This window comes from Pinus tabuliformis, chromosome 3_2 (assembly GCF_031772625.1).
Source record: "Pinus tabuliformis cultivar Carrire ecotype Pingquan chromosome 3_2, CPIR1, whole genome shotgun sequence".
Classification (NCBI taxonomy): Eukaryota; Viridiplantae; Streptophyta; class Pinopsida; order Pinales; family Pinaceae; genus Pinus; species Pinus tabuliformis.
This window is the reverse complement of record NC_142302.1, coordinates 404,037,782-404,181,960: the sequence shown is the minus strand read 5'-3', so window position 1 is coordinate 404,181,960 and position 144,179 is coordinate 404,037,782.

Below are 144,179 nucleotides of genomic sequence, written 5' to 3'. Positions count from 1 at the left end.
ATGAGGAGTGCGTGGAACCATGCTGACAAAACCTATGCCAAGATGGGACGAACTTTATTCATAGAACCAGGAGGGCATGTGTTTCCGGAGGGGGAGTATTCCTAGAATATTATATTTTTGATGCTATGAGGAATCTAAAAGATTCCCTTAGGGGCCAGAATAGAAGGTGGTGGAATGTGGCCAACTTTATACTCATTTTATCTAGAATTTCACAAGGATCACAATGGTGTAGTCAATTTTTGCATTTGAGTAGTGGATCTCAAGGTTCATGGTGGAAACCTACCTTGTTCATTAATTGTTGGGGTACGAAGCTAGAGACAACAATGTGTCTTTTAGAAGTAGGTCATGTTCATAGTCAAAAGTCTCAAGAGGATGAGATAGACTTGCTAGTGTTGTGATTGTTGTCATTTCAGCAGTCGAATTTCAAGTCACTCCCAATACTGGAGGTATAATGATGTCTTTTTCCATGTACTTTCCTTTATTTTTTATGAGATGAATTAAGCAACCTCCCCACTATTTAAGCAAGGCTTGGAGATGTAGTACACATTGGACCAACTCTTTTATCAAACTTGGTGTGAATTGTCTTTGTGGTCTCTTTATGTTATTTCTTCTTTAAGTGTTTACACATATGATTTTTACATGATATTTCATGCAATTCTATTAACATCAACCAAAGAAAATATATTGGATAAGGGTGAAAGCATGGATTTGGGTTACACTTTTTAGTGAAAGAGGGTGTGTTTGGTGTTGGATTTTCACACTCACCTCATTGGGAATAAATCATGTGGACTAACAACCACTCTAGGACCCACCCTGGGACCATTCAAAAGGTAATGATACTTGTTTGGAAGTTTACTAATGCCTCCGGGTTTTGGTGCAACGGAAAACCTAAAATGGTATCAGAGCCTTGGCCTAGGTTCAATTCTCCGATTTTCATTTGAGGGGGCTATTGGATTTTCAGACTCACCTCATTGGGAATCAATCATGTGGACTAGCCACCACTCTAGGATCCACCCTAGGACTATTCAAAAGGTAATGATAATGGTTTGGAAGTTTACTAATGCCTGCGGATTTTTGTGGAATGTGTATCAGAGCATTGGCCCAGGTTTGATTCCCCGCTTTGCATTTGAGGGGGGTTTGGATTTTCAAACTCACCTCATTGAGAATTGATCATGTGGAATAACCTCCACTCTTAGATGACTATTTTTAAATAGGTTAAATAAAAAAAATAGGGTAAACAAAATTAACATATTGAGTCAACCTATATGACTATTTTTGTGTTATGACTCTTTTGTTGGCACCTATGGCATATATCAACCACATTTATTAATGTAGTTGTGCTAGTATATATCATAATATAATAAATTTTATATTCTATTAAAGTTAATAATATTATATTAATCCAAAATTAATAAATTTAATATTAACATTAAAATATATCAATATTAAATTTTCCATATTAATATCATTTCATCATTTAATTTAATAATAATAATACCTTTTTAATATATATATATATATATATATATATATATATATATATATATATATTAACCAGAATGAGTAGTTATATATATATATATTAACCAAAATGAGTAGTTATATATATATATATATTAACCAAAATGAGTAGTTATATATATATATATATATATATTAACCAGAATGAGTAGTGTTTATATATATATAAATTGCACATGTTCACGTGCAAAATTAGGATTTTATATCATATTTTTGAGCCTGCTAAGGGCATCTAGCACTTCAATTTTTTTCTCATTTCTGGTAACCTATGGCTATACATTCGACATAACTAAAATACTAAATATATACATTTATAGTTTTCCATACAAAAACATTTTTCAAAAACTAAGTGAGAGAACAATTTACTCCTCCATCGGTGATGGAATGTTAAGGTCTAGTCCAGTGGATTCTTCTTCATTCCTTTGGCTATTTTGCTCCATCTTGAGATTCAAATGCTCAATTTGTTGACGTAGTGCATCCACCTCTTCCTCGCGCTGCTAGATTCGTTCCTTCTTTTCGAGTTGCAGCTCCTGCATGGTCAAAGCCTCCTTTTGCTGCTGATGGATACATCATTGCATAATAGTCAGAACTTCCTGAATTTCCAATTATTGCACACAGTCCTTACAAGAATTCCTGTTGATGCCACCTTCTCGAGCTTTTCCCTCCCTTGGCCCCCCTATCTTAGGCCTATGGTGGCCCTAGGAACCGGACAAAGAGATTTCCTCCATTGAATTGCTGTGCATGCTCATGATCTTTCTCAATATGCCACAAAGCCCCAACTCTAGAATAATTCCAAAACTTAACCCAGAACCTGCAATGTTATGTTTTGGCTCCCCTGCACGACTCTATTTTTTTGCACAATTCTTGACCTCACTCAGACAACCAACACTCGACAGATCAACACGTTGGTTCCCCTCATGGCTGTAAACTCCTCTAGAGACCCCCCTAAAGGTTAGTGCTTTGACCCAGACCTGGAACAGATGCTCAGTGACCCTAGATTCGGTCACCGAGTCTTCACAGAGACCACCTGAGCAAAGATTAACCATAATCCATAACAACATATCAAACTGTTACTCCTTAAATAGAAGGTGCAGGTCTCGATTTTGGTGCAGTACTGGAGATTGGTACTCATGAAACTGAGATCCCAATGCTCCACCTTAATTTCCCATCTATCCACCATAAGTTCCCAGGTCTTCTTCTCGTCATTCATCCTAACCCATGACTTAATCCCATGCACGGCCTGAGCAATTCAAAGTAGAGGGATGGCATGTTTCTCACACTCTCCCATTAACTTACCATCTCCTTTGTTGGATCACTGAACTTTGCAATAGATTATATGTTGTGGAGGCTGGGTTCTCATGTTGTGAAATCTCCCTACCCCAAGTGTAGTACCATCATGAAGGATGCAGACACGTTTCTGCAACAAGCCGAGGCAACCAATGCCATGAGGTGTGAGGACAGACAGAGCTGATTATGGGCCAATGTGATAGGGACTGAGGAGCAGGAGGTGGAATGAAATGGAGAAGGGGACCATAACAAAATGGAGAGTAGAAGGAACAAAAAGGATGGGAGGAATAATAGGAAGAGAGGGAGAAGGGTGATAGAGTATAGGGAGAAGAGGAGAAAAATGAGATGAGGGGAGGGGGAGTAAGGGGCGTGGGGGGGGCGGGGGGGTGTGGGTAAGGAGGGGTATTGTGCTACTAACCTTGAAATTTCCAATTTTTTTTCCTTTATAACCAGTTGGAAGAGCCAAGAATTTCATCCTCAAACAAAAAATTGGATCCCATGACTAAGATTAAGGAATGCATGTCGTTTCCTCTACCTCATTCACTATACTTCTTTTTGCATTCAACTAGAAATCCAATTTTTCTTGCTTATCTGCTTCCCAGTTATTCCCTCTTAGGATGTGAAAGAACGACATCAAATCAAATAAGGGTATCATCCCTTGGGATATCATAATAATTTGATTTAGGTTCATGTTTTTTGCTGATGAATTGTAATTCATATGCTTTATGATCAACATTGAGTCCCCTAAGACATAGATCTTTCTTATGCCCTTTTTTGAGCCAAGGATAGTTTGAGAAAAAAACCATAAGCTTCAACTTGATTTTTTTCCTTCCTCCCCAGGCCCCAAGCATATCTGTCTACTATGTTTCCTTTAGGATTAATGAGAATCCCTCCCCCTCCTGCCACACCATTTTTTTAATATTAATATTAAATTTAATAAGGTTTTTACATGACATGATAACAAAAATTCTAATAAGATTTAGAATTTTAAAATGGGGTAAAAGCCTAATTTTAGACCATTCATTTTTTTTTTTTTGAGGTTTGATCAAGCCCCTATTTACCACGTATATGGCTCAATAAAGGGTTTATGAAACCCTCGATCGAGCTATTTGAATTTGAAATTTAGGTGCTCGTCAAGCACTTTAAGCTCTCGATTGGCCTCTTAATTCTTAAAATCCACAATTTTAGCAACCCTTTGCAAAATTTCTTGCAACTCCATTTTATACCCTAGCAGACTTAGGGTTAAATTTGTCCTTAGGTGGTGGAGTTGATCACGTTGGATTCATGAAGGAATAATCTATCCAATGGCATGTGAGTTTGACATTTTCTAATTCATATGATATTTTTCATTTATTTTCTTTTAAACATAATGTTTGAAATTTGTTTGAAATATTTTAAAGAGGTTGAATAAAAAATCAATATCATTAAATATACACAATGAAAAAATTTCAAAAAATACCATTATCTTTGTTTATGAGTCCTCTTCAAAAGGGCACTTTTGGGTTTTCAATTTATTTAAATAGTTGAAAAAAACCTTATGTGAATACACGTGTCTGCAAAATGTGATTGAAATATTATTTCAAAAACTTCGAAAATTAAAAAATAAAATATTTTTTCATAAAAAAATAATTTTTTAATTAAAAAAACTTAGCTCTTTCCGTGTATATCATGCTCATCTCTCTCTCTCTCTCTCTCTCTCTCTATATATATATATATATATATATATATATATTAAAAAACACACATTTTATACTAAGTTATGCCATGTGAACACACACATACCTCGTAAGATGTGTGAAAATTTGCATGGACAAGCATTTAATATGATGGAAAATAATTGACATATTATATGACACTAAATAATTTTGCAAAAAATATCATTAGGACAACATCATAATTCTCTACAATTTGTCTTTTTACTTCGAACCATAATTCATATTACTTATATGAATTTTGAGGGCTTCAATTTGATAAAAGAGGAAAAATTTGAAATTACATTGCCACATTTGGCCGAAAAGTTTAACCCACCTTCATGCTTTCACCCATAATGTCGTAAATAAGATATTCTAGATCAATTTTGGTATCAAAGCGGTTTTCTTGCTTATGTGAATATCGAGTGTGAGAGATTAGACATGCAACACAAGAAAGATAAATGGAGAATGAGAAAGATTTCCGTCAAGCCTTCTATATGATGATAGACACGGTAGATAAATTGTTTACAGATTATGATAAGAGATTGGTAAAGAAGGAAATGAAGATGAAACAAAGAGCAGAGGACAATGTTTAGGTAAATGAAGGAGAACCCCCATCTCCATCTTCAAGTGAATATTCTTCTTCTTCATATTCTTCTCATCATCAAATCATCATCATGAGAGAATTAAATTAGAGAATGTTTAATTGTGAAGACTTCTACAAGAAATAGAAGAGGAGAAGAAAATATTGCAACTTCAGTAACAAGCCACATAAGAGGCCTTGGTAAAGTTGCAGTGTAATGAATCCTTAGTTGCATGATCACTCCAAAGTCAGATTATGGTGCATTTGAAAGACACTCCAAAGTCACATGATCACTGTCACTAGAAAAAGAAAGGGAGTCTGAATTAATGTAGGCTAAGACTACATCACACGTTCCAACAATCGTGATTGCAGGTCATCTCCAAAGGGAATTGAGCATTATGAAGGAAGAGCTAAGGAAAGCTCTCCTCACTAGAGCCACACTATTGCAGCTAAATCTGCAAGGCGCTATTGCTCCGCGATCTCATGTAAAAATAAGATCACCAGACAGAGAAAGACAAGACCAATGAAACAATAGAGTGGTCCCAATCCCAAATGATCAATCATGTAGCAGGCAGTCAGATCTATGTTATAAGGAAAAGAGATCACACTTAGAATCCTCACATGTCGGGGAAGGGTTTTGAGTTTTATGTAGAGTTTGTGCTCCGCTCGAGCGATCCATCACATTCGCATCAAATCTTTATCCCTGCACACAATCACAACCAAACAAAGACGAAAAGTGATCTTCCTCAGATGATATTTAGATCAAAAGAAATAGATACAACCATATAACATGTTGAACACAAATTCATGTAAGGAAGGGAACATATGTTTCCATTAATTATGAAATATCAATACAATACTATACCTTCACCTCCAAGATTCCTCTCCACAATTCGGTAGAGTTTCCACACTATGCTCTAGAAATGAGTATGAAGAGTATTAGATTAATGGAAAAAGACCTCATAAAATCACTTTGGCAGCAAAATAACATCATAGGCTCATGATCAACCTCTTAATTATAACTCTCCAAAAATATGTGACCCTCTCGAATGATCTAGTATAAGTAGGTAGAAGAGAGGTCCCAGGAGGATGTATCTAGATGCTCAAGAAAAAGAGAAGTCATAGAAACTTCTATCTGATAAGCCCTAGCCAACTTGAATATATGACAACTCAAACTAATATCCTAGGGACTAAGGCACTCTAGAAGTGGCACTAAAAGAGGGAAAACATTCCCTGAATGCTCTCATAGAGAAAGCCTAAGAGCGACTGGGAGGCTCTCGATGCTCCCATAGGTTGTTGTGCTAGTGTTCGAGGGTCAAAATGGAGAATAAGAGTTTTGGGTCTGGAAAAAAGTCAATCAGACTCAAGTACTGAGAGTCACTAAGCAAGAGGGTTAAAATAGGTTGATAACAGATGTTCCCCAATGTATGAGGTTAGAAGAGAAGTTGATGGTCGAAATACATTATGATAAAACCCAAAGTTCAAAATAGGAGTGAAAAAACAAAGCCAGGGTTGTGGATCAGAAAAATTTGGAGTTGAAGTCTCATCTATGCTGATAACATCCCCGAGGCGGGCATACCAGTGCTTAGTCATAATAAGATATGAAACATGGCCGCCATAAAATACATTGCAGATCCATGACATGAAATGCTAGAACATGGCCATGAATACATACACAGTGGGTCCATGTGACTCAATATATAGAGCATAGTCATTAACAAATACAATCATGGATCTATGTCACAGTATACTTTAGTAGGAAATGGACACATGATAGACAGAAAAGTGTCTCAAGATAGTCCTCAAAGTACATGAATGATACATAACTCCAGCACAACCTTGGAAGGATGTCATATAAGAATGAGATGTCCCTAACCCAGGGTCTTTGACATAACCGCAATGGCATGAATCTACACCATGCGAATAGATGATCTGAAGTTGAGCATGGTATAAACCACCTGATTACCGGCCAATGTGGTAAACCAGTAACATAAGCGAGGGAATCCACCAATGAGGAAAATGGACCCCAAGGTACCTAGTACAGTCCACTAAGTGTGAATAGATGAGATTATGTCGAACACCAGTGAACTCAATCAATTAGGAGCTAATGATGTAAACCCATTGTCAATCATGAGGAAACCTGCCACTGAGGTTTGCAAGCTCCAAGGTACTACCGGTTCCCATATCAAGCTCATGGATAATGAGATGAAATAGACAAGAGAAGATCTATTTAAGGGGGGCCTTGATGTATCCCCCATCAATTGACACGGAACATATTAGGATGATGTGATGAATGGACGAAGTCATGAAGCGATGAAGTACAACTGACACAGGGATGGCTAAGTCAAAAAGGTCAACGAGCTATTCCAGATGGACGGCACAAGCTAAAATTTCCCTTAAACACATAATGACATGACACAATATTGACTTGGAAGCATGACTAATGAGCATCATGTGATATCATGCAACGACGTAGGAGGCATCGAAGCACACTCCATATGAATAGAAGAGTAACCATCAGGAGGAGTAAAGAGACTCATATGGATGGTACGACACCTAGGCATGCTAATACCCAACTGTGAGATAATGAAACAGACATGCGCCATGTTAAAGGGTGACACAACTAACGCTTCCATTTCCATGAATAATGGAAAAATATGTTTGTTTCTAGGAAAACTAGTATTCCTAAAGAATGCTAGCCCTATAGGTTTGGCAGTTACCCTAGAAACAATAGTTTAAATCCATTCAACAATTTCTTCTATGTGTAACAGATAAGAGAAAGATAATGGAACCAACCTGGAACTTCTGCTTAATTCCTTGCTTGCTCTCTCTCCCCTTTGACAGATCCTGCAACTCCTCCCTGTACTTAACATGCTTGGAGAGTACCTGCACAAGTACAACAAAAAAGAACCGTCAAAGCATTGTGATCTATTACAACATAAACATTATAGAATTAGATATATAATGAACAAATGATGGCATTCACAAATGATAACATCCACAATTGCACAATCATATGGAAGAAAACTTGAAGAACTTTATTAATAGAAGGGAGAATTACAACCCAGTTGTCTGATCCAACATCATCCTCCCAACTTCAATCCTTCTTCACCTCATGAAATAGCAATATCACTCCAACAATACAATGCTTCTTCCTTAATTACAAACTATTAGCACTTCCTTGCAATTCACAACATTCCAGCCTCTAGATCTCTTGGATGAGGGATCCATTTATAGATGTTTGCAAGGGTGTGAGTCATCCATGGGGTTTGATTAGTGTCATTCCACTTGTTACAATGGGTTCCATAAGAGAAGGGATTGGAGATTTCTTAGATCCCTTATTCATCCTTGGGCGAATTCAGAGAGGCAAGTGGCATAGGAGAAAGTTCTGGAAGATTTCATGAACAATCAACTGACAAATGTCCTGGACATTTGTCCATCCTCGCCCATCACACCCTATAGAAGGCCTAAACAGTATGCATCACACCCTGGCAGTGTACCACTCAGTATGCATCGCACTTCACCAGTGGAGCAGTTAGTATGGTTCAATTTAGGCAGTTTTTGGATGGTTTCTCAGATGGAACTTTTGGAGAATGTTGTATTTAGATGAATATGTTCCTTTAAGGCATGAAACAACTCTTTTAGGGGTTTATGAGCCCTAATACATCAACATATAAGTTTGGGGCTGATGTGCCCAAATATGTCTATAACAGTTTCCCCGTAAAGCATGAGGTCATAAATATTCATGTCGGGTGAAATGCTTTATCATGAGGATTCGAAGTTTCGAACTGGAAGGTGACCTACATAAGTTACAATACAAGACATTATCATAATATTATTTTCATGAACCAACTGAGGGAGGCATTCCCATGCTCAGCTTTATAAATTTCATTTCATGTACATAGATCAGATAGTCATCTGCAGATACAGATTGGTGATTCTTCAGATATAGAGTCATCATCCATGGTTAGGATGACCATCTGTGTAGAGCCTTTGTACATTTGATGTTTTTATATTCTTGAATATATCGCAGCCTGGATGGGTGAAAGTAGATCCGGGGTGTTCAAACTCGTTCAATGTTTGCTTGATGTACAAGTCAATCCATGTGAAGAGATGTTCTAAAGTCGAACATGGAAATACATTGCCTGATTACCAGCCAATGATGTGAGTTGTTAACAGACGCGAGAGGAATCACCGATAATGATAATGACCCTCAAGGTACTATAATACAATTCACGTGGTGTTAATACATGATCCGATGTCGAACACCATGCAAAATCTTTCGGTCGAAGGGCACTGATGTCAACCTGTCGCCGAAAGTGAGAAACTTGCCATTGATCTATGCAAGCTCCAAAGCACTGAAAGGGTTGTTTCTAAGTCAACTTCTTGGATAGTGAGCTAATGTCGACAAGAATCGACTCGTCATAGGAGGGCCTTGATGTATCCCACATCTACAACACGAAATGAAGCAAATAATTTTCTAGAGGTGAAAAATGAACTGACAACACAAGGTTCAGGAACGACGGTCATGAAAAAAATGAAGGTCGGAGGTATTGCAGTGGATGAGACATTAACTGGATGGTGGTTTCTCGACTAAATGACTTCTCTTGAACATGTCAACGACACTGAGATGAATTGGTAGTGTTAACCCCAAAACATGGATGGTATGAAAGACCAATGGTGAGATGACCGGTGAACGGAATAACCCAACCCAACTCAATAATGGTGATGAAGTGAAAGTGTCATGTTCAAGAGTGACTTGCTACCATAAATTCTTCAAGTTTCTTCCCCTTTTTCCCCAGTCATTGCTGACCAGTACCTCTTTATTTTTGTCAAGCTTGAGGAGGATAACATATTCTTGTTCTATAATTCACCCTTCAGGAAAACCTGTCACTATTTAATGTTTTAACGAGTCTAGCGATAGTGAAACTCGGTCTCGTCTAGATGGACAAGTTTGTCACTATTGTTTTAACGAGTTTAATGACAAGGATAACTCGGTCCTTTTCATGTTTAGAGAGTTTGAAAAGGGATGAAAAGAAAACTCCATAAGTTCTTTTTCATAAAATAATCCCTCAGGTCCGAAAAAGGATAAAATAATACAGGAGGGATGACATTTCCAATACTTTAACGAGTTGGAAAAGACAAGCGCTCGACAATCTTTTCATATTTAACGAGTCTGAAAAGGGTTTAAAGAGGACTCTATTTTGAGGAATGAGTGGTGTCTAGGGTAGCAATTGGTTCTGGTGATGTTGGAACTTCTCAAAACATGTTGATTTATGTGAAGAGGCTGGCTAATAAGACCACTCATTGCAACTGTTCCTCAAAAAGGGTAAAACAACCAAGTGAAAATGTATGATCAGCCAAAGGGATGGTGGCGATGGGATGTACACAACCAAGGCTCAAAAGGCTGATAGAATGGCAATCACAAGGGTTAAAAATTGAAAATGGGTTCATTTTTAGACAAACTTGAACCATGGGGAACTATGCTTGGATTCAGTTTCATGTTTACACAAGCTTGAAATGAAAAACTATGCTTGGATTCAGTTTCATTTTTACACAAGCTCAAAATGACTTGATGATATCAGAAATAGAGTCTCATCCACTATTGATGCTTTTGATGTTAAATCGTTGGAGGACGAGGGAAAGTCGCAAAGTAACTCTGCAAAGACGAGAGACTTCTTTGATTTAGATTTGGTGAATTCCAGATCAAACTCCTGCAAAATGGCTATCCATTTGGAATATTTGCCCCCCAACAATTGACGTGACAAAATGTATGTCATAGGGTTGCAATCTGACACAATGGTAGTTTTACGAAAGAGTATATAGTGTCGAAATCTTTGTACTACTTGAATGGCTTCTAAAGCCAACGTTTCAACATAAGAGTACTTTCTTTCTATATCATTAAGATTACGACTTAAATAATATATAGGATGTTCAATTCTGTTATCTTCTTGCACTAAAACCATAACGATGGTTGTATCTGCAGCGGCGAGATACAGGTTGAAGTCTTTTTGGTAGTCAGGAGCATACATTAATGATGCTTTTATCAGGGAATCTTTTAAAGCATCAAAGGAAGCTTGCACAACCTGATCCCAATGGAAGGGTACCCCTTTCTTCAAAAGACGTGTATAACCTTTAGCGAGCTCAGCATAATGTGGAATGAACCTCCTCAGAAAGTTAGCTTTCCCTTGGAGTCTCTAAATCTGAAGAAAATTTGAAGGTGGAGGCATGTCAAGGATTGCCTGAACCTTAAATGGGTCGAGTCGAATTCCGTCCTTAGAAACTACAAAACCAAGAAATCAACCAGAACCAACACAAAACACACATTTGTGCAGATTGAGTTGTATCTTGTAGTGTCAGCAACGTAAAAATATGGCTCTCAAATGCTAGGATGATTAGTCCGTTTTCGCGAATGAGCAGGTAGATAGTTGAGATATGATTGAACGATGTGTTTGATGTCATGGAAGGCGTAATTCATTGCCCTTTGAAAATTTACCCCTATGTTCTTCAAGCCGAAATGTAATTTACAATATGCGAATGTGCCCCATGGACATATAAATGCAGTTTTTGACTGGTCTTGTGGGCGGATATTGATTTGATTGTATCCGGAAAATCCATCCATGAATGAAAAGATTTCGCATCCGGCACATTCATCAATAATTTGGTCGATAAAGGGTGTAGGATAGTTGTCCTTTGGACATGCTTGATTTACATCCCTATAATCGACACACACTCTAATCGTTCCTTGTTTTTTCATCACAGGAACAATATTCGATACCCAATTAGTGAGAGGAATAGGGTAAATGAAGCCAGCATGCAAAAGTTTTTCAACCTCTGCTTTAATGGCAGCGACTTTCTTTGGATGAACAGGTTGAAGCCGTTGTCATACTGGTTTGACATCTGGATACATCTTGATTTCATGTTCAACAATTCTTGAGTCAATGCCTGACATTTCTTCATATGACCATGCAAAGACATCTCTGAATTCGCGAAAAAGAGCGCAATAGTTTTCTAGTTCTGATGGAGAACAAGATTTGCCAACGTGAATATTCTCTACAACATTAGGTTTGGTCAAAATATTAATGGCTATAGTTTCTTCAATGTTGGATAGATTTTGCTCGAAATCTACTGTATTTACAGAATTTAATAAAAAATCAACAATTGAGGGGTGATTGAGGTCGTTTGAATAATCTTCATTGTCATCTCGAAGGTGGGAACAATGATGGTAATCTTCCCACGACGTCTCTCCTATCATCATTGATTGGATGATTCCTTCGTCTGTAGAATGTATGCGAGACCAAGGATCAGAAGAGGTACCATATTCTAAAGACCTATCTACCCAAACACTCGTCGAGTGCTGATTCGGGTTTGCCGCCCAAGCCCAGAAAATTGATTGCTACAAAGATTCGATGGGGCTTGGTGGCAACTCCTCGTGATGATCCTCACTATCAAAATAGTTGGAACTCTTCTTAAACTCAGATGATGTAGAAGAGATCATATGACAGGTTTCCACTGTGGCCACTTCCATGAAACTAGATGGAGACAGGAGGGAAAAAGTACCCATTAAGGAAGGGTCTTTTAGGAGACCTACTCCAACATTTTGAAGTGATTGTGAACTTCCATGGATCAATGGAATGCTTCCAGTAGCTTGTGAACTATTAGCAAAATAGGCTAGTTGGTCAATGATTGTGATTCCACCTTGGAAGGGAAATGCAATCTTTCTAAAATATGTAGACACAATGGTAGCCATAGCATAAACCCAGGGCCTTCCTAGTAAAATATTGTAGTCAAGGAGTCCATCAATGACCTTGACTTCAATATCTATTGCTTTTCCCCCTAGTTCAACTTGAAAGCTACTTAAAATCCCATATGGAGCGTACGTTCTTCCATCGAATGCTTTTAATGTTGTTAGTGGTCGTGACAAGGGTGGTGAACCAAGAGTTTTCCAGCAACTCATCGATATAATACAGGTAGATGCCCCCTCATCAATGATGGTTCGATGAACATTTTTATTTAGGGATTTTAACTGTATAAGGAAAGCGAGTTGGGCCAGTAACTGAGGTGTATATCCTTTATGATCAAAGGCCACAAGATTGGAATCTGTTGGATCGATCCCACCTATTGCTGATAACAAAGCTTTCTTTGGGAGGTATAATTTTGCAATACCTCAAGTGTCGACATAGCGGATGGCGATTGAGCTAGATCCTCCACTATATTATAATTCTAAGCAGCTCGAGCACGAGAATTAAATGTCGATTTATGTATGACTCCCTTTGGCGGCTTTATAGTTAATTCAGGAATAATGGGTGGAACTACTTTTGGTAAAGTTGTTGTCGAACCACTAGGTTGATCTGTAGCCTGGTTGTTCGACGATGATGGATTCCCATAATCTTTATTTCTTGTCGATATCAAAACATCATTTTTCTTGTTTGCGATGGATAACATAAGCACTTGGTATGTGGAAGCATTATTGATAGCAACCAGATTTGTTTCTGGGTTTGGAAATGGATCAGTCAACACCATTGAGGTATTCGAAGCCTTCAAAAGTTTTGAAACCTCAGCTCGATGTGGAAAATCTCTCATAAAATTCTCCTTGTTGCATATAAAACATGGATAATGAGGAGGTTTCCTTATCGCAGTAGGGTTCTCAGATGATTTTCCAGGAGTGGAATTCTCCCGTTTCTTCTTATTATTTTTCCCCTTCTTCTTGCCCCCTGGTTGGATTTTTTCCTTTGTCAGATGACACGACATTAATCTCCAAGGCAAGAGAATTGTCATTTGCATTTTGACTAGAAATAGCAAGAGCTTGACCAAATGGACCTCTTGCGGTTTGCGTGCTTGAGGCACTGATCACACTGTCACCGGCATGAGAGTCCCTACTTGATTTAGGAGGAGGAGGAATGGAAAAAGCTAGTCTAGGAGCATCACGAATTTTGTCGTAGAGTGTGCGAGATTGTGTATAAATCAAATCTAAATATTGGGCATGAGAAATGACTTGCTCTTCAGTGACCTTTTGCCACGTCCTTAGTGATAGATGGAAATAAGGAATTAATAAACCACTCAGCTAAAAGCTGATCAGGAACATACGTCTTTACCATTCGACGATGACGTCGCCACTCATGAATATGATCAGATATGTGAGTGGACATGGTCTGTTTAAAATTGGTAAGGAGTTCTGTTCCAGTTTCGTACCTAATGGGTAACTGAAAGTGGGTTAGAAAAGTAGTGGCAAGGATGGTGAAGTTATCAAACAAAGCTCTAGGCAATTCAATGTACCATTTCACTGCTGGACCAGTGAGTGTTCTCTAAAAAAGGTAAGATCTTATCAAATCATCATTCAAAGTGTTAGATGAGTACCACAAATGAAAAGTCATTACGTGATTCGATGGATCTTCACTTGGATTTCCATTGAACTTAGGAATATCTGAGGGGAGTTTATGAGGAATCGTTGGCCACCAAGGGCATATGCAATTGGATCATTCGTCAGCCGGTTCAAATCTGGTAATTCTAGAGTTGCTACAAAAGGCAACTGTTGATTCAGGTTGGGTGGAGCATACCCAAGATAAGATGGAATTGCCTGAGCAGTAGGTCTTTGCATACCAGCATAATGTATCTGTTGCTGGTAACTTTGATAAGGTTGTTGGACATAACCAGTATAGTGTGGTTGTTGATAACTGGTTTGAAAATGCGGCTATCCATAACCTACAAAGCCTTGTTTCTCAGGTCCTCGATAGGCTTGATATTGACCAAATCCAGTTTGAGCTAGTAAACCAAGTCCAAACGGAGGTTGGATTTGCTAGAATTGCAGTTGTTGGTATTGTGCCAACGACGGTTATTGGACCATTTGCTGTTGCCCAATACCGCAGGATTGACCAAGTTGTGGATTGATAATACCCGTTTGTGCCTGAGTCGTTCCATATAAAGAAGCACTAACTTGAGGTTGCGATTGAGTCGTAGAGACAAGTGGCTGTTGCATCACAACCTGAGAGACTTGAGTCTTCTGCCTTGAAACTTGAGGTTGCGAGGAAGAAGGAATAGGTTGAGGTTGAGACACAATAGGCTGTGCTTGTGTTTGCGACACAGTCGTAATAGTAGGTGTAGTGGGAATATTCGACACAGGTCAGATCGGTTGCATTGGATATACAACCCTTGGTTGTTCTGGAAGTATTGGTATCCAACCACTAGATGTAATTCCAGTTTGACCTGAATGTTGTTGGAAACTCTCATATGGTTGTTCCCTAGGAGGAAACAGTGAAAAGGCATACTACTCTCCATATGGCAGCAGTCCAATGTTTAAAGGATATATTAGTCTTTGAAAACTGGTTTGCCCAAATTGATACTGGCATGCAAGATCAAGTTGCTGAGTTTCTAGATAATAAAGACCAGATGGGACTCCGGATGAATAAACAGGAGCAGACCATGGTGCCGAAGTAGCCCTTGAGTAGACTCCAGCTATAGATTGATAACCAGCTGGAACATATGGCATACCATATAAATATGACTTAGGCGGACCAAGAAACATTGTAGGAATAGTAGTAGAAGGTTTCGCCGCTAGATGACACATTCCTAGATGTCGATGGTTGCTTAGACATGTTTAGTCTATCCAAAAGCTCTCTGAGTGATTTGATAGGAACTTGCGATGAAGGAGGATTAAAAGAACCAAGCTCAGGAGTAGAAGGACACAAATTAATCCCAGTTCCAAAATGTAACTAGGTACTAGATGGGGAATCCTCTACTATCTCCTCTATAGAAATCAGACCAGGTGGAAGAGGTAGATCGTCAGGTTCGTAAAAAAAATTCTGGAGCCGAAGAAGGTCTAGCTTCTGTAGTGACAGATAGTGGAGGGGTGACACCCTTTGAATACTGAAACTCAATGTCCAGATGTTCAGGTAAATGAACTTCAGTCTCAAAGGGAGGTTCTTGAACAATTGCTGGTTCAAATGTAGCCTCGGTTTGAACTGAGATGGGTTTTGGATCAACTCTAGATGGAGTTGTTTCAGGTACAGAAGTGTCTACCGTTACACTAGGATCAGTTCTAATGTCCTCTTGTAACTGCGGAACTTCTTCTCTAAAGGCAGATGTACCAGAAATAATCGGAGTAACTGGAGTCTCTGACGATGTTGAAACAAAAGTTTCAAATAAACTAGATGAATTGGACTCAGTTAAACGAGACCGTTTTGCCCGGATTGGCTTCGCTTCTGGAGGCAAAGACAGTTGACTTGCTAGTCTCCGCGAACGATGAAGTTTGATTGAATTTCTTCCACGATGCGGATTACTTGATCAACTCAAAATTAAGGGGAAAAATGATGTTATTCCGAATTCAATTAATTTTAATGATGCTTGGACACAACTTTGTTTTTTCAGTTTTTAAGAGTCGAGAAAAAGATAAAGATGACTCTAGTCTCCTTCGATTTTTAATGAGCCTGAAAGGACAAGTGCTCAGATGGACCTTTTCTTTTAAAGAGTCAAAAAGGAACGAAAGTGACTACTCTGGAAAATATAGACAGAGGGATTACCAAACCAATTGCAAAACTGCAATATACACCTTGGTGATAAATTAAAAAGAAATTACCAAGGACTTATGTATGGCAGTCAATCTTCCTGAATGTTGTGTTCAGTGCATTGCGATCGATAAGGCGACAGACTCAGTTTCCTATGGATAAAGGATATAATCCTATTGTGGTCTCCCAATATATACGCGATGGTACGGGGAGCACAAGTCCGTGCTAGCACTTGTCATATCAAGGAGGAGGAATCACCCAACCTTCAATGAAAACAATAGCCACTAGTTTTAACGACGCTGGAACACGTCTCTAGCCTAGACCTCTAGATATGTTGCGTTAAGTTCCAAAGCATTGTTAGGTTCATTGAAATTTATTTTAAAGTTGATCTTGTTTAGATTTTTCCTTTTAATGGTTCACCGCATGATGATGATTTGAAATTCCTAAGATGCAATCTACAATGATAAACAATCTTTGTTTATTTGAGCAATGAAAATCCTAGCTACTAGGGAAAGAAAATAACAGTGCTTTTGAGCAAAGAGAAAAGAGCACCCACTAGTGCATTTCCCTAAATCATATTTTCACACACAAACCAAAAAAATAATGCTAAATGAAAATGCATGTATTTGTTTTCGTTCTCCTTAATGTGAGTAATGCCAAAAAGGAAAACCAAATGCAACAAAGATTTGAAATATTTCACTCAAAATGATATTTTCAACAATTTCTTCTTCAAAAGAGAAAGGAAGACTCAAAATGACACTTTTAAATTTTGAATAAAAATGATTTCGACACTTCGAATATAAACAAATCAAATCAAATACATGAAGAAAAGTTCAATCGATTATCAAGGGAAGGAAGAATTCATGACACTTCTCTTTTCGATACAAAACGACAATTACGACACTTTTTGTACCAAAGCGACAAATCAATTTAAACAACTTTTCGACAAAGGATTGTAAATGATGAACAAACACACAAAAAACATTCACTAATCCTAATGTAATTGAGGTTGATCTAAGTGATGCAAGTAAGTTTCAGTAAAGAGGCACTGTTCATTTGCAACAAAACAACCAAACAAAACTGAAAACAAGGTCAAAAACCCTCAATTTCTAGAATGGAAAAAGAGTTCAGTCAATCATCACACCTGGTCTTCACAGAAACAGAGATGCATCACACTTACTACACTCGGGAGGTGCGATGCATACTGAGTCACAGTGGAAGATAGTGCGATGGTCTAGGGAGCGCAACTGAAATGGGTTTTGGCTCAAAGGTGGAGCTGTTTTCAATGAGTTAAGGTGGGTTTTGATGAAAAATAAAGAGAAAAGTATGACAGAATGTCTTGAGAGGTTACTGAGCTACCAAATGGGCATCTAGATGTGCTTGTAAGTCAAACATTTAATTCATAAACTAAACCAGAGATTGACTGAAGCAACATTCATCTACTATACAATTGAAAAGCAAGAGCAGTTCGAAGGCTACCTGGCTGATTTACGACTCTGTCTATAGTTTATAAAACAAACAATAACAACAAACAAACATCTATTTTCTTTCCCCAGCGGAGTCACCAATTTGTTTCTAGGAAAACTAGTATTCCTAAAGAATGCTAGCCATCTAGGTTTGGCAGCTACCCTTTAAAGCAATTCAACAATTTCTTCTATGTGTAACAGATAAAAGAAAGATAATGGAACCAACCTGGAACTTCCACTTAATTCCTTGCTTGCTCTCTCTCCCCTTTGATAGATCCTGTAACTCCTCCCCATACTTAACATGCTTGGAGAGTACCTGCACAAGTACATCAACAAAGAACTGTCAAAGCATCGTGATCTATTACAACATAAACACTACAGAATCACATATATAATGAAAAAATGATAGAATTCACAAATGATAACATTCACAATTGCACAATCATATGGAAGAAAACTTGAAGAACTTTATTAATAGAAGGGAGAATTAAAACCCAGTTGTCTGATCCAGCATCATCCTCCCAGCTTCAATCCTTCTTCACCTCATGAAATAGAAATATCACTCCAACAATACAATGCTCTTTCCTCAATTACAAACTATCAGCACTTCCTTGCAATTCACAACATTCCAACCTCTAGATCTCTTGGATGAGGGATCCATTTATAGATGTTTGCAAGGGTGTGAGTCATCCATGGGGTTTTATTAGTGGCATTCCATTTGTTACAATGGGTTCCACAAGAGAAGGGATTGGACATCTCTTAGATCCATTATTCATCCTTGGGTGAATTTAGAGAGGCAAGTGGCATAGGAGAAAGTTCTAGAAGATTTCATGAACAATCAATTGACAAATTTCCCGGACATTTATCCAACCTCACCCATCGCACCCTATAGAAGGCCTAAATAGTATGCATCGCACCCTGGCAGTGTACCACTCTGTATGCATCGCACTTTGCCAGTGGAGCAGTCAGTATGGTTCAATTTAGGCAGTTTTTGGATGGTTTCTCAGATGGAACTTTTGGGGAATGATGTATTTAGATGACTATGTTTCTTTAGGGTATGAAACAACTATTTTAGGGGTTGATGAGCCCTAATACATCGACATATAAGTTTGGGACTGATGTGCCCAAATATGTCTATAACAATTTCCCTCCCTTCTCTTTTTATAAGTTCATTTTTCGTAAAGTTGTCCCCCAAGCCCCAAAAAGAGATAAAAGTATACAAGGGAGAACCTCCTAGCTAAAGTAGACAATAGGTATTCCTTTTTCGTAACTAGTCTATCCCAGTCAAGAAAAGGTTTACACTTTTACTGGGTAGATGACCCTTCAGGTACTTTTACGAGAGTGAAGGAGACAACTTCACTCAGAAATGTTTTCTAAATTAAGGAGCCTAAAAAGAGCTTAAAGAAAAATCCTCTTGGAGGAACAAGTGGTATAGAGGGTAGCAACTAGTTCCGATAATGATGGAACTACTCATGACATAAAAAGGACAAGAGGTTGGCTAATAGGACCACTCATCACAGTGGTTCCTCCAAGAAAGGGTAAAACACCAAGTGAAAGAGGATGGTAGGCCAAGTAGATGATGATGATGGAAAAGAGAACCCAAGGTGTAAACTGCAAAATAGGTTGATAAAAGAGTGGCAATCACAAGGGATAAAAATGGTGGAATCCTCCTGGGGTAAAGCTGGAAATGAGATGAAGAAGAGGACATGAGGCTCAAATTCTAGGTCATGGCAGGTCAAAAGGAGGAATTCCAAAAAGAGAATAAAAATTATTGTATGGACACCAAGACGACAAAGAGGTGCTAGCTAGGGTATCCATGATCCGGTAAGCTCTACCGCTAAGTTACAACATGCATAAAGGAAGTGGCTAAATTTGCAACTTGAAGGGGTCAGACCTAAGGCATAAAAATGGTGCTGACGTTCAAAATGCAATATCGGCAAAAATGACCTACCCCTATATTCCAAGTTTAGATAAACACACCTAAAGTCCATGGATGTCACAATGAAAACACCACCCTATCCTGTTAAAACCATCCAGAAAGACTACAACCATGGTTAAATCATATAATGAAAGAAATAAACACGGATGAGGTAAAAACAAGACCATATATATATATTGGTTTTTCTTTTAGTTTTATAATTTTTTTGGAATTTTGGCATAAATAGGGCATGAAAAATACTTGCATCACACACCAAACCAAAAAAGAGATAAGTACAATATGTACAAGCACAACACAATCTAATAGGTCACGTCAAAGTGTGGCCACAACAGTGCACATGCCAAGGGTTTCCATACATGAATTCATGGAAGGTGAGGGGACCATATGGTTCACCAATGTGGAGCCATGCCAAAGGAAATCAAACTGGCCAATATAGAAAGGTTGACCATGCCAGGGACATTCTAAAATAGTCGTGCTCTTAAAATTAACTTGAGGACATAAGGGAGGATCAAGGCATAAAGGGGGTACAAGATGCTCATCAATAGGTGGTAAGGAGTTGGACAATTCGTTGGAAATTTTGATAGTAGAATCCAAAGACTTGACTTGATCCTTGGGTTGAATTTTGAAGGAAGGCCAAGGAGATTCCCCCTGGGTCGATTCAAGATTTTGTTTGCTAATACCTACTTGTTCCGAATCAGGGAGGCTAGAGGAAGAAGGAGGCATAATCTCCCTAGGATGATCAATAGGTGGATCCATGACCTCCAAGTTGAGTAGTTGGGGGGGTTTATCATCAAGGGAGTCATCTGGAATAGACGAAGGGGTGGCTCGTGTGGGAAAAGGAACATGTTCATATTCCATATTATGATGGAGTTTCTTACCAATGTCAGGAAGTACTGACGAGACTACCGGAGAGGAAATCTCTTCCATAATAGGTGGTGGAGGAGGCTCACTAGCTTAATCATATTCCATATTATCATGAGACACCACCCAAGGATCAAGAGGTTTATGGGGTCCACAGGTGTCAGAAGAGATCATATGCATAAGAGCTTTGGTACGAGTAGAAGGAGTGTTAGGCAGAGGGAGTTGAGGAAAAACCCCATAAGAGTTGAAATTTTAAAGGTTCTAGCTCAACACTCTTTAATTGATCAAGGTGATCTCCCACAAGTGGTACAAAATTACTAGTGGTGGAAAGCTGGGTTGACGACGCGTAAAAGTCAAATTGATCGATACCGACAATTTTTCCTTCACTAGAAAAACAAAGTAAATGGAAAATATATGAGACAATTGCAGTGATCGCATAAAACCAACTACAGACAAGGAGTAGGTTTTTTTTTTTTTTTTTTTTTTTTTTTTTTTTTTTTTTTTTGGATTTAAGAGATCTGTGGTTTGTATCTTTTGAATCAGTGACCGGAGAATCCACAGTATGAACATTTTTATACCAACGTTTCAAATCCCAAATGGGATCCATCATCAGGAGCATCGATGACTTCAACATTGACATGGACAATGTTTCCTCCTAATTCAATTGTGAAATTTCGAAGAACCCCCTTGGGTACAAATTTGTTTCTGTCAAAATCTTGGAGAGTCATGTTGGATGTGGTAAGCGCTGGAGAGCCAAGAGCCTTCCAGTGAGATACATACATAACACATGTGGAAGAGCCCTCATCTACCAAAGTGCGATGAATATTGCGATGGAAAATATGCACAATGATCCGGAAAGAAATTTTATGGGAAAGTGTTACAAAGTATTTTTTCACACCTCTTGCACTTCCTTGTTACATACCCCGAAGTGCCCGAAACATGAGCATCATACAATGCACTCATTCAGATATGTAGCTCAAATCCTCCCTAAAACACTGATTGGAAAATTCCTTGAGCTTCCCCTGAAGGAAATGGCTCTAAAAACCTAATTTTAGAATTATCACTCTTATGATACTGAAAACCGTGATGGTCATTAGTTGCACTATACTAGCCTTCGATGCCATCACTCTGTTTGCTTGCATACCCACGATGATCCCTAAAAGGAAAATTTCCTAAAGAGGATGAGAAGCTTCGTGATCTAGAAGCTTCCAGAGCAATGAGCTAGAGGTTGTTCGGTGTGTATACGGTCGAGTTCTCTAAACTTGGCCTTTTTGTCTTACCCCTATGAGCTACCTCCTTAATATGAGGGCCTTATCCTATATTTGGAGAGATCCTAACTCCATTTCCCTACCTATATATTCATCCTCTCCCATTCCCAAATGGTTGGTCTTTGGCTATTTTCACCCTTATGCTGAGATTGTGCCTATATGCTACTCATTTGGCTTGGAGAAGGATTGCTTGGAGAGCCTAGCTTGGAATTGGACATTCATTCAAGGAGGGCCTACTGACATCAAGGCTTGGTTGTATGATTCTTCATTTATTCTATTAATATACAACTGCTGGTTCATTTTCCATAAATGTGTATGTTTATGTATCATTTATCTTAATGCTCATTGATCTGTTAAGTAGGTTACTTTTGAATATGCTATTTGTATTTGCATGCCTTGTTGTGTCTTGATCTCTTGTGTAGGTGTTTAAATGCCGTGAGTAGTAGGATCGAGCCCATGATGCAAGTGATTCAAGATCTTCAACAAAGGAAGATGTGATAGCATCAGAATGAGGTAGGCCATCTTCTTTGTCTCTTATTTCAATTGTAAATTAGGAAAGTGTCCAGTAGATTATCACGTAGGTTTCTAGTCCCGCTCATTGGGATAGATGGACCATCTCTGTCTATAGAGAGGATTTCCTAGACAACAAAATGTTGACTCTTCTGGGGAAGCTATAACCCTTTCCATCCATTCCTTCAATTAGATCCTATGACTAGTTAGACCAACTGTCGATTTCTCAACTTGTCTGCATCAGTCTGGGTTATATCATCACTAATTACTGCCTCAGAGTGCTAAGTCTGGATTTTTTCTTGGAATTTTTTTTGTTTTTTCCCATATTCCTCGCCCATCGTGGGTTTATCTCTAATAGTCGCGATGGAATCATGAGTTTTTACCTGTACAGTCATGATGAAAAAAATTTCTTCATTGTTTGGTCATGCTGAAAATCATCACTACTTTTGCTATACAAAGTAGTGTTGATGACCCTGACCATCACGGGTTTGGCTATGCAAAGTAGCGATGATAACCCAATCATCACGGGTTTGGGTATATAAAGTAGCGATGATCCTTGAATGTGAGAATTTTTAAGGTTTCTTCCTTAGAATCCAGTGTGTCTTGGCCCCTAAGGTCTTTTCCTATCCTGTATGCTTGGATTTGTCAGTTTTTGATTGATTGTCTTGATTAATTTGCAAATTTTTTCTCAATTTATAGTCAATTGGTCATCACTTGCTGCTTGTTGGTGTCATTGAGATGTTTGTTTATTGATTGATTGAGTGTTGTTTTCTATGGAAATCAGTGGAAATATCATTTTGCATTTGTTTTAGCTTGTATTTCGAAATTTAATTTTCGTGAAAATGCATTAGTTTAGTTGCATTGAAAAGTTATTTTTTGAGATTCATCATTGAAAATAAATCACATTTTTCAGTGTTTGAAAGATAAATACCATATTAGGTTCATCAAATCATTCAAAACGAAAAGAAAATCATAATTCATATAAATGCATCTTAGTAAAGTCGGAATCATTTTGCTTTTGAAAAGGTTTCGTTTAGGATAGTGAAAAGTCAGAATCATTTTTACTTTTGGCATTTCATTTGGAAGACGAAAATGAAAGTTAGTAGAAGGCGTTTTGCATGATGTGTTTTTCTTGATGCATTATTAATTAAAATTTCTTCCCTTGATTAGTCTAGCTTTCATTGAATCAAAAATTTTTCCTTTTCTCATATAGTTGCATCAAAGGGATTCAGGGGACATTGCTTTGAGCTCAAAACTGAAACATAATTGAAGATAAACATTAAAACTTACCTCAATTAACCTAAGGATAATTTGGAACTTAACGTAAATATCTAGAGGTCTATGCTAGAGACGTGTTATGACGTCTTTAAACATAAAAATTTTCGTTAACTTCCTGCAGTGTATCCCGGGGGTGAAATCCCGTCCTAATATGGAAGTATATAGAAGGTTCTCCAATAATTTCAGTTATATCAGAGGCACTTCAGTATGATAAGTATATAGGGACACTCTCATCAAACGGTTCTGCATTAGACAACGCTAACATGGACTTGTGCTCCCTGTACCGTCACGTATATATTGGGAGACCCCAATAGGTTGTTATCCTTTAGCCACAAGTAACTGAGTCAGCCGCCTTGTAAACATGACACATTGACCACAACATTCATGGAGATTGGCCACTGTACATTAAGTCCTTGGTTTCGGCTGGGGTGTATATTGCGGTTAACGGATACTTGGTAAACCCTCTTTCCTATTTTATCCCTCTTTTATTTTGTTTTGTTAATTTCTAAAATCAATTAATTGACCGTGGAAAAACATCCTTCCTATGGAAATACTCCTTAGTTGATCTTAGGTTGATACAAATGGCAACATTTCCTGAGTCTACCAGTCGAGGAAACCCCTCTGATGGGAATCCTAGTTCTTTTCATTATTTTGGAAATAGGTGCTCCGTATATGGAAACGTTGTCCCTTCCTGGATTGACCATTGGTCTGCTAGTTTGGTTATTTTCAACCTCGATAATTCGGAGTGTCCAAACTACTTTTCAACCAAGTTCTCCACTTGAACAACATCAACCTCATGTTGATCCTAAAGTTGACCCCTCATCTTCTTCGCCTATTTCTTCACCTTGTTCTTCCTCTTCGCCTGGTGAAAGTCTGGATTCTAGTAACCAAGAAGTTGAGAAGAAGAATAAGAGGATGAAGAAGAAGGAGCAAAATAAGCAAGGGGGAAACCAAACAACTATTGTTACCGATGCAACTAATGAAGAAAAATCTTCCAATCAGCCTTGAAAAGTAAAATTCCCTTGCATGTTATGTAAGGATGACCACCTTCTTCGAAATTGTCTTGGTATTCCCAAGGTCCTAAAAGTGTGGTCTATAGGTTCACATCGACCTTTTCTATCATCCTTTGGAGTTCATGTTAGTGAAAAACCCTCAACTAGTAACAGTAAAGCTCCTGGGAAAAAGGGAAAATTCAAATTTCCCAGTAAGTTGTGTGAAGGTAATCATCCCATTCACACCTTTGTCCTCTTATGGATGATGCTTCCAAAGAGTTGGAAAACCTTACATCTTCTCAACCTCACCTTCTGACTGGTTATTAAAATCTTTCCCCTGATCCTCCGCTAATTGATCCAGTGATTGATCAAAAGTCATATTTGGTCAACTCACTCTCTCTGAAAGTGAGTCTCATAAGTCCATTCTCGACTAACCATTGGTTGAGAAAATGGTAGACTTGACTCCACCTTCATTTAACTGTACCTTTCAGGTAGAGAGTGAAGCCCATACTGCTTAGGTTCTTTTGGTTTTTTCAGTTTCGAATGAACTAGAGGGAAATCCTACCATTCCAGAGGTGCATGAGAGCAGTTCTCCTGTTCCCATAGAGAAAGAGGGTAGCCCTCACGTTCCTACAACACCCCTTCCAAGTAGTTTAGTCACTTGTTTTGATTGGAGTCAACTAGCAGGATATCGTCTTTTGTGTTATGTACCTTTCTAGATTACAGTACAAGCTTACCATATGGCCATACCTAGCATAGTCATAGATAAAGGTGCATCTGTTAGCATTCTGTCCTCAACTGCTAACAAATATTAAGGGCAGCGTTGCCACCACATTACGAATTGGGGTCCAATGAAGTGATACCTATGAATAAAGAAGATAATCAGGCTCCACAACCAACAATCTCCCACTTGGAGACTGAGTATAGCAACTCCACTGCTACTTCATTTGTTAGACAATGACTCCACTTTGGAAAGGCTGGTTGTTTCTCATCTTCTTAAACATACTTGAAGACCAATTGAAACTGAGCAAAATCTCAGTTTCTCACTAGTTACAACTTTTGTTAACATATCTATAGGATTCTGGCTAGTGTTTATCTTTTCCAGCTTGAACTGTCCATCTTCCAAAACTGGTCGTATGAAATGATACTTGAGTTGTATATGTTTTGTCTTGGAATGAAATGCAGAGTTCTTTGCAAGATGTATGACACTCTGGCTATCACTCTATGACCTTTCCAACTCCTGCTTCTTACCCAAGTCATCCAGAAACCTTTGTAACCAAATCATTTCTTTACTAGCCTCTATAGTAGCAACATACTCTGCTTCCATTGTTGGGAGTGCAACAACACTTTGTAGTTTTGAAACCCAACTGACAGTTGTTCCACCTACAGTAAACACATACTTTGTTGTGCTCCTCCTGTTAAATTTATCACTTGCCATACCTACATCAACATATCCTTGCAGATACATGTTTGAACTACCAAAGCATAATGCTTGATTTATGGTACCTCTCAAATACCTGAGAATCCACTTCACCACCATCCAATGTTCTTTTCCTGGATTGTTCATATACCTGCTTACAACTCCCACTGCATGTGCAATATTAGGCCTTATGTAGACCATTGGATACATTAAGCTTCCAACTGTTGATGCATATGGAATTTTAGACATATAAGCCATTTCTTCTTGAGTCTTGGGACACACCTCTTTACTTAGTTTGAAATGGCTAGCCAAAGGTATACTAACTGGTTTTGCATTCTGCATACTAAATCTTTTCAACACCTTTTCTATGTAGTCACTCTGAGACAATGTTAAATTTCAATTCTTCATGTCTCTAGTTATTCTCATACCAAGGATTTGTTTTGCAGCACCCAAATCCTTTAGTGCAAATGAGTTTTCCAATTTTCTTTTGAGCACATTTATTTCCTGCATGTTAGAACCTGCAACGAGCATGTCATCTACATACAATAACAATATAATATAGTTGCCATCATTTTTCCTTTTGAGATAAACATAATGATCAGAGTGACATCTAGTATAACCTTGTTCAGACATAAACTTGTCAATTTTTAGATACCACTGCCTTGGAGTCTGTTTTAAGCCATACAAGCTCTTCTTCAACCTACACACTAGTTTCTCCTTCCCTTTTACCTCATATCCTTGTGGCTGCTGCATATATATCTCTTCCTCCATATCCCCATGGAGAAAGGTCGTCTTTACATCTAACTGCTCAAAATGAAAATCTTCAGCTGCTACTAGACATAAAATAGTTTTGATTGAAGTCATTTTAAGAACAAGAGAAAATATCTCATCAAAATCTATACCCTTTTTATGTGCAAACCCCTTCACCATAAGTCTAGCTTTATACCTTTTTCTACCTCCATCTTCTTCCTTCAACTTGTAAACACATTTATTTTGCAATGTTGTTTTACCTGCAGGCAACCTGACTAAGTCCCAAGTCTGGTTATGTACTAAGGATTCCATCTCTTCTTTCATGGCTTGCTCCCACTTCTTCCCGGTTTCTACCTGCACTACTTCTTCTTAACATTCTGGTTCACCAGAATCATTCAACAATACATAATATAATGAAGGAGATTATAGTTCAGGGGGTCTACTTATCCTGGTAGATCTTCTAACACCACTTTCAGGCATTTGAGGTGCTTGTTGTTGTTTTCCTAGATGTTGATCATTATGATTTTCAAACACCTTCACTTTTTCTGTGATCTCATCAAGCACCGTGTATTCTCTTTTTTCCTTTTCTTGCATCTGATCCTTATACAAAACCTTTTCATTGAATATGACATATCTGCTCCTAATTATTTTCTGTTTTTCATAATCATAAAAGTGATAACCAAAATCATTAACACCATATCCAATAAAGGTACATTTATTTGATTTTGCCTCAAGCTTTGTTCTATTTTCTTTATTAAAGTGGACAAAGGCTTCACAACCAAAAGTCTTTAAAAATGAGTAGCTTACCTTTTTACCTATCCATGCCTCCCCTGGAATACCACCATCCAAGGAATTTGAAGGCCCTCTATTTATTAGATAAACAATAGTATCTACAACATCTGCCCAAAATTTTAAAGGCAATCCTGCACGCAGTCTCATGCACCTTGAATGCTCCATGATTGTCCTGTTCATCCTTTTTGACACACCATTTTCTTGTGGTGTTCCTGGAACTGTCTTCTCTCTGTGAATTCCATTCTTTGAACAATACCTATCAAACTCTTTGCTGCAATATTCACCTCCATTTTCTGATCTGAGACACTTCAACCTTTTCCTGTCTCATTTTCAACCAAATCTTTCCATTTCTTGAAAGTATCAAATATATCAGATTTATTTCAAATACAATAAATCCAGGTCTTTCGGGTTGCATCACCAATAAAAGTAACATAATAATGACAGCCACCGAGAGATGATACTTGAGCAGGTCCCCATACATCTAATGCACAAGCTCTAATTTTTTGTTCTTCTTTTCTTTCCATCTCTGAGGAATCTGCCTCTCTTTTGTTTTACATAAACACAATCCTCACGGAATTTTAGATCAACATGCCTCAAACCTGACAACAAATTTCTTGAGTGAAGAATCTGCATCCCCTTCTCACTCATGTGCCCAAGCCTATGATGCCAAAATTCTGTATTTTATCCTGTAGAGGTTAAAACATTAACAGAATTAGAAATACCATTGCATAAATACAATGTACCAACCTTTTCTCCTTTTTCTATTATCAGGGCTCCTTTAGTGACCTTCCAAGTTTTATATGTAAAAGTAGTTACACAACCTTCACCTCCCAACTTCCCTGTTGAAATAAGATTTTTCTTCAGATTTGGATCATGCCTTACCTCCTTCAATAGCCATTGATTTCCATTCTGGTGTTTTATGAAAACTGTACCCATTCCAATGATTTTATAGGGTTTATCATCTCCCAATTGCACCTGTCCAAAATCTCCTTGAACATAATCATGAAAATGTTTCCTATCAGGTGTGGTATGGAATGAGGCCCCTGAACCTACTACCTAGGCATCAATAATATTTTCGAATGAAATAATCAAAGCATCTTGCAACACACCACCTGTCACATTCGCTTCATGATTGTTTTCTTGCTGCGTGTCTCCTTCTTTTCCCTTTCGAGACTTGTAGTCTTTCTTTAGGTGTCCTTTCTTCCCACATTTCCAACACACTATACCTGATTTGGACTTGGATCTGCCTTTCCTTGACTTACTTAGATATCTTGGGCTCTTTCCTCTTTCCATTTTTCTTCCCCTAGTCTCTACAGTCAAAGCATTACCTGATGTCTCACTGGAGCTTTTCCGTTGCATTTCCTTGCTAAGGATTGCACTGACAACATCATCAAACTTTAAAGTAATAGATCCAGAGACAGAGTTACTAATGGTCATAACTAAACCATTCCAACTTTCTGGTAATGAGCATAGAAATAATAGAGCCCTAACTTCATCATCAAAATTCACCCCTACAGAACTTAACTAACTGGTAACTGTATTAAATTTATTTAAAAGATCAGCAATAGATCCACCTTCTGACATCTTCATATTAAATAAATGCTTCATAAGAAATACCTTATTTGAGGCCAAGGGTTTTTCATATAGTTTGGCCAATGCCGAAATTAAACCCTCTTATGTCGTTTCCTTTGAAATATTAAAGGCTACTGATGCCACTAGGCATAGCCGTATTGTTCCAAGTGCCTTTCTGTTGATATTATCCCATTCTGCATCTGTCATAGTCGTAAGCTTCTTTGTCTTTCCGCTCAATGGTAGGTACAGATCTCTCTAGTACAAATAATCTTCCATCTGCATCTTCCACAACTGGTAATTATGGCAGTTAAATTTTTCAACTCTAAACCTACCATCTTCCGCCATTGCTCCCACTCGAACCAAGAACCCTTCTCTCCTACGAGTTTATTAGCCAAATAGACCTTTGGCTCTAATACTAGTTGTTAGAAAATTATATATTTCAGAGCAATGGAACACATAAAATATGTTGCAGAAATATAAACACATAAAACAAGAGAGACACAGATATACATGGTTCACCCAATTTGGGCTACATCCACAGAGAAACAGCTAGTGCTTCCTTTTATATTATCTATTAAACTGAAGAGTTAAAACCTACAACAGATCCGTTGTAATTCCCTCTTCTCTCTCGCTCAATCTCCCTTCTCTTTCTCGTTCAGAATACAGATCTACATATATGCATTACAATTTCTCATATATAGCGAGGGGTTTCCTTCTAGGGAAAAAAACCCCTAAATTAAACATGACTTCTACCATCAGATCTCCGCCCAATGAATGACCCATATTGACTATGAAATTACAACATTTTACAAGGCAATTTTACATCTATTTTTAGCTTCGAGGGTGTTGCCCCCAATCCCCCACCAAGGGGCGGCTCCTAAACATCGTTGCCACCCCCCCTGGACCCTCCTTGCAGCATTGTTATGTGGAATTTTGCATCTATGGATAAACACATTTTCCCTAGGTGGGTAGCTACACCTAGAACAATAGAATTAAAGCATTTAACCTTTTTCTATAGAAGATAAATAATACAAGGGACCTACTTGTTATCTTTCACTTTCCCTTTCTCTCCTTTGTATGGCTCCTGTCAATCCTCAAACTTAATCCGCTCAACAAGTACCTGCAATCATAAATAGAGGACAAAAACCAATCAAAGCAAGAGATCTATTGACTATAAGCAAATGGAATCGAAAGCATTTACACATATAATCATCGTACATAAAGACAAGAATATGGAAAAAGGTGTAAATAGCTTTATTAAAAGTAGAAGGAAGAGTTACAACCAAAGAAGTCCGACCCCATGTCACTCATCCAGCTTGAGTTCCATCGTTGATCACACCAAAAGCACACCACTCTAGTAGCATAACATTACTTGTTTATGATCTCAAACCTCAAACCAACAGTATTTCCTTACAATCTTCAAATTCCATCCCTTGATCACTTAGATGAGTGCTCAATTTATAGGAAAATGGAGGTGGTTTGGTCATAAATGAGGGTATTGAATGGCCTTCCAAACTTAGAGTTAGTTTCCATGGAGGAAGGGATGAGAGGATAGGAGGTTACTTAACTCATTCCCTATCCAATTTCGAGCTCATAGGAGATGATAAGTGTGGGAATCTTCTAGAATGCTCCAAAAGATAAGAATATTCCTAGAACCCTATGAAGAATTCACTCAATCTCGCCCAACGCAGGTCAAAGTGGGCCTAAGTGCACTGAAATGCACCCTTACATGGGCCTACTTGCACTGAAGCACATTTACCCTTGACCAAGGTTGTGCTGGTCCCTCAAGGAGGCATTTCTGGAGGGCTTCAGGCTAGGAAACTTTCAGGGAAGGAGGAATTCAAAGTGATGACTTGTCTAGGGCATGTAGCAAATAGATTAGGGTTTGATGAGCCCTAATAGTATTGATATAAATGTTGGGAGTGATGTGCCCAAATGGATTTGTAACAATTGCCCCCTAAAGCATGAAGTTGGTAATGATAATGTAAGTGATATGCTTTACGATGTGATAAGGAGGTTCCGAAGTAGATGGTGACTTGCATCAATTACAATACATAATATCATGATATTTTGGATTTTAAATGAATTGTTGAGGGAAGGCATACCCATGCTCAACATATAAACTTTTCATTACATGTACATAGATAGTTGTCTACATATATAGACCCATAATAGGATGACCATCTATGTAAAGACATTGTACAGATGATTTAGTACTCTCCTGAAATCGCAGCTCAGATGGATGAAACTAGATCCAGGGTCTTCTATCTCGTTCAATCATTCGCTCAAGCACGACTCTAACCATGTGAATATGTGATCTAAGGTCAAACATGGGAAGGCACCGTATGATTACCAACCAATGATGTAAGATGTTAACAGACGCGAGAGAAATCATTGATAATGATAATGATCCTCAAGGTACTGTAGTACATTCTGCATGGTGTGAATAAATGTTTTGATGTCAAACACCATACAAAGTCTTTCGGTTGAAGGCCAGTGATGTCAACCTATCACCAGAAGCGAGAAACTTGCCATTGAAGTATGCAAGCCCCAAGGTACTGAAAGGGTGTTTCTAAGTCAACTTCTTGCATAATGTGCTAATATCGACAAGAAGTGACTCATCTCAGGAGGTCCTTGATGTATCCCACATCAATGACACAAAACGACTGTAATGATTTTTGGAGACATAATGTGATTGACGACACAAGGTTCAGGAATGGCGATCATGAAAATGAAGGTTTATGAGTATTGCAAAGGATGAATTTTACTGAGTGACTTCTATTGAACATGTCGGCGACACTGAATGAATTGGTAGCATTGACCCAAAACCAAAGTGATGGATGGTGTGATAGACCATAGTTATGATAACCATCAAGCAGATAACCCAACTTAAATAGTCACAGTGATGAAGTGAAAGTGTCGTGTTCAAGAGAAACTTGCTACCATAAAGTGTTTTACCCCTTTTCCCATTTTCCCCAGTCATTGCTGACTAGTACTTCTTTATTTTTTATCAAGCTTGAGAAGGATAACATATGCTTGTTGTATAATTCCACCCTTCGGGTGAATCCATCGCTATGTGATGTTTTAACGAGTCTAGCGAAGGTGAAACTCGGTCTTGTCATGATGGAGGAGTTTGTTGCTATTTGATGTTTTAATGAGTTTAATGACAATGATAACTTGGTCCTTTTCATGTTTAGAGAGTTTGAAAAGGAACAAAAAGAAAACTCCACAAGTTATTTTTCAGATATTTGTCTCTCAAGTTTGAAAAAGCGTAAAATAATACGAGAGAGAACCTATTGACCATGTTCGAATAATGTATTCCTTTTTCGTAAATAATCTATCTCATTCTGGAAAAGGGTTAAACTTATACTGAGTAGATGTCATTTCCAATCCATTAACAAGCTGAAAAGGACAAGTGCTTGATAGTCTTTTCATGTTTTGAGAGTTTGAAAAGAGCTTAAAGAGGAATCCATTTAGAGGAATGAGTGGTGTCTAGGATAGCAACTAGTTCTGGTGATGTTGGAACTTATCAAAACATGTTGATTTATGTGAAGAGGCTGGCTAATAAGACCACTCATTGCAATTATTCCTCAAAAAGGGTAAAACAACCAAGTGAAAGCATATGATTGGCCAAGCAGATAGTGACGATGGAAGGAGAAAAACCAAGGCTTATCCGCTGGAAGAGGATGGTAAAATGGAAATCACGAGGGTTAAAATGGATATGGGTTCATTTTCACACAAGCTTGAACCATAGGGAACTATGCTTGGATTTTGTTTCATGTTTACACAAGCTTGAAATGAAAAACTATGCTCGGATTAAGTTTCATTTTTGCACAAGCTTGAAACAAGGAAAAACTATGCTTGAGATTGGTTTACATGCCCCCAACATGATGACTCGATTCTAGGTGCATGCCCCCCAAGCTTCATTGCATTCACCTAAGTAGACTAATTGTGCCTATCAGGTGGATGGAATGAAGGTTCATTTACGAGATCAAGTGAAAGACTCGATTGGGATTTTACGAGATCTAATCAAAGTCTTGAATTGGAACTTTGCTCCAGGGGACCTTGTTTCGTTTTTTAATAAGCTTGACACAAGGCAAGGAACTATTCTAAGGGACCTGCTTAATTTTTTTATGAGGTTGACACAGTAAAAGAACTATCCTCATATTCCTTGTTTCACTTTTTAACGAGCTTGACACAAGATAAGGAACTATGTTCATATTCTTTGTTTAATTTTTTAACAAGCTCGGCACAAGACAAGGAACTATGCTCGTATTCTTTGTTTCATTTTTTAACGAGGTTGACACAAGACAAGGAACTATCCTCATGTGACCTATTTCATTTTTGAGTGAGTTTGAAATAGTAAAAGAACTATCCTCATATTACTTTGTTCACGACCCATAAGAGGTCACGACTTCCAAGAGGTTCTCATCAGATGGGAGAACAATGCTTTGGAATGGATCATTAGAGAGATCTGGTTCCAATGCCCCCAGCACATTATGTACAACATCACAGAATTGATCGTCCATTGATGTAGGCATGGAATGGGTTGCCACATAATTGACCCGTGGCGGGGAAGATACCATTGGGACAAAAGGACCATTTAGGGAAGATGGTTGACTGGAAGCCATATTTGGACCGGGAAATGAAAGTTGGTCAATGGTGACAATTCTGCCTTCATGCAGAAAAAACTTCACTCGAAAGAGTGTTGAAACAATAGCTCCCATGTCATAAACATAGTCGCACCCAAGGAGTAAATTGTAATCTAAAGGGTTTGGGACTACTATCACATTGAGATAAATACTTTTTCCTCCCAAAGTAATAGGCAACTAAGGAAGGATTCCTAATGTTTGACTGGTTCCTCTGTTAAAAGCCAACAGATTATGGGTAACATGCACAAGTGGCGGTGAACCGAGCGCTTGCCAAGCAGTGGAGGAAAGGATACTCACAGATGCACCTTCATCTATAATAGTGCTAGGTATAATCATATTACAAACCTGTACTATGATCTAGAAAGGCACATAAGAAGGAAGATGAAATCCTGCCAGTCAATTCCAATCAAAGGAAGTGACCAAACTACTTGGAGGGGGTATCATAAGAATGAAAGAATTACCCCCTTGAGTTACGAGAACGGGTGGATTTTCCTCCTATCTTAATGGAACAAGAGGGTTGCCTCCAAGCCCATTAGAATCTGAAGACACGAAAAGAACCTGAGTGGTATCATACTTACTCTCTATGGGAAAGGTACAATTAACTAAAGGTGAAATCAAGTCAACTGTTTCCTCGATCTGTGATGGGTCAGGTATAGACTCATAAGATTCACATTCAGAGAGAGTGGGTTTGACCAACAGTTGATTTGGGTCAGTCACTTTATCAACTAATGATGGATTAAGGGAGAGTCTCCTGTAACCATATGGAAGTTGATGCGGAGAAGTAGGATGGTTATCCAACACCTTTTTGGCTTCATCCAGATAGGGACAAAGGTGAATGGGTTGATTCCCTTCACATAACCTATAGGGAAACTTAACTTTACCCTTATTTCCATGAACTTTACTACCACTAGTTGATGGTGTGTCTCCAACATGATCTCCAGAGGTTGATGACAAAGGATGATGTGAACGAGAAGAAAATTCTTCTAAGATCTGAGGAATACCAGAACAGTTTTGAAGAAGATGGTCTCTTGTACAAAGTTTGCATGGATATCGAACATTGTGAGGCTTATCGAACAATTTCTCATGAGAATTTGCATTCAAATCAATGGTTTCTTGGTTGCCCCCTGCTGAATTTGCTTCTTCTTCTTCTTCTTCCCTTTCTTCCTCTTCTTAGCCACCTGGTTACTAGTACAAATACTTTCACCAGGTGAAGAGGAAGAAGGGGAGGAAGAAACAACCAAGGAAGAAGGTTGCCAATTTGTTGTGTGAAATTTTGCATCTACGGATAAACACAATTTCCCTAGGTGGGTATCTATGCCTAGAACAATAGAATTAAAGCATTTATCCTTTTTATATAGAAGATAAATATGACAAGGGACCTACTTGTTATCTTTTGCTTTCCCTTTGTCTCCTTTGTATGGCTCCCGTCGCTCCTTCTCGAACTTAATCCGCTCTGTTATGCCCCTATACCAATAGGTGTCATATATCATGATTAACTTGGTTTAGCTGTGTAATATCTTCATACCTTTACTTGTTGCAAAGGTTTTCCATATTTGTAAAAAATAAAAAAATTTAAAAATTGTAAAGAGGGCATATCCTAAAAGAAAAATCAAAGGGTGAAAAGAATAAAAAGTGGTCAAAAAAATGAAAGAAAATGAACCCAAACAAAAAGGAAAGACTAGGATAGTGTGCAAGTCTAAATGCCACTACTTTTTTACTTTTGTATAATAAAAAATTGTGTGCAGCTTGTCACCTATGCCACAATTCATGAATAGTCAAATAGTTTAAACTTGACTAGTTCATTTTTCAATTTCATGTTGTAGAGGTAGAGAATAAAGATCTAACCAAACAGTGTAATATTGGCAAATAAGTAGATAGGTAGTGTGAAAAAAGAGCTCAATAGTTTAATCCGAGCCCTTGGATGTAATAAGTGTAGACTTAGATAGGCATCACCATGTAAAAGAAAAGAAAGTTTGATAAGGTTTGCCAATCTAAGTGCACCCTAATAAAGAAGTAAAAATTCTAGGTTAAAGTAGGTAGGGTAAGTAGATGATGGTTGCAGAATAATATTTGGTGAATGATAAATATAAATGTGTAAATCTTTTACTTTCATCACAAGGCAAAGGCATGTATCACATGGAAGGCACATCAAGCAAGCAAAGTCTAAAATAATTAACTTCCCTACTCATTTCCCCTAGATTTTCACTAATTTTCCCCCAAGTGCCAAGGTATCTATTACGTTAGAGGGGCTCAGAGAATTTCTCTAACTTCTGGAGGGACTGGACCGTCAGCCCAATAATTTATAATTCCTAAGTACTTAAGCCCCTTCATCAATATTCACACCCCCTCGTAAGTTATTCATTTCCCTAATAAACCTTTTCCTATTTTACTTAGGGGAAATAAAACACTTTCCATAAAAACCCTGATGTTCACTTAGCCTAAGTTTTAAATATAGACATGAAATTTTTTTAAACTTAGTGCATATTTCACAAATTCATATTAACCACTAATTTATATTACTATATAGTTCCCCTATATAAACATTATCCATTCCCGTATTATTGTAAATACACAATAACCCCAAATTTTACATATCCCGCCCCTCAGTTAAATATAACCATAATACAATCAGTAAAGGAGATTAATTAATTAATCTATAGTTAATTAAGAGCCCGATCCTTGCCATGCCAATGAGAATTAATTAATTCACCAGGACTAATTAATAACTTAGCGACCAATCAAATCGCCCCCAATATGATTAAGTCTTTTAATTAATATTGGTCCCGCCCTTGTGATACATCAGTCATGTCATTGCCTTGACTACTGTCCGATCGGACCCTTTAGATCTGACGGCCCTCACTCATATTGCGCAGGCCTTTTGGTCGACCTTTAGCGTGCGATGTGAGAGGTTTTTTGAACAATGCTGATGTTACGTGTTGAGCAACGTATGGAATCACGCGGCTCCCCCCAAATACCACTTACCCTCCATAAGCGGTGCGATGAAACCCACTTACCGCCTCCCGCTAACGACAAAATGTCAAGTCACCCCCACTGACGTAACCCGTCCGTGTCATGAGACCCGCCAAAAAACTTTCACTTTGCATAAAAACAAAGTTAATCCATTTTTGTCCTTATTCTAAAAAGCTCATGCATGCAACTAGTAAGTAGAAAATGACCAACTCGTACCCAAAACCATCAACCACCCTAAAAGTTGTTGCCCGACGCCACTCCAGTCCATGGTGTGCTTCCAAGTCAACTAGTACACCATTACCAGTCGCTCCATAACAGGTAATCAAAAGACCGCAGCCTTGGATAAACAGTCTTAATACTAGTCATAAGACCTATTTACTCCGAGATTGTTATCAAATCTATTCAAATAGAGATGGAAGGTAAAAGGACACAGTAAAGAATAGTCAAAGTGTATCAGGGTTAAAGAGTATCAGATTGAAGACCAAGTCAAGTAAATCATCTAGCATGAAGATAAACAGTAGGGAAGACAATTACAAAACAGAGCATATAAATTCATGTCAAAGTGAAGACAGATGAAAAACAGAGTGGTAAAAGTAAAAAGTAAAAGTAAACATGAAGACATTAAGGGTTAAACAAAGATGAAAACACTTTCACCAGCTACAATGAAGTTTATCCAAAGAAAAAGTGAAAAATAGTTGAAAGGAATTTAAGGTTAAAAGATGAAATCAGAGCAGAAATGGTACATTCTTAAAAAATTTCCTGTTTAAGCCATAGTTTTGCAGAAACTATTGTAGCCAATCCAAGAATTATTTCAATAAATTGGAGGAGAGTTTTGTTCCTAACAGGCTAATTTACAAAACCCTATCTCACTTTTTAAATAGGCATTACCAAAAGGGGGATAAGTGCATGTCTTCACAGCCTACTTTTCAGTTTGTGCAAAGTCCTGTTTCTGACATCTTTTTGCAGAGCATATTTTGAACAACTGAAGCTGAATTTTTGGGAACTGAGAGAGGTTTATCTCATAAAAATTCTGATATACAATAACCTCTTTCATGTTTTACATATCTATCTCGGATTGAGAAATACAATCATATCATTGGACCCTAAGTTTGAAGAATTTCTGGGGCAGAATGCACAAAGGAAGGATGCAGTTAGTGACTGGGATTGCCTCATCATCTAATAAGAGTTGCTATCAAATTATAATTTTTCTTATTTGTCACCATAAATCCATAGAAATAGTGCCAAATAAACTCATTAGTTTTGAATGTCCTTTATTTAAGTTCTATTATTGTAAAACAGTTAGAGATATTTGTAAACCAATCTTGATATTTTTTCAAGATATTTCAGTTTAGAAATTAGTATAAATACTTCTTGATTTGAAGTATTGTGGGTGGATTCTTAGACATTTCTGTAGACTCTTTATTTTGGAATAGAAGTGCTATTGAACAACTATTGTATGGCTGGCTGGACAAAGTAATAAAGCAAAGGACTTTTACAGGATTCATGTGTCAAACGAGAGACAAATAAGTATTCTATATCTCATGTTTTTATTGTTTTTTGGTTTAAATATTTCACATGTGTTTCATATTTGAATGATAAACAGAAAAGTATATTTCAGAAAGAGCTTTACTACATTCTGTCTTTAAAATCGTTTATATTCTTAATGTTTTCTTCCAAGCTATCATAGGTAGGGAATTCTTAATTTCTCCCTGCTTCTTAGTTTATCATTGTGGCCATTTAACAGAGAATTCTTAATTGCTCTTTGTTAATGATCACCCACTGTCCCTCTTCTTGAACTTTGTTGAAGGATTCTTAATTGCCCTTCCTCCTTTCAAGACCATTTCAGCCTTTCAAGTTATCATTTGTATCTTGTTTAGCTATCTTGCCCTGTGAAGCCCTCCTTTGTTGAATCAACCTGATCCAGTTAAGCCATCCTAAGTTGACTCGATAGCCCAATGGAATGAAATACCTTGTTCTATCCATATGCTCCTAAATTCCACCACCAAACAAAATCAAACCCCCCCAAGATTTCATAACTACCCTAATATCTCATAAACAAAGCTAAATCATAAAGAGAGAGCCCTCTCTGAGTACAGATTGGCTAGATTCTGTACTTAAAAGTTGGTTTGTGGTTACCTCGGACCCCTTTCCTTCTTCTGACAACTTCAAGGAAAATATGAGTGATAACATAGTGGCGACTCCACTGGGGAGACCAATCCTCAGTCAAAACAAATCTTTAAGAACATTTGAAATCTAAATCTAAAAGCATCTTAAAGAAATCATAGAAGTTGTTTGTTTGATATCAGTTAAGAAAACCAAAAACAAAATCCAAAAACTTGGCTTCAGAAAGGACTCGTTACACTAGAGCTAATCCTGATCCCAATCCACCACAAGTGTTTGAGAACCCCAATCTGATCCCCATAATTCTTAGGAGACAAGAAAGTTCTGTTAGTCCTCGACCCACCTTCAGATCTTCATCCTGTCCTGTTAGGTGGATTTACCTCGAAGACCAACCCTTTGACGAATACTTTGAAACCTCTTTGTTTAGGACTTCATCCAATTCTGAATTAGTTGACCTAGTCCAAGACCCAGAGTTCATCCGAGAATTAGAGCTCCAAGCAGCCAATTTGTCAATTGATAGATATTTGTAGAACTCACCACAATATGATCTTACCACTGAAGGAACACCTAATCCCTTTGTAATCACTACTGTTTCTGCAAGCTCATCACCATTTCCTCATACATCTCAACCTCAAACCACTCCACATTAGACCATCCCCTCTAGCTCTCCATCCACAACTCAAACATCCACTGTTATTCCAACCCCAGCTTTTGTTTCACCATTACCTACAGCAATGGCAAACAGATATGCCCCCCTGGTACTACCAGCAAACTTAGGTGCCATGCCCTAGGATTACCAAAGTAAGATCACTACTTTTGATGGTACTGGTACCTATACAGCCCAACAACACACCAAGAAGATGACTGATTACTTTGAAATTTATGAAATAGATGTTGATGATGTGAAAATGAGAATATTTGTTGAGAGTTTAATTGGGGAAGTTAGAACTTGGTTCAAAGGTTTAGTAGCAAATAGTATAGACAGCCTAGCAACTCTCTATCAACAATTCCTAATCAGGTGCGAGAAAAAGAAATACCCCCTTCAGATTCTATCTAAATATGAAAACTTAAGAAGAGGACCACAAGAGACGGTGCAGGATTATTGCACTAGATTCAACAGTGTGTATAAGGCTATCCCTCAAAATCTTAGACCCCCATCTGGTTTAGCCTTAATCAAATTCCCAGATGGATTTGATTCTGACATGGCTTTCTAGCTGAGAGAACGAAACCCCCCTACTTTGGAAGATATGCAAAGCATAGCTGTCAATGTTGAAGCCAACCTGATATCTAAAAGAGTCAAGGCTACGAGTGAAAGGAGGATACCATTAAAGGAAGAAAGCTCACCCTTCGAACAAAAGCTAAATGCCATAATCAAAGGAATGGATAGAATAGGAGATAGAGTAGAGACAATTGAAAGGAAAGCTCCTTAGGATGATCAGCAAACCAAAACAGGGAGAAATCCTAATTTTAGGAAAAATCAAAACCCGAACACTGGAAAGAGTGGTCCTGACCAAAACATTAGACCCCCTTTCCAGGAGAATTATGCAGAAGCTTCCAACTCTGAAGGTCCAGAAGAAGATACTCAAATCAATTTGACAGGGCTTAGTAATGAAGGAGAATTTCTCTTGACCCAAGAAGATCAAGAGGCCCACATTCTTAAACAGTTGCAAACTCAATCAAGGGAATCATTCGACTTTAGAGAAGGATATGACACAACCATCTTTGAGGTGCATAAGCAATAAAACTTAAGAAGTAGGAGAGTATAATGTTCCTGAAACAAACAAGCAAAAGGTTCCAAAATAGCCCACAAGAGGTAAGACAGTAACCACACATATACATATTCTTTCTAGATCAAATACTAATCCTTCTAACCCCATAATTGAAGATGTCTCTGACAACCAACCAAACAAAAAACAGCCCTCCACTTCCCTTCCTTCTAAAGGAACTGTGGAAGAACCTCCATAGGTTGATGTAGGAGAACCAACAAATCATGATTCTGCTCCTGAAAAGGAGAAAAACATAGAAAACACAAAAAACAGAGAGAATACTGCTGTTCGAAATTTAAAGGCCCAAACAGAAAAACCCTTTAATATGGAAACTGAAGTAGGTAAGCTGAAAATTGTTGTCCCATTATTTGAATTAGCTAAACATAAGGCCTACCGAACCCAAATCAATAGATCACTGAAAATTACTAGAACTGAAGACTCAGTTAATTTGTTTGATGACTAGCCCGAATTAATCTTTGGCCCAGAAGTGAATGGAAAACCATTGGAAGGAGGAATTCCTCCCTTCTATATGAGCTTAAACATACATGATAAGATTCTTCGTTTGACTCTGAGGCATCTCATAATCTCATGCCCAAGTCTGTAATGGAAAAGCTAGACCTAGACATCACTAGACCATACAAAGATTTGTTTTCTTTTGATTCTAGTCAGATGAGATGTTTAGGATTGATAAAAGACTTGTGTGTCTCATTGGTTCAATACCCTGCAAAAACAATTTTAATAGACATAGTGGTAGCAGATATACCACCTTAATATGGCATGTTATTGTCCAGATCCTGGGGTGCTAAGCTTCAGGGATCACTTCAACTAGATATGTCATATGCTACTATATTAGTTTTTGGACAACCAAAGAAACTATACAGAGAAACATTGATGAAATATGTAGTAAGTAGTCAAGAAAGACCCCAAAATTTCCCCATCTACTCAGTACACTCTGATATGGACTCATTCATTCTTTACAATGTAGAAACCAGTCCTACCAATACTTTAGAGGTTTTAGCAGCAGAACCAAAAGAAATTAAAAAAGAAAAATCAAGTGTTCATATTCAGTAAATATCAGATAACAAAGAAAAATCAGATGAGAATGAAAAACCAGTTTCCACTGCTAAACAAGTTCTTACTACCCCAGACACTAATTATGAGCATGAAATCCTTTGGCATTTAGAATTTGATGGCTCAGTCAATAAACTAGGGGCAGGAGTAGGAGTTTGGGTGTACAATTTAGAAAATGATCATGCTGAAGGCCATGCCTATAGATTAAATTTCAGATGCACCAATAACATAGCAGAATATGAGGCTCTCTTATTGGGTCTTAAACTTGTTAAAAGATTAGGAGCAATCAGGGTGTCTCTCATAGGAGATTCGGAACTGATAATTAAACAGATTAAAGGAAAGTACTTAACTAGGGATCCTAGATTAGGATATTATAGAGGAACAGTCATAGAAATTCTCAACACTTTTCGAGAAACTTAGCTTGCTACAATCCCTAGAAAACACAACTTGCAAGCCCATAGCCTGGCTATGTTTGCCAGCACCTGCAAATTACCTTTTCAACCTAATCATCAGTTTACTACTGAAATTAGGCATAGACCAGCCATCCCTGATAATTTGAAGAACTGGCAGGTTTTTGATAGTGATGAGTAGATCAATAAATTTTTAACTTTATATGAAGAGTTTTCTAATAATAACATAGATGTTGATATAGTTGTTGATTCTAATCAAATAGATGAGGTAGAAATCAATATTTCAGAGGAAAGTTCAATAAATATGCTTCATCCCAAAAAATTCACGCAAAAAAGAAATTCAAGACCTCAAACAAATGGACCTAGATGAAATAATTGAAGAGGAAACAGAGGTTATCAACCTAAAGGACAATCATTTACCTAAAGGATTGACTCCTCTAGAAGATCTGTTTGATTCCAATGACATTCCCAAGAAACCTAAAATGGAACCATTAAAAGCAGATATTGAAGAGTACAACTTAGGAACACAGGACAATCCAAAAATGATAAAATTGTCAAAATCTTTACCTCCTGACCAGAAGCTAAAGTATGTTGAACTTATGAGAGAATTCTAGGATGTCTTTGCCTGGAGTTATGAAGATTTGAAATCCTATGACACCTCTATTATTCAGCATACTATATCTCTGAAATAAAATCAAAAGCCCTTTAAACAAAAACTCAAAAGAATTAACCCTGTGCTATTAACATTAATTGAAAAAGAAATCAAACACGTGTATGAACTAGGGATTATTGCCCCTATTAGATTTTCAGAGTGGGTGTCTAACTTAGTACCTACTAGGAAGAAGACTGGGGAAATAAGGTTATGTGTTGATCTGAGAAATGTGAATAAGGTCTCTCTTAAAGATAACTATCCTTTACCCAAAATGGATCATATTTTGCAAAGGGTAGTGGGTTCTTCTAGAATTTCACTTTTAAATGGGGTTTCAGGATATAACCAAATCTTGGTTCATCCTGATGACGAAGAGAAAACATCTTTTACAATACCATGGGGCACTTTTATGTACATCAAAATTCCATTTGGACTAAAAAATGTAGGAGCAACCTTCCAGAGGGAAATGGACATTGCCTTTGCCAAAGAAATTCACGATTTTCTTGTTATATATCTGGATGATCTAACTGTTTTTTCTAAATCTGATCAACAGCACTTAGACCATCTTAGGCAAGTCTTTTTAAAATGCAGAAAATATGGCATTTCTTTGAATCCAAAGAAGTCCTTGTTCGGTATGGAAGAGGGTAAAATTTTAGGTCATATTATTTCCAAGGATGGCATTTGAATTGACCCCTCCAGGATCGAAGCTATTCTATAGATACCTCATCCAAGAAGTATTAAAGAACTTCAAGCTTTCCTAGGGAAGATAAATTTTTTAAGAAGATTCATTTCTAACTTAGCTGAACTTATTAGATTACTAAATAACATGCTAAAAAAGGATTCAAGTATCAAATGGACAGTAGAGGTCAAGAAATCATTTGAAGAAATCAAGATGGCCTTAACCATAACATCGGTCCTTACAAGTCCTCAATTTGATAGAGACTTCATCATTTTTTCTTTTGCATCAGAACACACCATAGCAGTTGTTTTATTACAAAAGGATGATCAGGGATGTGAAAAACCTATAGCCTTTTTTAGTAAAGCACTTAGAGATGCATCATTAAAATACAAAATAATGGAGAAGCAAGCTTTTGCTCTGGTAAAAGCTATAAAGGATTTCAGAGTCTACATATTATACTCTCATGTGATAGCTTATGTTCCTAGTGCAGTTGTCAAAGACATCCTAACTCAGGATGGAATTGATGGTAAACGAGGTAAATGGATAGCTACCATCTTAGAGTATGATATAGAGATAAAACCTACAAAACTAATAAAAGGTCAGGGATTGGCCAAACTCATGGCAAAAACTAATTGTCAAGCCCTAGACATAAATGAACTGGATAACGAGTAGGAGATGGCGACTCCACAAATTAGCCAGGTCTTTTCAAACTCACCATGGTATGCTGATGTAATTTATGTTTTACAAAACCTGCAAGCTCCTCCAGGGTTGTCCAGAACCAAGAACAGGTTTTTGAAAATGAAAGGTTCAAAGTTTTGTATCTTAGATAATACTCTTTTTTGGAAAAATCATGAAGGAATTTTTCTGAATTGTTTATTAAAAGATGAAGCTGACAAGGCTCTCCAAGAATTTCATACAGGAAACTGTGGTGGACATCTCTATTGGAAGTCAACTACAGATAAAATCCTAAGGGTTTGATTCTATTGGCCAACCTTGTTTGTAGATTTGAAGAAATTTGTAACTTCTTGCCATAAATGTCAAATCTTTGAAGGCAAAAGAAAATTATTACCTTTACCCCTAAAACCCATTTCCACCAAGAAACCTTTTCAACAATGGGGTCTTGACTTCATTGGAGAAATCCATCCTCCCTCCTCTGGCCAACATAAATGGATACTCATTGCCACTGACTATTTTACTAAATGGATAGAGGCCATTCCCTCCTGACAAGCTAATGACACTGTGATCATAAGTTTCCTAGAAACCAATATTTTTTCCAGGGTTGGTTGCCCCTCTAAAATCATTATTGATAATGCTGCAGCTTTCAAATCAAAAAGGATGACCAGTTTCTATAACAAGTATCACATTACTCTGGGCCATTCCACAACCTACTACCCTCAAGGGAATGGACTGGCCGAATCTTCCAACAAGAGTCTGATTAATATCATCAAAAAATTGTTGGAGGAAAATAAGAAAACTTGGAACAAAAAACTGATAAATGCTCTGTGGGCAGATAGGCTTACAACCAAAAAATCCATTGGAACCAGTCCTTATGATTTAGTATATGGCATGGATGTTGTATTTCCTTCATCATTAGGAGTTCCTGTTATGAAAAATACTCCAAGAAGATCAAGTGGAACCTAATGATATTCAAAGAAGGATAAACCAGGCTATCATTTTGCAGCAGATCAGGGAGGAGGTGTACCAAAGATCCCAAGTGTTGTAGGAGAAACTTAAGAAGATATTTGACAGAAGAACCAAGGCAGAAGATTTCTACCTTGGAGATAAAGTGCTAAGATCAGATTCCAGAAGAGAGGATAAGGGGAAACATGGGAAGTTTGACTTCCTATGGAAAGGACCATACATCATCTATGCTTTCAAAGGGAACAATGCATATTTTCTTAAAGAGTTAGATGGTACAAAAGCTGAAGAAGGACCAGTCAATGGTCGGATGTTGAAGCATTACTTTGATCCTACTTACTAAGGTTACCATGTTCTTCACTGTACATATTATATCTTTTGTAATGTCATAGTGTTGATTGGACAATAAGATTTTGGAGTTGAAGCCCGAAGAGAAGGCCCTAAGCTTTAGAAGTATAACTGTCATACATACAATAAAGCAGCAAGGAAAAGAAGATTGTAGAGCACAATCAAAGTCATTAAGAGGCCACTGATCTACTGTTCTTGACTTTCCACTAGGGAAAGTCATCCCCAAGTGGAGCCATTGTTATGCCCCTATACCAATAGGTGTCATATATCATGATTGACTTGGTTTAGCTGTGTAATATGTTCATACCTTTACTTGTTGCAAAGGTTTTCCATATTTGTAAAAAATCAAAAAATTTAAAAATTGTAAAGAGGGTATACCCTAAAATAAAAATCAAAGGGTGAAAAGAATAAAAAGTGGTCAAAAAAATGAAAGAAAATGAACCCCAACAAAAAGGAAAGACCAGGAAAGTGTGCAAGTCTAAATGCCACTACTTTTTTACTTTTGTATAATAAAAAATTGTGTGTAGCTTGTCACTTATGCCACAATTCATGAATAGTCAATTAGTTTAAACTTGACTAGTTCATTTTTCAATTTCATGTTGTAGAAGTAGAGAATAAATATCTGACCAAATAGTGTAATCTTGGCAGATAAGTAGAGAGGTAGTGTGAAAAAGGAGCTCATCAGTTTAATCTAAACCCTTGGATGTAATAAGTGTAGACTTAGATAGGCATCACCATGTAAAAGAAAAGAAAGTTTGTTAAGGGTTTTCTAGTCTAAGTGCACCCTAATAAAGAAGTAAAAATGCTAGGTTAAAGTAGGTAGGGTGAGTAGATGATGGTTGTAGAATAATATTTTGTGAATGATAAATCTAAATGTTTAAATCTTTTACTTTCATCACAAGGCAAAGGCATGTATCACATGGAAGGCACATCAATCATGTAAAGTCTAAAATAATTAACTTCCCTACTCATTTCCCCTAGATTTTCACTAATTTTCCTCCAAGTGCCAAGGTATCTGTTAAGTTAGAGGGGTTCAAAGCATTTCTCTGACTTCTGGAGGGACCGGACCCTCGGCCCAATAATTTATAAGGCCTAAGTACTTAAGCCCCTTCATCAATATTCACACCCCCTCGTAAGTTATTTATTTCCCTAATAAATCTTTTCCTAAGTAAAATCCTATTTTACTTAGGGAAAATAAAACACTTTCCATATAAACCCTCATGTTCACTTAGCCTAAGTTTTAAATATATACATGAAAATGTTTTAAACTTAGCACATATTAGACAAAGTCATATTAACCACTAATTTATATTACTATATAGTTCCCATATATAAACATTACCCATTCCCATATTATTGTAAATACACAATAACCTCAAAATTTACATATCCCACCCCTCGGTTAAATATAACCATAATACAATCAGTAAACGAGATTAATTAACTAATCCATAGTTAATTAGGAGCCTGATCCCCACCATGCTAATGAGAATTAATTAAGTCATTAGGACTAATTAATAACTCAACGACCAATCAAATCGCCCCTGATATGATTAAGTCTTTTAATTAATATCAGGCCCGCCCTTGTTATACATCAGTCATGTCATTGCCCCAACTACTGTCCGATTGGACCCTTTAGATCCGACGACCCTCACTCATATCGCGCAAGCCTTTTGGTCGACATTTAGCACGTGATGTGAGCTGTTTTCTGAACAGTGCCGATGCTACGTGTCGAGCAACGTATGGAATTGTGCGGCTCCCCCCAAATACCACTTACCCTCCATAAGCAGTGCGATGAAACCCGCTTACCGCCTCCCGCTAACGAAAAAATGTCAAGTCACCCCCGCTGATGTAACCCGTCCATGTCACGAAACCCGCCAAAAAACTTTGACTTTGCATAAAAACAAAGTTAATCCATTTTTCGTCCTTATTCTGAAAAACTCATGCATGCAACCAGTACGTAGAAAATGACCAACTCGTACCCAAAACCATCAACCACCCTGAAAGTTGCTGCCCGACACTGCTCTAGTCCACGGTGTGCTTCCAAGTCAACTAGTACACCATTACCAGTCGCTCCATAACAGGTAATCAAAAGACCGTAGCCTTGGATAAACAGTCTTAATACTAGTCATAAGACCTGTTTACTCTGAGATTGTTATCAAATCTATTCAAATAGAGATGGAAGGTAAAAAGACACAGTAAAGAACAGTCAAAGTGTATTAGGTTTAAAAGGTATCATATTGAAGAACAGGTCAAGTAAATCATCTAGCATGAAGATAAATAACAGGGAAGACAATTACAAAACAGAGCATATAAATTCATGTCAAAGTGAAGATAAATGAAAAACAGAGTGGTAAAAGTAAAAAATAAACAGTAAAAAGTAAAAGTAAACATGAAGACATCAAGGGTTAAGCAAAGATGAAAACACTTTCACCAACTACAATTAAGTTTATCCAAAGCAAAAGTGAAAAACAGTTGAAAGGAATTTAAGGTTAAAAGATGAAATCAGAGCAGAAAGGTACATTCTTAAGAAATTTTCTGTTTAAGCCATAGTTTTGCAGAAACTATTGTGGCCAATCCAAGAAGTATTTCGAGAAACTGGAGGATGGTTTTGTTCCTAAGAGGATAATTTATAAAAAAATATCTCACTTTTTAAACAGGTATTACAAAAAGGGAGATAAGTGCATGTCTTCACAGCCTATTTTTTAGTTTGTGCAAAGTCCTATTTTTGACATCTTTTTGGAGAGCATATTTTGAACAGCTGGAGCTGAATTTTGGGAAACTGAGAGAGGTTTATCTTAAAAACATTCTCATATACAATAACATCTTTCAATTTTTACATATATAGCTCGGATTGAGATATACAAGCATATCATTGGACCCTAAGTTTGCAGAATTTATGGGGCAGAATGCACAAAGGAAGGATGCAGTTAGTGACTGGGATTGCCTCATCATCTGATAAGAGTTGCTATCAAATTCGAATTTCTCTTCTTTGTCACCATAAATCCATAGAAATAGTGCCAAATAGATTCATTAGTTTTGAGTGTCCTTTATTTAAGTTCTATTATTGTAAAACAAATAGAGATATTTGTAAACCAATCTTGATATTGTTTCAAGATATTTTAGTTTAGAAATTAGTATAAATACTTCTTGATTTGAAGTATTGTGGGTGGATTCTTAGACATTTCTGTAGACTCTTTATTTTGGAATAGAAGTGCTATTGAACAACTATTGTATGGCTGGCTAGACAAAGTAATAAAACAAAGGACTTTTACAGGATTCATGTGTCAAACGAGAGACAAATAAGTATTCTATATCTCATGTTTTTACTGTTTTCTAGTTTAAATATTTCACATGTGATTCATATCTGAATGATAAACGAAAAATTATATTTCAGGAAGAGATTTACTGCATTCTATCTTTAAAATAATTTATATTCTTAATGTTTTCTTCCAAGCTATGATAGGTAGGGAATTCTTAATTGCTCCCTACTTCTTAGTTTATCATTATGGCCATTTAACAGAGAATTCTTAATTGCTCTTTGTTAATGATCACCCATTGTCCCTCTTCTTGAACTTTGTTGAAGGATTCTTAATTTCCCTTCCTCCTTTCAAGACCATTTCACCCTTTCAAGTTATCATTTATATCTTGTTTAACTATCTTGCCCTGTGAAGCCCTCCTTTGTTGAATCAACCTGATCCAGTTAAGCCATCCTCAGTTGACTCCATAGCCCAATGGCCTAAAATACCTTGTTCTATCCATCTACTCCTGAATTCCACCACCAAACAAAATCAAACCCTCCCCGCCCCCCAAGCTTTCATAACTAACCTAATATCTCATAAACAAAGCTAAATCATAAAGAGAGAGACCTATCTGAGTACATATTGGCTAGATTCTGTAATTAAAAGTTGGTTTGTGGTTACCTCAGACCCCTTTCCTTCTTTTGACAAGGAAAATTTGAGTGATAACACGCTCGACAAGTACCTGTAATCATAAATAGAGGACAAAAACCAATCAAAGCAAGAGATCTATCGACTATAAGCAAATGGAATCGAAAGAAATTACACATATAATCATCGTAAATAAAGACAAGAATATGGGAAAAGGTGTAAACAACTTAATTAAAAGTAGAAGGAAGAGTTACAACCAAAGAAGTTCGATCCCATGTCACTCATCTAGCTTGAGTTCCATCCTTCATCACACCAAAAGCACACCACTCTAGTAGCATAACATTACTTGTTTATGATGTCAAACCTCAAACCAACAATATTTCCTTACAATCTTCAAGGTCCAGCCCTTGATCACTTAGATGAGTGCTCAATTTAAGGAAAATGGAAGTGGTTTGGTCATAAATGAGGGTATTGAAAGGCCTTCCAAACTTAGAGTTAGTTTCAATGGAGGAAGGGATGAGAGGATAGGAGGCTACTTAACTCATTCCCTATCCAATTTTGATCTCATAGGAGATGATAGGTGTGGGAATCTTCTAGAATGCTCCAGAAGATAAGAATATTCTCAGAACCCTATGAAGAATTCGCTCAATCTCGCCCAACATAGGTCAAAGTGGGTCTAAGTGCACTGAAATGCACCCTTACATGGGCCTACTTGCACTGAAGCACATTTACCCCTGACCAAGGCTGCGTTGGTCCCTCAAGGAGCCATTTCTTGAGGGCTTCAGGCGAGGAAAATTTCAGGGAAGGAGGCATTCAAAGTGATGACTTGTCCAGGGCATGTAGCAATTGGATTAGGGTTTGATGAGCCCTAATAGTACTGATCTAAATGTTGGGAGTGATATGCCCAAATGGATGTGTAACAAGCACAAATATTACAGGTGGTGTTTCCACCACATTACGAACTGGGGTCCAATGCGGTGATACCTCTAAATAAAAAGATAATCAGGCTCCACACACAACTGTTGGGTTGTGTTATATTCTTTCCACGTAGTTAACAGGGGTTTTGAAGGGCACCCGTAACCCCACTTTATGGCATCCGGGGCAGCGCCCGGAAAATTTTGGTTTTGGACCCTATGTTAGGTTGGGCGGACCCACCTATGGTTTTGTGCATGATTTTCGCACGTGTTTTTTGGATGCGATGTTTTTTCGGTCCATGGTATTGGACGTGATGGTTTTCGGTCCATGGTATTGGATGCTTCGACATGTATAAATATGTATTGTAACATTGAAAGGAATATAATGAAAAATCAAGTTGGTAGTCCCGGTTTTGGGATCCAGTTGGAAAATCTCAGTGTATATGTGTTTTATGTGTTATGCTCTCACATTGTTTATTTTTCTGTGTTTTAGAATTTGTATGTAGGTAATTTATGTATGGGGTTAAAACCTACATTTGGTATCAGAGCCGTTTTGGCTTCAAGGGGATGCCTTTATTGCTGAGGGGTTTCGCTCGGGCATGTGATAGACCCTGTTCAATGGGAGATCTACAAGATTGATTCTGGTGGTGAAAGAAGATGGTGAGCAGTGGAAAGATAGAGATCGAGAAATTTAATGGTCAGAGTTTTGAGTTGTGGAAACTCAAGATGGAGGATCTGTTGGTGGATAAAGACCAGTGGATCGCAGTAGATCCGGGTACTAAACCAACGGGAGTGTCCGATGAAGAATGGAAGAAGTTGGATCAGAAGGCAAAGAGCACAATATGATTGTGTGTCTCAGATTCAGTATTGCTGAATGTATCAGGGGAAGCTACAGTGAAGGCTTTGTGGGACAAGTTAGGGACTTTGCACCAATCTAAGTCTCTAGTGAATAAACTGTTCCTGCGGAAAAAGCTGTATAACCTGAGGATGAAAGATGGAGACTCAGTGACAGAGCATCTGAATGCATTTAATACTGTGGTAATTCAGTTAGCATCTATTGATCTTAAAATTTCAGATGAAGATAAGTGCATCAGTTTGTTGTATTCTCTACCAGATTCGTGGGATAGTCTAGTTATTGCAATAGGTAGCAATGCAACTGCCTTGCATTTTGATGAAATAGTCTCATCCTTGCTGATGGAGGAGATGAGATGGAAAAATATGGAGAGCCAAAATGGTGATGCCTTGTTTATATGAGGGCGGACCCAAAACAGAAACAAAAATAAGTCATCGAGTGGGAGATCTAAATCTCCAGGAAAACCTGTAAAGGTGGTGTGTTGGAAATGTGGAAAGGAAGGGCATTACAAAAGGGACTGTAAATCTAAAGCTCTTGACAAAGTAAAGGGATCTGATGAGGCTCCTTCTGTAGAGGCGAAAACCACCTTAGATGAAGGTGGGGATGTGTACTTGGCTTCTTAAAGTACACATGTAGATCATGAGGCATGGTTGATTGACTCAGGTGCATCCTTTCACTTCACTCCCCATAGAGAGTGGTTCTGCGAGTATGAGAAATATGATGGTGGTGATGTCTTCTTGGGGGATGACAAGAAGGCTACAATCATTGGTTGCGGAAATGTAAAGTTGAAGTTTCAAGGTGGAGGGGTTAGAACACTTTCGGGTGTTCTACATATTCCTGCATTGGCCAGAAATCTGATTTCTGTAAGCAAGCTGGATGATGCAGGTGTAAAAATAATGTTCGAGAAGGATACCTGCAAGATGGTTCGGGGAGCACTGGTATTGATGCGGGGAGTTTGGATTGGAACTCTGTACAAGGTGAAAGGTAGCATTGTTATTGATGGGTGCAATAGTTCTATGGTTCTTGAAAGTGGAGCAGAAAATCTATTGGTCTCTGGAGAGAAGACCATGCTGTGGCATCAAAGGCTTGGATATATTGGAGAAAAGGGCCTTCGGATACTTCATGGTAATGGTATGGTAGAAGGCATGAGTAATAACTCTCTGGATTTTGATTTCTGTGAAAATTGTGTATATGGGAAGCAGAATTGGGTGAGTTTCCCCTCTGGTAGCAAGAGGGCGAAACAGATATTAGAACTTGTGCACAGTGATGTGTTTGGACCTGTGAAGGTTCCATCACTAGGTAAGTCTGTGTACTATGTATCATTTATAGATGAATTCTCAAGGAATACATGGATATATTTCCTTAAGAATAAATCTGAAGTCTTTGACAGGTTTAAAGAATTTAAGGCTCTGGTGGAAAACTAGACAGAGAAGAAGATAAAGGTGCTGAGGACAGATAACGGTGGAGAGTTTTGCAGTAAGGAATTTGAAGAATTTTGTAAGAAGTGTGGTATAGCATGGCATAAGACTACTCCATATACACCTCAGCAAAATGGAGTTTCAGAAAGAATGAATAAGACGTTGATGGAAAGGGCAAGAAGCATGCTCAGTGGTGCCGAGTGAGGACAGGAATTCTGGGCAGAGGCGGTGGATACTGCATGTTACTTGGTCAACATGTCACCTTCATCAGCGTTGGAGGATAAGACTCCACATGAGGTATGGACTGGTAAGAAACCATCTCTTTCACATTTGAGGGTATTTGGATGTGATGCATATGTACATGTTCCAAAGGAGAAACGAACCAAGTTGGATAGTAAATCTGAAAAGTGCATCTTTATTGGGTATAAGGATGGTTTAAAGGGTTATAAGCTTTGGAACCCAATCACACGGAAGGTTGTGTACAACTGAGATGTGGTGTTCAGAGAGGTGAAAGATGTTATTAAACATGAAGTCCAACGAAAGGAACCTGAGAAGATAGAGTTTGAGCTAAAGGAGGAAGAGTCAGACTCTATAGCAGAGGAGGAATCAGAAGATGAAGAGCCACAAACTCTGGCTGTGAGAAGATCAATTCGAGAAAGAATGTAGCCTGAAAGGTATATTCCATCTGCTTTTTGTTCAAATTTTTCTTTATCTATGATTGACGATGATCCCAGAACTATGAAGGAAGTAGTAGATTCAGAGGATGGAAATCTCTGGAAAGAGGCCATGGTTGATGAAATGGCATCTCTACACAAAAATGAGGCTTGGGATCTGGTGGAGTCAGTGGATGGAAGGAAACCCATTGGCAGCAAATGCGTATTCAAAAAGAAGACAAATGCAAAAGGAAAAGTGGAGAATTACAAAGCTCGGTTGGTAGAAAAAGGTTATTCCCAGGTGCCGAGAATTGATTTTGGTGATATTTTTTCTCTTGTTTCCAAGGTAACTTCTATTAGATTACTTTTATCTGTTGCTGCTACTTTTGATTTTGAGGTAGAACAGATGGATGTGAAGACATCATTTCTTCATGGGGTTCTAGAAGAGGAAATCTACATGAAGCAACCTGAAGGCTTTGCAGCGAAGGGTAAGAAAGAACTGGTATGCAAGTTAAAGAAGTCTCTGTATGGGTTCAAACAGTCACCAAGGATGTGGTATCAGAAATTTGATACATTTATACAGGGACTTGGCTTCACTAGAAGCAAAGCATATCACTGTGTGTATTTTAAATTAATTGGTGACCATGTTATTTATCTGGTCTTGTATGTGGATGATATGTTGTTGGTTGGAAATGACAAAGAAATTATCTAGGATTTTAAGACCCAATTGTCCTCCAAATTCAACATGAAAGATCTTGGTGCTACAAACTATATTTTGGGCATGGAAATTAAAAGAGATCGGGCAAAGAGGAAGCTCTGGTTAAACCAGAGGAAGTATGTCGAGACAATACTGCAGAGGTTTAATATGTAGGATAGTAAACTGGTGAAGGTTCCTATTCCTGTAGGTGTGAAGTTATCTGCTGAACAATGTCCCAAGACACAAGAAGAGGAAGAGGACATGTCCCGTGTTCCATATGCAAGTGTAGTCGATAGCCTGATGTATGCAATGGTCTGTACTAGACCAGACATTGCACATGAAGTGGGAGTATTGAGCAGGTTTATGTCAAAACCAGGGAAGGATCATTGGACAGTAGTGAAGCAGGTTTTCAGGTATTTGCGTGGCACTAGTGATTATGGTTTGTGCTACCAAGGAAGACCAGGATTGGACAGAGTGTTGGATATTCACGGCTTTCTTGATACAGACTGGGCTAGAGATCTGGATCAGAGAAGATCTACAAGTGGGTATGTGTTTAACCTATTTGGAGGTGCAGTCAGTTGGGCGAGTAAGAAACAATCTATAATGGCACTGTCAACTACAGAGGCAGAATACATGGCATCCACTCATGCAAGCAAGGAAGCAGTTTGGTTGCAGAGATTGTGTTCAAGTATGGGGTTAGTACAGGAAGCTATAAGGATAGACTATGACAACCAAAGTGCAATTTTCTTGGCAAAGAACCCTGCATATCATTCAAAGACAAAGCACATTGATGTTCAGTATCACTTTGTGAGGGATATGATAGAAGACAAAAAGGTGTTGCTGGTAAAGGTGGACACTTTGAAGAATACTGCAGATGCATTTACAAAATCTGTGAGCTCTGAGAAGTTCTCTTGGTGTAGAGACAATGGGCATTTCAAGGTTGGGAAAATGACTAAGCTCTCTTGTGGCTGCCTATGGGAAGAAAACAACAAGTGGGAGAATGTTGGGTTGTGTTATATTCTTTTCACGTAGTTAACAGGGGGTTTGAAGGGCATCTGTAACCCCACTTTATGGAGTCTGGGGCAGCGCCCTGGAAAATTTTGGTTTTGGACCCTATGTTAGGTTGGGTGGACCCACCTATGGTTTTGTGCATGATTTTCACACATGTTTTTTGGACGTGATGGTTTTTCGGTCCATGGTATTGGATGCTACGACATGTATAAATATGCATTGTAACATTGAAAGGAATATAATGAAGAGTCAAGCTGGTAGTACCAGTTTTGGGATCCAGTGGGAAAATCTCTGTGTATATGTGTTTTATGTGTTATGCTCTTGCATTGTTTATTTTTCTGTGTTTTAGAATTCGTATGTAGGTTATTTCTGTATGGGGTTAAAACCTACACCAACATTCCTGCATGAAGGAAGCATTATGATTATTGATCAACTTACTTTCATTGGTTCTGAATCAGCTCCCACTCAACCATCATTCCTAAATGGTTTTTATTTGCAAGCGGTATCACCCCCGCCATAGGTTAATTACGTGGCCACCTATTCCATGCCCACATCTATTGATGATCAAGTAGGTGATGTAGTATGCCATGTACTGGGGGCATTAGAACCCGATTTTTCATTTGGATCCCTGGACATGTATCCCTTCCAGAGTGTTGTTCTCCCATCTGATGAGAGCCTCCTGGAAGCCATGGCCTCTTTGGTTTGTGATCAAGGGTCGGGAGTAGAGTTCCTTGTCTTGTGTCAAGCTCGTTAAAAATGAAACAAGGGCCATGAGGATAGTTATTTTACTATGTCAACCTCGTTAAAAAATGAAATAGGTATCCATGAGAAGAGTTATTTTACTTGTGTCAAGCTCGTTAAAAAATGAAACAAATCCCCTTCAAATTCAAGTATTTGATTAGATCTCGTAAAATCCCAGTCGAGTCTTTCACTTGATATCGTAAGTGAACCTTCATTCCATATACCTGTTAATAACCAGTATTGTACTTCAGTGGATGAAATGAAGCTTGGGGGCATGTATCTTGAATTGAGTCATTATGTTGGGGGCATGCAAAATTATCTCAAGCATATTTTATCTTTGTTTCAAGCCTGTGTAAAACTGAAACCTAATCCAAGCATAGTTTTTTCTCAGTGTTTCAAGCTTGTGAAAAAATGAAACCATATTCAAGTATACTAAAGCATAGTTTCCCATGTTTCAAGCTTGTGTAAAAATGAAACCATTCCCATTTTACATCTCGTGATTTCCATTTTTATCAACTGATATTTGCCAAATGGGCCTTGGTTCTTTCATTCCATCTTCACCATCTCTTTGGTTGATCATATGCTTTCACTTGGTTGTTTTACCTATGCCTAAGGAACATCTGTGATGAGTGGTCTTATTAACCAACCTCTTGACCCTTACATGTTTTGAGCAGTTCCATCATCACCGGAACTAGTTTCTATCCTTTTATACCACTCGTTCCTCCAAGAGGAGGCATCTTTAAGCTTTTTTCTGACTCTCGAAATATGAAAAGATTGCCAAGTACTTGTCTTTTTGAACTCGTTAAATTAAATGAATTGATGTCGTCTCAGTATACGTTTACCCCTTTTTCGGGCTGGGATTGACTATTTACGTCGATATGGTCAAGAGGTTCTCTCGAATATTTTTTTCTACCTTTTTTGGTTCGAGAGACAAATTACGAAAAGTGACCTAATGGAGTTTTCTTATTTGTCTCTTTTTCAAACTCTCTAAATATGAAAAATACACTGAGTTACTCTTTCGTCAAACTCATAAAAATTAAACGACGAAAGACTTGTCACCATGATAGCCCAAGTTCCTCGTTCGTAGAACTCGTAAAACTTACTAGGATGGATTCATCTGAAGGGTGAACTTATATGACAAGCATATGGTATCCTCTTCAATATTGTGTAAAAATAAAGAGGTACTCGCTAGAAATAATTGGCAAAACGAAAGTGAAACATCTCTTGTATAGGTAGCATGACACTCTAGAACATGACACTCATCTATTTCTCGTGTCAGGTTTGGGATATCCTCACTTAGTCACTTGTCCTTCCTGGTTTGGGTTATCTATTTTTCCTTTCATCTTACTATTCTATTCCGTCATCATGATCCTTGGTCTTATGTTGAGTCAAATGCTGCCAAACTCTAGAGTTAGTGTCGCCAATGTTCAAGAGAAGTCTTATCTGCAGTCTATTACATATACATTGTCTGACCCTTTGCTACAATCTTGGATCTTATTCATTTCATTCCACTTTATTCCTCATTTCGTGTCGATGATGAGGGACTCATCATGGCCCTCCTTCGATGGGTCAACTAATGTCGACTTCAACTCATTATCCAGGAAGATGGATTAGAGACTCCCTTTCAGTACCTTAGAGCTTGCATGCCTTAATGGAAAGTTCTTCGCATCCGATGTTAGGTTCTCATGATGGGCCTTCGATTGGTTGATTCCACGAGTGTTCGACTTTAGCTTTTTTTTCACATTCACAGATTGTATTGTCGTACCTTGACAGCCATTGTCATTATTGGTGGTTTCTCTCGTGCCTGTTAATGGTCCACATCATTAACCGGTAATAAGGTCGTTTTCTAGCACGTTAGACTTTGACGCATTCATTTGCATGTTATAACTCATACTTTTATCAGGTTGGGATGGAGGACAAGACCCTGAGTCTTGTCTGATATGACTTAGGCTGCACGGAGTTATGTATTATTCATGATTGTTCACATGTTTATGCTATACGGATGGCTGTGACCATACCATGGGACTTTAAATTTATGGTGATCCTTCTATATCAGATGGCTGCATCCATGCCTTGGATCTTAGATTGTAGATGATCCTTCTATATTAGATTATTGCGCCCATGCCATGGATCCTTTCATATAGTCCTTACTATCTGGATGGTTGTGTCCATATTGTGGATTCATGTTTTGAAATCAGATATGTATATGCATATGCATCCCTGATTTGCAGGTCTCCTGAAAGTGTTTGTTCTCATCCTTGCAAAAACTCGTAAAGCATCTCAGCCATCACTCCCTATTCTACCTTCATGCTTTAGGAGGCATCTGTTACACAGTATTTTGTCACACCTCCCTCACTTCTGTGTGACATACCTTGAAGTGCTTGAAACATGATCATCATGTAGTGTACTCATTTAGATATGTAGCTCAAATCCTCCCTAAAACACTAATAGGAAAATTCCTTGAGCTTCCCCTGAAGGAAATGGCTCTAAAACTCTAATTTTAGAATCATCGCTCTTATGATACTAAAAACTAAGATGGTTGCTAGTTTCACTATACTAGTCCTGCAATGGAATCACTTTGTTTGCTTATATACCCATGATGATCCCTAAAAGGAAATTTCCCCAAAGAGGATGAGAAGCTTCGTGATCTAGAAGCTTCCAGAGCAATGAGCCAGAGGTTGTTTGGTGTGGATGAGGTCGAGTTCTCTCAACTTGGCCTTTTGGTCTTATCCCTATGAGCTACCTCCTTGAGATGAGGCCCTTCTCCTATTTTTGGAGAGATCCTAACTCCCTTTACCCACCTATATATTCATCCTCTCCCATTCCCAAATGGTTGGTATTTGGCTATTTGCAACCTTATGCTGAGATTGTGCCTATATTCTACTCATTTGGCTTGGAGAGGGAGTGCTTGGAGAGCCTAGCTTGGAATTGGACATTCATTCAAGGAGAGCCTATTGACATCAAGGCTTGGTTGTATGCTTCTTCCTTTATTCTATTAATATACAACTATTGGTTCATTTTCCACAAATGTGTGTTTATGTATCATTTATCTTAACACTCCTTGATCTATTACGTAGGCTACTTTTGAATATGCTATTTGTATTTGCATGCCTTGTTGTGTCTTGATCTCTTGTGCAGGGGTTTAAAGATTGTGAGCAACAGGACCTATCCCGTGACACAAGTGATTCAAGAACTTCAACAAAGGAACATGTGATAGCATCTGAACGAGGTAGGTCATCTTCTTTGTCTCTTATTTCCATTGTAACTTAGGAAAGTGTCTAGTAGATTGTCACGTAGGTTGCTAGTCCCACTCATTGGGCTAGAGGGATTGTCTCTATCCGCAGAGAGGATTGCCTAGAAAATAGAAAGGTGAGGAGCAACTTTATTGATGTTAAAATTGATGAGATTATATTTAGACAGGTCAACTCCACCAATGGCAGACAACAAGGCTTTGCACCGTTGGGGACAATTTTGCAAGACCTCGAAGTCAAACATGGCACATAGAGCTTGGGTGAGATCTTCAACAATACTATAATGCTGAGGAGCCCTGGGAGAAGGATTGTGTTTCGTCTTCAAGAGAACACCCTTGGGAGGGCGATAAACAGGCTCCATAGGCTTATCTAAAGTGAGAGGTTGAGTGGAATGTAGTGAAGTTGATGAGTCCTTAGAGGTAGAATTCAACTCAGGAACATCGTAAGGTTTGGCTCCCATAGTCACGTTGACATCTTCCTTACACATGAAGATAGATGAGCTATGAGAAGGATATGAAGATGACCCCTCATTTCCCCCTTGCGAAGGTCGAGGGCATTGACCAACCATCTATTTTTGGGGTTGTGCAGGGAACAGATGAGTCAAAATGATAGGTTGTTGTGCAGACGGTGGTGAAAGAAGCCTATGGAACTCATCCATTTGAGGGAATTCGTGAGTAAGGTGGTCACCTTGACAAATTTTATAGGGGAACATGACTTTATAGTGAAATTCTCTAGTGCCCCCTCCCTAACTCTGAGGGTTGGTTTGAGACTCCTAAGAATTTCGATTCTTTTGTTTATTTATCTTATTATTATTTTTACCAACTGATTGTTGGCTATTATTTGGTTGAGTGGACTTCACCGTGAGAAGATCAGTGGGCTGCTCAAGAGGGGGTGATTTAGCAGAGCCATACACACTTGCTAGGGCTTGAGATGTAACAATCAATTGCCCAAGTTGGGTAGCAAGTTAGCTCATGGAATCAGAAACAAACTTGGTCACACCATTGTCATGCGGGCTAGGAACAAGTTTGGGAGGGTCAACAAAAGGCCTAGAGGCATTAGGCAACACTTCGTAGAGCGTACCCTATTGTGAATAGATAAGATCCAAATGTTGGGTGATTATAATGGCTTGTTCCTAGATAAAAACATGAAACATTGACACGTCCTTGGAAATTTAAGGTCGGAGAGATCTGATGAACCATTTACATAATATCTCATCAAGTAAATTGATTCTCACCAACCTCTTGCAATGGCGCACTCATGAATATGATTAGAAATTAATGTCACATTGTCTTGCTTGAAATTAGACAAGATGTCAAAATCAATGTCATACCGAGTGGGTAACTGAAAGTGCATCAAAAATGTTTGATTTAGGGAGGAAAAGTCACCGTAGGATGAAGTATCTAAATCGATGTACCAATTTTTAGTGTCCCCAGTTAATGTACATTGGAATAAACGAATTTTAACAAAATCATCCACCAAATAATTGGATGAGGACCAGAAATGTTAAGTGGTAATATGCATGGATGGATTCTCCCCAGTCTTTCCTTCAAACTTGGGAATATCAAATGGTAATTTGGTGGGCATAGGTGGCCACCAAGGATCATGATGGATGGGGTCATTAATCAATTTCACTAAATCTAGTAAATTGAATAAAAATGGATTTTGAAGTTGACTAAATGGGTGATAGGTAGAAGAAGCCCCTAACAAACCATGTGGACCCCCCATATAAGGAGTGCAATAATGCACCTTATAGTGTAGAAAAGGGTTCACTTTGACATAGGACTGTTGCATGCCATCATGAATGGTAAATGGATGTTGCCCTCTGAGGTAAGTACTGCCAAAGAGAAAAGGGCCCAAAAAAGCATGGCTACTGATGGGGTTGTACCCAGGGATACAAGAAGGACCACTTTGTGCAGTAAGACAAACACAATGGGGATAACCCATGTGAGAAATGGTACTAGCAGTGGGGTTGCCCCCAGGTAAACTAGCCCCTCCAGTAAAAGTACTGGTAGGTGGCGCCCATCCCAAGAGTGAATTGTACCAAGTCTGTGACATACTAGAAGCGATGTTTCCCCAGGCTTACTAGGCACAACTCGTGATCCCCCGTACATATTACTAGATGTAACCATGCCTAATTGAGGGACAAGAATAGTTGGTTGGGCAAAATGTAGTGCAAATATTCCTGAACCTACTGCCTAACTAAGCTGAGCCACCATGGTCAGCATAGGAGATGGTTTGGGAATGAAAAAATTGGATAAATTTGTAGGAGTCATAGACGAAACTGGTGGAATTCCCCAAGAAGAAGTGAGAGGTGTAGATGGAGCAGTAGGTAAGAGGTGGTAATGATGTCATGGCAGCTCATAATTTTGATGTAGAAGGTAAGGAAATATTAGACTTCACCATAGCGTAAAGTATAGACAAAGGAACATAAGTGTAGGCTGGTGTGGAACCATCAGGGTTCAATGCAATAACTCAGGTCCCAATGGATTGGTCAAAGGTGGGTTGGTAGGAGTAGTAGAATCGTCTGCCAAAGTCTTAATAGAAACCAAATCAATACTAGAAGGACCAGGTATAGAGTCCACGACTATGCATTGGTCTAAGTCTTGAGCATTGATAGACACTCTTCGTGCAAGAGTAACAGGTCCACCTCGTTCAGGAGGTAAATCGTGCAGATGATGAGACCATCGATGAACAAATTTAGCCATGGTGATAACTTATAATCTAAATACAATTATATTAGTGAAAACACCTTAAGGCCAAAACTACTATCTCAGACCAAACAACACACACTAGAAACGTTTTAGAAGATAGCACATGAAAACCAAAATACAAAGAAGCTGGTCATGGAACAATTATACTACCGACTTGCTTCCTAGCCCTTTTAGCTGCAAACTCGGACTAACTGCCCTCACAAGATGTGGAACACCCCCTGAGAGGATTGAGAGAGTATGACTAATATATGTCCTAGGTACAGAGAAGATGACCCTAACCTTGCACCTATGTATGAGCCCTAAGATGATAGGCCACTATGGTCACCACGTAAAATAACACGACCTAGGGGGATAGTTGTAGGGAAAATATACATGCAAGGGCAAGAAACTTAACCCCAAAAAGGAGGTAAGACGGAAAGTCCCTTGAGAGTTTCCTCCCAAGTGGTCTCCAAGTGATAATGACACCGTTTGTATGCATGGAGATTCATCTATATCAAGCCACCCGAAACTAAGCAAAATGGGTCATGTCACCCTGCTTAGCCCAAGTGTGATCTTGTTCTTGACCCTCTTGTGAGAAGGGCTTCCCAGACTGCACTACTGCAAATGGATTTAACTCCCTACTGCAAGCTGCTAAGTTTATTTTGTGGTCCTGTAGTAGTTAATAGACACTCCTATATCCAAGATCCTAGCCTAAGCTAGTGTTGGTGTACTACCAGTGAAAATAATAGGAAAATCTAGTCAATTTTATTATCACATTGATTTTAGTGGATGTTTTTTACACAAGCGTGGTGCAGTGTGAAATTGAGATGGTGTGAATGAATCTTAGTTAGTCACCCTAATGAAGCTATATGAATTTTTTTATTTTCACTTTGATGAATCCTAACTACAGGAGGGTAAGAGCCTTCTAACACACCAATGCGTATTGTGATGTACCTCTTCACTAAACATTTTAGATGCAAATTATCCCAATATGTTGTGAATTAATGACCCAAAATAAAGCAAGAAGGTAAACCAAAGCGACCGAAAAGAAACCAAAGCAAAAATTCCCAAGCAAGAACATAAGGCACACCAAAAGCGTCACAACTAGGAAAACAAAGCCCAATCAAAGGAACACACTCAAAGCGATCAAATCAAAAGCAGAAAGTAAAGGAGGGAGGGAAATGTCATCAAGGTAGGGTTGTAGTACAATGTTCCAACCAAGGCCAATGGTCTACAAAGGTCACAAACCGACCATAGAGGCATAAATCCTATACAAGATCAAGTGAGGGTGATACAAAACAATTAAAACACACTCAAGAAAACGTTTCTAGATGACAAATGCACAACCAAAACACAACAACACCAATTGTGACGAAAATGACCCAAAGAGAAGAAAAATTGCTCAAGAAGAGACAACAATAATGAGTAAAAGTGAGAAAATTATGATAATAAGGTTTAGATCAAGCCTAAACAGTCTCTAATAATATCCAATCGGATCTGGAAGTGTGATATAGAGGAAAAAATAAAAGCCTCAACCTCAAAGAATCCAAAAAAAACTTCACAAACAAAATGAAGGGCTAAGAGAAATGGAAGACTTTGGACAAAAAATATCAAACTAGACACATACAACCACTAATAAGTAAAAAGTAACCACAAATCACATAAACCTCTAATAGATCAACAAAGAATGAGAGGGTCTAAGCTCAATAAAAGCTTAAAAATTTGCCTTAATGACAGGTGACTCATTTGAAGGATTTTGATAAACAATAGAAGATCTGGACCAAACCCAACAGTTGGACAGGGGCCAAGGTTGAGCAGTAACAGGAGTGAAGAAAATCTTAATAGATTAGGGCCTTTTCCAAGTCTAAAATCTTGGATGCTAGCACATGATGGGATTAGGGCGTCCAAGGATTCTCTCAAGTTATCAACAAGATAGCGTTTAGGGATTCCTTGGTGCTCGGAAGATTATCTATGAGAGAGATTGGAGGAAAACTTAAAAACTCCCTAAAAATACACCCATGGGCCAAGAAACAAGTGAAACACACAAGAAATAACCCTAAAATTACTCAAAAAAGTCAGAAGTACGGGAAAAAACTCAACAAATCAAGCTAGAGAGAAATCAATAAAATTCGGAGGCAAAGCATACACAAAGAAAGTATGCTCTCATTGAAATTACCACTTATGTTGCAGATAAATCAGCAAGGAGCTATTTCTCCACGATCTTGTGTCCAAATCAGATCACCATACAGAGAAAGCAAGACTAATGAAACAATAGAGTGGTCCCAGTCCCAAATGCTCAATCGTGTAGCAAGCAGTTGGATCTATGCTATAAGGAAAAGAGATCACACCTGGAACCCTCACATGTCGAGGAAGGGTTTTGAGCTCTATGTAGATCTTACAATCCAACACATCTGCACTAGGTATTTATCCCTTCACACAATCACAACCAAAAAAAGATGATAGGTGATCTTCCTCGGAAGATCATTAGATCAAAAGAAATAGATACAACCAAATAACATGTTGAACACAAATTCATGTAAGGAAGGTAACACATGTTTCCATTAATTATTAAAGATCAATACAATGATATACCTTCACCTCCAAGCTTCCTCTCCACAATTGACAGAGTTTCCCCACTATGTTCAAGAGATGAGTATGAAGAGTAGTAGACTAATGGAAAAAGACCTCATAAGCTCACTTTGGCAGCAAAATAGCATCATAGGCTCATGATCAAGCTCTTAATACTAACTCTCCAAAACTATAGACCCTCTCGAATGATCCAATATAAGTAGGCAGAAGAGAGGTCCCAAGAGGATGTATTTGGACACTTAGGACTAAGAGAAGTCATATAAACTTCTAACTAATAAGCCCTAGACAATTCAAATAAATAACAACTTGAAACGATCCCTAGGGACTAAGGCATTCTGAAGTCATCCCTGGATGCTCGCATTGAAAGAGGGGGAAAATTCCTTGGATGCTCTCACAAAGAAGGCCTAAGAGTGAATAGGAGGCTCTATACACTCCCATAGGTTGTTGTGCCAATGTCTGGGGGTCAAACTAGAGAAAAAGGAGTCCTGAGTTTAGAAAAAAAGTCAATCAAACTCAAGTACTGAGGGTCATTGAACCAGAGGGGTAAAATAGGTTGATAACACACACCAAAGACAACCATTCAAGAAAGAAGGTCAAGAAAATCTTAAGGAATAAAAACCATTGCAACCTTTGCAATAAGGGTGAACATCGGAGTGCCACATATTGGAAGCTCCCTTTACAACGCTAACCAAAGAAGGATAGGGAGCATATGAAAGCACCTATGAAAGAACTTGTAACAACCCGTGGTTGATTTCCTTTGTAAATAACAAGGTCATCGGGCATGTATTCCAAGCTAAATGTTGGGAAAAACATAGTGATGGGGATCACTTGTGATTAATTTATGGCTATGGAAATTGGCAAAGGAGCCCATTGTGCCTAACTTCTAATTTCAGCCATATGAAAGATATTTTAACCTTGATCACTTCATTGGAAGGGGGGCAGAGCCGTGAGGGGGCCAAGGGTCGACGTAATAAGGAGTGCGTGGAACCATGTCGGTGGAATCTAGCCAAGGCAGGAATAACTATGTTTGCGGAATCAGGAGAGCACATGGTTCCAAAGGGGGAATATTCCCATAATATTCCATTTTGATATTATGAGGAATCTAAGAGATTCCCTGAGGGGCCATAATTTTATGTGGTAAAATGTGGCAAACTTTATACTTATTTTAACTTGAATTTCACAAGGATCGAATTTTAATGTGTAGTCAAATTTTTCATATCAGCAACGGATCTCAAGGTTCATGGAAAAACCCTGCCTTCTTCATTAATTGTTGGGGCACAAAGTTAGAGACAACATTGTGCCTTTCAGAGGTAGGTCATGTTTACAGTCAAAAGTCTTAGGAGGATGAGATAGATCTGTTGGTGTTGTGATTGTTGTTATTTGAGCAGTTATATTTCAACTCACTCCAGGGATTGGAGGTATAATGATGTATTCTTCGATGTACTTTCCTTTCTTTCTAATGAGATGGATAATATGGCCTCCCCATTATTGAAGGAGGGCCTAGATACATAGTCCACATTGGATGAACTATGTTATGAAACTTGTGTTTGCATTGTCCTTATGGTCACTTTATGTTGCTTCTTCTTTAAGTGTTTTCACATATGGGTTTTACATGGTGTTTCATGAAATTCTTCTAACATCAACTGAAAAAAAATATCTTGGATAATGTTGGTAAATTATAGATTCCAGATCATCATGACGTAGCAATGTTTTATTCAAAGTTTGAATGGGTTTGGATCTCAGAATCAAGTTGAATCTGTGGCCACTAGAATTGTTGAATGACTTCCTTGTCCGATGTAAAAAGGTAGTTCCTTAATCTAATTAGAAATAGAGTGGCCTTACGACTAGGGATTGGTGTAGGTGGGTAATTATTTTCCAACTTCCTTACCTTAGCCTTCATTCTATTGAAAACATGACAGGTGAGGGCACTTAATGGGCATTGGCATATGGAGAGAGTCATGGCATAAGGGAAAAGGTTTAGTGGCATAAGGGGAGATTGATGGCATAATGGTAGGTTTTTCAATAGGGAGGGTTGACAAGACTCACTAGGTTGATCAAGCAATGGTTGGTAGTAATATAAGCTTGTTTCCATACCTAATTCACCAAGATATTTATTGCTATATATCTTCACAATCATTCTTCTTTCATTAAGTAAGCTCTTCATCCCCACATTCTTGAAGGTTCATATGAGTTGTACTTTTAATATTCTCTTTGGAAAATTAATAAATTTATCATTGAGATTAAAGAGACTTCACAAATGAAAACAAAACTAATGTCCATGAATACTATCTTCTATCACCATCAAAACTTCTTCAAAGAAAACAAAGTTTCACTACTGCAAAATTTTTATTTCTTTTGCAAAAAAACTTGTAGTAAAAATGATTTAAATTGTACAACACTTGGTGTGATGTAATGTGAATCTCAATACCAATGAGCCTCTTTAGATGTATTTTCAGAAGGTGCTTGGAATCATACTCTCTAGCCTTCTTTGTAGCTATATTGAGCTCCTATTTCTTTATAATTCAAAACAAAATCTATGGTAGATGATGCCAAATTCATAGGTAGAAAAGTTGTGAATTCATTGAAAGAGACTTTGAATTAGTCCTAATTTTTTTTTTAATGCAAATATTGATATGATTTAATATGTAAATGCTTGAATTTCCATCCAATCATTTGTGAAATAAATTTAGTTTAGTAAAAACAATGGCACTAATTTTCTTAAAATCCTTTGCCATACCTTTCTTAAATGGTAAAAAGCCAAATAAATTAACAAACTCTTAAATAAAAAGTAACACATAAAGTTAGAAATAAATTGAGACAAAATATTTGAATAGACCTCAATTCAATTATAAAGGAATTAAGAGCAATGACTGCTAATTACATTCAAATACTGTTTTAAATACTTTGACAAATGCCAAAAAATAGAGTTTAATATAAGATTATCTCGGAACAAATGCAAAGTAAATATAACTAATTCTAACTTAAGCTTCAACATATCTAACATCTTTAGTTGTCCTTAATTTTAGAAAATTAATTAAAGAAGGACAATTAAAACATAATTTTCTCCTATCTGAATTCATGATATATATATATATATATATATATATATATATATATATATGAATGACATGTTATTTACAATGGATAATGGCAATACTATTAACATTTGAATGTAACCCTTCATGCGATTTTTTTTATCTAAGAGATTATAGTAGCTATTATATAATTATTTCTGGTTTTGGAGTTCACTCTTGCTTAAAAGGATTGAACCTTGAAGCATGGGAAAGGATCTATGCCTTGAGATAAAGTCTTCATTTTCTTAAGTGACTTCATCTTCTCACTTGGTAAGATTGTATTGATGTTGTAATATCCATCCATTTCTTATAGTATACTCATGATATTTATCATGATTTAAGGGTTAAAATTTATGTTGGTAATTAGTAGTTATTTGTAGATAGAGACACATTCTTCATAAATAAATCTATATGCATCATTTTCAAGTGAATTATCCTTCTCATTTGTTGTTGTTGAGGTAAAAAAAAATTGGCCTTTAAGATGAAAAATATTGTAGATTCTATTATGTAGTTCCATTCTTCATTAACGACTTTAATGACTTCCCTCTTCTCATCCACTTGTGGAAGTGAAATATTAGTCTTTTTCAATTTGTGTGGAAACACATGATTGAATTCTAAATTGTCACTTGTAAATATTGTTTTATTCATTCGCTTCTTTAGCATAATATTATACTTTTCACAATTAAATGAATGTACTATGCTAGTAACATCTTCATCTTTCAAATTAAACTAAGATATAATCTCTTAATAACTCAACCTCCCAGAGTCATTGAATAATAATAACACAAATTCTTAATAAGTTGTAGCTATTATATCTATTGTTTTCACATCAAATTTTCCAGAATTAGCACAAAATATCACCAACAAGCCCCCTGGTGTTCTTTGTGCTCTTATTTGTTATATATCACTCTAAGTGATTGCTTTGAATTAGCTTTAAAGTATCATTTTGAAATACATCCTCAATGTATTCAATATACTTATCATAAAGTTCAGTAACCCTCATAAAAAATGGATGTGCATGTATGACACATGTTTTCAAGAGCTTGAAGGTGAAAAAAATGGTTTTTGGAAAGATAAGTGAAAGGAATATGACCATTAGGAAATTTAAACAGTGTATTAGATATCAACTCTCGCACCATTGTTCTTATTGAAATAGGAATTTGATAATTTAACATTCTTAGGTTTTGAGACATTGTGAAAAGTAGACCCTTTGGATGGTGATATCCTTGGCTCTTCTAATGGTGGTCCCCTTGAATGTAGTTGTTGTAATTTATAAACTCAACAAAAATATCCACTCTTAGATTCCCTATCTCTGTGAACTTAAAATCATTACCTACAATGTTGAGAAAAATGTGAAGAATTCAAATTTCGTCTCCTACAACATCCTTGTGCAGGTTTTTGTGCACCAGAAAGTTAAAATGAAGCCTTTTAATTATGGAAGTAACCTCAATACAAATTCCAATCACATGAATGAGCTCTCGACATAGAAGCATGATAAAAATCACATGGAGGTTATTGATTTCCATCCTTAAAAAGTTGAGTATCTCATCCACGAGCTTAGATATAACATTATTACTTCTCTGCATAATACCCATTAGGGAAAGCTTTAGGGGCGAAATTTCGCAAATAATCTATTTTTTGAAAAAATATTTGCCAATTTCATTAAAAATTCGCCTATTTTTTTACATATATATGATTAAATGGATGAAATTCACCAATTTTAATAGTAAATTACATGTTTTTTATTGAATATTCACCTACATTCTATACGTATGAATTTTCAAAACAGAATAATCGCCTACAATACTATATATAGGAAAAATAGTAAATCCTTAAAAAAAACCTTGATACCCATTATGTATTTATGGTCTTCATTAAGATTAGATTCCACAAGTGAAGAGAGAACAACCTAATTTCCTGTAATTGCATTCTCATCTTGTGTTTTATCATTGTAATTAGATCCTTTTGGGAATTCATTATGGGTTTTTATTAGTCCTTGGAAAATTTGAGTCCAACACTTAATTGTTTCAAGTATTCTCTAGTCTCCAAAAGCTCCTCCAAAATAGTTGCACGTGAGAGTGTAATAATCAACTTTCCATTATAGCATTGATTATGCTAATTTAATGTTTGGCCCACTTATTTCGTTCCTTCATGGGGTGGAAAATCTAGAAAATAGGTTGATTATCCTTGGGCCTTTCTCCAAATTCTACCATTTCGCCTTCTACCCATTCCATGTCATATTGACTCACATTCAAATTTTGAATTGCAAAGTGGTTGTCATGGAGAAAACCATAAACAATTACATCACCTTAACCTATGATTTTTCCTATAAATATTATCCATATTGGATAATTATAATATTTTTCATCTATTTTGATGCCATAAAAATGGAAAAGTGGAAGGAATCATCTTGTAGGTCCTTTTTATTGCCAGGACCTAATTTGCAGAATTCGGGTTTGAAATCTTCTATGGCCATTTTGAGGCATTAAATGACATTTTTTTGGGTCCAACCATTCTTTATTTAGTACTAGACCTTGAGATGTTGGTATAACTAAAATATTTTTCCAAATTGTAAAAATTACATCACTTGGAGTTCATTATAAAAGTTATGCCTCTCACAAGTTAAGCTATGGTGTGGACCACCATGGTACAAGTGGATCCCTCATCAACCATTGTTAGTCATGCATATGGGGCTATTTACATTTGGAACTTGAAGAATAATCTAGAAGGTTCAAACACATAACTTTATTTTAGGGTCGAGGGAGTCAAACCTTTGGCAAATATCATTGATTTTAGGATTGCCAAAATTCTTCAATCTTGTGGAAGAAAGGATTCTACAGTAGATTTTGCAAGCACCCATGGCTACATTGCTCTTGGTATGTTTAGATTAGTAGTGTGCTTCCCTAGTTTTCACCTCTAAAATAGAAAGGGTAGGTATTTTTCAAGGTTTTAATAGGTTTTGCAGTTATAGATTCCAACATTTCTTAAATATTATTTATAAGTGTATGTATATATTTTTTCTCAATTGTTGAGTTATGACATCCATTTTTTCTAGGTAGAATATGCATACACTCTAAACATTATAGAAAAGAGTGATGTTTATAGTTTTGGTGTGGTATTGTTGGGGCCTGTTACTAGAAAGAAACCAATTGAGCCAGGGTTTGGAGAGAGAGGAGATATTGTATATTGCATTTCATACAAGGCATCCTCCTAGAAAGATGAACTAAAAGCTCTCGACTCAAGGATTTGCAAGTCGTTTCAGGAAGAAATGATCAAAGTCTTGAAAATACAAGGTACCAACATTGTGGCCTATAATTAGAGAAGTTGTACATATGTTGTTGGATGTTGATCTTTGTAGTGGCAATTTCATATCAATGTAGAGGGGTAAACATCCATAGGACACAAACAACGTTTTCTAACACTCACATGAAAACAAAATGTTACGGTAAATGGTGAAGAAAATACCTATAGAAGGTATTCTTTTCCACGGGGCTTTATCTCATCTTCCTAACTAATTTAGATCATTTGTTCTTTCATTGTTAGAAATTATATAATTTCATAGTGGAACATATAAAATATTGCAAAAAAATAAACACATAAAGGCATAAAACCAGAGACACAAATATATATGTGGTTCTCCAAATTTGGGCTACATCCATGGAGAAACAACCAGTCCTTCCTTTTATATTATCAAACAAGACGAAAAGATACAACCTACAACAAATCCATTGCAATTTCCTCTCTCTCTCTCACAATCTCTCCTCTTTTCTTTGCGCATAGAATAATACATAGCCACACTACGATTCCCTCATATAAACTAGGGGTTTCCTTCTAGGGAAAAATGTGACTGTTAGCTCTACTACAAACTTGTGCATTTGGAGGACCAAAATACTAGCGCGGCCGTGTGTTTATATAGAAAAGGTAGATCACAACACTTTTTCCATCCTTCCCTTCATTTCCCTTACACTCCATAGCCCCCCTTTCTCTGTTTCCTCCTAAAACCTCTTCTGTCCCCGTTTTCCCTGTTTTCTTTTGAAACTCAGTGTGAATCCTTTTTCCCCTTAAACCCGCTTTTCTTTGTCCCAGGGCGCTTAACCCACAAAACCACGCCCATATTAGCCTCTGCCGCATTCGCAACCGCAGCCGTTGATCGTCGCGATCCAACGGTCACAGCCCTTTTTCCCGCATGTTAAACATCATGCATATTCCTCGCCATCTAACCATTCATTGCACGATTGGATAATAGTCGCTCCTCCAGATCGCGCGACTTGCCTACCCATTAATTCGTAGGGAAAGTGGTTTCCCGCCCGTCACCTCAGCCACGTGTCACGCAAAGATTGGATTGCGTGGGTTTATACGGATACTGCCATCCTCCCATGGGCGGTGCGGGGGATACTGCCAGCCGCTCAAAACCGTTCTCCCGCACGTTATTCTCCGCGCGGCTTCTGCTCCCGATCACCATCGAATCTGCCCGAAAGTTATCTGACAGCCCACGTTCTACTGATTCCACATTTCCCGATAACCTCTGCAAAACGTTTCCCACCATTGATTTGCGCAATCCAACGACCTATCTTTCTTCTCAGTTAGCCCACATGGTCCTCTTCCATAGCCATTCCAGACTTTCGAAGGATGGAGGTGGTCTGCAGATTATGTACCTGTGCAAATTATTCTACAACTACTGCATTCAAGAGCATTATGGCCAAAGAGGAAAGTACAGAGCTTGGGCAGATAAACATAGTTATTAGTTATGGAGCTTGTATCAGTCGGTACTCCGCCTGCTAAGAGAAGGACAACAGAATATCTAAAAAGGCCAATTTTGTTCATTAAAACCAGCAGATCGTGGCAGAGACCCATATTAGATTGTAAGTGTGGTTGGTGGTCCATTATGACCCCTCCACGCATAGCATAGCAGAGTGTTTTGTAATCAACCTCTATATATTCCTAGAAAATAGATGTAATCAGGGGGATGAATGTTATTTTGATGTAAAGTTCAACTTTTGGAGATTGTAACTACTGTGATACCTGCAACGTCTGGTCTTCATTTTCAGCTAATGCAAGCTTCTTTTTACTATCAATTTCTCACTTTCCACTTCTTCTTTGTTCTAGGCTGTGCCTGTTATGCATTTTTCATTTGCTCTTGATGTTTAGCATTAGAGGGGCTGTCATCCCACCTCTGTGTTAAGATCTAGTTAGTATTATTGAATATGTATGCAGGTTTCTGTTGTTTTAATGGCAGAGAGCTTTCATCCTGTCTGTGCATTAGGAAATAGATTTACAGACCTTTTTAACTAGTTGTAGCCGACCATCACATGGTCTTGTGCATCTGCTGGTGTGGTCAGTATTCTCCATCTTCACCTGTTCCTCAAACTATGAGTATTTGGTGGTCTAAAGCCTTGTAGTCTGGGGGGTGTTCACCCATGTCTAGGGTTAAGCATAGTAGAAGTGGTCATTTGGCTTGAATATGCATCATTTCTTCCATTCATCCACCATTTTCCAACATTTTTGTTGAGTTTGTAATGTTCCCGAGCATCTTTGAGATATAACCTAGGAGAGTTTCTTGGGGTGATAACATTAATTGGCGCCGTTGCCGTGGAGAGGAGATTGAAGCTCAGCTTCCCTGGGAGAACGACATAGTTCCAGATTTTGATGATAGACAAGGTCTGGGCGCATTTCTGGTTGTAATCATCCATCTGGCGACTCCACTGGAGGAAGACCATCCTTTGGGAGCTCCATATTGCAGTTCTGGCACAGTTGGTGAGGCATGCTCAGAGAAATCCTTAGAAACCATCAACTGAACCATTGTCTAATCCTGAGAAGATCGTTAAGCAAAAGAAAATTTCGTAGAAAGGAGCATCAGGACCAGGTAAGCCTTAGATATTCCATGTATCTCTGTTAGTGAAAGTCACCTTCAGAGATTCATTTAGCTCCTTAGTTATTAATCTCCCTTTCAGAATCCAGTTGAAAGAAAGAAGCATCCATGTTGTCCATTGTGTTCCTCTGTCTTTGTCATTCTTTTCATTGATCCATTCCACTCAGTCTACCAGTATCCTTCACATACCCCAGTCATGGAAGGTCAACAAGCTCTTATAAAGATAGAAAGAATCGTTGCTGCTAGGTATGGACCCCTAGTCTTGCCTGTCCCTTTGAATGCTATGCCTACAGGATATTATCTAGAATATATGCCTAATTTTACTGGTACAGAAGGAGTAACAACTAAAGAGCACCTTGAATCTTTTTATTGTTATGCTGATAACCTGGATATCAATGAAGAGGATGTGTGGATGAGGGTTTTTGTCCAAAGCCTAGAGGGGGAGGCTAGAAAATGGTTCAGAGAATTACCCCTTAGGTCTATTGCAGACATTGAAGCCTTAGATGATGTGTTCCTAAAGCACTGGGGGGAATAATAAAGATCTGCTCTATTATCATACTGAATTTGGGAACTTGCAGAGAGAAGATGGTGAGCTGCTGTCTGATTTCAACATTAGATTCAATCATATGTACAGCAGAATGCTAGCTGAAGTAAGACCTACCCCTGCTTCTGCCATGCTCACTTATGCCAATGCCTTTGATTCTCAATTCTGCTTGCTCTTAAGAGAAAGAAGATGTACTTCTTTGGTTGATATGCAAGATGCAGCCTTTGAAGTAGAAGCAAATATCATTGCTGCAGAAAGACTCAAAGGTGATGCTGAAAGGAGAAGACAAGAAGGTGAATCCTCATCATCCTCAGAGCCTGAGATTGATGAATTAGCGAGGATGATAGAGTTTTTACCCTCTGAAGTTTCCAAATTAAAAGCTGAGCAGTATTCTCAAGAAGCAGGAACTCCTTGCTTCTTTACTCTTTCAAAAAAAAATCCATATAGAGGAACACAGGAGAAGTTGCAGATTTTGTAGAGAAACAATGGTGCAAACGAAGATCAAAGGGTGAAGACCTTTTGTCAGAATTTAGTCATGGAAGAAGAGTTGTTTGAAGAAGAGGAGGAGGTCCCTGGTTTGGAAGATAAGGGCAGTGCCCCTTTCCTAACCAGAGCTGCCTATGAAGAAGCATTATCCAGAGGTACTGCTTATGAGTTTGTTGTACCTGCAGAGCAACAAGCTTATTAGCAGAAGCAGTCAACAGCAGGTCCTACCATCCTCCAAGAACCTGAGTCCAAAGCTAGCTCATCTTCACATGGCTATGAAGATTTGAAAATGATCTAGCCTACTATCATCCCCAGTCCAGTGATCAATAAGGGAGAGGAAAGCTCCCCATCATCTTCCGTCCCTTTGCCTGCTCAAGTGAAATTCCCTCACAGTTGACCCTTGAACTCTGAGGCAAGCCATAATTCAAAGCCCAAGGCTGATACTGATCATCTCAATCTTGATATTCTAATGCCTGCTCAGATGGCCTCCACACAGACTGAAAAGGCAACTTATCAGATGACAGAGAAAGAGAATGCACGGTCTTGGAACTCATCCTTGGATGTGGACTGTTCTAAGAAAAATAAAGGAGCAGATCATGTCTCTATGTCCCCTGCACAAGAATACATTGGTCCACCATTTATACTAATTGTGCAGGCCACAGAGGACACAGAGAAGTACACAGCAACCATGATTATTCAGCAGCTGTACAAAGGCTCCCATGATGAACATCCAAGGAGGAGAGCACACAGAAGGGAGATGAAACTTAATCCATATCTGCTTATTAAGCTTAAAATTCCTAAACTTTTTGAGGTAGATGATCAAATAAACCCAGTTTTGCAGCTTTTTGATGAACCAGCTGACAGGCAACAATTTTGGTGGCCCAGTCGATGGGCAGTTTTTGAAGTTTTAAGTTTTCCAGCCTTAATGTTGTAATTGTGTTCTTTTTAGTATAGACTGGGTTTGACTCCATGCCCAATGGATACTAGGCAATGTTTTTAAGTTGGGTTTTTTATGAAGGCATTGGTCTGCAGTTCTTGAGACCTCACAGAGTGGATCTCATCCCCAAAAGGAGTCAGTGTTAGCTCTGCTATAAACTTGTGCGTTTGGAGGACCAAAATACTAGCGCGGCCGCGTGTTTATATAGAAAAGGTAGATCGCAACAGTTTTTCCGCCCTTCCCCTTCATTTCCCTTACACTCCATAGCCCTGCTTTCTCTGTTTCCTCCTAAAACATCTTCTTTCCCCATTTTCCCTATTTTCTTTCGAAACTCAATGTGAATCCTTTTTCCCCTTAAACCTGCTTTTCTTTGTCCCCGGGCGCTTAACCCACGAAACCATGCCCATATTAGCCTCTGCCGCATTCGCAACTGCAGTTGTTGATCGTCGCGATCCAACGGTCACAGCCCTTTTTCCCGCACGTTAAACATCGTGCATATTCCTCGCCATCTGACCGCCCGTCGCACGATGGGATGGTAGTCGCTCCTCCAGATCGCGTGACTTGCTCGCCCGTTAATTCGCGGGGAAAGTGATTTCTCGCCCGTCACCTCAGCCATGTGTCGTGCAAAGATTGGATCGCGCAGGTTTATACGGATATCGCCATCCTCCCGTGGGCGGTGTGGGGGATACCACTGGCCGCTCAAAACCATTCTCCTGCGCGTTATTCTCCGCGCGGCTTCTGCTCCTGATCACCGTCAGATCTACGTGAAATCGATCTGACAGCCCACGTTCTCCCGATTCCACACTTCCTGATAACCTCTATAAAACGTTTCCCGCCGTTGATTTGCACAATCCAACAGCCTATCTTTCTTCTCAGTTCACCCACACGGTCCTCTTCCATAGCCATTCCAAACTTCCGAAGGACGGAGGTGGTCTGTAGATTGTGTACCTGTGCAAATTATTCTACAACTACTACATTCAAGAGCATTATGGCCAAAGAGGAAAGTACAGAGCTTGGGAAGATAAACGTAGTTATTAGTTATGGAGCTTGTATCAGTCAGTACTCTACCTGCTCAGAGAAGGACAACAGAATATCTAAAAAGGCCAATTTTGTTCATTAAAACCAGCAGATTTCAGCAAAGACCCATATTAGATTGTAAATGTGGTTGGTGGTCCATTATGACCCCTCCACGCATAGCATAGTAGAGTGTTTTTGTAATCAACCTCTATATATTCCCAGCAAACAGATGTAATTAGGGGGATGAATTTTATTTTGATGTAAAGTTCAACTTCTGGAGATTGTAACTACTGTGATACCTGCGGCGTATGGTCTTCATTTTTAGCTAATGCAAGCTTCTTTTGCTGTCAATTGCTCACTTTCCACTTCTTTTTTTTTCCAGGCTGTGCCTGTTATGCATTTTTCATTTTCTCTTGATGTTTAGCATTAGAGGGGTTGTCATCCCACCTCTGTGTTAAGATCTAGTTAGTATTATTGAATATGTATGCAGGTTTCTGTTGTTTTAATGCCAGAGAGCTGTCATCCTGTCTGTGCATTAGGAAATAGATTTACAGACCTTTTTAACTGGTTGCAACCGGCCATCACATGGTCTTGTGCATCTGCTGGTGTGGTCAATATTCTCCATCTTCACCTGTTCCTCAAACTGTGAGTAATTGGTGGTCTAAATCCTTGTAGTCTGGGGGTGTTCACCCATGTCTAGGGTTAAGCATAGTAGAAGTGGTTATCTGGCTTGAATATGCATCATTTCTTCCATTCATCCACCATTTTCCAACATTTTTGTTGAGTTTGTAATGTTCCCAAGCATCTTTGAGATACAACCTAGGAGAGTTTCTTGGGGTGATAACAGTGACAACCCCACCCAAGTCCTCATACAAGATATATTTATAAATATATTGTAATTACAACATTTGAAATAAATAAAAAGGGCATGATTCAAGTAACACACATTCCAAAGCTGGGGGAGGTACTTGCTTTTCTTGGGATTTCATGGTTTCTTATGCAAATAAGAAACCTGAAATGTAGGACAACCATTAAGGTTGACTAATGCATGAAATAAAATAAAGGAGCTCTTGAAATTAAATGAGCTGCAAGAGTAGGTATGCAGACCCATGTTGATTGAGAAGCAACCACAAGAAAGAAATGACAAGAATTTTATGGAGGGAATGTGCACTATAGGCATGCAAGGATGCAACAATTATGATGGTTGAGGAGGAGGCCAAGAAAAGGCTAGACACGAAAGAGAGGAAAAATAAACACATTTAGAAGAGGATGAAAAAGATAGAGAGATAGACAAAGAGTGTTATTGGGGAGGCAAGGTTCATTAAGAACTTCGAGCAAGCAGCGTTGAAGAGAAGGGAAGTGAAGGGGATTAGCGCTCGATCCCTGGAGGTTGTGGGTTGAGCTGCTAGTCTCTAGATCCCTGTGACATCCTGGGTCCCTAGAGGATGTGGGTTGTGATATAATCTCTGGATCATTGTAACATCTTGGGTCCCTGGAGGTTGTGGGTTGAGACAAAGGTCTCTAAATCCTTGTAACAACTTGTGTTCCTGGAGGATATGGATTGGGATGGAATCTTTGGATCCTTGTAATATTTTGGGTCCCCTGGATGATATGGGTTGAGATAGAAGACTTTGGAGTCTTGTAACAACTTGGGAAGAGACCATCTTGAAGCAAAAGATGAGGAAGACAAGAATGAAGACTTGATTTTATCACCCCAATAGTATAATGGGTTCTAGAATTGCTAGAAGGGGTGAATCACTATGTTAACACTTAGAGAAAAGGTTGCAAACCTTTGGACTCCCAGTGTCAACCAAGAAAGAAATTTTCGGTCGGTGGGATTGAGGAAGGAAGTCCTCTGGAGTCTCGGATCAATGGACATTGGTTTGCTAGTCCCTGAAGCAAGCAACACCCCCCCCCCCCCCCCAACCCCAAATTCTAGAATCCGGCTCTAGGGTGACAACTACATGTAAGAGTGGTTGTAACTATCTATGTTTGAGTGGAGAGTCCTTGTCCTAGACTCAATTTACCTGCATGTTTGAAGACAAGTATCTGTGTATGTTATCTTCTGATGAAACATGTTGTTATGTTATGGATAATCGTTTTGAACTTAGGGATTGTATTGTGTTGGCCATATTTCATATGTGGAATATTCCCCATGGGGATATGATAATGTGATTTATATATTTATATGAGTTGAACATATAGATCCACGTGTGTGAAAGCTGAAAGAAAATTGTGTCTACCAATTGTTAATGGTGGGCACTGAATGTTGATACATAAGAGGCATAATAAACTGCATGATAATAGAGACCAAGCCACAATGTTGCGCTAAGTCTAGATTTATACACATACTTAATATTATAGAAAGAAACATATAAATAACTTATTGAGAAAGAGATAGAAGTTGTTACAAGTCACAACTAGGCCATGAGAGCTTCGATTAAAACTTGAAGAATAGTGGGTTCTGAGATCCTTTTTATTAACATGAATATTACCTAGAAGACCCTCTGTAGAGTAGGCTCTATATTTGCTCATGCATCATTTGTTGTATAGTTACAAGTTCTTGTGTTGTGTGGCAAGAACTACAATAACATCAAAGGGAGTTTTTCCCTGGTATCAGTTAAGCCACCAACTTTACATGACTTCCTTCAACCTTGCATTTTCAGTAAGATGGATAATTTTTTTTTGTGTCATAGGGTGGTTTCCAAGGCAATTGATGGCTCTAAATATCAGCATAGAGCTGTTTGAAGGCTTGACACATGGTATAGTACTATCAGTGTGTGGAAGGAGAGGTAAGAAACTCTCAGGAGTCTGCACCAAGCTTGTGGTAGGTAATCGATGCAAGAGCACCTATGCCTCCTAGGGTGGCATTCCCTCCTTGTGGGAAGGGAAAACTTGCGGGATGGGAACTCGTTGGAGAATCAGTCACTTAAGCTCGAGAGGGATAACGTTGTATATCACCCTAGGAAAGAAAGGACAACATTATGAAACCAAGAACAACATCTTGGAGTCTACCAGATTCCTGAGAGATAGCCATAGTCAGTAAGGCTAGTTTAGAGAATTGTGAGTAGTGGAAGAGCTTGTAGATGAGAAGGCTACTGAGCTCTCTGTTCGAGACACTGTGCGATGCAGATTCGAGAACCTTTGTCCGAGTCATGGCAAGAATGAGAAGGAAATCCTTGTTGTGGACCCAAAAGAGTGAGGCCATGAACTTATAGAAGAAGTTGGGATAACCTTATTCCTTGAATGATCAAAACCCTAGTCAAGGGAGGCTTATTATTGGTGGAATCAAATTCCCTTGACGTGATTGGTCATAATGATAGGGAAGAAAGGCCGTAGAACTTAAAGCCTGGAAGATAATTCATGTGAGGATCCAACCTACGGTCATCTAACTAAAACTAAATTTGTTTAATTTAAACACAATAAGAAGGAAATACCCTATTTATAGCTCAACATTTATGTGATGATAATATACAAGTAAATTTTATTTACGACATATTAAATAAATATGAAATTTCATTTGCATGGAAGAATACCTGTTCTAGTAGATTGGTTGGGATGCTCCTCTTGGCTACCTAACTAAGCCAACTAGGCATGGTTTCCTAGCTCAGGGAACCTCCACAGGTTCCCTAGCCCTCCGAGCCCAAGTCCAACCAGTTGTAGTGTGTCCAAGTTAAACCAACACTCTCCAATAGATCCAAGTTTGAATTCTCTCATTTATCTCTCCATTCCCTCCCTTCTCTTTCTCCACATTCCTCCCTCGAAACAAAATCCTCCAAGGCCAAAGCAAATACCAAGAATCTTCCCCTCTGAACCTCTCATCCTCCTTCCCTTTTATGTCTCTTCCTCCCATCCACCTCAACCACCTATCATTAATGTCATGACTATCCCCTCATCCTTTTATTTTAGTATCCTTGACTTTTCTTACCATATCTTATTCAAAGTAGATTTGAGAAGACACATTGGGATATGGATATTTAATTTAGCAATAAATTGGAGAAGACCAGTGCCTATACAAAAGTAAATTTGATAAGACACATTGGGAATTGAATAATAACAATAATAAAAGTCATATCAATAAAATAAAATTACAATTTCACAAGTGTAGGTATATGTTACACAGTATTTTGTCACATCACCTGCACTTCCTTGTGACATACCCCGGAGTGCCCAAAACATGACCATCATATAGTGTACTAATCTAGATATGTAGCTCAGATCCTCCCTAAGACATTGATTGGAAAATGCCTTGAGCTTCCCCTAAAGGAAATGGCTCTTAAACCCTAATTTGAAAATCATTGCTCTTATGAGGCTAGAAACCATGATGGTCGCATGTTGCACTATGCTAGACCCACGATGACATCACTCTGTTTACTTGTATACCTACGATAATCCCAAAAAGGCAATTTTCCAAAACAGGATGAGAAGCTTCGTGATCTAGAAGCTTCTAGAGCGGCAAGATGGAGGTTGTTCGGCATAGATGAGGTCGAATTATCGCAACTTGGCCTCTTGTTCTTATCCCTATGAACTACCTCCTTAAGATGAGGGCCTACTCCTATATTTGGAGAGATCCTAACTCCCTTTCCTAGCCTATATATTCATCCTCTCCCATTCCCAAATGGTTGCTGGTTGGAGGCTAGTTGGTCAGGTTAAAGGTTGGATTGGTCTATGTCTATTTGCACCCTTATGCTAAGATTGTGCCTAGAGGCTATTCATTTGACTTGGAGAAGGAGTGCTTTGAGAGTTCTTGGCTTGGACTTGGATTACCACTCAAGGAGAGCCTATCAACATCAAGGCTTTGGTTGTAAGCTTCCCTTTATTTTATAATAATATACAACTAATGGTTCATCTTCCCAAAATTTATATGTTCATGTATCATTTAGCTTAACATTCCTTGATTAGTTAAGTAGGTTGCTATTGGATTTTCTATTTGTTTTGGCATGCCTTGTTGTTTCTTGATCACGTCTACAGGTGCATAAACACTAAGAGAAATAGGAACAAGCCTGTGATACAAACGGTTTAGAGTCCTCAACAAAGGAAATCATAATAGCATCATAACGAGGTAGGCCATCTCCTTCGTTCTTCTTTTCAATTGTAAACTAGGAAGATGTCCAGTTGATTGTCACTTTAGTTGCTAGACCCACTCATTGGGCTAGAGGGATCCTCTCTGTCCATAGAGAGGATTAACCTTGACAACTAGAGGGATTGTCTCTGTTTGCATACAGGATTAACTTTGACAACAAAATGGCGACTCCACTGGGGAGCCTATGATCCTTTCCATTCAATCCTTCACCTTGAATTTGTGATGAGTTTGACCAACTGTCAGTTTTCTAACTTGTTTTCTTTTCTGTAACTATTTTCGCTTGTTGGTGTTTTCTTGAGGACATCGATTTTTGTCTGGTCTTGGAGATTTCTTATTTTTTCTTCATTTTTCTCACCCATCATGGTTTTATCCCTGACAGTCGCGATGACATCGTGGATTTTTTTAGTACAATTGCGATGCTCGCTCTTTTTCCTGTGATAGACGTGATGATCTAAGAGTATAGGAGAAAATAGGGGTTTTCTTCTTTTTTTCAGTCTTTGTGTCCTTTATCAATGAATTTACAGTGTCTATAGTGTTTTTTGATTGATTATCTTAATTAATTTGCAAAATTTGTTTCGTTGGACTTGAAGTGAAATCTAATTGAGTTCTAGGGTTTCTAGTCAATTGGTCATCACTTGCTACTTATTAGTGTCATTGAGATGTTTGTTTTTCGTATTGATTGAGTGTTGTTTTTTGTGGAAATAATTGAAAATATCGTTTTGCATTTGTTTTGGCTTGTATTTCGAAAATTTACTTTTTGTAAAAATGCATTAGATTAGTTGCATTGAAAAGTTATTTTTTGAGATTCATCATTGAAAATAGATCACATTTTTCAGTGATTGAAAGCTAAAAACTGTATTAGGTGCATCAAACCATTCAAAATGAAAAGAAAGGCATAATTCATATACATGCATCTTTGTAAAGTAAAACCATTTTTCTTTCGGAAAAGTTGCATTTAGGATAGTGAAAACTGGAAATCATTTTTTACTTTTGGCATTGCATTTAGTGAAATGAAAGATTAGATTTCGTTTTCACATTTTTCATTTGGAAGATGAAAGTGAAAGTTAGTGGAAGGCATTTTGCATGATGCATTTTTTTTGATGCATTATTGATTGAAATTTCTTCCCTTGGTTAGTCTAGCTTTCATTGAAACGAAAGTTTTCCTTTTCTCATATAGTTGCATCATAGGTGTTCACGTGACATCGTTAAGCCCTTGAAATCAAAACTTAATTTCAAGATTAACTTTAAAATCTATTAATTAATCTAAGGATCATTTGAAACATTAATGTTAATACTTAGTGGTCTAGGTTAGAGACATGTTCTGATGTCTATAAAACTTAGCATATGTCATTCTATTTTGCATTAGACAGTGCTAGCATAGACTTGTGCTCCCCATACCGTTGAGTATATAAAGGGAGACCCTCATAGGTTGCAAACCTTTATTACTAGGAAGTAGAGTATTCTGCCCTGTAAATGTGATACACCAAAAACAAAATTCAGGGAGATTGCCTGCACGTATGTCAAGTCCTTGGTAAATTTATTTTCTAAGGTGTATATTGAAGTTCATGGTTACTTGGTACTCCTTTTTTCCTAGAGTTACATGAGTGGTCATTTCGATCTTTTCTGACTCCTTAAATTTCAAAAGATCATCGAGCACTGGTCCTTTCAATATCACTAAACCAACGAAAGTGACTAGAGTCACCTTTCATCCTTTTCTCGACTCTTAAAACATGAAAAGACAAAGTGTTTGTTTCAAATTCTAAAATTAATTGACTGTGGAACAGCATCCTTCCTGTGGAAATACTCCTTAGTAGATATTATGTTGATACTAATGGCAACATTTCCTAAGTCTACCAGTCAAGGAAGCCCCTCTGATGGGAATCCTAGTCCTTTTCCTTCTTTTGGAAATATTGGTGCTTCCTATATGGCAACGTTGTCCCTTCCTGGATTGACCATTGATCTACCAATTTGGTTATTTTCGACCTTGCTGGTTCCGAGTGTCCAAACTGCTTTTCAACTGAGTTCTCCTCCACTTGAACAACATCAAACTCATGTTGATCCTAAAGTTGATCCCTTTCCTTCTTCGCCTATTTCTTCACCTCATTCTTCCTCTTTGCCTGGTGAAATTCTAGATTCTAGTAATCAGGAAGCTAAGAAGAAGAAGAAGAAGAAGTAAAATAAGCAAGAGGGCAACCAAGCAGTCATTGCTACAGATGCAACTGATGTAGAAAAATCTTCCAACTAGCCCCAGAAAGTAAAATTCCCTTGCATGTTATGTAAGAGTTACCATCTTCTTCGGAATTGTCCCAGTATTCCCAAGGTCTTAGAAGTGCAGTCTACAAGTTCACATCGATATTTTTCATCAACCTCTGGAAATCATGTTAGTGACAAACCCTCAACTAGTAATAGTAAAGCTCATGGGAAAAAAGGGAACAGTCAAATTTCCTTGTAAGTTGTGTGGAGGTAATCATCTCATCCACCTTTTTCCTCTTATGGATGAAGCTTCCAAAGAGTTGGAACCTTATAATTTCTCAACCTTGTCTTTTGACTGGGTATCAAAAGCTTTCCCTTGATCCTTTGCTAGTTGATCCAGTGATTGATCAAAAGTCATCTTTGGTCAACCCCACTCTCTCTGAAAGTGAGTCTCGTAAGTTCGTTCTTGACTAACCATTGGACGAGAAAATGGTATACTTGTTTCCACCTTCAATTAACCGTACCTTTTCAGTAGAGAGTGAACCCCATACCACTTAGGTTCTTTTGGTTTCTTCAGTTTCGAATGAACTGGAGGAAAATACTCCTGTTCCTAAGGTGCATGAGAGTAGTTCTCCTATTTCCATGGAGCAAGAGGGAAGATCTCACGTTCCTACGACACCCCCTCCAAGTAGTTTGGTCACTTCTTTTGATTGGAGTTGACTAGCAGGATATCGTCTTCCGTCTTAAGTGCTTATCTAGATTATAGTACATGCTTACCATATTGCTGTACCTAGCACAGTCATAGATGAGGGAACATCTGTTAGCATTTTGTCCTCAACTGCTTGGCAAGCTTTAGGTTCTCCTCATCTTGTCCCCGTCACCCAGAATTTGTTAGATTTTAACAGAGGAATTATTCAAACGCTAGGGATCCTTCCTAACTTACCTATTACTTTGGGAGGAAAGACTATCTATATAGACATGATGGTTATCCAAGACCCATTGGATTTTAATCTACCCCTTGGTCATGACTATATTTATGTTATGGGAGATCTTGTTTCTTCCCTCTTTCAAGTGATGTTTTTCCCGCATGAAGGAAGCATTGTGATCATTGATCAACTTACATTCATTAGTCTTGAATCAGATCCCACTCAACCATCATCCCTAAATGGTTCTTATGTGAAAGCAGTATCACCCCCACCACAGGTTAATTATGTGGCCACCTGTTCCATACCCACATCTACTGATGATCTAGTAGGTAATGTAGTACACCGTGTACTGGGGTCATTAGAGCCCGGTTTTTCATTTGGATCCCTGAACATGTATCCCTTCCAGAGTGTTGTTCTACCATCTGATGAGAACCTCTTGGAAGCCATGGCCTCTTTTGGTCTATGATCAAAGGTCTTGGAGCAGAGTTCATTGTCTTATGTCAAGCTCGTTAAAAAATGAAATAAGGACCATGAGGATAGTTATTTTACTATGTCAACCTCATTAAAAAATGAATTAGGTCTCCATGAGGATATTTCTTTACTGTGTCAACCTCGTTAAAAAATGAAACAAGGATATGGATTAGAGTTCCTTATCCTGTGTCAAGCTCCTTAAAAAACGAAACAAGGGATATGGAGCAGAGTTCCCTATCCTGTGTCAAGCTCCTTAAAAAATGAAACAAGGGATGGAGTAGAGTTCCTTTTCTTGTGCCAATCTCTTTAAAAAATGAAACAAGGGATGGAGTAGAGTTCCTTTCCTTGTGTCAAGCTCCTAAAAAAATGAAACAAGGGATATGATGATAATTCTTTTACTATGTCAACCTCATTAAAAGATGAATTAGGTGTCATGAACATGGTTCTTTTCTTGTGTCAACCTCATTAAAAAATGAAACAAATCCCCTTCCCATTTGAGTCTTTGATTAGATCTCATAAAATCCCAGTCGAATCTTTCACTTGATCTCGTAAGTGAACCTTCATTTCATCTACTTAGGTGAATGAAATGATGCTTGGGGGGCATGTACCTCGAATTGAGTCATTATTTTAGGGGCATGCAAACTTATCTCAAGCACAGTTTATCTTTGTTTCAAGCTTGTGTAAAAATGGAACCAAATACAAGCATAGTTTTTCTTATGTTTTAAGCTTGTGAAAAATGAAACCATATTCAAGTATACTCAAGCATAGTTTCCCATGTTTCAAGCTTGTGTAAAAATGAAACCATTCCCACTTTTCATCTCGTGATTTCCATTTTTATCAGTCGATTTTTGCCAGATGAGCCTTGGTTTTTTCATTCCATCATCGCCATCTCTTTGGCCGGTCATATCATTTCACTTGGTTAACTTACCTTTTCCTGAGGAACATCTACGATGAGTGTAGAACTTTCACCTATAGAACAAACCGATATATGCAATGTCCTAAAGCATAATACTTGTTCTACTTCTACAAAACATTAAGCGGAAGCATAATCGAATTCATGAGCAACATCAAGTAGAAGCATGCATAACTGATCAAGAGAAATAATCACACATAACACAAGATATATCCAGGGGAAAGCACCAACATAAAACCCCAACCATGTATTATCAATCAAGTGGAAATCCTCTTCACAATACAAAAAGAATTAGCTCTCAAGCTATTCAGTTCTTAGTGAACTATGAAGATATGAAGATATGTCTCATGAACCAACCAAGCCCTGTTTATATAGGCTTTACCTATGGTACTTGCATAGTTTTCTTAGGAAATAGTAGCAAAAGCATATGCTATTAATTCCAAACATACCAAATTAACCAATGGTCCAACTACGCAATCCTTGAGGACACTAGTTCCTCAACCATGCAAAAACTACTTACTAGAAATAGTCAAGCATATGATAGTACATTTTCCCTCATCTGATCTCAACTGGGTCTCTGATAGAACTAACATGCAACACTTATCCATGAGTGAATCCTCAGTTATCTAAAATAATAGTTGTCACATGCATGCAAGCATTAACAAACTATATTTTATTATTTTAACAACTTGTTAAAATAATCTAACTGGACTTGACTAGTTAGAACTAAGTCAACTGATTCTCTCATTATAGAACTCATACTTATTCCCTCAATCAGTGAAGGAAATTAAGGATAAATTCCTCAATTAGTGGGACAACTCATGTGCATTCTCACAAAGACTTCAAATTCGAATTTCCTTAACTAATTAACTCAACTGAATTAATTGATTAATATTTCTAGTTGCTGTTAAGACCAAAATTAATTTTACTTCCTATAGATAGACTAGGGACTGCTATAAATAGGAAGGGACCCAGAAATGCTATTTTTAGAACTTTCTATTTTTAGTATTTTCACGTCTCACCCAATGTGGCCAATGACCTCACTGGCCAAACTGTTATTTTTAGACATGCTATTTTTAGCACATTCTAAATTCAGCGTTTATTGTTTCACACTTTTCAACACTCCCTCTCAACAAGAAAGGCTTTCTCTCGAACCCGATCTTGTAACTCTCGAATGTTTTGCATTCAACACATCTACCCGGTCCATTTGCTCCAACAACACTTGGAACAAAAGCACTCCCAACTGACCACTTTGTTGAGCTAGGAACATACTCTGATGCTGAAGCTCTACCTACTACTGACAAGTGCTCCCTCTCTGACATCTACGCTACTACAACATCTCCATGCATCTCGCACCATTTCACACCTCTCTGTGCCACCTAACACTGTGCAAAACACTTGTGCCTCTCGCATTGCTGCAGCCTGCTAGCTATGCATTGTCCTGGGATTCCCTACACTGTCACTCTCTCTGCCACTCGATCCACATCTGTCTCTACCCAATCAGTCAGTTCCTGCTACTCCACATCGAGGCTCCTGTAGCAAGGTCTCATCTAAGAGGTTGGGTACCTCAAGAATCCTACCCCTCCTCCTTGGGATGATCACTCTATATCACCCCACCTCCTACCGGGAGGTATGGCTGCATGTGATCCCTCAACCCACCTGGCTCGAAGCTTCCCCCTACTTGAGGTCTCTTCATGAGTAGATGTCTCTACTCGATCTCCACTCAGCTTCCCCTGTTGTGGCTGTTCCACAACCTCCTGAAGCTGCTACACCAATCGTGGCTCCTCCACAATCATCTGAGACTTCTTCTGGCTTTGCATGTTGAGAGGTAATATACCCTCTCTCTCAACCACCAAGTCTCCATGAGTCGCCTTGCTGCTCAAGGGTTTGCATGCATCTTGAACCTCAAGAGCATATAGGTTCTTGACCTGTGAACCAATCTGCTTCACCTGTCTAGTGATGATGTGTCTAAGGAAAACCTTTCCCTTACTGAAGACTACATCATAGCCTCTGTCTTCCAGCATCATGATAGACACCAAGTTTCTCTTTAGTCCTGGTACATACTTGACAATGGTCAAGGTAAGGCGAGCTCCATGCTCCCTCTGAAAAATAACTACGCCTACACCTGAGACACTATACTTCTCATCATTACCCATCGCTATGAGTATCTGGAGATCTTTCTCCTCCAAAGTACTGAACAAACTCTTCTTGCCGGTCATGTGGAAAGAAGCTCTACTATCAAGAAACCAACCACTTCCCACCGTGGATGAAACCATGCATGCGAAGAGTGTGAAATCCAACTCAAACTGAGAAGCAAGTGCCTCACCTTCAGATCCTTCCTTGGATCCCTCCTTGGATTTCCTCTGTGGACAATTTGCAGCATAATGGCCCACCTCATGACAACAAAAGCATCACACTTTCGATTTTCCAACCTTCTTCCCATCATTGGAAGAACTGGATTCGGAAAGAGAAACCTTCTCCTTCCCCTTCTTTGCCTTACTCGCTAAGCCACAGTTCTCCTCATCCTCCATGGATGAAGAATTGTCTCTGGTGCTCCATCTAATCTCCTCCTGCATCAAATCTGACCATAGTTGTTCCCAATCTAGCAGTTTCTCCCTTCCATTCACTGAGTCCTGGTAGCTATGCCAGCTCTTAGGAAGGCCAAGGAGTGCTAAACTCACCATATCCTCATCCAATGTCATGACCCCTACACTTGCAAGCTCATCCCTGCATGTGATGAGCTTGGTCAGAAACATAGAGATTGTCTCATCCCTTTCACACTTGATCTTTCGAAGTTTGTGCTTCAATGCCAGCTTCCCCTGATCACTGCTATTCTGATATAAATCTTTTAATGTTTTCCACATTGCATGCAGAGTCTCCTTCCCATGGAGGCTCGAGACAATGTGATCTCGCACTCCCTCCAAGAGAATTATCCTAGCTCTAACCACACACTTCCTCCATTCCACCTACTCAGTTTTGTCAGTAGGCTTAGGAATTTCTTGATCAATGAAATCCTTAAGGCCATTATCTTCCAAAACTGCCTCCGTGTGATCCTTCCAAGCTATATAGTTTGAGCTGCCATCAAGGGCATACTCAAGCATCAAACCATAGAACGCCATCGATGAAATAGATGTGATAAGAACTTGAGATCTATATCCCGAATAATAAACTTCAAATTTATCCTGCTAGTATATTGTTCTTGCTTGATCACTTGTGCTCTGATACCATGTAGAGTTTTGTAGAATGTTTCCTACAAATTAGGTAGCTCCGATACCATGTAGAAATTTCACCTGTAGAACAAACCGATATAAGCAATGTCCTAAAGCATAATACTTGTTCTACTTCTACAAAACATTAAGCGGAAGCATAATCAAATTCATGAGCAACATCAAGTAGAAACATGCATAACTGATCAAGAGAAATAATCACACATAACATAAGATATATCCAGGGGAAAGCTCTAGCATAAAACCCCAACCATGTATTATCAATCAAGTGGAAATCCTCTTCACAATACAAAAATAATTAGCTCTCAAGCTATTTAGTTCTCAATGAACTATTAAGATATGAAGATATGTCTCATGAACCAACTAAGCCCTATTTATATAGGCTTTACCTATGGTCCTTGCATAGTTTTCTTAGGAAATAATAGCAAAAGCATATGCTATTAATTCCAAATATACCAAATTAACCAATGGTCCAACTACGCAATCCTTGAGGACACTAGTTCCTCAACCATGCAAAAAATACTTACTAGAAATCATCAAGCATACGATAGTACACTGTCCCTCATCTGATCTCAACTGGGTCTCTGACAGAACTAACATGCAACAGTTATCCATGAGTGAATCCTCAATTATCTAAAATAATAGTTGTCACATGCATGCAAGCATTAACAAACTATATTTTATTATTTTAACAACTTGTTAAAATAATCTAACTGGACTTGACTAGTTAGAACTAAGTCAACTAATTCTCTCATTATAGAACTCATACTTATTCCCTCAATCAGTGGGACAACTCATGTGCATGCTCACAAAGACTTCAAATTCGAATTTCCTTAACTAATTAACTCAACTGAATTAATTAATTAATATTTCCAACTGCTGTTAAGACCAAAATTAATTTTACTTCCTATAGATAGATTAGGGGCTGCTATAAATAGGAAGGGACCCAAAAATGCTATTTTTAGAACTTTCTATTTTTAGCAGTTTCACCTCTCACCCAATGTGGCCAATGACCTCACTAGCAAAACTGTTATTTTTAGACATGCTATTTTTAGCACATTCTAAATTTATCATTTATTGTTGCACACTTTTCAACAATGAGTGGTCTTATTAGCAAGCCTCTTGACCATTATATGTTTTGAACAATTCCATCATCTCTGGAACCAGTTTCTATCCTTTTATAGCACTCGTTCCTCCAGGAAGAGTCATCTTTCAAGTCTTTTCTGACTCTCGAAATATGAAAATATTGCTGAGTACTTGTCCTTTCAAAATCTTAAAAGTAAATGAATTGACGTCATCTCAGTATACGTTTACCCTTTTTCAGGCTGATATTGACTATTTACGAAGAAGGTACACCTTGGTCGATATGGTCAAGAGGTTCTCTCGAATATTTTTTCTACCTTTTCGGGTTAGAGGGACAAATTACGAAAAGGGACATGATGGAGTTTTCTTTTTTGTCTCTTTTTCAAACCCTATAAAAATTAAAAAGATACTGAGTTATCCTTTAAAATGTTTACGACGAAAGACTTGTCACTATGATGAGACCAAGTTTCTCCTTCCTAGGACTCGTAAAACTTACTAGGATGGATTCCTTCGAAGGGTGAACTTATACGAAAATCATATGGTCTTCAAGCTTGTGTAAAAATAAAGAGGTACTCACTAGAAATAGTGGGGGCAAAAGTGAAAGTGAAACATCTCTTGTATAGGAAACATGTCGCTCTTGAACATGACACTCATCTGTATCTCGTGTCAGGTTTGGATATCCTCGCTCATTCACTTGTATTTCTAGGTTTGGGTGATCCATTTTGCCTCTCATTTGACTATTCCACTTCGTCATTATGACCCTTGGTCCTATGTTGAGTCAAATGCTGCCACACTCCGGAGTCGTGTTGCCAATATGTTCAAGAGAAGTCATATCTACAGTTATTTACCTATACATTGTCTCACCCATTTTTACAGACTTTGATCATATTCATTTCATTCCACTTTATTCCTTGTTTCATGTCGATGATGGGAGACTCATTATGACTCTCCCTTGATGGTTCACTTCCTGTCGACCTTAGCTCATTATCCAGGAAAATGACTTAGAGACTCCCTTTCAGTACCTTATAGATTGCATGCCTTAATGGCAAGTTCTTCACATCTGACAACAGGTTTTCACTATTGGCCTTCGATTAGGTGATTCCATGAGTTTTCGATTCCAGATTCATTATCACATTCATAGATTGTACTGTAGTACCTTGAGAGCCATTTTCATTATGGGTAGTTCCTCTCATGTCTGTTAACGGTCCACATCAACGACTGGTAATCAGGTGGTTTTCTAGCATGTTCAACTGCGACACATTCATTCACATGTTAGATTTTGTACTTTTATTGGGTTGGGATGGAGTGCAAGACCCCGAGTTTTGTATAACTTAGGTTGCTTGGGGTTATGTATTTTTCATGATTGTACACATTTTTCTTCTATACGGAAGGCTATGACCATACCGTGGGACTTTACATTTATGATGATCCTTCTATATTGGATGGCTACGTCCATGCCTTGGATCTTAGATTACAGATGATCCTTCTGTATTGGATGGTTGCGCCCATGCCATGGATCCTTTCATATAGTCCTTACTATCCGGATGGTTGCGTCCATACCATGGATTCATGTTTTGACATCATATATGTATATGTATATGCATCCTTGATTTTCAGGTGTCCTGATAGTGTTTGTCCTCATCCTTGCAAAAGCTATTAAAGCATCTTAGTCATCACTTCCCATTCTGCCTTCATGCTTTAGGGGGCATATGTTACATAATATTTTGTCACACCTCCTGCACTTCCCTATGACATACCCCAAAGTGCTTGAAACATGACCATCATATAGTGTGCTCATCCAGATATGTAGCTCAAATCCTCCCTAAGACATTGATTGGAAAATGCCTTGAGCTTCCCCTGAAGGAATGGCTCTTAAACTCTAATTTGAGAATAATTGCTCTTATGAGGCTAAAAACTGCAATGGTCGCATGTTGCACTATGCTAGACCTGCGATGACATCACTCTGTTTACTTGTATACTCACGATGATCCCAAAAAGGCAATTTTCCCAAAGAGGATGAGAAGCTTCGTGATCTAGAAGCTTCTAGAGTGGTGAGATGGAGGTTGTTCGACATATATGAGGTCGAATTCTCCCAACTTGGCCTCTTGGTATTATCCCTATGAGCTACCTCCTTGAGATGAGGGCCTATTCCTATCTTTGGAGAAATCCTATCTACCCTTCCCAGCCTATATATTCATCCTCTCCCATTCGCAAATGGTTGCTGGTTGGAGGCTAGTTGGTCAGGTTAGAGGTTGGTTTGGTCTATGTCTATTTGCACCCTAATGCTAAGATTGTGCCTAAAGGCTATTCATTTGATTTGGAGAAGGAGTGCTTGGAGAGTTCTTGGCTTGGAATTGGACTACCACTTAAGGAGAGCCTATCAACGTCAAGGATTTGGTTGTAAGCTTCCATTTATTTTCTAAATATATACAACTGTTGGTTCATCTTCCCAAAAAATATATGTTCATGTATCATTTAGCTTGACATTTCTTGATCAATTACCTAGGTTTCTATTGGATTTGTTATTTGTTTTGGCATGCCTTGTTGTGTCTTGATCACTTGTGCAGGTGCATAAACACCGAGAGAAGCAGGAACAAGCCCATTATACAAGCGGTTCAGAGTCCTCAAAAAAGGAAATCGGAATAGCATTAGAACGAGGTAGGTCATCTCCTTCATTCTCGTTTTCAATTATAACCTAGTAAGATGTCTAGTTGATTGTCACTTCAATTGCTAGACCCACTCATTGGGCTAGAGGGATCGTCTCTATCCATAGAGACGACTAACCTTGACAAAAGTATATACCAATATTACTTAATAAGCCAATATTTTTAGGTCAATTAAACACTAATCAAAATTAGTATGATATTATCAAGTAGGGAATTAAATACACTACTCCTTCAGAAAACTTCATCCCAAAGTTAGAGTGAAAAAGACACAAGGAGTTCTAAAGAAGTTTGACAATAAGGCATAACAAAATAGAAAGAGAGTTATAGTAGTCAAATTAAGTAAGTCATGGAATGATACCACTTCCCATCAAGAGTCTCCCACTAACCTATATCCTCCTATCTTTCCTAACCTGATTCTGCTCCCACCCTATCCATCCTCTGCTGCAATATACTATCACATCGACTATGCCAATCTAACCACTAATAAACAAAATATTACAGAAGCGTCGACTATATCAACCTAACTTCCCTAGTAGGAAAATGGAAATCGTCATCACACATCTAGGGGAGCATATCCTATCACTGCCCTCCCACGATTCCAGGTTTGGAGGTTACACTATAAGAAATTCCTCCACCCCTCCTCAAAAGTAGGTTCAACACCCTAATATGGACCACACTACGACGCTAATTGGATACTTGTCATCGAATAATCCAGTCTGGTAGTCTTGTCACTTGCCATTTACACTTTACCCATCTCATAATAGTGCATATCAAGTAGATACAAAATGTAATAAAACAATGTACATCATACAATTCCTCATTGGATGTCTCAACATCCCCCCATCGAAAGAGGAGATCTTAGTTATCATATAGTTATTTCCAATCTACAGGTTAGTTCTCATTCATGCATATACATAACAACAAAATATATAAGTGATATTAATCATCATGTTATTAAGTCTAGTATCCATGTGTCAATTTGTACTTCATAACAACATACTAGAAATAAATCTTACATTAGATAAATCATAATTTTGATAAGTCATTCATTAGATAAATCATATCCCCATATATTAAACAACAATAACTCTGATAAGTCATACACTAGATAAATCATAACCATGTAAGTCGTACATCAGGTAAATCATACATCAAATAAGTCATACATAAAATATTTTAATCAACAATACCTAATCTATCTAATGATTTGTATAAGTATTTTCATCTATCCAACTAAAATGCATCAATATTATATAACGTTCATAAATTAAATAACATGTAACTACAAATAGAGCCTTAGAATAGGTAGCTATCTAAGTCAAAATGGCATCACAGATTTTGAAAAGTGAGGGGTAGTCATGACGTATAGTTTGTACATCCTCCCAAGTAACAGATCCTGGGATATACTTATCCCACTGGATGTTAACTTGGTCCACCATGCGACGTCTAAGTTGCCGAACCGTATGGTCCACTATGTGTAATGGTTCGACCATTACGGTTCCTGTGTCCGAGACTTGCAATTCCCTCCAATCCAGTTTGTGAGATTCATTAAAGACATAATGTCGTAAAATAGATACATGAAAAACATCATGAGTTTTATCCAAATGAGGTGGTAGTAGAAGATGATAGGCATCTGGTCCAATCTTCTCCTTGATTCTAAAAGGTCCTATAAGTCGAGGTGACAATTTCGTCTATTTCCCAAACCGAATGGTGCTTTTGTTGGGTCAGATTAGAATAAAAACTTGGTCTCCTACTTCATAACTTTGATCAGTCTTATGTGAATCAACATAACTCTTCTGTCTATATTGTGCTTCCTTTAACCTTTGTCGAATTTGTCTTACCTATTCCTCCATTTCTTGAACTAATTCCAACCCAATTATTGCTCATTCCTCCAACTTTTACCAACTCAATGGTGTCCTACATGGCCTCCCATACAGAGCTTGATAAGGAGGCATCCTAATTGAACTATGTTAACTATTATTATAGGAAAAATATACCAATGCTAAGTACCTTTCCCACCAAGTCTAATTATCCATGACGTACATTCTAAGCATCTCTTCCATAACTTGATTTACTCTTTTAGTTTTCCCATGTGTTTCTGGATGATATGCATTGCTCAGGTTCAACTAAGTCCCCAGTGATGAATGAAAACTTGTTAAAAACCTAAATGTAAATCGAGAGTCTCTATAAGAAATGATCTTTGTGGGTAACCCATGTAGTCGAATAAATTCACTTATAAAAACTCGTGCCACATCAATAACATCGTAATCATCTCTCACTGGGATGAAATGGGCACTTTTGGTCAATTTATCAACTACAATCAATATAGCATTGTGCTTCTGTGAAGTGAGTGGCAAACCCACAACAAAATAAATAGAAATGACCTCCCATTTAGACATAGGGATGTCATGTGGTTGTAGGAGTCCTACTGGATGGCAATGATCAACCTTCAGTCATTGACATTGAAGAAATTTGGCAACAAACTGGATTATGTCGTGCTTCATGCCTATTCAAAAGAAGATTTTCTTCATGTCCGCATACATCTTCTTCACTCCATGATGTGCACAATAGAGTGCTTTATGTGACTCTTCGAGGATGGTTCTTCTTATACCCCCTTCCTTAGTTATGTACATTCTCCCTTGATATCTCAATGGTCCATCTGGTTCAAGGAAATATCCCTAAAACTTTAGTTCTATCTTTTTACCACTCTGGAGTGCTTATATAACCTTTAGATACCAACTATATTCAAAGACTTTCTCCAAGACATGTTCCCTCGATTTGACCCTCAAGGGTACTAGGGAGAAGGTTCATGACCTCCTGCTTAGTGCATCAACCACCACATTCTCCTTTCCCTTAATGTATGAGATCCCAAAATCATACTCACTCATGAATTTGCTCCACTACCTCTGTCTATCATTCAAATTCTTTTGAGTGAAGAGGTTCTTCAAGATTTGATGATATGTTCTTAACTCAAAGCTTCTACCAACAAGGTAGTGTCTCCACAGTTTCATACCTAACATCATTGCTGCTAGCTCTAAGTCATGGGTAGCATACAACTCTTCATGTTTCTTGAATTTTCTAGATGTGTAAGCTATTACTCCGCCTTCTTGCATCAATACTACTCCCAATCCTTGCTTCGAAGCATTGGTATAAACAACAAAGTCTTTTTCCATGTCTGGTACTTGAAGGATCGAGGTTAGTAACCTCTTTAGTTCAGTGAATGTAGTGTCACATTCATATGTCCATTCATACCTGACCCCTTTTCGATGTAATGTGGTGATGGGTTTTGAAATCCTCGAAAACCCTTACACAAACCTACGATAATAACCTGATAGACCCATAAAACTACACACCTCATGAGAATTTTCTGGTACTAGCCAATCCATTATGGAATTTACCTTTTCCGGGTCAATTGAAATCCCTTCTCCTGAAATGATGTGCCCAAGATAATGAATTTTTGTCTAAAAGAAGGAACATTCTGATAATTTTCCATACAATTGATTTTCCCTTAAGCAAGTCAATATAACCCTTAGGTGCTCTTCATGCTCCTTTTCATTATTGGAATACACAAGAATATCATCCAGAAATGCTTGCACAAATTGGTCCAAATACTTCTTAAACATACCATTCATGAGGTTCAAGAATACTGTTGATGCATTGGTCAAACCAAATGGAACAACTACACACTCGTAGTGCCCAAACTAAGTTCGAAATGCGGTTGTTGAGATGTCATCTTCCTTAATCCTCAATTGGTGGTATCCAAATCATAGATCAATCTTTGAGAAAACAGTTGCTCCCTTCATTTGATCAAATAGGTCATCTATTCTAGGTATCGAGTACCTATTCTTTATTGTGGCTCTATTTAAGTCCCTATAATCTATGCATATCCATAAGAAACCATCCTTTTTCTTAACAAAAATCACTGGTTCACCCCAAGGTTAAATACTAGCTCTGATAAATCCCAAGTCTAAAAGCTCTTTTAACTACATCTACAACTCACAAAGTTATGGAGATGTCATCCTGTAAGGTGTCTTAGATATGGTTATGCACCAGATTTTAGGTCGATTTTGAAATTGATCTCCCTTATAGGAGGTAATCTAGGCAATTCCTTAGGAAAGACATCCTTGAACTCTGACAAAATTGGGTTTTGATATAGGGAGTGTCCCTTTTGGTCACTTACATCCTCAACCACATATAGTTTGTAACCTTGTCGGAGACAATGTTTTACATTCGTCATGGAGATGAATCGTAGGGACACTCCTCTCTTGATACCACAAATCTCAATTGACCTACCTTAATCATCTAAACAAATCACCTTCCTTTTGAAACAATCTACCAAAGTTCGATGAGCTTCTAGCAAATCCATTCCAATAATTATATTGCGCGTCCCCAGTGTTATGACATATACCTTCAACTTAGTTGTACACACCCCAAGGTTCACCTAACATTGGTCAACACTAGGTCCTACTACTTGTTTTATCCCAGAAGCCATTTCGACTTGTTTGAAGTCATCGTGCTCATAAGCTGCCAACCCACATTTTCTTAATGAAAATGGTGAAATAAAACTAAATGTAGCACCAGAATCAAACAAAGTTTTAACTTTTACATTGTTTATCATACCTGAAGTTTTTATCATGGAAAATTGGTGTTGAACTTGTTGGTTATCAACTGCTACATAGATTTGATGGTGGATGCTTACTTCCCCCATTGGTGCCTTTCCCTCTATACAGTTGTTACCAATTTGTAACTTAGGAAAGTTGCGCTGGTAATGAGGTCCCCCACATCCCCAACAAGTGATGCGAAATGGAATCCGAACAAAATGTTTTGGAGTTCTTTGGAAAGAGCTCCTTCCCCTGAAACCCCTACCCCTGCTCATGGCTCCTCACGTCTTCCCATGATTTGCATGATTCCTCGAAGCTTTTGATGAAGCTGCAATGGAAACCATTGAAATCCCCACTATCGGTGCTCTGGGTACAACCCCGTTTCCATATGGTGGTGGCCTCAAACTTCCTCCCCTAGAGAAGGTACAAGGGTCCTTCCCCATAAACCTTGGTTGTTGTGGAAAAATGGTTTTATTTCCACCTTTTAATTCTAAGTGCTATTCAACATAATGAGCATGTTCAACAACTTCTACAACTGAGGATGGTTTCCACATCCTCACCATTTCCCTAATCTTAGGGTTCAATACATAAATGAAACGATTCGCTTGCCCCTGATCAGTATCCATGTAAGATACATACTTGACCAATTCCATGAATCTAATCTCATATTCCTCTACCGTATGGTTTCCTTGTACCAAATCATGGAAGGATCCTACCTATTTTTCTTCATAATATGATGGTAGGTACTTTTTTTTTAATCTCTCCTCAAATAACTCCTAGGTAACTGTGTCCGGAGTGAGGTGTAGTTGACGCTTTAAGTTACCCCACCAATTTAGAGCACTATCTCTGAGTTGGAATATTGTTATTTTAGCTTTTGAATTAGAAGTATAATCTCTTAGTGCGAAGCACCATCTCATTCCCTCTAACCACGATTTTTCTCATTCACTGGCACGACCTCTAGCAAACTCTGGGAGCTTAATCTTTTGGAGCTCTGTTGTAATGTCTTTGATTGGAAGTCCTCTATCAGAGTCTCTTGATCCCTCGATATTGCCCAACCTTAATGGAGAGTGCTCCACTTTCACTTCAATTGTTTGGCACCCTCTTAATGTCTCATTAATTGCTTCTAGGGAACACAAGATGAGAGATAGCTTTGGCGATGACAATGGGTTATTTTTAGGAAGTCCTTGGGATTATCCTCCTCGGCCTCGATTTCCCCAGATCTTAACCATTTTGAAATGTTGAATTATCTGTTCCAAATGGGACTTATTAATGCAACTTAGGACTTGTACAACCCTAGTGAGCTCACACATATATAAAATGATAGGCATAAGTTTTTCTTTTACTATGCTTGCAAACAAGCATTACTAATATTGATAAGATCCACAAGGATTTATTAAATCCTCTCATGTGAGATCCTACAATTTTTCTCTTAATACTATCTAGGTTACTAGTGCAATGTACTTGTCAACCATGCTCTAAATGCCTTATTAACACCAAATTACTTTCTTTAGTTACCATAATTACTTATTTAATTATTAGTTTTCTCTTGGTGGCTTTTAAAATACTCATCTAGAATGAAATTTGGAACCATTCTTGCCTACTCACCAATAAACCATTAATCCTATTTCAAGTAGTAATTTAAATATAAAGAAGAGCTTTTACTAACTCTGAGATACATACTTCTTTCTTAGACATGGAAATTTCAAAACCATTCAAGGCACAATGAACACAATATTTACCATTGAAACTAAGTTGGGAAGCCAACTCCAATGGTTGTTGAGCTTTTAATTGGACAATCCTTTGACTATAGTTCTTTGGCTCTTTGAGCATTCTCGTCACCCAAAATGTCCTTTAAAAGTGAAAGTACAAAAGGTAATGGAAAAGACAATAAACTTATCCTTTCCCTTTTCTCCTACCCTTCTCTCTCTCTCTCTCTCTCTCTATATATATATATATATATATAGATATATCAATTTTATATTTGTTTTATTCAACTTTTATAAATTAATTATATCTATTTTAAGCGAATTCTACTTCATAAATAGTACATTTGTTTAATAAATAACATACACTTTACATACAGCTTGAGAGGGCCTAATGGTTAAGAGCATGTGTTTCCTCCTAATAGGTCACAAGTTCAAAACCAGAGGGGGGTAGAGTATGTATGCCTTCGTAGACTTAGTAGTGAAATCGCTGCATGGAGGTGGGTCCCTTATCCCACAAACAAGGGGGTCTTATACACCAATTTGGTAATGGATATTATTATTATTATTATTATTATTATTATCATCATCATCATCATCAAAACAATCAATACTACATAAATTGATGTATGTATTATTTTAATTTAATTTATACAATACTAATTTCAAACTATATAATATTAACCATCTATGTGTGCATTCCCAAAAAATAAATGTAACCAATTATATATATATAATTATATAATTTACTTATAATTTATATTATATTTAACATAAAAATAAAATAATAATATTAAATATTATTAATATTTTCCATGTCAACATATAATAGTACTATATTTAAAATGTTTGAGATGAATAATTACTAAATATCCATGATATCTTTTAACTATATATTATTATATATAATTTATAAATCACTTTAATTTAATCCAATTAATAGTTTATTTTAATTTAATATATTTAAATTAAATAATATTATACTCAACTTTATTTGTTATGATATTTAATAATTTTACATTATAAATTAATTTATGGCCCATCTTTTTTTTTTCACAAATTTCTTTTCTATTTCACTTACTGCCACAAATTTAGACAAAGTACAGTAAACACTTTAAATATGTTATCAATGGAGAACCATAAATAACCTTTCAGTTGGTAAACGAAATATTATGTTTTTATGTAATAAGAGAATATAGATTCCCATCACTAATATTTCCATAAAAAATAATAATTTAAATAGTATTATAACTATGGTATTAATTATTAATTGTTATGTGATAAAATTGACAACAACCAAATTCCCAACGAAATCCACATATCAGAGATCAATTGTCAGGTGGACGGTAATGAGGCAATTACCATGGTCATGTAATGCCGCGGTCAGCCTAGGATTTCACTCGCTAGATTGATAATTTTTCCATTATCGAAAATGGAAGCTTTTCCCATTGGCAAAATTTTAATATAATTAGACTAATTTTAAATGTAGATTTAAATATTTAATTATTAATAATTAAATTAAAATTATAGAAGTGTAATTGGTAATAATTTGTTATTAAAAGTTGAAATCTATTTCAAAAATATTTTTTAATTAAATTAAAAAAAATAATTTGTTTTTTATTTATTATATTAAACTAAGATTTATATATTTATATATATAAATATAAAAAGTGTAATTGTTTTAAACTATCTTGAAAGGCATAGGAAAACGACATTTGAAAATAAAATACCTTTGGAACGTAATCATGGAAAGATATGATTATGATATAAAACATTCAGAAGAACAAGATATGTTAACAACTTTGAATGGGGTGAAACTATGGAGTTTTTTATGTATATTATATCAAATTCCTTTCGGCGGTCTTGGCACTTAAATCGAATGTTGGCATACGCATAAGTCTGAATTCGTCAATATATATGGGAATTTAATAATAATAGGTATGAAAGGGCTGCTTTGTATATGTAAATATGCAAGCATCAACTAAACGATCTCCGGGAAAAAGGCAAAATATAAAATAGAAAACCAGTATATAGGACATGTTTCCCCATTCTAACAAGAATAGGCGCATTCTAGGACTCTCGCTGCCTCGCATCATTTTAGAGGTTTCACATTGCATTGTTGCTTCAGATAATTGCCTGATGCTTGTAAAAAAAAAAAGTGTGTTAAATTCAAGAAAAATATATTTGACTGAGACTATGAATATTAGTTGTTAAATTTCAAAATAAAATGACCATATGTACAAGGAAGCCTCAAATAATGCTTTATGATGTTGGGTCTCCTAGCTAGATTTATCCCACTACCATACTCATTCTTGAAAATTCTTTGTCTGGAAGGTCCCTTGCAACAATGGAATACAAATACATAAGCCTTGTCTTTTTATTTCCGAGGGTTTTCGACAAAACTTTTGAACGAACACTATAGAATAAACTTATACTTTAAGCTCGCACATAAAATGTCCCAATTAAGGCATTGTTGCAGTAAAGGTTCTAGACACAGCTAGCCAACGACCATTTCTGACTAAATATATATTGCATCTTATTTTTCGAAGGATAAAAGCTTCTCATATATTATTGTAGAGAAATGACAATTTCTCTTTGTAAACGGAAGAGAATCTTTATTTATGTATTCATTTCATTCACACATTTTTGAGATCGAAATTACTTCGGAGTCTAAAGTGGAGTTGTTCAGACAGAGAGGCCCCAAAATGTCCCTAAAGCTAGAAAAGCTAGAAAGCAGTAGTTAAAAGGCCAAAAGAAAATCATTGTTTCAGTGCTCAACTTGGAATATTAAAAGCAAAGTCACGAACATTGGAATAGGGAATGGGGAATCCATTTACTTTGAAAGTGAGGCAAGTAATGACGAGCTTTGGAATAGGGTGTGGGATTGGCATTGGTGTTGGCCGATCTTTAAATTTAGGTGTGATTTTCCAATCTGCATATCTATTTTGACTTGTGTATCTTTTCATTCCACAAATTGGTGTTAGGACACCTGTTGCACATTATGCAAAGGGAGCAATGGAAGCCAACGTAAATGGCGGGGGTGAAATAGTAATTCTCTTTGTCGTTGCTTTCTACGGTTTTCGATCATCTGAGCTTGTTCTTAGAACCTTAGATTACTTAAAATATGGGTTGTTGTTTCCGTGTGTATTCTATATATGCTTATAATGTTATGTCTTAGGCTTCTCGTGCCTCTAATTTTTTATTTTTTATTTAAAAAAAACCTAAAACTTAGTTATTCAAATTTATTTGTATATATATATATATATATATATATATATATATATATATATAAAAGGTAATGTTAGTAGGTGTTTTCAAGGTCCAGATTTTGAACCTGGTTCTGATACCATATGTAAGGATGCAACCTAGGGTCCTCTAAATAAAACTAAATTTATTTAATTTAAACACAATAAGAAGGAAATAGCCAATTTATAGCTCAACATTTATGTGATGATAATATACAAGTAAAATCTATTTACAACATATTAAACAAGTATGAAATTTCATTTGCAGCGATTTACATAAGGAATCAAGAAATGGAAGAATAATTGTTCCAGTAGCTTGGTTGGGATGCTCCTCTTGGTTACCCGACTGAATTTACCTCCTACCCAACTAAGAATGGTTTCCTAGCCCAGAGAACCTCCACAGGTTCCCTAGCCCTTCGAACCCAAGTCCAACCAGCTATAGTGTGTCCAAGTTATACTAACACTCTCTAATAGATCCAAGTTTGAATTCTCTCATTTATCTCTCCATTCTCTCCCTTCTCTTTCTCCACATTCCTCCCCAAGACAAAATTCTCAAGGCCAAAACAAAGACCAATCATCTCCCCCTCTCCTCTCATCTTCCTTCCCTTTTATGTCTCTTCCTCCCATCCACCTCAACCACCTATCATTAATGTCATGACTACCCCCTCATCCTTTTTTTTTTTAGTTTCCTTGACTTTTCTTACCATATCTTATTCAAAGTAGATTTGAGAAGACACTTTGGAAATAAAATATGGATATTTAATTTACAAATAAATTGGAGAAGACCATATATTTTCAAAAGTAGATTTGAGAAGACACCTTGGGATATGGATATTTCATTTAGAAATAAATTGGAGAAGACCATACGCTATCCAAAAGAAAATTTGAGAAGACGCTTTGAGAATTGAGTAATAACAATAGTAAAAGTCATATCAATAAAATAAAATTACAGTTTCACAAGTGTAGGTATATACCAATATTACTTAATAATTATAAGCTAATATTTCTAGGTTAATTAAACACTAATAAAAATTAGTATGATATGATCAAGTAGGGCATTACAATTCAAATTAGAGATAGGGACTTGGTGAAAAAGGGCATCGGGGTTCTGTCTAGAGACGAAAACAAATATTTCTCCATCACCTGGATCCATCAGGAGAGAGTAAGCTACTAGAGGTGGCCACCCTGAAATCCTAGAATGTTGGAACCCCAAGGAATTGTGTGAATGATGTCTTAAAGGGATCCGGGTTCGAGGGTTCTCATTCACTACGTATGGCCTAGTGTGGACCTAGTCACCAAGGGATCCTTCACTCTACGTAACCTGGATGCGTGGTGTCCCACGAGTCTTGGGTGACCACGAGAGCCACTAATGGGTGACACATGGACCTTTCGTAGGTCAACAAGTGGTTGGAGGACATCGAAATTATTCCACCCGTGCAAAGGTTAAACGATGAAGGTTAGAAACCCTGAAAATGCAGATGGTTGAATGTACCAAGGAATCACAGGCACGCTGGAGTTGTGGGTTCATAGGGACGACTATGGATAACACATGGAGAATTACGTGTCACTCCAGAACATTAGAGAGTCGTAACCACAGTGAAAGAAATATCGGGATATCTAGGTGTCGGGATGGACAAAATTTGGATGGATAGATCTATATTAATGCAGTGAGCCATTAGTGGGAGAGATAGCCATTGTCGTGAAGGCATGACACATCATCCAATAGATCAAGTTCCAGGGGGACCTCAACTTAAAATCTTAGTACATTATGAGGGTTCCAGAAACATGACATGTCAGCCAAGTGGATTGGTTCTAAGGGGAGCTCTCAAGTCGAGAGACAAGGTGTCGCGAGGGTCACAGAGCCACACCTCATTAGTCAACGGAGAAAAAAAATATAATATATATGATAATCTTATCACCCCATTTCTCAATATGAAATGAAGGGGTCAGGTACATTACAGAGTGGTATCAGAGCATCTAGGTTCAATACTTTGACTGGATTGGCTTCATCACGTGCAAGTGAGGAAGTTATATTAAGTAATTATAGGGTATTGAGTTAGTCTAGACTGTGGTTGCTATTTGTTAATGAAATGGTTCTAAGGTAAGTTAGATTATGGCTAACAACTCGACGAGAGTAGGATTGTGACTGTAATACATTTTTATCATTGATTATGCACCAATTTCATAATTTACTAACTACATCATATGATTTGTAAATGGCTTGTACGTTAACATAGTTGTTTTTTCACTGCAGGAACCCCAATGAAAAATCTACAATCTCATGACCCGATTTTGTGTTTTAATGTTGTTTTAAAATGTATAACAATGTGTGCGATTGAAATCACATCACACGAAGCATAAAAAAAGAAAGGATATAAAGATGAGAACCAGAGTGGTTGAATATAGTTCTGATCAGTCTGAGCATGGGATTGATGGAGTCAGAACCAATAAATAAGAGAGATTAGTTAGGAAAATGGGAGGAAATCAATCCCTGGATTGGATGGATACCTTGAGAAGTAGGTCGATAACGAGAGGCTGGTAAGAGCTCAAGAAAGGAAGGATGAGATAAATGCAGTCATAATGCAAAGTCTATAAGACTAGAAGAGGCAAAGGAAAAATGAAATGAGGACCAGTCATAGAGACAAAAAAATCCTTCGTGATTTAGAATAAAGCACCCACAGAGAAGATGGTAGTGGATCCAGAAAGAGGCCCAAGTAGTGAAGTAAGGACACTACACCAGGGGGAGAACCTTTTAGTACTTGAGGAGGAAGGGCTATAACGCAAGTTCCTTAATCGAGTAAAATATATATTCTACTACCTACAGATACCACAACTCTCACCATCACTCTCACTCAGAGAGAAAGGAAAGGGGACATATGCCTAAAGAATTAAAAAAACAAAGATGCTCACATTCGATGGGGATGTGAAGAAGGCAGAGGATGTGGAAGCATGATTGCTAGGGATGAATAAGTTCTTTAGAATACATGGCTACTATGAGAATATGAAATCTAGAGTCACCTCTTACAATTTAAAAGGAAAATCCAACATTTGGTGGGAGGACCTGAAGAACACTAGATCCATTTTTAAGAAAGAGCTTACATGGGAAGAGTTTAAGAAGCTCTTCAGAGAGCAATACCTGTTTGAACGCTACTACGACAATAAGGAAAAATAATGTTATGAACGTTAGACGACTAGGGATGAGTATGCCACCAATTTTTTGGGTTTATTGAGGCATGTACCATATCTCAAGGATGAGAAATTTAAAATTTAGACATTCACTAGTAGGTTGCCTATGGTATTTAGAGATAAAATTGAATTTTTGGAACCCAGACTCTGAAGGACGCGATCAAGAAGTAAGATCATTGATATAAGAAAGTAAGGTGTAAGTATGAGATTAAGAGTAATTGGCCAGCCAAAATCATTGCTAGATGAAATATGAATTGGTCCAGGAAGAACCCAGAAATAAAAGGGAGGAAACACCCAACTCAGACAAGACAATGTCAACAGAACGACAACATTTCTGTTAAAGGAAATGTACAACAACCGGCATAAAAACCACTCAATATCAAAGTTCATGAACAACTCAAGTGATGGAATTGTGGTGGGAACCATATGAGGAGGGACTGTCCACATCAATAGGAGGTCAGACCCAAAATATACAATGCTTAGAGGAAATCACTGTGGGCAAAGTAGCTCAGAGTATCCCAAGGGTTTATGTAGCATTAGACAACCAAAAATCAGATCACTAGACATCCATCATTGAGATGGAAGGTAAGCTACAAGAGATTTCTTTTACTATTTTGATTGATCTAGGTTCTAAGTATAGCTATGTCAGCTCAGAGCTTATTGAAAAGTGTGGATTCGACAAGGAATTACATAGAGAACCATGGTTGGTTCAATTGGAAATAGGGACAAGGAGACAACTCAACCATTGGGTGAAGGCATGTGCATTTTAACTTAGTGGAATGCCCACAATATCCCATTTGAATGTACTATCATCAGGGAAAATTTTAAGGATGGAAAATTATCTTGAAGTTTAAAAATATTGGTGAATCTCACTAGTCCCTAATATGCAAACTATAAAATGTTTATTGATATATTTGTAAAATTATTCAAATTTATAATGATTTTATATATATCCTCTATATAATGTTGGTGATTTTTAAGGTAAAATAATTTTATATTATAAAATTTGGGTGAATCATTTTTATAAAAAATGGAAATTGACGAATCTTATTTTTGGAAAAATCATGGAAAATTGACCCACCTGCGAATTTTAGCCCCTAAAATTTTCCATGGCTACCATTGGGTCAGTATGGCATATTGTTAGGCATGGAGTGGATGTATGTACACCAGACCAAGGTATATTTATATGAGAAGGAAATAGAATGCTTGGATGAGCAAGGAAAGAAAAGAGTATTGCAAGACAAGAAAAACCCCATATCATTGATGTTGATCACTGTTATGCAAGCCAAACTCAGTATTAGGAAGGGATGTACATTGTTTGTAGTACAAGTTTCCAAGCATAAGGAAGTTGATGGAGCAACAAAATATGAGGAAGATGACTTGCTTCAAAGGTACCCTGTTTTGCAATATTATCTAGATGTCTTTTAAGTAGAGGTTCTAGGATTGCCTCCTCATAGAGAGAGATATTTCTCCATTGAGATGGTACCTATAGAAGAAATAACATCTAAGGCTTCATATAGAGTGAGCACCCTATATTTGATTGAGCTAAAACTGTAGGTGAAGGAAATTCTTGAAAAAGGATACATAGGGCCAAGTGTGTCTCCTTGGGGAGCATTGATATTGTTTGTGAAGAAGAAAGATGGAACCCTAATATTATAAATTGATTAAAAACAATTGAACAAGGTAACCATCAAGAAAAGGTACCCATTACCAAGGATTCATGATCTGTTTGACCAATTAAGGGGAGCAACAATATTATCCAAAATTGACTTGAGGTCAAGCTACCATCAAGTAAGAATCAAGGAGGAGGACATTCACAAGACTGCATTTAGATCAAGGTATGAGCACTACAAATTTGTAGTGTTACCCTTTGGGCTTACTAAAGCTCTAACCACGTACATGTTCCTGATGAATATGGTGCTACGACCATACTTGAACAAACTTTTCATTATATTCATGGAATACATATTGGTTTATTCAAAAACAGAAGAAGAACATGAGCAACACCTAGCGGTTGCGTTACTGTTTTTTAGAGAACATAAGTTCTATGAAAAGTTGGGTAAGTCTGACTTCTTTTAGTCATAGATACACTACTTAGGGAACATCATCTCCAAGCAAGGTGTATCGGTTGATCCTGATAAGGTCAAGGCCATAAAGAAGTGGCCAACTCTAAAGAAGGTAGAGGAGATCAGATCATTCATGGGACTAGTAGGATATTACAAGAGATTTATTCAGAATTTCTCCAAAATAGGACACCCCATGGAAACCTTACAAAGAAAAGGGAAAATATTTGAGTGGATTGCATAATGTGTAGAAAGATTTGAGGAGTTAAAGCAATTTCTCACCAGTGCACCAATGCTAAGAATCACGGATCGTAGAAAGGATTTCGTAGTATGTATTGATTCTTGCAAGGAGAGGCTTGGTGGAGTCTTAATGCAGGAAGGACAAGTTGTGTGCTATGAGTCTAAAAAATTGAATAATTTTGAGGAAAATTACGTGACGCATGACCTAGAATTGCTTGTTATCATTCATGCTTTAAAAATTTTGTGTGATCCAGGTTGGATCATTATATTTTTTTTCATCCATCTCCATGCATTTGGAGTGGAAGAAGTGTAGAAATCATCTCACAAGACCGCTTTTATCAGCGGGACCCTGTTTGGGAAAATGGGGTCTGAAACCTTCCGGGAAATATTTTAGGAATCAAACGATGTTTTTTGGGGTTAAAAATTTCTTCTTTGGTATAGCACAATTTCATGTTGTTCTACACACATAGATATTTCCAACCAAACAAGAAGCAGGTCAATCAGAGTCCGTATGCAAAAGTTATGTCACTCAGAAGTTGACCTTCCTGTTTTCACACCTATAGTTTGAGAGGATGTCGAGTCAGCCCCCATTCTTCATGGAAAAGGGGATAGCCACGTGATTATGATGTAAAATACTCTAGAATATTCTATATTGTAACTCTAGTTAAGAGTTGATATAGTTAAATTAACCACTAATAGGCTATCGGGTTGTGTTATAACCAGACCACTAGGAGGAAGAAGCATTCCATTCTTTCGAGAGAATTTTATTCCATAGCTGAGAAAAGATAACTAGGAGAGAGATAAGAGGTAGATCAAACGTAGAGGATTTGTGCACAATAACAGTGCATGGGCCACATGCATTACTTCTTTGTACCTACAATCATATTTCTAGACAGAGAAAGAGAGCGAAGCAACCTCACCTTTCATCTGGGTTTTCTCACAAAAGGGTTTCCTAGAGAGCATATCTTGTGTATTACGTGTGTGAGCTTAGTTTTTAATTCTCAGCTTTTCTGCATAATTTCCACTCACATGCATGCATCAATTACAGTTAAATCTACAAATATAGAATTGTAATAAAATTGTTATAGTGTAAAATTTTAGTATTTTAATATATTATTATCAGATCTGCTGCGATGAACTGTATAGTGGAATATCCACAACAATTTATGGATCATTTGGTATCATATAAGGTTTCTTTGGGTATTTTTTGGAGATTGCAGGGATCTATATCAACGGGGCTAAAAATCGTAAAACCCTCATCATGGGCAACGAATATATAAATGAACCTCGTGATTCTATAGAGGTGAGTTTTACGTGGCTAAAACAAGAAGTCACAGATATCAACCACAATGTAAACCTCCTCATGGTGGCCTTGAATAAAAATCTGGGGATATTTAGAGAAGATGGGGGTTCAAATGCAAAGGAAAAGTCAAAATGGGGATCACAATATTAGGGAGAAATGGAGAACGAGTCGAAGAAATAACCTGAAAAAGATCAACCCAGTTCAAGTGTCGTGAGCCAATCACAGTCCCTATTTAAAATGGAAGAAAAATTTAATATCAAGCCATACCACGACAATGTCGATTCTCTGAAGCTGAACCACTGGTTGCAACAACTAGAAGTTTTTTTTAGTGTCCATCAGATCGAGGAAAGGAAAAATATTTAATCCACATGGATGAAATTAGAGGTCCATGCACTGACTTGGTGGGAGAGCCACATGGAAACCTTGAGGTTGGAGGGACGTCTAGTGAATAAGTGTGAGGACTCTAAAACCCTTAGTAATTCATAGTTTTATCCCATTGGGTACATGGAGGACCAATGAATTTGGTGGCATTACATCAGGAAAAAGTCGGGCCAAAGCGTGCAGGCGTACACCACAAAATTCAGGAAGATGGATATAATGTTGGGTATCTCTCCAAAGAACCTAGATGTAAACATCAAGTATTTGGGGATTTGCATCACCATCTACATGAGCAAGTGATGTTGTTCAATATGATTCTAAGGAGGGGAAGAAGAATCAAAAAGTGGGAAAAGATAATGGTATCCACAACACACCAGTGCAAATATCCTAGCAACCACTGTAAAATTAGTGGGCATACAGAGGAGAAGTGATGGAAATTGCATCCAGAGCTAAACCTAAAGAATAAGAAGAAAGATAATAAGAATAAGAATCTCATGGCCACATATTTGAGAAACCAAGTTGAAATAATCTCATACGTGGATGAGAAGATTATTTGTACGTCAGTACAGAAGGAGGTGAATGTAAGTAGTCTTCAACAAAAAGAAGAGAAATAAATGACCAATCTCTTCCATATAAAGATACATGTTAAGAAGACAAATATTGATGCTCTATTTAAGTCAAGATTGCAGGAGAATCTCATTGCAACAAATCTGGTCAAGAAGTTGGGACCGGAAGTTCATGATCATCCAAACCCATATCCACTGGGATGGGTAAATAAGGATGCAGAGCTGAAGGTAACAAAAAAATGTAGAATTAGATTTTCTACCAGTGTTGATTTTATTGATGAAGTAGATCCAGATGTGGTTCCTCTTGATGTATGTGGAGTCATTTTTGGGAGTCCATATGTGTACATGCATGATGCAATTTTCATGAGAAGATCCAACCAGTACTGACTTGTCAAGGATGGAAAATCATTCATCATCAATGCACACAAAGGAAAGTCCAAAATTTCATTGGTAAGTGCCAAGCAAGCCAAGAAATTGATCAGTTCTAACAAGAAGTATGTTTTATTTCTTTTAAGCGAAATTAGTTTTGTAGAGGAGTCAATAAAAGGAAAGAAATCCATGGAGGGGTTTACTAAGAAACATAAACAATAATTGGAGTTGTTATAGGCATACAAGGATGTGTTTTGAGATCCTAAAAAGTTACCACATAAGAGAGAAGTGGAGCAATGATCCAATTATTTCTAGACTCCCCCTTGCTGAATATTGGGTTACATGCAGTCTGTTATAGAAGCAAGCTAGTCGAAGAAACAATGGCAACTATTGTTGGAACAGTGTGTCATTCGACAGAGTACATCACCATGTGGGCCACCCATCATGATTGTGCCAAAGAAGGACGAGACTTGGAATATATGTATAGATTACAAGGCGTTGAACATAATCACACTAAAGAATAGATACCCCCTACCCTAGAGAGATGATTTGGGCGATCATTTGTTGCAAGAAAAATAATTCACCAAGATGGACTTGAATTTTGGATATCACTAGGTTCGAGTGAGAAGAAGATACATGGAAGACCGCCTTCAAAAATAGGTAAGGTCTGTATGATTGGTTAGTTGTTCCATTTGTCCTGTGTAATGCACCAGCTATGTTTATGAGATTAATGAATCATGTATTGTGCCCTTTTATAGATTCATTTTTTATTTTCTATTTGGATGATATACTAGTATATAGTGCTTCCTGGGAGGACCATATTTCACATTTGACATAGGTGCTAGAAACAATGACGAAGCACCAACTGCCAGCAAATCTCAAGAAGTGCAAATTTGCACAAAAATATTTAGTGTATATGGGGTATGTGATTGGTGGAGGAGAAATAAAGATATATCCTTCCAAGATGGAGGTAATCATTAAATGGCCGATGCCTATGAATGTTTCTAAGGTTAGGAGTTTCATTGGGGCAACACAATACGTAAGGAAATTCATAGCCCCGTTTTCAGCAGCAAGAGTTTCCAATGGGGAAAAGGTTAGCAGATGATGTTTGAATAATTAAAGAAGAATATCAATCAAGCAACAGTTTTGGCATTATCAAACTTACAACAACCTTTCTAAGTGGAAAAACATGCTAGTGGGTATGCTATGGGAGATGTCGTGATGCAGGGAGGAATGCCTGTATCCTACCATTTTGAACTTTTTCATGGGGAAGTTATTAACTACCCTACTTATGATAAGGATATATATGACATGGTGCAAGTTGTGAAGAATTGGAAGCACTATCTGATGGGAAAGGAGACAGTAATCCACACATATCACCAACCGTTACAATACTTGTAGACCCAAAGTAAGCTACAACAGACTAGGCATTACAAGTGGATGGGGTTTTTATAGCAGTTTCATTTGGTGATCAAGTATAAGAAGGGAAACACAAAAAAGTTGGATGACATGCTTTCAAGGCCGCCCACATCAAAGATCATATCTTTTGGGACTCATATGCACATGGATCCATTCACCCATGATGTACACAGAGATGCATATTCAGAGGATGAGGACTTCAAGGAGGTGTATCAACAACTGTAGAGTCAGATTCATGTGCATGATGGCGATAGAACCATTGACTACCATATTTATGATGGGTTAATCTACAGGATGAATAATCTATGTGTTACTAAAGGTGAGAAATTGCAACTAATTAGAGAGGCTCACACCTCCAAGGTTGCAGGGCACTTTGGTGTAGGGAAGACCATGGCTAACTTGCAAAGGTATGTGTATTGGCCCAAGATGCAAGAGAAGGTAGCTATGTTTATAAGAGGATGCATGATTTGTTGTACCAACAAACCTAGTAACATGAATCATGGTCTATATCATCCCCAACCTATAAATACTCGTCCTTGGGAAAGAATTTCCATGGAATTTGTGGGAGGTTTACCAAAAAGCAATAAGGGACATGACTACATATTCATGTTAGTTGACAGGTTTAGCAAGATGTGTGTTCTGATTCCCTATAAAATACCATCGATGAGAAAGAAGCAACAAATGTGTTCTTTGGACATGTTTGGGTGCACTTTGGGATACTAAGGAGCATGATTTCAGAATGGGATACAAGATTTCTTAGTGCATTTTGGACTACATTGTGGTAGAATATGGACACAAATTTGAAGATATCTACAACATTCCATGCATAGATAGATGGGCAGAAAGAAGTAGTCAACAATAATTTGGTTCAGCTTCTGAGGAGATACAACTAGAAGCATCTGAAGAACTGGGATGAAAATATGGTATATATGCAACATTCTTACAACAGAGTAGTCCACACTTCTACAGGAAAGTCCCTATTTGATACTTGCTTTGGATATTTTCCACCTTCACATTTGGATATTGCATATGAAAAGTAAGGAGGAGTGAGGGAATATCTTACAGGAGATAATTTGAAGGCTAAAAATTTTATACAAAAAATCACACAGATCCATATACAAGTACCAGACACACTATAGAAGTCACAAGAGAAGTATAAGGCTAGACATGATCAACATAGAACAAAGAAATCATTCAATGTGGGAGAAAAATTATGGCTACAGTTGAATAAGGAGAGGCTGTAAGGGCCTAGTACAAAAATCAAGGTAGACACACTACAGAAGTCGTAGGAGAAGTATAAGGTCAGGCATGATCATCACTAGAATAGATAAATATTTCAAGTTCGGAGACAGAGTATGGCTACAATTGAATAAGGAGAGGCTACAAGGGCCTGATAAGAAAATAAAGGCTCTGAGGTATGGTCCCATTATCAATGGGCTAGAAATAATTGGCTTCTTTCAACCTTTAACCTAGTGTAACTATTTCAGATCACATGAACTGGAAGTTAGTCCTTCCAATCTAAAAGGGCTCTCTCAAATGTTTATCAAATCTTCTTGAAACAATTCAAACAATAGATAAATAACTCTGATCTCTTTTTTCTATTTTTTTAGGTGAAGAGAAATGTGATGACTACAACCATTGGGCATGGAGTCAAATCAAAACAAATTATGGCCAACAACAGTGTTTGATGGAAGTTGAGGCATCTATAGCCTTGAAACTGGTAAAAATGAACATCCACAGTCATACATAGTAAATGAAGGAAATTGGAGCAATTTTACAAGACTTCCAAGTAATCAAGATACTATATAAAACTTGAAACAGCATGATAAAAACCCATAAAAGCCATGACATGAATCTCAGGTACAAAAATAGAGTTGCTACAAAACTTCTATTAAAGGATCAAAAGATTACAAAAGGTCAGTTCTTCACATTCTCCATCAACCCTTATCAAAGTCGAAAGCATACTTATTTATAGAGAAAAGATCTCTTTACATTATCTTGCCACTTGGGCCAAATTCGATCCACTATTCCAGAGACCTATTCCTAATTTTCTTCTAACTAGTAGAGTCCTCACACGGATTTTCTGTTTTAAAAAAGTTGGAATTTTGTAGAAATTTTGACTGTAGATTAACCTGATAATGCAATATAACTAAAGAAAAATACTTTAATCTACTTCTACAATCAAACTTGCGGAAGCTTAATAGATTTGAGAAAGATCAAGATGAACACATATAACTAGAAGAAGAATCAATGCACAAGAAACATAGAAGAATACTCAGGGGAAAGCCTTAGCTAAAAACCCCACTATCTATATTATCATACAAGGTGGAAATATCTCAGAATTACACAAAGATTTAGCTCTCATAGCTAGCCAGCTCTCAATACAATCCTCCTGGATGCTCACAGGAAAAAAAGGCTTCTCACAGACCTTCTCCTCAGCCCTCTAAGCCTCCTATTTCCTTGCACAATTTCTCTGGGAGATCCTCCTATTACCAAGTGTAACACTGATCACTCACACTGATCCCACACCCTGTCAAAACTAAGAAATCCTCAAGGAACCTTCTTCATTTTGCATGCATGAGTTTCCTTTATAGGAGAAAACATGCAATTGATAGTACACTGTCCCTGTCTTTAATCTCAACTAGGTCTTTCTCAAAATAGACATGCATGAGTTAATGATGAGAGAATCTTCAGTTATTTGGATTACACTAGTTGAGTGCATGCATGCATTAACTGAATGAACTCATAATTATTTCCTCAAATATTTTGGAACTAATTTAACTGGAATTAACTCAGTAAACTAAGCTAACTAATTACAACTCAAATATAACTCAATCTTATCTCCTTAAATAAGGGATAATCTCCTTAATTTAAGGGATAATTGTTGCATGACTTCACAAGGACTTCTAACTTGATTTTCTCCAACTAATTAATCCATAATGAATTACTTAATTATTTTTCAAGTAGCTCATGAGACTAAATTCGAATTTTAATTCACAATTTTAATTCAAGGACAAATTAAAAATTGGAATATTCTGGATTCTATTTTTATCATTTCTTGTTGCTATTTTCAACACTCCCTCTCAACAAAAAAGGAATTCAACTCGATCCTGATCCTGAACCTTTGGAATGTTCTACATGCAACACTTCTCTCTAGTGTTGTTGCTCCAACAAATCCAGAAGCAAAAGAAACATCCAACCTGAATCAGTATGATGACTCTTTCATCAAAGTCTTTGACTGCTATTGCCTCTTTCAACTGAAAACTTTGCGCTTCTATTGACTCTGCTTCTACACTGTTGTCAATCCTTATCTACGCTCTTTAGTATCTGACTACTCTAGCCTCTGTCACTTTGATCTTTGACTACATCAATCCCACTGATTCCTCCTGCTACTATGTACTTTGGGCTATCATAGAAAGGTACGATCCATGAGATAAAACCTCTCAATGGACCCTACCCAATTTCAACCTTCTTGGGACTCTCAATTCACATCACCCCACCTCACACCTGGAGGTATGGCTGCATGTGATCCCTCCACCCACTTGGCTCGAAATTTCCCCCTACTGGAGATCTCTACATGAGTGGATGCCTCCACTCGGTCTCCTCTCAGCGTCTCCAATTGTGGCTCCTCCACAATTTTCTGAGACTTCTTCTAGGGCTGCATGTTGGGAGGTAATTTACTATCCCTCTCAACCGCCAAGTCTCTAAAATTTGCCTTTCTCCTCAAGGCTTTTCATGTTTCTTGAACTTCAAATGCATACAAGTTCTTAACTCATGAACCGATCTGTTTTACCTGTTCCGTGGTGATGTGTCTAAGGAAAATCTTTCCCTTACTAAAAACAACATCGTAGCCTTTGTCCTCCAACATCACGATCGATACCAAATTCTTCTTAAGTCCAGGTACATACTTCACATCTATCAAGGTGGTAAGAGCTCCATGCGCCCTTTGAAAAGAAATCGTGCCCACTCCTGAAACACTATACCTTTCATCATCACCCATCTCTATGTGCATCTTGAGGTCTTTCTCCTCCAAGGTACTGAATAAAATTTTATTGCTGGTCATGTGGAATGAGGCTCCACTGTCAAGATACCAACCACAACCCATCATCGATGACACCAAGCATGCAATGAGGGTAAAGTCCATCTCGAACTGAGAGGCTAATTCCTCACCTTCAGATCCTTCCGAGGATTCCTTCTTGGACTTCTTCGATGGGAAATTAGTCACATAATGACCCATTTCCTGACAATTAAAGCATATCACTTTAGACTTGTCAACCTTCTTCCCTCCATGAGAAGAATTTGATTTGGAATGAGAATCCTTCTCCTTCCCTTTCCTTGCCTTACTTGCTAAGGCCATATTTTCTTCATCATCCTTGTATGAAGAACCATCTTGTGTGCTCCTCCTGATCTCCTCCTGCATGAGATCTGACCATAGTTGTTCCCAATCTGGAAGTTTCTCCCTTCCATTCATAGAGTCCTGGTAGCTATTCCAGCTCTTTGGAAGGCCAAGGAGAGCGAGGCTCACCATATCATCATCAGCAGTAGTTATTCCCACATTGCTAAGCTCATCTCTGCAAGTGGTGAGCATGTTCAGATATGTGGAAATAGTATCATAGTTCTCCATCTTGATTCTTTGAATCTTATCGTTGAGTGCCAATTTCCTCTGGTCGCTACTGTTCTAGTAGAGGTCCTTCAATGTCTTCCACATTGAATATGGAGTATCCTTCCCATGGAGACTCGAGACAATATGGTATCGAACTCCCTCAAGGATGATCAGTCTCGCCCTTCTTCCACTCAGCCAACTCTTGTGCATTAGTTGAAGCTTGCTTTTGGATTTCTTGATCAATTAAATCCTTCAAGTTGTTGTCTTCTAATACAGCCTCCATGCGATCTTTCCATTCTATGTAATTTGAGCTGCCTTCCAAGGCATACTCTAGTCTCAAGCCATAGAACAACATTGACCAACCTTGAAGTATGAGATGAATTTGATTTGCACCTGCAACCCCGAACTTCAAACTTCGAATTCTCTTTTCGGTACACGGTTCACTGGTCTGATAAGCTAAGCTCTGATACCATGTAGAAATTCTAACTGTAAATTAACCTGATAATGCAATATAACTAAGTAAAAATACTTTAATCTACTTCTACAATCAAACTTGCGGAAGCTTAATAGATTTGAGCAAGATCAAGCTGAACACATATAACCAAAAGAAGAATCAATGCACATGAAACACATAAGCATACTCAGGGGAAAGCCTCAGCTAAAATCCCCACTATATTTATTATCATACAAGGTGGAAATATCTCAGAATTACACAAAGCTTTAGCTCTCACAACTAGCCAGCTCTTAGTATAATCCTCCTGGATGCTCACAGGCAAACAAGGCTTCTCACAAACCTTCTCCTCAACCCTCCAAGCATCCTATTTTCTTGCGCAGTTTCTCTTGGTGATCCTCCTATTACCAAGTGTAACATTGATCACTCACACTCATCCTACACCCTGTTAGAACTGTGCAATCCTCAAGGAACCTTCTTCCTTCTGCATGCATGAGTTCCCTTATAGGAGAAAACATGCAACTGATAGTACACTGTCCTTGTCTTTAATCTCTACTGGGTCTTTATTGGATAGACATGCATGAGTTAATGATGAGAGAATCTTTAGTTATCTGGAGTACACTAGTTGAGTGCATGCATGCATTAACTATTTGAACTCACAATTAGTTCCTCAAACAGTTTGGAACTAATTTAACTGTACTTAACTCAGTAAACTGAGCTAACTAATTACAACTCAAATATAACTCAATCTTATCTCCTTAATTAAGGGATAATCTCCTTAATTTAAGGGATAACTGTTGCATGATTTCACAAAGACTTCTAACTTGAATTTATCTAACTAATTAATCCATAATGAATTAATTAATTTTTTTTTCAAGAAGTTGGTGAGAATAAATTCGAATTTTAATTCACATTTTTAATTCAAGGACAAATTAAAATTGGAATATTCTGGATTCTATTTTTATCATTTCTTGTTGCTATTTTCAACAAATTCAACTAGGACACTAATAGCTTTAAAACTATAACCACTTTTTGTTGATGTAGATAAGCGAACCCAACTGCGTGTTGAATTTGTTGGAGTGTCATTACACCTTCGACATGTTGTTGATGACTAAATTTCTTTTTTGTTGGCTGTCTTCTTTAATGAGCTAGTTGTTATGCTGATTTGGCTATGTGTTGACTTGGAATTCTGAAAATAGGAGTTTTTTATGATGAAGTGGACATTATTAAATACTCTCTGATGTGTAGTAATCCCTTGATGGCATTGTTGTCAAACTGTTAAGACCAAAACTGTCAGAACACAGAGAAAATAAAGTTCTTTCAAATTCGGTAGTAGACTTTCATAGCAAATTCAAAAACCACCCTTATGCTATCATTTTGATTCCTTTGCTGATTCTTAGGTGTGTAGTAATTTTTTTATTAAACTCATTCCATGTGGATGTTGACTTGGTTGAATTGCTGACTTAGACCTCCACCAAGTCGAATTTCAAAATTTATGACTAGGAAAAATTCTGTAAAATAGGCCTCAAAGATAAGTGCGTATTCACCAAACCCTAATATTGGTGTAAAACCTGAGAGAGTTTTTTTTAGATGAGCCTGCTGAAAAAAAAACCTCCTTCATATTTCCAAAATTCCTTACAATTTGGTTAGAACGTGAGTTTGAAGTTGACTAGTAAAACAATCATTTCTTGAAATTTCATAGCAAAACATTTGTAGCAAATTAGAAAAACACCTCTCTGCTACCTATCTGAAAGTTATGCAATTTCTGAGGTCTTCATTGATTTGTTTAAGCTAAATACATGCCTTTAGAAACCCCTTTGCTGATTTTTAGACCAACCTTAACCTCAATGGAAAGCTACAACAGTTTCATAGCAAATTCTCAGCTTCATTATGGAGAGTTGCTCCAAAAGTTCAAAATTCTGAGTTTTTCGAATTTTCATGATTCTTAATGCCTCCTTATTAATCCCAATACCATGTTGACTATATATAAGGTTGAGATTATTGTTTTAGCTATAGTGAAGACAAAATTGAGAATTTTACCATATCATGGAGTAGCACCTACTTCAACAATGATGTTGAGGTTTTTGTTTTTGGAAAGATTGCTTTTGATGAGATCTACTTTTGAAAGTCTTTAACTTAAGTTTGCAACTTCCTTCTATCAACTTTTAGCCACTTGTTCCTTCTAAACATATGCTTTAACATCTTTTACAATGTTTGAATTCTCTTTTTCTTTTCCTATCCTTTTCTGAAATTTCCGCATCGAAATCTAGTTGGTCTAACACCTCCTTATTCATTTATTCAACTTCTAATTTTGCCTCTATCAGCTCTTCTCATGAATTTCTGTTTGTGTTATTGTTGCACACGTCAGGACTTGTTTGTGAGTTGCTTCCTCTTTACCTGTAAATCAATTTGAGAATACCTAGACCACACTCATACCTCTATACAAATGGAATTATGAACTTTACCCTTTTATGATGACCCTACCAAACACTAAATGTACCATATGACAAATTATACATGAACCTAAACATAAAAACCATATCTAAAATGACTAATCAAACTGAAAATTATTTCTAGGGTTTTCATGGATAACAATGGCTCCAATGGGGATGTTGTGCCCCTGTGGTCCAACAAAGAACCAACAGACTAGTTTCCTGACCATTGGGTTAATCCCATTTTGAAAAATGAAAAGCACACTACAAATCAATTAGAAAAAAATTACTATTGCTGCAATGTGATATCAAACTGATGTACAAACTAAAATTGATAATTGCAAAATGTAGCCTAAAGCTGAAGGAAATTCTTTCCAAACAAGCTTATTTATGTACCAATAACCCTACTCTAACATCTGAAAACCCACCTTCTTAATTCAAGAAATATGAAACCTCTAGTATAACCAGAAAAAGAGTTCATCCAACACCTAGGCTCCATGACTATTCTTAAGTGGACCATCTATTGGAAACTTAGAATAAAAGCTAGATCCATAACCTAAACTTATAAACGAAAGAAACTCCACCATCATTGATGACTAGAATATACTTACCAAACGATCTTGATAATCATGAAAAATTACCTCTTCTTGTTGAGTAAAACCATGAGGGTTGAATTCATTCATAACTGTTGACTTCTTTTGTCCCATGTATTCAATTCAAAGAACATCATCAAATGAAAAGACAAAAATAGTTTTGTCTTCCCTTTCATGTAAATCAACAAAACCATCCATGTCATTTTGATGATCCTCAAATAGAATAGGTAAAACTTGTATATTCATATCTTCATGTAACTCAGGTTTACCTAGAAGTGAACTTTCATGCACTTTAATTGGGTCAACAACATTATGATTTTCAATGGAAAAAGGTTCTTGTCTAGGTAGACAACTTTCATCACATGTTACCTCACTATTTAGAATTTTCATGCGTGTATTTCAACAACCTGATCTTGAGGAGTTTCTTCTTGACATAAAATCTCAGAAAAGCAATGGGTTGAAAACAATTTGAATGATTTGGCTCATACCTTTGATTGCATATAGATTGAAAAGGCTTTGAATCCTTCATGTACTATGACTTAACTATCAAATTGTTGATCCATTTCATCTTCAACTAAAAAAGAGACATATGCTTGTTGGAAAAATTATTGATCATCATGAGAACTAGCTTGAGAAGAAAATTCATAAAGTGCCTCTAACATCTCCTCATCATCCATACATTATACATCATCATCAATACTTTCAAGATATTGAATGAAACCTTTCCAAAAATTACAACAGTTTTGAAACAACGATGATGAAGGATGAGACTTCTCGTATTGTCCAAAAAATATTCTATGGAAATATTTAAGAGAATACAAGCTTCCTGATGGAAACCCTTCATACCATATGCTAGCTTTGTCTTCTAGGGTATCCATAAACATCTTCATGAGATAATCCTCAGGAAACTCAACCCTCAGTCTACATACATGTAAATGGAATTTAACCAAATGCACACTAGCATCATCTTTCTTTTCATCTTTGAACATGGGAAGATGAGTTGACCAATCAACACAAGGCATAGGATTTGGAAAACCATATATGTGAGACAAATCCATAGGAGGATACCTGACATTTATTCTTGCAGTAGAAGCCATATTGGAACTTCTTCAATCTACTAATCTTCAAGCAGTGGAGTTACCATGAAGCTTTCATATTCTGGATGTTTTTAGATTGGAGTTGCCAGGGTAATATCACAACCTTCAGAAAAATATGATTTCCTGTTACTCTTAGGAATCAGAATGAAGAGACTCAATGAAAATCCAGGAAACAGAGCTTTTAGACTCCCAGCAGACACACTAAAATGTTATCACTGGGCTAGAAAGAATTGGGTTGTTTCAACCTTTAACCTAGTGTAACTATTTCAGACTACTTGAAATGGAAGTTAGTCCTTCCAATATGAGAGGGCTCTCTCAAATGTTTATCAAATCTTATTGAAACAATTCAAAAAATAGATAACTAACTTTTTTCTCTTTTTGTGATTTTTTAGGTGAATAAAAATGTGATGACTACAACCATTAGGCATGGAATCAAATCAAAACAAATTATGGCCAACAACAGTGTTTGATGGAAGTTGAGGCATCTATAGCTTTGAAACTGATACAAATGAACATCCATAGTTATACATAGTAAATGAAGGAAATTGGAGCAATTTGACAAGATTTCCAAGTAATCAAGATACTATATAAAACTTGAAACAACATGATAAAAACCCATAAAAGCCATGACATGAATCTCAGGTACAAAAACAAAGTTGTTACAAAATTTATATTAAAGGATAAAAAGATTACAAAAGATCAGTTCTTCACATTCTTCATAAACCCTTCTCAAAGTCGAAAACCTACTTATTTATAGAGAAAAGATCGTTTTACATTATCTTTCCACCTAGGCCAAATTCAATCCACTATTCCAGAGACCTATTCCTACTTTTCTTCTAACTAACAGAGTCCTCATAGGGATTTTCTATTTTACAAAAGTTGGAATTCAAGTAGGAATCTACTATCTTTAAAACTATAACCACTTTCTGTTGATGTAGATAACCAAACCCAAATACTTGCTGAATTTTCTAGAGTGTCATTACACCTTTGACATGTTGTTGATGACTAATTTTTTTTTTTGTTGATTGTCTTCTTTATTGAGCTGCCTGTTATGCTAATGTGGCTATGTGCTTACTTGGAATTATAAAAAATAAGAGCTTTTCATGATGAAGTGGACATTATTAAATACTCTATGATGTTTAGTAATCCCTTGATGGCATTGTTGTCAAACTGTTAAGGCCAAACTATCAAAATGCAGAGAAAACATAGTTCTTTCAAATTCGGTAACAAACTTTCATAGCAAATTCAAAAACCACCCCTATGATATAATTTTGATGCCTTTGCTAATTCTTAGGTGTTTAGTAAGTTTTTTTATTAAACTCATGCCACGTGGATGTTGACTTGGTTGACTTGATGACTTGAACCTCCACCAAGTCAAATTTTAAAATTTATGACTAGGAAAAATTCTGTAAAATAGGCCTCAAAGATAAGTGTTTATTCTCCAAACCCTGATAGTTGTGTAAAACCTAAGAGAGGTTTTTGTATATGAGCATGTGTTTAACAAAAACCTCCTTCATATTTCCAAAATTCCTTACCATTTGGTCAGAACGTGAGCTTGAAGTTGACTACTAAAACAATCATTTCTAGAAATTTCGTAGCAAAAGATTTGTAGCAAATTCAAAAAACACCTCTTTGCTACCTCTCTGCAAGTTTTGCAAGTTCTGAGGTCTTCCTTGATGTTTGTAAGATAAATAAATGCCTTTATAACCCCCTTTACTAAGTTTATACCAGCCTTAACCTCCATGGAAAGCTACAATAGTTTCATAGAAAACTCTCAGCTTCATTATGGGGAGTTGCTACGAAAGTTCAAAATTCTGAGTTTTTCGAATTTTCATGATTCTTAATGCTTGCTTATAACTCCTAATACCATGTTGACTATATATAAGGTTGAGTTTAATATTTTAGGTATAGTGAAGACAAAATTGAGAATTTTACCATATCATGGAGAAGCACCTACTTCAACAATGATCTTGAGGTTTTTCTTTTTGGAAAGATTGCTTTTGATGAGCTCTACTTGTGCTTGCAAGTCTTTGACTTAAGTTTGCAACTTCCTTATATCAGCTTGCAACCACCTGTTCCTTTTATACATATGCTTCAACATCTTTTACAGTGGTGGAATTCTCTTTGTCTTTACCTTGCATTTTCTATAATTTCTGCATGGAAATCTAGCTGCTCCAACACTTGCTTCTTCATTTCTTGAACTTCAAATTTTGTCTCTATATGCTCTTCTCATGAATTTTTTTTGTGTTATGGCTGAAACACGTCAGAATATGCTTCCTCTTTACCTGCAAATCAATTTGAGAATACCTAGACCACACTGAGACCATGACTAGACTCGTTTCGACAACGTAAAACCCTATTACAGTGACAACACTTGTGAACTTTGGTAGTAGAAAGAAGTATAAATTGGAAAGAATAAAAGAAGTGAAGTGCACGAGAATAAAGGTATTTTATGACTCGAAACAACTGTCACACGGAATCAGTCAAGAGTGCGGACACAACTGACCTTCCTAGAAGTCTAAGACATTCTAATGACAAACAAAACAAACTGGAGCTATCCTTCTCTAAACATGCATTATGATATGAGAAATCAAGTGTTTCGTTCTTACCTTTGTCCAAACGCTGTTGTAGAAGTCCAAGCTTTGTTGATCTGGATGAGCTCCTCCTTTTCTCCAAAACCTGCAATCACCAACAGTCAAACAATTAAATAGCACCTGATTATAACATAAAACAAAGCATATTCAACATATAGACCAAGGAGTACATGAAATAACCCATAAACAACAAGTTATTGAGAAGAATGGACCAATTTGCATTAAAGGTAATCAAAAGGAACCATTACAACCTGAGCCTTGGTGTTGTGCAAGCTCCTTCCAGGGTCCACAAGAGTCTTCCTCTACTTTGACAAAGCTCACCCACCTCCAAATAGAACAAGCAAAGATGGCAATCTCTCCTCACAAGCTTCTAAATGGGAGTCCTAATTCCTGCAACATTTACCCTTAGAAATGTATAGCTTTCAACCTCTTTCTTTTGGCTCAATGCCTCTTTTTATAGTGCTCAAGAGGAAGTTAATCAGGTCCACCATCAATGGGATAGTCCCCTCTTTGGATGGGATCACTCCCTTATTGATGGGATAAGTTCCTCTTTGATAGGAGTGCATGAACCATCTGGAGGCGCTCAATACTCATCCAAGAATCTTCTAGAATGCTCTAGAAATGACCACAAGTAAGTTTTTGAAGATAAAACTTGCGCATTTTAACCTTTTCAGAGGGACGCACCTGCCCCTTTAGATACAGAGCGTCCTTGGACGCAGACCTTATGAACAAAAGGTGCGTACCCGCAGGCAAGGCTTGAGAGAACCTGCGTACCCAGAGATAAACATGTTTTATAAAGACTTTCTCTCTTTCTTGGAGTTTGATATGAATAGCAGAGGCATAAGACTTGCCTAAGAGGGTAGCATGACTGTTGATTGAGCCATACTAACTGTAAATAGTCATGGTGACATTTTTTAGTGTAACAGATTGCCCCCTAAAGTGCGAAGCCTGGAATAGATTAGGGTTTTGTAATTCTAGGAAGGGTGAAGCGCTTTATCATTTCAAGGATTGTCTTGTGGATGACCTGGTTGGAACCTGCAATTTTCAACACAAAATACATGTATAAGATTATATCATCACTGAGGTAGGCATTCCCATACTCAGATTCAAAACTTTAACTAATGGACTAACTACTCTGATACAGGAATGATCTTGCAGTACATCACAATCATAGACTTTTGTAGACACAGTATGGACGCAGCCATCTGTTTATGATTAGTCTACTTAGATAATGAATACAAAACTCGTTGCAGCCTGGATGGTGGAAACTAGATCCAAGGTCTTCATTTCTACTTCCCGAATTGGTACGATTCTAGCCATGCGAATAAATGAGTTGATGTCGAACATGGTAGAAACCACTTGATTACCAGTCGATGATGTAAACTGTTAACAAGCGTGAGAGAGACCACCAGTAATGTCAATGGTTCTCAAAGTACCCAGTACAATCCATGAGATGTGAATGAATGAGTTGATGTCGAACATTTCACCGGAATCCTTCGATCGAAAGTCATTGATGTAAACTGACGTCAAAGGCGAGAAACCTGCCATTGATGCATGCAGACTTCAAGGTACTGACGATTTCTAAGTCATCTCTCTAGATAATGTGCTGATATCGATAGAAAGCGACCCATTGCAGGCAAGCCCACAACACGAAATCATTGTTCAAGTTGAAGAAATGTTGCTGTAAGGACTGACTCAGGGATGGTCAAATGGATGACAAGTATTTTGCAGATGAAAGTTTTGCTTGCAGACCTCTTGAACACAAAACGACACGACAGATGGCTTGGTGATGAATGACTCAAAGTTAATCCCCGAAACCCGGTTAAAGACTTTCAATGTGGCTTGATTGACTGTGAGGCAAAAGATTTCCCAACCCAGGTGAATGAAAAGTGTCGTGTCCAAGAGTGGTAATAAAGTTTCTTCTGAGACAAAAGATAACAAATAAGCTCATTCTTCTCTCTTTTCCCCCACCATTTCTGGCAAGTACCTCTTTATTTTTAACAAGCTTGAGGAGGATAACATATGCTTGATTATAAGCTCATCCTTCGGATGAGTCCAACCTAGTTTTGATTCGAACCCTAGGAAGGAGTGGTTCGTTCCTGTTTGTAATTGAACAGGTCCTTTACTGTGAAATGTTTAATGAGCCCAGTATAGGAGAAACTCGGTGTTTTTCAATTTTAGAGAGTCTGAAAAACTTAAGAAGACTCCAAGTTGAACTTTTTCGTAGATTTGTGTCCCTCAAGCTCGAAAAAGTATAAAATAATACCTGGGGGAACCGCTTGATCTTGCGACCAAGGAGTACTTTCATAATTAGTGTCTTTGACCTGAAAAGTAAAAAGCGATCAAGGACACGTCGTTTTATTTCCAATCTCGAGTTTGAAACGACAAAAACCCGACAATCTTTTCCTGATTTTACGGTCAGAAAAGGGCTATAAGGGGACCGTCTTTTAATTCCGTTTTAACGAGTGTAAAAGAAACGCTCGGCGATCTTTTCATGTTTTAGGAGTCAGAAAAGGGCTTAAAAGATGACTCTGAGGTTTCACTTTTTCGTAAGTTTTAACGAGTTCGAAAAAATGATAAAAATGTACTCATATGGCCGACTTTCAATTTAATTTACGAGCAGGAAAAGACGGAAAGAACTCGGCATTTTCATTTGTTTTACGAGAATGAAAGATAGCAAAATAATCTCGGGATTTTCATGAGTTTAACGAGTCTTGAAAATAACTGAAATTGACTCGAGATAGGTTTCATTTTTACAAAAGCTTGAAACGAAGAAAAACTATGCTTCAAAGTAGTTTCATTTTTTCACAAGCTTGAAACAGAGATAAAACTGTGCTTGATGCCCCCTAAGCGTAACTACTAGAGCGCATGCCCCCCAGCTTCATTTCATTCAACCAGTTGGATGAAATGAAGGTTGAGTTACGAGATCATTTGAAAGACTGGACCTAAAACAAAAAACTGAAATAACTAACCTAAATATACAACTTAACATTTACGAGATCTAGTCAATCTCTCGACTCAAGTAGAGGAGGATTTGTTTCATTTTTTAACGAGCTTGACACAGGAAAAGAACTATGCTCGGATTCTTTTCTTGTGTCAACCTCCTTAAAAATGAAACAACTCCCTTTTCAAGTTAAAAATTGAAAATAAACCTTCATTTCATCCAACCGGTTGAATGCAATGAAGCCTGGGGGGCATGTACCTCGCTTTGCATCGTTATGCTGGGGGCCTGCAAACTTTTGGAGCATAGTTCTTTGTCTTGTGTCAAGCTCGTTAAAAAATGAAACAAGGAGTCTTGAGCATAGTTCCTTGTCTTGTGTCAAGCTCGTTAAAAAATGAAACAAGGGTAGGTTAAGTAGGTAGATTGTAGAGAGTAGTCTCTACAATCTACCTACTTAACCTACCCTTGTTTCATTTTTTAACGAGCTTGACACAAGACAAGGAACTATGCTCAAGACTCCTTGTTTCATTTTTTAACGAGCTTGTTATAAGTTCACATGCCCCCCAAGCTTCATTGCATTCAATGAGGTGGATGGAATGAAGCTTTACTTTCGAAATCTTGGAAAGACTTGAAAAGGGAGTTGTTTCATTTTTTAACGAGCTTGACACAAGACAAAGAACCATGCTCATAACTACTCTCTACGATCTACCTAACAAAACTCTATTCTAAAAACCTTGATTCATTTTTTAACGAGCTTGACACAAGACAAGGAACTATGCTCTAAAATCCTTGATTCATTTTTTAATGAGCTTGACACAAGACAAGGAACTATGCTCATGACTACTCTCTACAATCTACCTACTTAACCTACCCTTGTTTCATTTTTTAACGAGCTTGACACAAGACAAGGAACTATGCTCAAGACTCCTTGTTTCATTTTTTAACGAGCTTGACACAAGACAAAGAACTATGCTCCAAAAGTTCGCAGGCCCCCAGCATAACGATGCAAAGCGAGGTACATGCCCCCCAGGCTTCATTGCATTCAACCGGTTGGATGAAATGAAGGTTTATTTTCAATTTTTAACTTGAAAAGGGAGTTGTTTCATTTTTAAGGAGGTTGACACAAGAAAAGAACTATCCTCATACCTGATTCATTTTTTAACGAGGTTGACTCAGTAACAGGAACTATCCTCAAACCTGATTCATTTTTTAAAGAGGTTGACTCAGTGACAGGAACTATCCTCAAAAGCTACTTTCTACAATCTACCTACATATCCTAAAATCTACCTGATTCATTTTTTAATGAGGTTGACTCAGTAAAAGAACTATCCTCATTCCAGCCTATTTCATTTTTTAACGAGGTTGATACAGGAAAAAAACTATCCTCGTACTCACTGATTCATTTTTTAACGAGGTCGACACAGTAAAAGGAATTTTCCTCGTACCATCCAGTTTCATTTTTTTAACGAGGTTGAGAGAGGAACAAACTATCCTCGTAACATTGATCATGGCTTCCAACTGGAAGAAAGACATGTCAATGGACACACCTTGATCATGGCTTCCAAAAGGTCTTCATCCGAAGGAAGAATAGTTTTTTGGAAGGAACACACGTCAAGGGACTCAAAAGGGATAAGAACATCGTGTTCAAATAATCCCATAGAGTTTTCCATGTCAATTACCGGATCTAAATCAACAGTGAGAGGCTCACTTACATCGGTAACTGAAAACATGGGACCAATTGCCACATGATTAACCCGTGGCAGGGTAGATACCACTTTAGAATCAGGAACATTTAAGGGTGTCATATTATTGGTAGTTGAGACAAGACTAGGGAACGAAAGCTGGTCTACAGTCACAATACTGCCATTGTGAGGGAAAGACATCACGCGAAAGAGTGTCGATATGACAGCTTTCATTGCATAAACATAGTCTCGCCCAAGGAGTAAATTGAAATCCAAGGGACCTCGAACTACCATAAGATCAATACTGACAGTTTTACCTTCCAAGGTAATAGAAAACTTAGGAAGAATCCCTAAAGGTTCACTGATGGTTCTATTAAAAGCTTTTAGATTCTGCGTAATAGGCGCAAGCTGAGGGGAACCCAAAGCTTTCCAAACAGTTGAGGATAAAATACTGACAGAAGCACCTTCATCTACCTGAGTACGATGTATGTCCCTACCACCAGCCTTGACAATGATTTGGAAAGGGATGGAGGAAGGAAGACGAGGTTCTGTCAGTCTATTCCAATCAAAGGAAAAGACCTCAGTGCTTGGAGGGGGTTCTGTAGAAACAGGTGAAATGCCCCCTGGCATAGAAGAATCTGATGTAACAAGAAGAACTTGAGCGGTATGAAGTTCACTTTCTAAAGGGAAAGTGGGATCGACTGAATGTGAAATTGAATCGACCACTTGATCAACTAACAGATCATCAACCTGAGTGACATGAGTTTCACTCTCCAATGGAAGAGTGTGATCGACTGTATTTGAATTTAGATCAATTACTCCGTCAGTTGACGGTAGGTTGGGAGAAAGTTTACGGTAACCAGTTGGAAATTCTTGCTGTGGGACAGTAAGGTTTTCCAACAAAGTTGAGGCTTCATCCATGTGAGGGCAAATGTGAGTTTGATGACTCCCTTTGCATAACTTACAAGGAAACCTAACTTTACCCTTTTTCCCAGGAACCTGACTATCACTGGTTGATGGATCAATGGAAAGTTGATGAGATTTTTCTGACCATACTTCCAGGACCTTTGGAATACCAGGACAATTGGCAAGGAAGTGGTCACCCTTACAAAGCCTGCAAGGGTATTTTGGTTTACGATGCATGTTGGAATTTTCCTCAACACAACTAACACTTACAGCCATGGTTGGTTGGTTGACTTCTTTCTTATCTTGCTTCTTCTTCTTCTTCTTCTTCTTCCCTTTCTTCTTCTTCTTAGCCTCCTGGTTACTAGCATCAAGGCTTTTACCAGGCGAAGAGGAAGAAATGGAGGAAGAAAAATTAGGCGAAGAAGGTCAAGGGTCAACAGAAGGTTGGTGATGTTGAGATGGTGAACTCTGTTGAGGTGAAGCATCCGGTTGAGGTGGAACAATTGGAGTACTTTGGGCCAACGAAGTTGAAAATAACCATATCGGTAAACCTATTGTAAATCCAGGTAATGACAAAGTAGCCATATAAGGAGGACCAACATTTCCAAAGTAAGGAAAAGTACTAGGATTCTCATTAGGAGGGGTTCCTAGGTTGATAAATTCCGGAACATTTGCCATTATATTCAACTTCTGTGAATTTTATTAAAAATTTAAAACTAAAATTAACAATTCACAATTCACACCTAACAATTAAAATTCACAATTCACACCTATGGTCTCTAAAAGTAAAAACAAACAAATTAACACGCGCTATCAAATCTAGGAGTCAAACCATACACAAACAGTAGCCTTCCGGACCGAAAACACTAGTTGGTGATGAAGCCCAACATCGCCGAATTCAGTACAGAAGTGGTGGGTGGAACAGTTACCCCGGCAACCTGCTTAATGAATAGACTAGACCAAGTTCCTCCACTTTAACCGTCTCGAGTGAAGTGAACCCCTCGGAAAATCCAAGTGAGTATAACCGACGTCTGCTCTAGGTATAGTGGGATCTTCCCTCCACCGTCACCTTGGGTAGAATCCTAAAGATTATGGTCACTAAGGTTACCAACGGCCACAAGTACACCTGGGGGAACAGTCTAAACTCCGACAGCACGCAAGGGCAGAGTAGCAAGCTCAATCCCCTTACCGGCTCCTTGACAGTAATCCAAGGTTTACCGATAAGTGACCCCTGGCTCCTCGACAATGGTTAATCCGAGGTTTACCGTTTGTAATACGTACTGTCTGGCGTCGTTCCCAACGAGGGAGGATGGATCCCCTCACTGGTTCGGACACGAGCTCGTGCTTCTCCTTTAAGAGGAGCTTTCCCAGAGTGTAAATGTAACAATTGGATTTGATTCTATCACAAGATCAGCTACTTGTTTGGTTTTACTGTCTTGGAGAGTTAAGTACTCACCTACTCCAAGACACTAGCCTAAGCTATGTTGGTGCTTCAGAGCCCTAGAAATGTAAAAATTACTAGATGAATTTTAATTAAGCGCTGTGTTATTAAGGCTGTTATTACTCAAATGGGTAAATGGATACGAAACCAATGGTGTTATGACCCGACTCAACTGAATGCAATCGAATATGATAATGTAATCTTTTCAATTCGATGAATCCTAACTAAAGTAAGGAGAGAGTTTCCATTCACTTCCAACAATGCAAAAAATTGATCACTAAGAGAAAATATAACAAATTCTCTAATGCACTAATTTTATCAAGAAAAACTAATGCAAATCAATTCCAAACCATTTTTTCATTTTTATTTTTATGCAAATTCAAATCAAAGAAAAATGATCTAAATCTACAATTGATTTTTCAGAATGTAAACTATGCAATTGTAATCTATGCACAATTCACTTGAAAAGTATGCAAATGTAATCTATGCACATTTTTCATTAATATTCTGAAAATGAGAACTCTAATTATGCAAATGTGATCTATGCAAAAGAATTCTCAAACACAAGATGATCCTAATGTAATCTAAGAACCAATCAAGTGCAAGTCGAGAAAATTGGGTGAGAGTTCCAAAGATCAAAAAATAAAAACACTCAAAAGCGATTAACACTCATACACAATTTAGCCCCCCCAGCGAATGAGGGGGAAATTTTTTTGCAAAAACAGAAGCAAAAAGATGCAAAATTGTGAAAAGACTGAGACAAACCTCCAAGTAATGACCAAAGGAAATCAAATCAAGAATTTCTCAAAAAGAGACTCAAAACACCCAATTGATGAAAGCTTAAAGTAGAAATGCCAATGGAACAAGTTCAGGTGAAGATTCTTGGCAAGGGACTAATGAATCTGGGCAGAAAAAACTAAGAAAAAACAAAATCTAAGAGCAAAAAGTGTAAAAAATGGAATTTTCTCAAATTTTGGCAGGGGACGCAGGCAACCCGTTAGCACAGGTGCGAGCCCGCTCTGTGCACACAGCAAAAGTGCGTCCAGGGACGCACTGTGCAGCACTCAGAGGGTGCGTCCTTCTGAAAAACTCAAGAAAAACCAAAATAAAACTAATCCTAAGCTAACCCACCCAGAGACAGAATCACAGAGCCAAAACCAGAAAAATAAACCAATTTTCTCAAACAAAGTTCATTCAAAGGAAAAAACTTTCACATCAATGGAATTCCCAGCGGAGTCGCCAATTTGTCACACGGAATCAGTCAAGAGTGCGGACACAACCGACCTTCCTAGAAGTCTAAGACATTCTAATGACAAACAAAACAAACTGGAGCTATCCTTCTCTAAACATGCATTATGATATGAGAAATCAAGTGTTTCGTTCTTACCTTTGTCCAAACGCTGTTGTAGAAGTCCAAGCTTTGTTGATCTGGATGAGCTCCTCCTTTTCTCCAAAACCTGCAATCACCAACAGTCAAACAATTAAATAGCACCTGATTATAACATAAAACAAAGCATATTCAACATATAGACCAAGGAGTACATGAAATAACCCATAAACAACAAGTTATTGAGAAGAATGGACCAATTTGCATTAAAGGTAATCAAAAGGAACCATTACAACCTGAGCCTTGGTGTTGTGCAAGCTCCTTCCAGGGTCCACAAGAGTCTTCCTCTACTTTGACAAAGCTCACCCACCTCCAAATAGAACAAGCAAAGATGGCAATCTCTCCTCACAAGCTTCTAAATGGGAGTCCTAATTCCTGCAGCATTTACCCTTAGAAATGTATAGCTTTCAACCTCTTTCTTCTGGCTCAATGCCTCTTTTTATAGTGCTCAAGAGGAAGTTAATCAGGTCCACCATCAATGGGATAGTCCCCTCTTTGGATGGGATCACTCCCTTATTGATGGGATAAGTTCCTCTTTGATAGGAGTGCATGAACCATCTGGAGGCGCTCAATACTCATCCAAGAATCTTCTAGAATGCTCTAGAAATGACCACAAGTAAGTTTTTGAAGATAAAACTTGCGCATTTTAACCTTTTCAGAGGGACGCACCTGCCCCTTTAGATACAGAGCGTCCTTGGACGCAGACCTTATGAAAAAAAGGTGCGTACCCGCAGGCAAGGCTTGAGAGAACCTGCGTACCCAGAGATAAACATGTTTTATAAAGACTTTCTCTCTTTCTTGGAGTTTGATATGAATAGCAGAGGCATAAGACTTGCCTAAGAGGGTAGCATGACTGTTGATTGAGCCATACTAACTGTAAATAGTCATGGTGACATTTTTTAGTGTAACAACAACTCTGAAATCCCTAACAATCATTTAAAATAATACCATTACACAACAATGGACTTTCGTAGCGAGACAAGTGTTATGATGGACGATTTTGCTACGGAAATGTGAGGAAATTTCGTAGAAAATTCTTAGTTTACTGAATTGAAGTTGCTGCGAAAGTTTGTAAAATTGTCAAATTACTCAATTATGAAATGATGACCTCTATACAAATGGAATTATGACCTTTACCCTTTTATGATGACCCTACCAAACACTAAATGTACCATATGAAAATTTCTATGTGAACCTAAACATTAAAACCCTATCTAAAATGACTAAAAATTATTTCTAGGGGTTATCATGAATAATAGGTCCCTTTGAGATACTGGAAAAGGTGGGTGATAATTTCTATCGACTCAGTTTACCATCATATATGTGCATTTTCTCAATTGTGAATATAGAGAATTTGAAACTCTATGAGCCTTCCATGCTAGATCAAGAAGAGGAACATGTCCTACAGTTTGTGGAGGATTTGGCACCAAATGCTCATGCAGAGTTGACAAAAGATACAATTTTTCAAAAGAGGTCTAAAACTACAAGACAGGGGCAACATGACCTTTCGCAGATTGGGTTGAAGGGACAACTCATTCAACAGAATGTTTTGGGGATCAAAAGCCTCCAAAAACGAGGAGATGTTATTTGGATTGTATCGTTATATTATTTTTCATCCATTTCGATGCATTAGGAGTGGAAAAAGAAAAGGAATCAGTTCATGGGACCATTTTTACTGGCGGGACCTTGTTTGGAAAAATGGGGTTTGAAACCTTTCAGGAGCATTTTTAGGCATAAAGTGATGGTTTTTGGGGTTAAAAATTTACTTACTTAGCAGTTCACCATTTCATTCTGTTATACACACAAATATCCTTCCAATGACGCAAGAAGCACGTCAATTAAAGTTTGCATGTAAATGTTATGTCACTAGGTAGTTGACCTTCCTGTTTTGACACCTATAGTTCAGGAGGATGGGACGTCAACCCCCATTATTCATGGAAAAGGGGCTAGCCACGTGATTATGATGTTAAATACTCTATAAGATTTTATATTATAACACTATTTAAGAGTTGATGTAGTCAACATTAACCACTAGCAGGCTATCGGGTTGTGTTATAACCAGGCCACTAGGAGGAAGAGGCATTCTATTCTTTTGAGAGAATTTTGTTCCATAGATGAGAAAAGAGGGCCAGGAGAGATACGAGGTAGATAAAATAGAGAGTATCCGTGCAATGTAGCAACCCATAGGCCACATACATGACTTCTTTGTACCTGCAACCATATTTCTAGATAGAGAAAGAGAGCGAAGTGACCTCATCTTCCATCTGGGTTTACTCCAGAAAGGGTTTCCCAGAGAGCATATATTGTGTTTTATGTGTGTATGTGAACTTATTTTGTCATTCTCTACTTTTCTGCATAATTTCCATTTGCATTCATGGACTAATTACAGTTAAATCTACAAATATATAATTTTAATAAAATTGTAATAGTGTAAAATTCCAGTATTTTAATATATTATTATCAGATCTATTGTGACAAATTGTCTAGTGGAATATCCATGGAAATTTATGGATCATTTGGGATCAAATAAGGTTTCTTTGGGTATTTTATGGAGAGTGCAAGGATCTAGATCATTGGGGTTGAAAAATGTAGAACCCTAATCACGGGCGATGGATCTGTAAATGAACCTCATGATCCTACAAAGGTGAGCTTTATGCGGCTAGAACAACATGTCGTAGATATCAACCAAACTGTAAACCTCCTCATGGTGGCCCTGAATAGTAATCTAGGGATACTTGGAGAAGATGAGGGTTATAATGCAAAGCAAAAGTGAGAACAAGGATCAGAATATTGGGGAGAAACGAAGAACCAGTCGAAGAAAGAACCTGAAAAAGGTCATCCCAATTCGAGTGCCATGGACCAATCATAGTTAATGTTTAAATTGGAAAAAAAAATTGATATCAAGTCATACCACAATGAGATTGATGCTTTGAAGCTGAACCACTGGTTATAACAACTGAAATATTATTTCAATATCCATCAGATCGAGGAAGGGAAAAAGATCTCATTCGAGTTGTTGAAACTAGAGGGCCAAGCAATGACTTGGTGGGAAAGCTACATGGAAACCCTGAGGTTGGAGGGAGAACCTGTGGTGACTAAGTGGGAGGATTTCAAAACCCTCATTAAGCCATAGTCTTACCCCATTGGGTACGTGAAGGACCAGTGGATCTGGTGGCATTACTTCAGGAAAGATTCGGGCCAAAGCATGTAGAAGTACACAACATAATTTAGGAAGATGGCTATAATGTTGGGTATCTCTCCAGAGAACCCATACGTACACCTCAAGTATTTGGGGGCTCTGCACTACCATCTACATGAGAAAGTGATGTTGTTCAATCCCAAATTAGTGGACGAGGCTTGTGTACAGGCACACTACCTAGAGAACATAGGCATGAAGAGAGCACAATCAAGTGGATTGAAGCAGAAGGAACAACAAGAATATTCTGAGGAGGGGAGGAAGAAGCAAAAAGAGGGAGAGATGAAAAGACAATAGCCATAGAACACCAGTGCAAATACCTTATAAACCACTGCAACATTGATGGCCATATAGAGGAGAAGTGTTGGAAAATTCATTTAGAGTTAAACCCAAAGAACAAGAAGAAAGACAATAAGAAGAAGAATCTTATGGCCACCGATTTGAGAAACCAAGTCAAAATGAGCTCATACATGGATGAGAAGGTTTTTTTTACATCAGCAAAAAAGGAGGTGAATCTAAGTAGCCTTTAGCAACAGGATGAGAAATAAATGACCAAACTCTTCCATATAAAGATACAGGCGAAGAAGACAAAGATTGATGTTCTGTTTGACTTAGGATCATAAGAGAATATCATTGCAGCAAATTTGGTCAAGATTTTTGGGTTGGAAGTTCTTGATCATCCAAACCCATATCCAACGGGATAGGTAAATAAGGATGCATAGATGAAGGTAACAAAACAATAATTAGATTTGTTACTAGTGCTGATTTTATTCATGAAGTAGATCTAGATGTGGTTCCCCTTGATGTATGTGGAGTCGTGTTTGGGAGTCCATATATGTGCATGCACGATGAAATATTCATGAGAAGAGCCACCCAATACCAACTTGTCAAGGATGGAAAATCATTCATCATCAACACGCATAAAGGCAGGTAAAAAATATCACTACTAAGTTCCAACCAAGCCAAGAAATTGATCAATTCTAGCAAGAAGTATGTTTTATTATTTTTAAGAGAAAGTCAATTTATAGAAGAGTTAATAAGAGGAAATACATCACTGGAGGGGTGTAATATGAAACATAAACAATGATTGGATAATTTGTTACACTCATACAAGGACGTGTTATGAGAGCTTAAAGGTTTAACACCTAAGAGATAAGTGGAGCATGAGATCCAGCTATTGCCAAACTCCCCCTTGCCAAATATTGGGTTGTATAGAAAGTCTATTATAGAATCAAGTAAGGTGAAGAAACACTTTTAGAAGCTATTGGAATAGGGTTTCATTTGATTGAGTACATCACCATGTGGGTCACCCATCATCATTGTGCCGAAGAAGGATGGGACTTGCAAGATGTATATAAATTGCATGGATTTGAACAAAATCATGCTAAAGAATAGTTACCCCCTTCCCAAGATAGATGATTTGTTGGATCAGTTGCAACAAGAAAAATACTTCACCAAGATGGACTTGAAGTCTAGATGTCACCAGGTCCGAGCCAAAGAAGAAGATACATGGAATACCGCCTTCAAAACTAAGCAAGGTTTGTATGAGTGGTTAGTTATGCCATTTGGCCTGTGTGATGCACCAACTATGTTTATGAGATTAATGAATGTATTGTACCCTTTTATAGATTCATTTGTTATTTTATATTTGGAAGATATACTAGTATATAGTGCTACCTAGGAGGAGAACATTTCACATTTGATGGAGGAGCTGGAAACATTGAAGAAGCACTAGCTGCTAGAAAATCTCAAGAAGTGTGAATTTTCATAGCAGCCTTTGGTGTATCTGGGGTATGTGATCGATGGAGGAGAAATGAAGATAGATCCTTCCAAGATGGAGGCCATGATCATGAAATGGTCAGTGCCTACTAATGATTTTTAGGTCATGAGTTTCATTAGGGAAACACAGTAAATAAGGAATTTCATAGCCTCATTTTCATCGGTAGCAACATTGATCCACGCCATAACAACAAGTGGCAAGTGTTTCTAGTGGGGAAAATATCAGTAGAAAGTGTTCGAAGAATTAAATAATAAGATCATTCAAGCACCAGTTCTAGCATTACCAGACTTGCAATGACCTTTCAAAGTGGAGAAAAATGCTAATGTGTATGCAATGTGAGTTGTCTTGATGCAAGGTGGAAGGCATGTATGCTACCATTCTAAAGTTTTTCATGCGGAAGTTCTTAAATGCCATACCTATGACAAGTAGATATGTGCCATGGTGCAAGATGTGAAGAAGTGGAAGAAATATCTGATAGAAAAGCAGAAAGAAATCCACATAGATCACTAGCCATTATAGTACTTTTAAGTGCAGAGTAAGCTACAACAGACCATACATTACAATTGGATAGGATTTTTACAACAGTTTCATTTGGTGATCAAGTATAAGAATGGAAGAACAAATAAGTTGGTCGACATGATTTCAAGGCCACCCACATCAAAGATCAAAGCTTTGGAGAATCTTATGCACATGGATCCTTTCACCCATGATGCATATAGAGAGGAAAATTCATAGGATGAGGACTTCAAGGAGTTGTATCAACAGTTGCAGAGTCAAATTCATGTACACAATGGCGATAACACCATTGACTACCATCTTTAGGATGGCTACTCTACAGGTTGGGTAAGCTATGTGTTCCTAAAGGTGAGCGATTGCAACTGATTAGAGAAGCTCACACCTCCAAGGTTGTAGGTCACTTTGGTGTAGGGAAGATCATGGCTAACTTGTAGAGGTATGTGTATTGGCGCAAAATGCAAGAGCAGGTAGCTATGTTCATAAGAGGATGCATGTTTTGATGTAACAACAAGCCTAGTAATAGGAAACTGTTGGGTGTGGTTTTTTACCTATTTTCTGCACATTCTTTCCCCTGTTTTGACCTTTTTTTCCTCCAAGCCTATGTCCTTATATGACCAAACTCTCTATTTTCTTATCTTTTTAATCCATTTTACTGTCATGTTACTTTGTTATATTTTACTGAATAATATAAGGCTTTATTCCTTTTTTGTGGCTAACCGGGAGAGCATTGAAGAAGTATTTTGGGAAGTTCATCTTTTTCTGGTGTTGGCTCGTGTGAAGAATCTATGAAGCAAACAAACAGCAGGGATTAGCTATAGGAAAGGATAGAATAGTTCGCTGCTACACCTTGAGTGATGTTACAAACCACTGCTATATACTAGGTGTTATTATAGGTTGTTGCTATTATAGATTTCCATTACACACTAGTTGCTGCTATTATAGGTTGCTACTGTTACAGATTAGATGAGGTCATAGGTTTCTGTTACACATCGGATGTTGTTACACCTCACGTGGATTTGTTGTCACATCAACAGTGTTGTCATCAGTTATGTTGCATCACCCCAAACCACCATTTGCTCAATACTGTTGCATGAAGCTGGAAATGTGGGTACTATTCCACATAATAGCTTTCGACAATAGGATTGTTTATTTTTGAAGCAAAAAGACTCAGGCAGTTGCAATTGATGTATATTTATTTAGTAATAAGTTGTAACTTCTTTATTTTTGATTAGCATGAGAATCGAGAGATTCTCATGACTGATCTACTTTCTAATTTTTGGGTTGTAATAATTATAAAGGACTTTAATTTTTATGTATTAGCGGACGGCATATATAAAAGTACCATTACTCTTTTTCTATAATTCTAAACTTATTCAATATCAATTAGCGTGGTGATGCTGTTACTTTCCAACTGATTCGTTAATCACTTTTTGTGTTCTTCTTGCACCCTGCTGGGGAGGAAGGGCCCTCCTCTTTGGCAAGGATTGCAGTGATTAGGTAGTGTACATTTCAGTTCAGTTTATTGATTTATGATTTTTCGTTGTTGTTATACAAATCGTGGATTGCATTCGCTCCTATTCCTATTTATCTTTTGCTGTTACATAGAGTTAAACAACAGAGCAATAATAACCAGATCGAATAGATGTTAGTCCTAGTGTGGCACGCCTTTATTTCAATAGCTGTGAGTTGTGATTAGTTCTGTAGAGTGTTTTTGTATCTACACACATGGTTTGATTCAAAAATTTAGATCAGCAACACCTTTTACAACTTCTTTGCCCTTTCTTATGCTTCGCTGGAGTGTATCGGCATAGACAGTGCGAACACCATTGAAACAATAAGACCTACCTTGGGTTGACAATTAATGTTGTAGTTTGAAGTCAATTAAGGTTGATTAAAACAACATTACATTTTTGCAATGTTGCCGGGGATGGAAAGTTGATGATACAGTCAGCCAAGTTGTTTGTTTGATATAGAGTGTTCCTAGTCCATATTTCTTGTGCAGTAAGACAAGAGGTAAGAACCTGCGCATCACTCTAACATACCTGGGCGGGCTCACCATTGTGATCACTAGGACACTTAGGACATTTTGATATTTTGATTAGTGTGTCTTCAGCTCTTTAGTCACTGGCGATAAGATGAGAGCTAAGAACCTATGCATCGCTCTAACATACTTGGGCGGGCTCACCACTGTCGAAGACTGAGGCACTTAGCGTGTGATTTAATACACATAGGGTCCATGTGTGCATTTCTAGGACTTATAAAGACACTGAAATCACCCCCACTCTAACAAGTCATAGGAACGACGGGTCATAAAAAGGAAACAAAGGGTGAAGATTTGGGAAGGAACACATATATCCAAGAATTAATCTCCAAGGCAACAAAAGAATAATCCAGCTCTCAAAGGAATGCAAGTAAGACAGGGTTGCAGAAGGCTGTTACTCCCAAAGCGAAAGAAGAAACCTCAAATCCCTCCATCTCGGGACCGTATTATTCTAAGGCTAGCACTCATACCCCGAAGATCAAGGATTTGATTTATGAGAAAGAAGGGGAATTTAGTAGCCAAAATTTGAGGACTAAGGGTTAAGGGGAAACCAAGGGTGGACATTGGACACCTGAGGTGGAAAAGCACCTATTGATTTATCAATATTCAGATACAGGTAGTGTGGTGAAAAAGTCAATCCCAGTGGTATCTAAGGCATTAATCACACCTGCAGGGCCATCACAGACACAGCTCGAAGAACGTCCACTATAGGAAGGGCTAGAAGAATTCATCAAGGGAGACAAGAATGATAACAATGCTAAAGAAAACACCACTACTACCACCTTTGAGTTCCAAATCAGGAATATCGGAGGTGAAGTTCCTATGAAAAAACATTCCTCTATCATCTTTACCATCCTTTTAGGGGATGACTGTGGAAGATCTAGTTACATTTCTGTTTGAGTTTGATGTCCTATGTAGAAGTTATGATTATACAACAGATGCTCAGAAACTAAAGCTATTTCCTACTACTTTAAAAGGAGCAGCCTTGAGATGGTTCAAGGGATTAGGTCCCACTTCGATTTCAACATGGAATGATATGAATGAGACGTTCCTGTCAATGTACCGGGACTATTGTAGGACCAGGGACTTAAGGGAAGAGATATTTAGGATGACATAGAAGGAAGAAGAAAGTCTGGAAGATTATGTGGAACGGTTCCACTACAATTTGCAAAGGTCTAAACACAACGATTTAGACCTGGAAATCTTGAAGACTATATTCATTAGAGTGTTGGGTTGTGTTATATTCCTTCCATGACTAGCCTACGTAGTTAATTGGGGGGTTAGAAGGGGGCAGGTAAGCCCCCTCTATGGGGTCTGGGGTAGCACCCGGGGAATTTTTTTTGGGACCCTATATTAGGTGGGATGAACCTACCAATGGTTTTGTGCATGGTTTTAGCACATGGTTTTGGACATGATGGTTTTTCGGTCCATGGTTTTGGACGCGATGGTTTTCGGTCCATGGTATTGGATGTTTCGGCATGTATAAATATGTATTGTAACATTGAAAGGAATATAATGAAAAATCAATCTAGTAGTCCAAGTTTTGGGATCCCGGGGAAAATCTCTGTGTATATGTGTTTTATGTGTTATGCTCTCACATTGTTTATTTTCTCTGTTTTAGAATTCGTATGCAGGTAATTTCTGTACGGGGTTAAAACCTACACAAAGGAATGAGGGAGGACTGCCTCGACACCATGAACCTATTAGGAAAGGGTGATATATCACAAGAGCCATTCATTGAAATTATAAAGCTCTGCCTATGATACTCTTGAGGATCGTCTAAAGGAAAAACTACAATTCGGGATGCCTATGTTTGCATACAAAAATTTCCAGGAGGAGGAGTAACTAGAACGGAGATCGGAATTTTTTTCGAAAATTTCAAGACCGATATCCTTAGTACTCTCTCAGCCCAAATAACAACATCATAGATAAAAAAGACACAAGAAGAAGATGATACACCCTTGGCTATGTTCTGTTTGAATTATCAGAAGAAACATCCTCACAGGGAATGTGAATTGAATAACATCAACTTGTGTAACATCTGCGAGCTGGAGCATTCGACGGAGAATTTTCTAGAGCTTCCTAGACTAAAGGCAGTACTCAGATAGTCAAGCTAAGAGGTGCAATCCTCTTACTTCATCACACCACGAAGAACATGGCAACCACGACTTCCAGGTATGCCTCAAGACTTTTCCCCTTTTAATTCATGGAATAATGCATATAATAACCAACCATATCCATGGAAATATTCTGCCCCTCCTTTAGCTCAATTCCCTTCACCTTTGAACCAATGGTCTCCATCTCCTCCTATTCAATATCCTCAATCCCAACCATACCCTTGGAAGCAGAACTGGAGAGGAAATGCCCAGAATTCAGCTCTACCCGCACCGCCCATGCAGCAACAGTTTCATTTACCTCCTATCCAAACCCCTGCTCCTCCACCACCTGTGCAACCCCAACTACCTTTGCAACCTACAAACCAAACCCAAACCCAAACAATAAAGTAGCTCAGGGCATAGAGGCTCTTACAACCTTCCAGACCTACTTTATTACCCCTGTGGAACTTAATGAAATACAATTGCGATCGGGCATGGTAATTAAACCTGGTAACTCCCCCCATCATTACAGAGGAGGACTGAGAACCATCCAGAGGAGAAGCCGAAGGCTTTGAGGTGGCTACTGCGTCTACAAAACTGATACAAACGAAGTTGTTACATCTGTAATAGCTGACCTACTAAGAATTGTTACATCTGTAACAACTAATTTGGGGAAGGCTGATACACCTATAACAACAAATTCAACTGTCGTTATGCAGGACCCCTCGTACCCTCAGAGACTGACCAAACCTAGGATGACTTAACAACCTGAATCTAATTTCCTTAGGGAGTTGCAAAATTTGTATGTACAAATTCCTTTGATGCAAGCCCTTAAAGAAGTACCCATCTATGCCAAGACAGTGAGAGATTTGTGCATCAAGAAGCCTGGGAGGAAGCCTAAAGACCTTGCCACCATACATGTGATGGGAAAGCTATCTGAATTAATGTCTGCTTAGCCTCTCCTTACTAAGTACCATGATTTAGGAAATCCAACAACCACCATCTACATTAATGATTAGCCCATAGCCAATGCATTGATTGATCTTGGGGCTTCCATTAATGTAATGACGAAAGATCTCTTTATCGCTCTCAGGCTACACGGACTCAAACACACTCCTACTATGCTAGAATTGGCAAACAGTTCCCGTGTTAAACCCGAGGGGATGTTAGAAGATGTAGTGATTACAATAGCTTCTTGGAGATACCCGGCTGATTTCCTTATCCTACAACCCAAATCCAATTTTGGGGGGCATCCTTTGATCTTAGGGAGACCTTGGCTGGCCACTGCAGACGCATTCATAGGCTGCAGGATGGGATCCATGGTGATCTCAGATGGCCAGGAAACCCAGAACCTTAATCTTTATCCCCCAAAACCAAATGTGGATGTGTACAACCCTTAGCGAGATGAGTTTGAACCTAAGTCAGATCTTTCCATACCGCTCCTCACTTTGGGGAAAGCCCAATATTTTAAAGACAAGATAGAATATGATGTTATGAATGGTTTTATTAGTAATTCACTTTCGGTTTCTTCTGTTAAAAATTCAAATGAGGAGGAAGAGGTGGAAGATATAAATTTTGAACAAATGAGAACTACTCCAAATATTTCTAGTAGCCCAATTGAGATTGAATCTAGAAATTTTTTGAATGTTAATCCCAATTTGACTGCTGAACAGAATCAATTGTTGTTACAACTGTTACAGAAGTATACAAAGGCATTTGCATGGGATTATACAGATATGAAAGGGATCCACCCTAACCTATGCACTCACCATATTTATTTGAAGGATGGCTACAAACTAGTTAGACAACCACAACGCTGCATGAACCCTGCACTAAAGGAAGTGGTGAAAGAAGAACTACAAAAACTCTTGAGTGCTAATTTTATTTTTTCAATATCTGATAGTCAGTGGGTGTCACTACTTGTCATCATTCCTAAAAAGAATGGAAAGTGGAGAGTCTGTGTTGATTATAGAGAACTCAACAAGGCCACTAAGAAGGACCATTTTCCATTACGATTTATAGATCAGGTCCTTGATACTCTCTTCGGAAAGAAATACTTTACATTTTTGGATGGATTTAGTGGCTACAATCATTTACATAGTGTCTAGGAAGACCAGGATAAAATGACCTTTACTTGTCCTTGGGGAACCTATGCATACAGAGTGATACCTTTTGGGCTCTGTAATGCGCCAACAACCTTTCAAAGGGCGATACTGGGATTTTTTTTTGACTTATTGAATGAATGTTTGGAAATATTCATAGACGATTTCACACCCTATGGAGATGATTTTGAAACATCATTAGTCAATCTGGAAAAAAGTGCTAGAGCGGTGTGTACAGATTAATGTTGCCTTGTGCACTGAGAAATGTCACATGATGATGATTGAAGCGATCGTGCTTGGACATTACATTTCTGTTG